The following is a 144,179-nucleotide window of genomic DNA, read 5'->3' on the forward strand; positions in this document are numbered from 1 at the left end:
AAATATAAAAGGATCTACTTTCACGAAAGACAAAACTGAAGAGGCCTTTTTTCACTTTTAGTGAGCTAGAGCATTTGCTGTTGGACAGTGCTTGATGCATCCTTTTTGTGCAGTGTTTAACTGAATTTCTATAAAAATAAAAAAGAACAAAAGTCACGTAGACTGAACAAAAGTGAAGTATGTGCCGAAATATTTCATAGGTTTAATGCCCAAATGTCACAGGTCCCTCAACAGCGGTGAGGTATTGAGGTATTGAGCGCTGCTGCTTGCTCTTCTACCAGTCACTCAGAGTTGCGAGTTTTGTCATTTTTATTGAGGCTTTCCTGTCTCGCCCACGATGCAGTAGCTAAATGGAACATCTAGCTCCACAGGAAAATTGAATAAAGAGAAAAAAGAAATAACAAAATGCATAATGAAGCCTGGCAAAATTTCAATCAGGACAACTACGGTTTGTCTGAACTGAGTCCTCTTTCTTTAATCCCTGAAAACCCCTCTTGGCTCCTTTTATCCACATATCCCCCCCAATTCCCTCTGTTATTATACCATCTTGTGCTTTAAAAGAATAGTTTTGGTTCACACCTTCAATCACACAAACCTAAATCAACCACTCTCTTACCCACACAGGAGCCAATCACTAATCAGTAGGAGCTTTGAGCCCCCAATTACCTGCACCTGTTAAGACGGCGGGGGAGGGGAGCAGAAGCCATACCCTTCCAGTACATTCATCAGTGTTAGCATGGTAACCTTCGCATTTACCTTTTAGTCAGCTGTCGGGATGTATGCAACAGCATAAGATCAAAAATAATATAGCAGGATGGAATGCAACACATCCACAAATCCGAACACCATTCGAAAATATCCAGGGAGCCAGGGACAACTTCAATAACAGGTTCAATCGGAGATGCATCCTACACAAAATGCAGAGATGGCTGAATATATTTTATTGAAGTTTTCAGCAACAACAGCCGCACGTCAGTCAGTACACCACTTTGGTCCGGAATAAAATGTATTTCAAATAATTGGATGGGTTTCCATGAAACTGTGCACAGATGCCTATGGTGGCCTGAGGATGAATCCTACGGACTTCTGTGATCCCCTGATTTACAGCGACACCATGAGGTTACGGGATTCCGGGTGAAATGTCTTAACAGTTATTGAATTTGATGGATACCCCCTCAAGATAATAAATTTGTTGATGGTATTTTTGGTGATGTTTCCTTTTTGCGCCATCATCAGATCACAACTTTAAATGTGTCCAAGTCATTGGTTTATGACCAAAACTAAAGACATTCCCATCAGCCTCAACTGTAATTTATGCGTAGCGCTAATTGGAAATGTTAGCATGCCAACACACGAAACTGAGATGGTGACGATGGTAGACAGTATACCAGCCAAACTTCAGCACAGAGCTGCTAGCGCGGCTGTAGACGTGACCCACCGTGTCTACACAGAAGGTCGAGCATGAGCAGCACAGGAGCTCTGTGTGTGTCTACACAGGATGTGTTTAGGCACGGCGCAGTGTATCGCAGTATGAGCGGATAGTATTTCAGATGGACAAATGAGACAAAAATCAACATAAACAAGCCGGAATTGGCTGTAAAGCAAAATAATATGGAAGCTGACAGCAGGGGGTCTTTGGTAGTAGCTCCACGTAACACGTGAAATATTATTCTTCTTTCCTACTTAGTGGAGTCACCTTTGCTAAAACTGGCAGCGATGAGGTGCTTTTCCATCAGTGTCCATCCACATAGGTGTATGTCAGGGATCAGTGCCATCGGAGCCATGTGCCTCTGTACATACTGTATATGGCAGAGTACGAAACACGCAAGGGAGATATTAGAACGTTAAGCTGGAGCTGAAATAGACTAAGAGAGTGAGACCTCAACAGACAACAAACCATTGCCCACTTATCCTTTGGGATATTTTCTATTGCTGTTGATAACTGACAGAGACCATGTGAGATATTTTTTCTGTTATCTACGACATTGTATTGTAATATTCAGGCTTTGTTCTCAGTGCCAGAATCATGGGGTCAGTGTACCGTATTTAACCATTGTTTAAAAAAAACATACTGGCAATCAGTTATTGCGGAGAGGACAAAGGGGCTGTATTTGTGGGGTTTTTACACATTATTTTTTGAAATGAGGAAACTTGATTTTCAGCGTGCACACATTGCGCCCCCCAAAACCCATTTGTGAGCCTAGTATCCCTCTCAGCATTGCTATTTTTTCTCTCCACCTACACACGAGACATTAACACCTGTTCTCTGGGCATCGTCAGAAGTCATCTTGAAATAAAGGAGATTGTTAACCGAGGTAGAAGTCCAGGAGGCAGACAGAGGTAAAGCTAGATACACAAATAAACACATCACCCCTAATGTTCCAATTTTATTTAATGTTTGTGCATATGAAGCCGACAATAATAATGTTTTTATGGAACATCTGTGCCGGAGAAATTTTTTTATTTATTTTTTTTACCTTTTTATTAAAGGCAATTTCATGACTTTCAGATTCCAGCTTTAGGGAGAGAGGTTAAATTACCTGTCATTAGACCACCTCTACTTCCAACTGTGAAGAAGAGACCTCTGGGTAATTACTCTCAAAGCTCCTGCAGCACATCAGACAATCGTTTTATAGCTTCATGTGGATGGTGTGCTTCAAGGTACACCATCATTAGATTTAGCTGTGATTAGAATTGTGTCAAGAGTTGGACTGATTAGGGCTTTGTTGAGAACAGATTCTCCCATTTATTATAAGGTTTAAGGAACATTTTCTCACAGCAGTTATGTCTTTTATAATCATCAGTTGATTACATTCAAAACTGTCACACTTCCATCATAATTTTTTCAGGATATTGATATCTTTAGTCATTCTTACTTATTTGTTCTAAATTAAATAGCTTTAAACTCAATTATAGACTTGTATTCGGTGGTGCTGGTTGTTGTGTTTGTCTTTTTCTGTAGCTGTGGTCAGGAACTTCTATTGTATTGTAATAAGGCGACATGATTGAAAAAAATAACTGAGGCTTTTTTTTTTTTTCAAACAGCATATTATTCAAACTAGAACCTAAACTGGCTTTTTGAAACTGATCCAAATATCAATATATGAGAGTTACAAAATTCCTATGACAGAACATGGGCCTGTATTTATTTTTCAACATAAAAAACATGCTGTAGCATAAACAAACATTTTTGATAAGGATCCCTTAAATCTGGTTATTGAAGAATTGCAATCAAGGTATTTAATGTTAAAGAAACATATTTCTTGTTACGAATCAGCCAACATGACGATACCAGTGTGTCTATAATGAGCTAACCTACGAACATACAGTAGGTATCACTGGGAGATTTGAAAGTGGAGACAGTGGCTTTGCCAACATTGACATGAAGCCTGTAAAGGATAGGCTGACCTTTTTTGAAGTCTGCCGTAATACAATATACTCACGTGCCTATATTTACGCTGAAAGTGTAATTGGTCATTGTCGCGGTTCCTCCTGACAAGGCAGAATGAAGGGGCTGTGTCCACCTCCTCAGCGTTGAAGCGGCATTATAGCAGTCGGCTTGCTGGATAGCCTGTAGTTAAAAGCAGAGGGGCCTGACGTGAAATCAAAACACAAGGCACAAAGTAATTACAAGTAAGGAAGCTTGTGTATGATCCAGCAATGTGTTTGAAGTTCTTTAACGTAAAAGAACAAAGCAGCAAGAAACACCTTAGCTGATAAAGATCAGCACTATTATTGAAAAGGGATTTTGAATCATGAATATACATCGAGTGGCCTGATCTCACTCCGGTACAAGTCAGTGACAAGAGTATTTTAGCACTTATAAACTTCAAAAGGGACGTGTCCCACATGCGCTCAACTATTTCCTGTGTGTTTCATCAGATGAAGTCTTCAGGTTTCTCCTCATTAAGCATGGGGTACGCCGTTTTGCTGCATACTGTATGATAGCATCTTTCAGATGTTCTTCAGATTGTCTCCTTTGAACAAGGCAGACACCACGCTCATCATATTTGGCTCGGGAGGGCTACAAAACAGGCTGCCAGGCTGCGTTATTGCCATTGCATCACCTTGACTCCCCCACTTTAGACCCTCTTAATTGCTGCTTGTGCTTTGACTATGAATAAGTGTAGTGGGCATCTATCATTGCCGCACCACTTTACTCTCCGGGACCACTCAACCCTGCCATGTACGTACGTGACTGTAAGACTGAAATTAAGATTTTAATGTATAGGGGGGTACTTTGTTTGGAATATATATGTATATTTTTAGACAAATAATTTTTCACACCTCTGTTTGTGTGTTAATGTAGAATTTTCTTTAGGCTTAAATGACGTCAACCATTTTTTAGACAACTGTTTGTTCTTCTGGGCTGGTAAGTGGCTTCAGCACACATCCCGAGGTAGAGCTGAAAGAGTTTTGTCATTTTGATCATCTCCCCCGTCTCCCCGTTGGTACTTGTGCTCTTGTCCTCAGCATGTCATTTCTAGAGAAATGGCCTAGAAGGCACGCGCTGAACCTGCAGCACATATGCCGACTCTATATCGATCTCAGTTCCTGCTGTACAGAACCTATCCACGTTTTGTTTATTTGGGGCCTCTAGTGTGCGGTGCAAGGCAATAACTGGCCAGCCACACAGGACAAGCATGTCAAACCAGGTGGAGAGAGCCCAGAGACCCCATGAGTGATTAAATGTGATTCATTCACTGTCGCCAGTTATTGATTGCTCTTGAGCCAAAAGAGAAAAAAGAAAGGAAAAAAAGAATGACCAAAAGCTGAGATGCAATGAAACAAACATTAATAATTAGCATTACCTGTCATTGGGCTAAATAAAAGATAGGTACATATCCTTTTTTAAGAAAGTCTATACGTAACTGACACAGTCTTTGTTAAAATCCCACTGGTTAAATCTCACTTAGGGAAACAAGTCAGTTAAGCATGCAAATGACTGCAGATGTTAATCTTTAAATCTCTCAGTGAACCGGTGTTTTCCTGCTCAGAGGAGGACTATCAGGATTTCATCATCAATGAGCTTTGCTCAAGTCACACACTGTAGCTCACGTCGTTAATTCTTTGTCTCCACCTAACCAGGGTGATCCAGGGTGATTAACCATATTCTCCGAACAACGGCTTTCCAGGGAGCCCTTGGCACAATACATGAAACTGTGATGTTAATACTAGCACTGTGTAAGCTACAGATTGGGTTGTTTACATTTGATAAATGTGAGATGTTCGGAAGTATTGGTTATTCAGCCATGATATCATCATGATATCATTGTATGAAAGTTGCTAACAATTGGATTTATGCATTTTGATGTACATTTTACTCTTTGCATGGTTTGCTTTTCCATTTCTCGTCAGAGAAGGAAAAGATTACACGTGGGTTTTGCTACCTAACACCACAACCTGACACGGATTGTTTGATTCATTCTGAACACTCTCTGTGCTCCTTCCACTCTCAGAAATCCTCATTTCAAAACATGTCTCAGCATCAGGTGCTTTTTCCAAGTTGTCACAAGGTCTGTCAACTATGGTGACATTCAATTACTCCTTCAGTGCCCGCCATCACGAAAATGCCTCGGCCGGGGCAAGGAAGTCACTCCATCCCACCTCTGATTGGTCAGGTTTCGCAGTCTGAAATGAGATGCTGAGCGCATCTGACAGGGATCACGAGTACAGTGCAACAGGACTTCCTCTTTCCAGTACATTCCAGTTTTGCCGTTAAAGGAAAAAGCTCTGTGTACTTGTGTCCAGGCATCTATGTTTGTGTGTTGTACTGAGCATTCACAGCCGCTCAAGGTTCTCAGAAAACCACAGTGGAAGTAAACAGCTCTCCAGCCCATAGCTCTATGTATCTAAATCTGAAAAATGTACAGTTTATTATTTGCCAGACTTTTGCGTTGTGGTCAAAAAAAAACACCCTTGTGTCCCTGTTGACTTCTCTAAAGACCTTGCTGTTTCTCAGGTTGTGGCAGGTTCTTCTACACCATCACACCTGCTGCATCTCCTTCTCACAGTAAAATTCTGCAATGTTCTTGTGGCCAGATTCTGGTTTTGTGTCTTCAGCAAAGGTCAACTAGGTTAACTGGGGTTGTGCATAGGCTCAGTCTAATTGAGGATTTGATTTCAAAATAAATGAGGGATTAAATGTCGTTTTTGGGGAATGGGATGCTGTTGCAAATCAACTGGGAGATATTATTCCCTCGGTAAAGTTAGTATGTACCTGCTGATTTGAGATTTTCAGAAAGACCACAAAATCATAATGAATTGTGGGCGTAACCATGGGCGTCTGACCAGACCAGCAGCATATCAATTATATATTAGCATGTCATCTGCTAAAAAAATAAAGGTAGATGAACACACAGAGTGGAGATAGGTTGCAAGTGGATTTAGGCTGGTTCATTACATCAGAAAGCCCCCAGAATCACACCAAATAGAAACATCTGAACCGCATGTAGACTGGTTACAGGGTAGTTCTTTATTGTGATTTGGTAAATGTCAACTTGAAGTTCAGACTTTTCTCACATCCTCTCAGCTTTATCATGGATCCCCTTGAGTTAGATCATGGCCTATGATTTTTTCCTTTGGGATTTGCTTTTGAAAAATAGGTCTTCATCTTATGTTGGAGCAATTATCTGGAAATCCACTGCATACTAACATCTAACCCTGAAAAGTCCAGCAATGGCAACAAAGTCAGCTTTGTTTTTGTATAAATTATCAGTCAACATTAATTTTGGAGCCACTTAGTCTTGATGTTTCATAAATATGGGCAGATAAGATGCAGCTACTTGTGCATAATGCGTGTGCTTATTGATGCATGGTGGACAGAGTACACAGTTTGATCTCTCTGTGTTTAAAATCACAGTTCACCATGTTCTCTTTTGTGGTTTTTAAAACACTATGCTAATTTACTTGGTGATGCTGATTTCTGAAACCCACAGTAAAATGCCATGTAGGGAAGCTAGCTAATTTCATGTGTGAAACTGTGGTTTGGGACTGATGAAACTCATTGTTTTCCCAGTTTCTGACCTTTGCAAATGTCTTTGTGTCTTACTGTTGTGGTGTGTGTGTGTGTGTGTGTGTGTGTGTGTGCGCGCGCGTGTGTGTGTGTGTGTGTGTGTGTGTTTATATACTTGTGGGAACATTAAACTGTTACAAATATTCTATCAAAATCTGTTAATAGTTACATTATCACTACTCACTATTCATTAAATAGCAGCAAGTACTAAAAGGCTGGTCTCTACAAGGTAACTCCTTAACTCTCAAGATTAAAATATGGTTTTGGGTAAGGGTTATAGTGAGGGTCATGTAAACATGGGTCCTCAGAAGTATGGAAATTCATACTATTGTCCGCATGTTTTTGTATATTGGAACACATGGGCACTGACTTTACTACACCTACTTCATTTACTACTTATTAATTAGATTTGATGCAAATAAATATGAAGCAGTGTTGTATTGTTACACCAGAGAGTATTTGCTCAGTTTTAAAACAAGCAAGTGGTATAATTGCACCTTCTGTGTCTTCCCTGATGCTTATATTTTCCAGTCTTAAAATTAAGTTCCACTCTGCTTATAAGACAATTTACTCGGATCAGATGGTCTTCAGGCTATTATAATCCATGGTCATAAACACAGACCTGACCTACAACGTTGCTAGCAAACACACACACACACCTAACTTCGGTGACCTATGTTTATAGTGCCATTTCCAAGAGCATTTCTGCTGTTATTTATGCTATATAGACTCAAATGGTTTGATTTCAGGGCCAGTTTAGCCCGGACACCATCATGGTTGACGAGTTGTCAGGAATCACAATGTGACAGCTGTCAGCATGTTGTAAGTCTGAGATGCTCAATTTGCTAATGACTCAGGACTTTCATTGCCAGTCATATCATGCTTGAATCCAGCTCCAGCAATGTCACATTTTTGATATCAAACCCTAGCTTGACGTGGAAGTGTGACATGTTTGGGCCAATCACAAATTTGATGCCTGACCTCATTAGCTGCAACTGGATGTGTGAGCTGAGCTACGCCACAAACTGTCTTCTGTGAAACCAAAAATAGAGTTACGGCTGCTGTCGCATGGCATGCAATGCTTGTCAACACTTGTCATTCAGAGGGACACTGGCTTTCTGATAAGTTAGCATGTAAAGCTGCCATTAGTCACCTCAGGCATGCAGTTGTCATTCAGTATTCCCTTCTCATTTTGGCCCAAGTGCTGCATTTCAAAACAAGATGTCTATCTATTTGAAATAAAGGCTTAGAAGAGCCAGGACTGAAATCAAATTACCAGAGTGTACATTTAAATTTTGGCTGAACTTCAGATAAAAGAAAGAATACCTCTTTTTAACACCCCAAGGGGACTATTTCAAGTCAGACTACCCTCAGCTAAAAGGTGAAGACAATGTCCTAATGTCAATGTCGTAATAAAGCTGTCAGGTATTTTTATTTCATTGGTTCTAAGAATTTGCTGACTGCCAACGTTGGAAGCAGAACAATGTCATGCCGCCACCAGCACCCCCAACAAATTGAATTTTTAATAAAGCCTTTAATAACATTGGAGAAATTTGTAACAAAACTGCTGATGTTCTGCGAACACGGTCTAAATCCCAACTCATCACATACAGACACTTGGTCAGGACCTATTGGTGTCACTTTTTAACGCACTGGGTACCCTTTTAGTTTCATTTTTCCTAGTCTGGTAGACTTCCAATGTTCTCTGCTGTGTTGAAGGGGACGCACGAGTCGAGCAGACCGCAGCCTGTTGTCTGCAGACGTACGTGGGGCGAGACCACATAATGTTTTTGGAGTCACAGTGAACGTTTCCTCTATTAATCCACACCACAATCTTTCCCTAACCTTTACTAAGTGCTGTGAGTGCCTAAACATGAGTAAAAAAGATTAATAATACTGTGGTTTACCCTGCACTTTGAAAAATGACACTAAAGGAGTTCCTGTTGTGTTAAAAACTGACATTGTGGGGTCTGTATGTGATGAGTTGGTTGTGAGAATGTGTAGGTTCAGTAGGTATACTACCATGTTCACCATCGTAGTTTTGTGTGTTGGCATGCTAACACACAGCTGAGGCTAATGTGAATGTCATTAGTTTACGGTACTGAAATTGACGATGCTGTTTTATGGTGCTATGTGAAAAGTTAAGAGATCACCATGTCGTTACAGTTCATCCCGAGTCGGACACGAATATGTACCAAATTTCAGGGCAATCGAAACTATAGTTGTCAAGACAGTTTACTTACAACCATAACTATCAACCTCATAGTGGTGTTTAATCTCAAAATCACGAAAATGTCATAGCAGTCCATCTAGTAGATGTTGAGATATTGCTCTGGATATGTAAAAGTCTGGCGATTACCGAGGTCAATAGCACCGATCCTCTGGGCACCATGGATTTCTGTGCCAAAATCCATGGCAATCCATCTATTAGTTGTCGAGATATTTCAGTCTGGAACAGAGTGGGGGGCCAACTGACCGCCAAAACCACAAGGCTATCCATAGAGCTATACTGCTACTGCAGGGCTCAGATCTCCTGGTGTCCAACCATGTGCAATGGGGGGACAAAGGGGTTTTTCCTTTCATTCAATTTACCACATGATTTTATTTATTTGCTCGTAGTCTACATCAGGTGGTGCTAATCCGGTGGTTCTCTTCCTGGAGTTCTCTTAATTTTCACGCTAGCCTTGGAGATGATGAGACTGATTTATATCTGGGATAAGAGGTCAAGTAACATAGTTGCCAAATATCGGAAATGTCTTCACTGTTGTCAGTTTAACAAAACTGCAGAGTAAAGTGTTTTGCATCCTAATGCAACTTAATCTTCTAAATGGTGAGATAGCTTCGTTTAAAAATGTAACTCCAGTGTAATTTTAGACTTATCATTAGCTTTCACACAGCCCACTGTCATGGTTTAATTTAGTCCATTTAATTGCTTTTCTTTGGCAAGGTTACCTCATATGTTTGAATAAAAGATTTATTCTGTAAACTGTTATTACAGCAATAGCTGAAAAAAAAAACCATAATCTCCCTGTAAAGTTGCAGACACTTTGCCACAGTCTGCTGTATCTCATAAACACAGACAGTCAAGCATGAGCAAATTAAATGCATTTCTTGTAAATTTGTGTATTAAATGTCTCTTGACACCATGAAGTTTAAAGAAGTAATTTCTACCTTCGTAGCCTTTATACTGTAGAGACTCTCTAGCCTGCACAGTATTAAGCTGACAACTAGATGTGTCTATAATACAACTTCAGCAGCAGGCAGTGTCATTGTCACACACTCTCAGGGCCTTAGTCTTTCTCTTAATAAAAGATTTTGCTGATTGCAACATATTCAGGCTCTAACTTAGCAGTTGATTGCAAATGGCCAAGTAGCAGACATTGTACCATCAAAATCTGTGAGTTAAAGATTTGAGCACGTCATACTGTTTTAAGATTCATTATCTTGAACACTCTAAATTCGGGACCATCAGCATTGGTGGGTTGTCTTCCTGTGTAGCTAACGTAAGCTCAAGCAGCCTCAGAGCAGAGTCGAAAACGGTATTATTAAGTGGTCAGTCAGACAGAGTTAAGCAAGCTTTTACATTGTCAGAGTTTGTTATTATTGCTGTAAGTTGACATGTAACTTTTATTGAAAGATATTTTTGGAGAAAAAAAATCCTGCTGATTGTCAAGAATCCCGCTCTAATGTAATAACACATTTCAACAGCATTGCCCCATTTTTCGATAGATAAAATAAGTTTGCTTGCACTCATTCTTCCAGTGGTTCGTAAAAGACCCTGAGGACTTGAATTTCAGTTTTGTTCCCTGGCCGACTGCTGACTCACTCTCATATCAATACTGTCTTAGGACTGAAAACTCGGCCAAATAAGACCTTCAGACATATTTGTACTGAAATACTGAATCATAATTAATGAATGCTTTCTCATGCTTGCAAATGTCACAAATGCCTGCAATGCGAAAACAGCACTGACAGTATATACTTTGTAGTTTTAGTATGTATGTTACTATTTTAGGTTAATAATTCAAATGGTTCAGCATGTACCCATTTTGAGTGAACGGTTCCTCACCGGCTCTATGTACTTTACGCGTGAATTTAGCTGCAAGTGTCCATGTGACGTAACCTATTCAATTTTCCCACGTCTGAGAGTGTCTGTACACACCAACAAACGTCCACATGTCTGTGTCTGCAGACAGCCAACGTAGACCTTTTCTTCCCTACATTGAGAATGTTTACATCCAGTACAACCCAATTTCATGACCACCACTTCATCTTCCCAACCATCTGATGAATCATGTAAATCATCGTGTTTATCTTTCCACTAACATCTGCTGTCATTTCAGACCGAGAGTTGTCCATAGTGCGTCATGTGATCCTTCACCTGCCTGCACACCTGACCCTCATTACCCCATTATACCCACAGTATATATATACCTGCCCGGGAGCCTTGGTTGTTTTTCTATCACACTCCCTGGCCATAGTGGTCCACCCCTTTGTTTTGTGAATTTGCCTTACTGTCTAAGTGAGTTGATCTCTGATAGTTTTTATCTGGCTGGATGCCTGATCCCTTTTTGTTATTTTTTGGCTCCTTTGACCTACCTGTTGCCAAAGAGTTTTTTTTTTTCCTAACTGCTCCTGCTTGTGGATTCCAGTCCAGATACAAAACGTCTGAGCTGTCACAAAATTGATGATTTTGCCTTTACTGAAGATAGACAATTTTTGATAAATTACATCATGCAAGAGCACACACAGTAAAGTACAATGAAAATTGGTGTCATTCTCTAAATGTAATGAGTATTTTGAGTTTCTGAGGATTGAGTGATGTGCACCTCAAGGCCACAAGAGAGCAAGACACAACATGATGCTGGTATCGAGTGGAAGTAAAACAATATGCTTCATTAAACTCTCAAAATATTAAGCTGTGGGCTACATAAAGCTGATAAAAAAAAAAAAATGAAATCAGGAAGTGTTTTTACTTAAAGTTACTTACATAAATTCTATGATAAAAAGTATATAAATCCAAATGCAAAACAATTATTGACAAGAAACAGGCACTAAAAGTTGTGTAGCTTAAGCAAACTGCAGCATCAAGTCTCCCCAAAGTCCACAGGCAGCAGGAATCAGGAGTAATATCCACATGTACTGAGTCTACTGTCTGACTGGTAGACCAACGAATCCGGCGAGCCAGAAGCCCTGAAGCTCCTACGCGTTCTCTTCGGCGTAAACAGGCTGCAGTTCAGACTGTACGGGAAGCGCCAAGGGCTGCAAGCCTGTAGGAGGGCCGGTATCGGCGGCAGTCGCTGAGCCAAGTCAACAGGTTTGTACGGCTTTGTTGTGCTGAACAGTCTCAGCAGCGAGTGCATAAAGCTACAGTAAGTCCAGAGGGAAAAATACCGTATGCGTCAGTCCCTCACTACCTGCACTGTTAAGCAAACTAAACTTTGCCACGGAGTACTGAAGTGACTCTGCAACACTATTTTAAGTCTTCATTTAATTCATTTATATGACTGGCACTTAGTTTGGTTTGATATAAAAGCCAAATAGGCAGGGGAAGGAGAATTTATTACATTTTTTTGTCAGTGTTGGACTTTAGAGCACAAGAATATTGCTCTTTCCTGGAGGCTGTATGTACCATTTTTTTGTGAACTTAATTCATATCGAACTCACAAAAATCAAATCAAAATCAAATCCACCACCAATTTCCATACTTCCTTCCTTTTTAAGTTAATGTTCCATTCTTGGCACACCCATACATGCATTTTATATTATTGCAACATGGATGCATCAGTAAGCAAAAAGAAAGCAATGGTGTTTTTTTTTTTTCCCTCCATTACGTACAAGGAATAATGAGGACAATAAGGTTCATAAATGTTCAATACATGTACTGTTGACACAGACAATAACAGGAAGGTGGCCCGTTTTTTTTTTTTTTCACACTTGCAAATGAATGCACAAAGCATAACATCATTCTCCTGCTGATCTCATTAACGCCTTCACGGACATGTACTTCCCAGAATTCACTCCGAGAGAGCACAAAGTACAGCCTACATGAGGGTTCATCAAGTTTACGAAGCCCTCTTGTGTATGCACTGTCTGTACTGATCAGTTGCTGTGACTTTGTATACGAAGCCGCATCTTGCCGCTGTAGTTGCGCGCACACACTCCGCTGCAATCCCATCTACTTGCTTCCGTCACACCTCCATTTTGAGATTTAATTTATCCTTTGCCCTCCTCTTTTAGACAGGAATATATGCAACTCCTTGAAAGACTCTTGGAGATCACTGACACTGTATCCAATAACAGCCAATTCCAGCATCAGAAGGTAATCAGTCCAAATAGAATGAGAGAGGCTGGAAGAGCTTGACACTACACGAGAGATACTTGGCGAGGTCTAATAACAAAGTAAACATTAAATCAAAATGCTATTTCAATCTGCAGTCTGGATGTCGTGGTTTACAATATGGATCTGGAATCCAGAGTCACTATAAATTCCCATCTATTTGCCGTATGAGCCTTATTGGTGCATCCCTCAAAGCTACAATACTTTAGCAAATTGGCAGGTACTGACAGTCCATCTCTGCACTTTTCAACATTGTTTGAAATCCAAAAGTCTGGATTTGTAAAGGGGAAAATGTGTTCGTGTTCGTGTTTGTGAGTGTTGCATGGCCACGCTCAGCGGGCACTAGAAGGTGAGAGAGATGACACTGCAGGTGGAAATCAAAACCAATTACAGCTTTGGGGTATTGGTTTTAGGGGTTTCACAGGTGGCAGCAGTGTGTGGGGAAAAGATGGCAGAAAAAGAGGCTGGATGGAGGGAGCTACTGATGATGTAGATGGCAGAGGAGGGAGTGAGTTCCTAGAGGCGCCTGTGAAAATCAGTGGCCCCCTGGGAGACCAGCTGAGCTCAATTACAAGGAGAATACAGTTGCAACGGGAAGCCGAAAGGATACAGCATCGATCTGTCACACACTGACAGCAGGGAAGAGAGTGCAGGCGGAGAGGGAGGGGTGGGTGGCAGACTAGAAACAGAGTGAGAGAAAAAGATGAAATTGGAAAAGGGAGCAGGGCAGAATAAATGGTGAGGTGGGTAGGCGTAAGTGAGAACAACAAATTCTGCTGTACAAAGCTGGCTTATACTACCACGAGTATGTGCATATCTAATGGTCTAAGACAGTGAAGGATTCATCAAACATGTATCATTAAATCAGACTTCAGTCTTTATGGTCATTGTAAAAAATTTACAACCTAGAGTAGGGTAGGGAAATCATACCAGACTCATTTTTATAATGTGTTTTAATAAAAAAAAGTAGGTTTCTCTTTCTCTCGCTTCATTCAAAGAACGGTGGGATTCGTTCTCAGAGTGGACACATCAAATAATAGTGCCTCTACACAGTTTATCTGTACAATGTGCCAGATCACAACCATAAGGGTGTTTAGCATTAATTTCGTAATTGCAATTTTGCGTTTGCAATGCCCCTATTTTATTTTGTCGTCTCTTTGTCTTTCTGTTTACTCACACAGCATATTTGGGTGCGGGGTGCAACCTTAGGCTAACTCAATCAGTTCTTTTGTTAAACCACCAGTTTTAACAAGCAATCATTTAAAACTGACGTATAAATTTCAGATTTTTAAATTCCTAATTTATCGATCGCTGAATTCTGTAATTGACACTTGCACAGCTGTCATTTCAATTTTTTGGTCCTGACATTTTAAAAGGTCTTCTTTGAAAGTGTTTTCACAATTAAAGCTAAGTAATTATCATTGTTCCTGATTAATGAAAATAATACAAAATTTCAATGAATGTCATCAAATGGACAAAGCAGAAAGATTGAGGTATCTCCCTCTGTTTATTTTATGTAAATTATTTATTAACGCTGCTAATTATGAAATGTACAGCCTATTTTTTTCCTTTTTATCCTGATCGTACCAGTTGAATCGTATTAGCTCCTCCTGGTTCATGGGCTAGCACCACTCCTCCAGTACTCATGCAGCCCCAATGAACTAGTGACCATGTCTGTAAACGGGGGGGGGGGGAAGTCTATGAAAATCTGATGAACTTGGAACTTTGCACCTGTCAATGCAGATGCCTTAGGTGTGATAATGAGGCTGTTAAAGCAATTATGCAGGGCTGTAGCATTCCTGGACTCATTCATCATCGTAAAGTTATCAAAGCATTTTTAATAACTGATCCAAATACGAGAATAATTTGCCATATTGACAGTAAAGTTGAGTTACCTTTTTTAGGATAAAACTGGGGTGGCGTGTGTGTGTGTGTGTGTGTGTGTGTGTGTGTGTGTGTGTGTGTGTGTGTGTGCGCGTGTCAGTTGGCTCATTGTGCAAATAAACACATTTAAGGTAATATGGCTCATTATTGCCTGAATAAAAATAGCTTGGCAAGATGGAGCTCTGATGAAAGCTGGTGCCGGTACAATAGATGGAGGTATGAGGACGTACAGGCAAAGGCGTATATCTAGCTTGAGTAATAAATGTGTGTGTGTGTGTGTGTGTGTGTGTGTGTGTGTGTGTGTGTGTGTGTGTGTGTGGTAGCTGTATACGACCTTTTATAACCAGATATTGTGTTGATATTTGTGATATCTGATCAGTAAAAATGAAAGGAGGAGAAAATTGGTAGAAATAAATGTACTGTGGGAAGTGCAAGACAAAAATATAAAACTGATTTTTTTTTTTTTTTTTTTTTTTTGAATTATGTAAAAGAGAAGCTAGATCGGAGCAAATCCATTAAAATACAAGACTGGAGGGGTAAGGTATGAGGAAAACAACAGGCAACAGATCTGAAAAGACAAATGCAGGTAAGAATTGGTAAGGCAGAGCAAGACACATTGGAATGAGCATCAAGTACATGCAAGCCTATTAGTCATGAATTTCCACCGCTTGAATCCATGCCGCATTAAGCAGAAACAAGGCACAGTAATAGAATGATTATGCAACATGTAAGTCTTAGCTGGGATCACAGGAGTTGTGATGACTACATTACTCTAGTGTGAGATCCCTTTTGCTTAGCTGTGCCAAACAGGTATTCTGTCTTCACTTATCAGTACTTTCACTTCGGAGATAAACAGTGGCGCTGCGAGGCTGTACTTGAATTACAAACTATAGTTGAGGCTGATGGGAATGTCATTAGCTGTGCACGTATTTGGACACTGAAGGAAAAGGCAGGGGATATGTAATTACAATGCGCTCTGAGGAGTCCATGTAACGGGTTGAGACATTTCACTCAAACCCGCAGATGTTAACCTCATGGTGGCGCTAAGTCCTTAGGATACGTAATCTGGGTACCATGCATATCTGTACCAGATTTTACAGAAATATATATATGTATATATATACAATGTTTGTCAAGACATTTCACTAAAAGTTGACCATGTCAACTGGTGGTGCTGGAAGAAACGATTCATTCTCTGGGAATCACGAATGTCTACAAAATCTCATAGCAATCCATTTAGAACTTATTGATATTTCAGTTTGGACCAAAGTGGTGGACCAACCAACAGACATTGCCATCCATAGAGCCATACTAGCATGGCTCAAAGTATCAATAAGCCCTGAAAAGTGTTTCTTATCATCCATGGAACAGAATTCATAAACCAAATCATCGGGTACTGCAGACGATTCAGTGTCTTTTATGCAAAATTTTATGAAAACATTATGAAGGTCTCCGTTCAGCCTGTGTTGAATTAGTGGGACTGTTGTCGGTGAATCAGCATGTCCATGAGTTTGCTGTAGACCCCGAGGTGAAGGGGTGCGGCCGCTCGCCAAGGATGACGTACAGCTGCCTGATTCACCGCTGCTGTGTGTCTGCTCAGCGGCGTCCAGGAGCTGTGGGATGCATGTGACTTGTGTCTTGCATTCACCTGAGCATGATTAATTTTTTTTTTAAATAAAGCCTTGATTTCTGTCTGAAAGCATTCCTGTTAATATAAACCGTGTCCTGGACATGAGAATGTTTATACGTGTTAAAAACAATAATAAAGACCCAAACAGATATCTCAACTATTTCAGCTGTTTTTTGGTTTTTTTTTTGTTCATGAGAAGTAGAGAGATGCCATAGAGATTCTACAATGTGCAAAAGAAATTAGTTTTTCCATTTTAAAATGAATGGAGGTGTCGCAGCCGCAGGTGTTGGCTCAAACTCATTTTCAGATGCAATTATTAGATTGGTTCAGGAGGGTACATGAGTAATCATTTGTGGAAAATCATTTTTCATAGGATTTTGATGGCACCCACTGTCTCAGCAGGCTAAAGCAGCAGATATTCAAATGTTGACTAGTGTGTTGGAGGAGGAGACAGACACACTTGATTGGTGACCGAACCCCTGCAGCATGTTTTCCTCGCTCTAATGAGGTTGTGTTTTACGCAGGGAGCCGTCAAAATTGTCCCTTTTTCAAGGATTTTAAAGCAAAATTGCTGGCCCCTCAGTCAAGAGATCAGCACTACAACACAATATTAAAAACAGAAGTTGAAACTGCACACACACTGCTCTGAGCCTTTGAAATTTCTGTCCAAAAATTTAGAAATAAAACACTGAGGAAAAAGGTTTGTAATACTGAAATAAGCGGTCTCTCTTAAGCCTGGAGTCTGGGTTTGAACCTTACTACCATCAGTTGTTGGGTTCAGAAAATCCACCCTTCACCTCCTACTGTACAGAATTCCATAAGTCCCAACGTCGACTGGAAATTGCTGCTTGTTGTCCCTTAACAACAAGCAAGGTTGGCTCCTTTTTAACCATGAAAGCAGCATTTCTCTAACAACATTTTTTTTTTCTAACTTTAACTGAATAGAACTAGTAGTGAGCCAGTTTAAACTTTTAAAGTTGTAATCCAGACCCTAAATTTGCAATCTGTAAAGGGAAACTCCACCGATTTCACACATCAAAGTCTGTTTACATGGGGAGTACTACTGCATATGTGTTGTATAAAGCCTTACCATGGTTTCAGAGGGAGCTGTGTGAAGTCTGATTTATTCAAGTGAGGAAGTCAGGGGGCTTCTCTTGAGGCAACGTCAGAAGTGAGGTTACCAGACATCCGCAGCTCACTCCTTTTAACCTCTAATAGCACACCGCAGCCAAATCTCCAACCGGACTGTCAGCAGTCAAGGTGCATCCTGGGTAGTCTAGGTTCTGAACAGGAAAAATGTAAGGATCGAAAAAGACAATATCTCCGGTTGTGCTGCATTGTTTTTGATCCTGTGCTGCTTTGTTTTTGAGGTATAGTCAGCAATTCTAATCCTAGACACTTGAGTGAATAAATTCAGAGAATATCTCCTCACGTTCTGTGCGTGCGCTGAAAAAAAATCGGGTGTTCCTACGAGGCCCTGGCTCTGTAAATGGGGAACTAACAAGGTGGCTCGGTCTGAGCCACTCACCACTATCCCAGCCAACCAGCAATAGTTTGATTCATTTATTTAATAATTTATTTAATTTCCCATTTTTATCTATTTATTTAAAGTGTAACTTAAAAGTGTAACACTAAATCCACTTTTGGAGTTGGTAAATTAAATGTACAGTCACTTAATTAATCTATTAATTGATCCAATTCTATATTGTCCATTACAACATGTGTTATTTTCCAAAGAAAATCCTGTAATTCTGTTCACAGGACCCCCCCCAAAAAATCTGTGAAAAATCTCTGACCTACCCCAAACTACAAGGCAACGTCACATTCACTCCCCCAAATCTAACATGGAAATGCAGCAATAATCCATCAGCAGTGCGGTCAGACAGCATGCAACTGAGAGGAGTAGATGTAGAAATACCACATTAGTAGAAATACTACTAGGCCTAGTAGAAATAAGCTAATAGTTTACAGTGTTGATCAGTGTCAGGGTTTGAATTTGTGAAGGGGGTTTGCTCAAACAAAAACAGGATGTTAAGTTACTCTTGAAGATGTATGTTATGTAAAATAGGTAAAGTCTATTTTAAAAAATGATTTTGTTGTGCGTTTTGAAGGCTCATGTGAATTTTGCCTTTGTAACGTTTCAGATCTTTAAACCTACTGCAGCGACTAAAACTTGTTACAGAGTACTATACAGAATAGTATACCACACAACTTCATTCCAGTCGGCTCTACTGCTTTTCATGTAGTAACCAGAACGCTAAGCTTTATTTATTTCTATGAAGCAGAGGCAAGAAGCAGCTGATGCAAATGTATTTGGTTAATGACGGAGTGTCTCTTTCCAACTTTTCATTTCATTTTAAGTATAATACAATAGCTTTGCAATGCCTACCACATTTGTGAATCGTATGATGACTCCCATTGCAAACTTTGTTAGTTTCATATACAGTTTTTTTTCCACTGTATAGTCAAAGCTAATTCTTTTTTCCTTTACTTTTACTTTTATCAGAAAAAATAGAAGTGAAGCACTTCAAAATTGCTTTTTTCATTTGAGGACAGAAGTACCATCCACACGGGGGAAGTTGCTCGGTGTATAAATATATTAGCACTTGTTATGTGTGTTTTTTTTTCCGAGCATTGAGCTCTTCATCAGAACCTCTTTGGTGCCTATTCAGCACCTTTTTAGCTTTGGGATATGCTTTGTTTTTTTTATTCTGCTCAGGCTTTGACAATTTATCCTGATTTGAAATGAAAACCGGTAGGTTTGATTCAAAGACACGGAAATTTTCTCCTCACAATTTGTTTCAGTGTGACAAGTTTGACATCCTTCTCATTCCACCATCTCTCTGGAGAACAACCAGCGTGCTTGTTATTTTTCACATCTCCGCTGAAGCAATCCAGGGCTTTCCCCAAGGACATGTATGTTATTTTTTGTTATTATTTTTTAAGGTGTATGTATATTTCATAACCAAATGTCAACAAAAATAGTCAGACTGTTTAAAAAAGTTTGCTACTGATAGCAGCAGCTGCTCACCGATTAAGTGGGCAAATGGGGCTTTTAATTTCATTGCTCATTAAAGGGCTAATCTCCTACTGCATATTAAAATTGCATTGTAGTGGCAAAACCTTTTTTGGGCACAGATCTTTTCCCAACCGCACACTACTCATTACATCATCTTGATTCACAAATTACAGAGAGACTGGTCTTTATCCTTTTGAATCTCACATCATGAAAAACCCATCTCCTAAACCAGGCAGCCTCAATGGCTCTGATCATCTACAAGCCGAATGTAGCAAAAGCCTGCCTGTACAGGTGAGGAGCTTCCGTTAGCGTTCGCGCCGAACATCAGAATGGGAGGAAAAAAATGTGATCTCTGACCGACTGGCGTTTCCGAAGCTGCTGATCTCCAAAGATTTTCACTTGCAACAGTCCCTAGAGTTAACTCAGTATGGTGACATCCAGTGAGCGGCAGTCCCGCAGACGGTAACGCCTTGTTGATGAGAGAGGTCAGAGGAGAATGGCCAGACTGGTTGGAGCTGACAGGAAGGCTTACGGTAACTCAGATAAGCAGTCTTTACAACCGTGGCGAGCAGAAAAAGCATCTCAGAATGCACGACACCGTGGCAGATGGGCTACAGCAGCAGAAGACCGCCTCAGGTTCCCATCTAGTCAACCAAGAACAGGAATCTGAGGTTGTGGGGGCACAGGACAGGGCCAAGGCGGGCCCAAACATGGAGGTCAAATGACATCTTTAAAAAGGCTGTAAGACTTTGAAATCAGCATGTATTCATGCATTAATGGAAACGACTACATTCAAAGACTACAACTGAGCCCAAGGTTTTGCTGATAGCAGAGCCAGCTGTAAATGGGAGGAACAGAATGTGTCATCAACAATCATAACACCTAAATATTCTGAATACTGAAGGGATAGGGATGCAACAGGGTGCTCTGGAGGAAACATTTGCCGAGTGGCCTGTGCAGTGCGCAAAGTGTGAGTGCACATGTACACCCGAGCCAGTGGTCCCCCTGCTTGGAGTGAGCGTGCGTATTTGCATGCGAGCAATGCGTAGTCACCGAGTGTCTGTGTGGGTCGCACTGCCGTGGGCCTGACAGGCATCAGGTAATGTTTTGGGCGTGTAGAGTGCTAAACAGAAAATGCTGGGTACGCTAGAACGCGGCATATCACACCTGGACGAAACCCCGACCTGAAACACTTTTGACAAACAGTTTATGTCATCATATTAAGATAAACCTTTCAAACCACTATAAAAAAAATTTCACTTCAGTTGTGACTTTCATACCCCTGCACATTATGTTCTTGATCCCAGTTCACCTATAAAAATGAAGAGGTTTTTGACTTATACTGTAAAATAACAGTAATGTTTGTAAACTAATGCATCAGAGCTGACAGGCTTGAAGGAAATGAAAAATATGGAAAAATCATACATAGCTGAAATACACAGAATATTCCCATGATGTAGTATTTAACTATAGGTGACTGAACAGCTCCACACTGATAGTGAGGGAATACAGCATGAACAAGTGCCTGTAAAAGTGTATTTTTAAGCCACACGGGAGGTGTGGCTCTATGGATGGTGATCTAAGTATGGCGGCCAGTCAGTCCACCACTTTGGTCCAGACTGAAATATCCCAACAACCACTTTGGGTGGATTGCTATGAAATTTTGAACAGACATTCATGATTCCCCAGAAGATGAATCCTACTGACCATGGTTATTCTCTAACTTTTCCTCCAGCACCACCATGAGGTTGACGATTTGGGTTTATAGCGAAATGTCAGGGCAACTATTGTTCGGGTTGCCGTACAGATGTCCACGCTGCCCAGAGGATTAATCCTAATGCATTTAATAATCCCCATACGTTTCCTCTTGTGCCACCGGCAGGTCAAAGTTTTCACTTATCCAGTGAAATATATCGACATCTAATATGGAAAATTTGGAAAATTGGCATGTACAAAGTAAGACGCCAACAAGTCCTTGAACCTGAACGGCCATGTAGGTCACTAGTCGCCACCCTTGGATATGACCAATAAGAGCATACCAGCAACAGGCATAATGGGCTTTTGTCGATATGGCAACAATAATAAAAACGTAGTTAAGGTTGTGGAAGGGTAACGCTTTGTTAGGTTTAGGCACAAAAACTTCTCGGTTAGGTTTGGGTTAAAATGAGAACTTCCTAAAGGTTAGGGGACCTCCGTCATCATGGTTACAATAATAAACACAAGGTTGTGGAACAGTCATGGGTAACACCAGCCACCAGTCTCCTGTGTGAAGGTCCTGTGTTTTGTCAACCCATCCATCCATCCAAATCTCATCCTAATATGGACTAACCAGCTACCACAGACAACCCATTGGCTCATTTTTTTTTTTTTTACAGGAAGATAATCTCAAGATGCCCATTGGACCCCATTTTCAGTTATGAATGGGGAGACGATCACATTAACGAAAGAGTGAGAAGACATTTAAATTTACGTTATACATTTTTGATACTCTTGTGCTTTTTTAGTTAGTACAAATGTCATGGATCATTAATGTGTGTAATGTCATCATTAACATTTAGCATAGCCATTTTATGATGACTCCAAAGGGAACATTTGCTAAGATGTTTTTTCTTTCACTTTCTCAATGATACAAAGGAAAAGGAAAATTGAACTAATCTGAAGTCAGTGCAGTAAGGTCTCTTCTTGTGTTTCATTTTCCTAATCTCCCTTATACTCTGTCAAACAGTGCCAAAGAGACAGAGATGTACATACAGTACTTTCACACAGTAACAAAAATAAGATCTTTATGAGCTATTGCTTAGGATTATGTTTTGTAAAGGGGAAAAGTAGGTGCAATGAAAGAACCATTTTCATCCCTGCATGCGATAACACAAGCCCTCTAGCCCTCTCTTCTCTCTTCTCTCTTCTGTGTTGTGTTTTTATCCTCCGCCCTTAGCTCCTTCTGGACCAATTTCACATGGCGGTAATTACAAAAACAGAATGCTTTTGGAGCCTCTAAGCTTCTGGACAGGGGCAGATAAGAGAAGAGTTCTGGACTCCATAATGGTCAGGATTAACCTCCCCTTACACCCAGACTTTCCCTAAAAGCAGGACAGTTGACAGGAACGGAGTGGCTTCCATTAAACAGTACATCACAAAAAACAATTCACTGACAGCATAGTAAATCACATTAATAGTCTTTCCTGAAAACTAATTGACGCCAAGTCATGAACGCTTATGTTGGTAATGCGGTAAATAAAATGAACTTTATGAACAGTAAAATACACGATAAAAAAGAAGCCAACACAGTCAATGGAGATGATTTTTGAATCTCAACACACAAAGTTTTAGCTTGAGATTTTGGGCAAAATAACTATCAAAATACCTGGAAAAAAAAATATCATTCAAATATCTTACAAACATTAATAAATGTCAGACAAATATCAGTAACATAACTGACAAATATTAGTAAAAGATCTGAAAAAATCATCAGGATAATATCCTACATCATTTTTTTTCAAATATCCAAAAATATATCACTGAAATATCAAAATGTCAGTAAAATATCTATACAAATATTACTGAATATCCAAAAGAAATCAGTCAGTAAAATGTCAAACTCTCATTAATAAGATATCTGAGAAAATGTCAGTAACATAACTAACAAATATTAATAAAGTATCCAAAAATCATCTGAAAAATATCTAAAATATCTAAAAAAAAATTAATAAAAACTGTAAACCTAAGCAATACCCATAAAATATCTTAAAAAAGTCAATAAAATATCCAACAAATATTGATAAAAAAGCTGAAAAAATATCAGTAACTTAACAGAGTATGTGGTGATAGGAATTATTCCTTCTTGCAAAACACTACAGTCTTTTGCCATATACTGTAAATATTTGTGCAAAATACCAAAACGTCTACTCAGTGTGTCCTGTACAACTGCAGTGGAGGAGATAAAATAATAAATAAATAAAAGATCTGACTCAGTGGAAAACATTGGGGAAGTACAGATGAGAGTTTAATCAGTAAAATCAATATTCATACCTGCACACAGGTTATTGCTGATAACAATACTGATGAGACGCTAACCATTCATCCCATTCCTCCAGCCTTTGCTTCCCTGTGAGTCTCACTGTGGAATTGAATGGTCTGTATTTCCAGTAAACTGAAGCAGGCCTTTGTCTGTGACCTTGATCATTGACCCAGACTCTGTTCCTAGAGACAAAAGACATGATTTACAGAAAACCACAATGGGTGCGCGTGTGCGTGCGTGCACACACACACACACACACACACACACACACTACTGCCCTCCCTGTCTGCTTAGCCATGTGGTCAATATTCACTGGTGCATGTCATTGTGTCTGGGGAAGGTGGACAAAGGTTAATGACGGGGTATAGGGCGAAACCTTCCTCCCCTGCGTGCAGTTTGTGCCAGTTTTCAACTGGGGAAGAAAAGAAGACAACCCTCACAGAGGGCTAAACAGGGGTAACAATTGATGTACAAAGAAAGTGTTTGGGTGTGGGTTCCGCCAAAATGTCCGTGATAAACTGTAGCCTGGACTATACCGTATAATTTCTCATTGGGCAAACGGTATCTGGGTTGTTAAACTTAATTGTCCTCTCTCTTATCTGCATTAAACTGGGAACACATAACGCAATTTTATAAATTTGGCCGCAGTGATTTTTTTCTATATAGTGTTAAAGGGTAATTCTGGTTTATTAAAACGTGGGTTTTATTTTGTTTTGTTTTTTTGTCCCAGTCATTCCTCTCTGTGGTAATAACAATGTAAAAGATACACGCTTTTGTTTAAGGTAGCAAGTTACATTAAAAGCTACGCAGAAAAAGTAGCTTACTGCAATGAAGCTATTTCAGATTTTCAATGTAATGTGCAGTGTAATGCAAGTCTTTCGGAAAAAAAAAAATTACCTGTTGCTTCAGGTGTTACATGATGGCTACGCTAACCCGATGCTACTGGGAAAATACAGTAAACTAGCAGCATCCCTACATGCAGTGACGCTAGCAGTAAGACTATCATGCAGGTGTGTTGCAATGTCGCCATGTTCTGTTGTCTTAGCAATTACCTTGGTGACTACATAAATAGAAACTATGGCCCAAGCTACAAAAACAAGAGCAAAAAACGTTTATTCCTGCAGTCTTTAAAAAAAAAGTCTTTCCAATGAAAACCTACTTGCCATGTACAATTACTGCAATTATGTTATAAAACACACTGGTATGGAAACAAGTAAAAATTAGATTGTTGACGCACAATACACTTGGAAAGTTTAGCCAACTTTTGTCAGCTGACATAGTTGTTCGTCATTCACACACTTTCCGCGGTTGCTAAGCTTCAGAGGAAGTTTTGAGTTGCGAATCATGTTCCTTGCAGTGTAAGTACTGGATACGTAACAGATAGGTACAAAAAAAAAAAAACCCACCTACGTATTCTGTGATATCTCTGTTCAACATTAACGACTCCAGGGCCACAGTGAAAGCAGACTCCGGTTGGAATCCCTGATGCCTTTAATCCTCTTTAACTGCACCCTGTTTCTCTGACTAAAGAGAAACTAGCAGCAGAAAATCATTTTTCTACTCCACATCCTATCAACAAAGGCTTACATTTGGCTCACGGCTTCGCGCAATTTACTCATGGAGCGCTTGAATTAGAAAGATAGAGAGACGGAGAGTAAGAGAGCAAATAACACATCAACCAACAGCTGGCCACAAAAAACAGGGTGGCACGGCCAATCGCTGTCTTAGTATTTTTTTTTTTTTTAATCCAAACAAAGGAAGATCCTCGACTTATAAGAATTCTTTGCTCTGCCTCAATTGAACTCATTTTCTAATTAGCTGGTGTTGACCTCAACATCCCGGCACCGGGTGTCCCATGGTGAAAATAACGATAGTGACTGCTGCCTTGACGCTGTCGTGACCAACTGTGAGACAGAGAGGAAATTCATCTGACACTTCCAGACTTCCTGACCTTTTTTTAAACAACTTGTCGCCCATAAATCCACCTCCTTTTTATACGTTTAATCCTTCATCGCAGACAATCAAACCGTTGAAGACTTTGCGCGTTCGTTCGTGTGTCGCCCGGTGACGCTGAACTGTGATGTGGCAGAAATTGGGCCAGATTTGTCGTGTTGGCAGGTTGGCCCTGAAAAAAAAAAATTCAGTTTTTCTTCCCAGCTTACTGGTTTCGGTGTTTAGAAAAGACATATTGTTCCTACTGCTGTGTGATGGCCACACGTGATTAATAAACTCAAAGGACAGGATCCTGCACGAACCCATTTGTGGGCAACAAAGGGAACATCCGGCAGTCATCAGTGTTTCTGCAAAGCCCGGAGTACCTTCAGCGACAAGCGGCATTATTAGTGAGACTTAAAAGTTGTAAATTGTGAATTTCAGTTATTGGACGTGAAATTTAATGGAAAAAGGCACAAGGCAAAATCCAACATTCATGAAAGCGATTGTAATTTTGGAAAAGAATGCTTGTGTGCGCGGTTCTTGCGCTCTCTGCAGTGTTTGTGGACCAGTCTTTGTGCTGAAATGTGGACGAAAGGCCAATGTTCAGATGTTGTCCTTTGTACAGAGGAAGCTTGCTTAATTTACGAAATCTCAAATGGGCACGTCCCTTCATACCTGTCTGAGCCCCTTAAACCTTGTTCTCCATCCCCTGCCCTTCACTCTCAGAGTGCAGGGCTCCTGTCCGTCCTCAGAATGAAGAGGAAAGCAGCAGGCTGCAGGGCCTTTTCCTGTCGCCCCCCCCTGCCTGCCTCTGGAACAACCTCCCTGCTGACGTCAGACTGTCTGACTTCGTTGAGGCATTTAAATCCAAATTTAAAACCCATCTTTATGCCTTGACCCTCAGTTAGTGGACCTGTTGCCATTTTCCCGCCGGCGGCTCGGTCTCAGTCTCAGTGAATCCATCAAACGTCGTACGTACAGTATAGTCCATGTGGTCCTGCTGACGCGCTTCCTCTAAACTTTCTGAAAACTACTGCATCACTCTAATCCTCTGTTTGTTTTTATTCCCTCAAGCACAAGAGTGTCCAGGCTGTGTGCCTCTTGCTGTCTTCCTCTCTCTACCCCCCAATTTTTCTCCCGTCCTCTTTTTTTCTCTCAGGTTTTCTGTGCTGGATCGTTCGCCATTCTGGGACCTCTGTCCCTCTCCTAGCCGGCCGCCGCCTCATTCCGGATGTTGAGAAAAATCTCTGATTTTGGGCTATGAAAATAAAATGTTTACCTGACCTGACTAACCTTGGTAGTATTTTCCGCTAAGGAGCGACGTACGTCGCGTGAGATTTGTCCGGACAGCGTCAGCGTGTGAGACAGAGCCTGAAGGCGCGAGGACTGGCGGCCCTGGATTCGAAACAATATTTGATCACGCAGCCGATCTGTGAGCAGCCGGCTGGAACCTGCAAGATGATCCAGTCGTATCACCGCAATTCCAGCAAGTTAAGGACAGAATTAGTACATCAGCAGTTTCACGGAAGCATGAATTAGAGGGCATCGTTGTTTCAGTACAGTCCTCAGCACCCAAACATACAGGCTCACATGTATGCTAAAAATCCAGGTTCCCGCATGTAATCTTCCCAGGAAACGGGAGCAGATTTCCCAGGAAAACTCCCAAGGGATCGCAATTATTGGCATTCAACCCTAATGTCTATCAGCCAAACAATTCATTTGCGGATGGTGTGCTACCAGTTTTTTATGTACCCCCAACTTCATGCAAGTTAGATATATTCAATATAGTCATAAAGTGGGTCACGCATATGATAGGTGGAGCCCGGCAAGCTGGTTCTGGCGTCTTCAAACTGACAATTGCCTTGGGCCTGTTACACACAGGCTTTCAAGGCTTTACAAAAACTGAAATACTGTAGTATCAAGTAGGATATTGGCCGTAGAGCTCTGAAGCTGTCAGTGAAGACCACAAAAGTGCGACTCCAGTAGACTAGGGAAGATTAAAACTGGGCTGTTGAGGAGGGGAAAAAACTGGACGACTAAAAGAATCGGCTGGATTTCTTCTGGTGTGGATAGTATGTGAATATCATATTAACGGGGCACAAATGACAGCCACAGGACTCTCGCTATTCTTGTAGAGAATAGGGGAACTATTTTCTCACACCAACATCTCAATTTGTCTGCACACACGAATATACACAGAGAGACACTGAGGCGGTATGCAGGGGAAAAAAATCACTGTCTCCTCCACTTTTCTTCAGAATTTCAATATTTCCACATCGATTGGTTGTTGTTTCTCTGTAAACTTTTAAAAGCCCAGAGAATGATCTTGGGTTTGATCACAATCGCCCATTTTCCGATTTTAACTTTTACCTCTGGCAAGGTCAATATGATATCTCTGAAACACTTGGCTGTAGTTCAGTTAGATTTAGCAGACCTATACGCCTTCGGATAAGAAACTACTAATTTAAGATTGGTGTCAATCTGGGAAAAATATATATGACTATGAGTGACCAACACAGATGAAGACATTGTTCCAAAGGGGGCATAGCGGGTGAAGAAATCAATTTAACTCGAATGTAAGCGATGGAAATGTTGGCTTCAAGTGTAACAGCATGTTAGGATACTGTTCAGCACTGGCCAGTGTTTCTGCTCTAGTGCTTTTTAGTTTGATTTGTCTCCTCCGTAGCCTCCTCCGCTGGATTTTTTTTCTGCTTTAGCTCGGCAGGGCTGCTGGGATCAAACTGTATAAATGATTCAGAATTTCCTATAGCTCTCAACTCAAACCATGCCTGTTATTCCCACAACACCCCTTGTACAAAAAAACAACAAAAAAAAACAAAAAAACAAAATAGCCACATAAACACACACTAACACACTCCCAGGCGTGAACACACAGCACCACCCCAAAATAACTGCAATCAGAGGTGCTTGCAGGCCTTTGTGGAAAATGAAACACTGTGGTAAAATGGAAGTGGCTGTAAAGTAAAAATGTGCGGTAAACTTTATAATCTCCACCCCCCCCACCCCACCTAGTGGGTATCACTCTCATCGAATGCCCCATGTGGACAAATCCATGGCCTCACAAGGCTGCAGTGCCGAATTACTGGCGCTAAGCTCTGACTGGACGATCACTGGTTGGGTTGGGGTTTAGCCGAACGTCACTTCCATTCTTTTGTCATTACATACTGGGGAGGCAGGTATCTCAAAAACCTCGGCGCATAAAATCAAAAACCATCCACATGGTCAGACCCTGCGAGGTTAGGTATGAAATGCATTCCTTTGAAATGTGGGTCAACAGTCCCTTTAAGTACGGCGTTAACTGCGGAGCACCAAAATGATCCACACTTACTGTATGTTTTTTTTTTTTTTTTACCCAAACTCAAAGCCCTATAATCAATAAAACCTTTCCTCTTCTGCCACCAACTGTTTTTCTAATGAACACATCTCCCTGATCCATTACTCATAAAGACACAAGCCGCGCTGTTCACATTCCCCCTTGAGAAATAAACCCATAGATTTAAGCCCTTTCTGTCACATACCCAGACAATGTTGACAGTGAATGTAATGGCCAGTTGGGGAGATTATTAGGCCTTGATGAAAGTCTACACTCTACTGAGTGTTTTGATGTCTGAGTGCACAATTTATACACTCAGTTATTTTCCTTTTTTTAACCAGGCAAAGATTGGAAATTTCATATTTTTTTTGCAAATTACCCGCTCTATCTGAGGAAAACACAAGTCTCCATAAAGTCGGAAGTTTATTAAGTATATTGTTCAGTGTCACCCATTCTGACTGCTGTTCACTGCACCTGAGAAATGGGGTTGTGATAGAATGGGGGGGGGGCACCTCTGTTGTAAAAGCAGCAAGAGGATTCACCCGCCGTGTCCTTGGGATACTTAAAACTGGTGTGTGTGTGTGTGTGTGTGTGTGTGTGTGTGTGTGTGTGTGTGTGTGTGTGTGTGTGTGTGTGTGTGTGTGTGTGTACGTCTGTGTGTCACTAAGAAAAAGACCAAGGAAGCATTAGGACCACATGTTGACGGATCGTTGTGCAGAGAGAAATTAAAAATCAATGCGTCCCCCTATCATCCGTGCCTTTCTTGTCTCTCCTCACAAGCAGCGGTGACCGTTGACCTCCACAGACTGTTCATCATGAGATGCCAGGGGAAGAAAAAAAGTCCCAAGAAACACCACATTGCCCTTGATTTCGTCTTTCGATAAATGATTGATGAAACCAGCCATTAACTGAGAAGTCATTAATCATCCAACATTATCTCTGTTGAAACCAAACCATAAAAAAATAATCAACAGTCTCATCCACTCAAGTTTGAACCACGGAGATTTAAACACCTGTTCTTTGTACCTTCAGGATGTTGGTTTCAAGGACAATTCATATAAAAGGCTTTGTAACTCTCATATGTAACACAGAGGAGGACTTGGGTTGTCCATTTCCCTGAGAGGAGCGATGGAAACGTCCTGACCATGCTCTATGACGACGCAGGGACTCGGGGGCAGAAGGAATTGAACAACAAACTCAAAGATCTGATACGTTATGGTTTTACAAAGTTGTCAGGAATAACATGTGGCTACTTAAAACATCCGGCAGACCCGAAACAACATGAGCATTAATTTGAAACCTTGTTTCTGGCCAGCTGACAACTGCAAGTGCAGTATACAGCATGTAAATACATTGATCAGCTGATCGGTGTATTTACATGCTCTATACAGTACCTTAATGTCTGTTTATATAGTTAGGGCTTTCAGAAATAGAGGATTTCTGGATCTCTCTGGTTCAGAGTACATCCGAAAAGGATGCTTCCATTCTGCGAATGCTGTCGCTCACACTGTGAAGGATATGAGCTTTGGAAAATATGAAAAGCCTCTCGAAATCTACGAATCAACCTCCCAAAACAGCTGTGGCACTGACCTTTTTTCCAACCTTCCCGCACTGCTCCTTGCTATTAAAAACAAATAAATAAATAAATAAATACATGATTGTCGCTCTCCTGGGAAGGAAAGATCTGTCGTCAAAAAAAGACAGGAGTTAGAAGCAGCGGTTCAGCGGGGAACAAACGGTGACAAGACGTGAATTTTACAACTGCGCAGGATGTCTGCCAGGTAAATTGTTTTCCTGATAATTGATCATTTATCGACCTATGCCCAATAAATCCAAAGAGATGCCTCCGTCTCAGCCCATCTTTTCTGACACCAACGAAATACTGATAACGAAATACCTCTGACGATCTCATCATATGGTTATGAAGCCCTCTACCTCAAGCAGTGAACAGGTTAGACTGAGGCACATTATTGTGTGTGTGTGCCCAAGTCATGTTTGAGTTTTCTATTGAGCCTCATTTTATGTCTAAGATAGATACAGCATTCAGCCACAACATTAAAACCGGTAACTGGCTATTGGTGTATAGGGGATGATGAGAGTGAACTGCTCTCTACGATATACTGAAGGCTTACTAGTATGAAAATAAATAAAATAAAAATAAAAAAGTACAGCCCACTATTTTTCATCTGAGCCTTCGGAAAGAAAAAGAAAGGAAAAGAGCGTCTCTCCATATTGACAGGAGTTAACGGATGGAGGAAGTGACACTAGCAAGTGCAGGAAGCTCTGGTACGATTTGAGTGATAGATGAAAAAGGTATGATTAATGGATCTTTGGTCCTAACTTCGGTTTGATCTGCTGTCACCACCCAGCAAAGCACAGTGATTTGGATCAGCGGTCACAGTCTGGAAATTTCGCAGCAGCATTATGCAAAAAGTCAGTGAAGCGCTCAACCGAGTCTTTGTCGGTGTCCATATACAACTCATAAGTCACTGTTTATCACTGACATGCAGGCACGCGTTCAGCATTTTGACCTCGTCTTTTTATCTACCTGCACACGATTACGTCTTAACGTGTAATTCAAGCGGACAAAAAGCGATTTTCCCTCGTCTGTCAATACAACATCTGTCGGCCTCAACCCGCTGTTTCGCCTGAGGTTCCACACTTGTATCGCGCGGTGGCAACTCAGCAATCTCCGCATGCTGAGGAAAACCACGAGATGTGGCCGGAAGCTTCGGGAAAAACTAGTTAGCAGACGATGAAATAACTTTTTCCTTCGTTTGCTTTTCGTTTGCCATTTTAAATATATCCCAAGTAGAGTTAGTGCACCTGACATCGGCGGTGGATTTGGGCTTGGGTTCCAATGCAGCGCCCACTGTATTAATTGCAGTGTGATACACACCTAGCAGAGGATATTATGTGCATGATCTTACACAAATCACTTTGGTGCAAGTGGAAGGAGGACATGAATAATGCACAGATTTTTTTTATACCCTTTGGTACCATAGATGAAAAAGGCTTTTTTTTTTTTTACTTATCAAAAAAAAAAAAAATCCAGTACTGTCCTTACTGTACCTCAGTTAATGTACCTTGTAAACCACAGTACATTTGTTTCACTAGAGAATGTATCAGTTCATTTGGCATTACGATAATGCTAAAGTAACAGAATATATGTATATATGATGTGTGATAATGCTAAGTAAATGCATCTTAGAGTGATACAATTGACTGATTCAAGTTTAAGTTGGATACTGTGTGAAAGCAATTAAAACACGTATACTTTTATTAGGGCATGTCCTCCTATCTAATCATCATCAATCCCTCACATTCTGAATTAAAAACCCTTTTTAATCTGGTGACTCTTGAGACGCTTGTGTTGTTAAGTAACGTACAGGTGTCATGTATTCATTTGTGTATTAAAATAGTTTCCCAGCAGCCCAGGTTGTGATGTAAATCAGACCGCACCGTGTGCGGCCCTAAAACTGAGCCGAGATTACCATCTAGTGGACATAATCCGACATGGTAAACGCTGTATGCAGCGTTTCTGCAGAGGTTGAACCTCACATTTATTTTTCATTAAATCATCAGTTCATCTTTATGCCCCAGCACAAATCACCATATCTCCCGTAAATATGATCCAGATAACCCGTTTTTGTGGTTGTTTTTTTTTTTGTTTAGCAATAATCAGAAAAGAGAGAATCTCAAAGGGGGCTCTTTTTAATTACTGAATTTAAAATTGTAGTGTCCTACACTGGTTGATAAAGAAAAAGAATCACATCGCTGTAACGCATACCTTCAGTGGCCACTTTATTAAGTACACCTGTACCGTCTAATGCAATCCCATACAACTGTTCTGCTGTAAAGTCTGCTCTATGGTGCCTATAAAGTTCAGTTTCTGTTGAGACTGTCACAGGGGTGCTCATTAAATTACATGGTTTTTACAGTGTCGGAGGTGGTGTTGTACTGGACTGCTTTATATTGAGAAGTGTCTCTAATATTCGCCCCCCCCTTCATGCTTATAAATGGGAAAGACAAAAACATTAAAAACACCTCGCAATATATCACCGTCCAATATAACACCACCTTTAATTATGACCTCGGAAATAAACGTATAATAGAATTTATTTGTTTATTGAAATTGTGTTGTAGAAAATCACCAGAGAGCACGGGAGCCAAATATAACAGAAGGCCAATCCGTTTGTACTGGACATGCGTACATGCTCTTCTGTGTCAGCCGGAGGTAGAAGTCTGTTTTGACTTCTCCAGCCATTTCGGTGTTGAACTCATGCAGCAAAAGAACACTGAGAAAAACGTCCCGCCGTCAGGTCATTAAGGGAAATTTGACGATACATTATTCATCAGGGGGGCAGACGGAAGTTCGCATAAAGTTCATAGGGCTTAGAGTGCATGTCGGCACCCTGTGAGGAGACTCCCTCCCTCAAGAGCCTAATCTCGTTAGACTTGGCTGGACATTGGTTAAACATAATTAAGGAAGAGCACCAACAAATCATAAGCCCAAACATAGATCTAATTATCCCTTAATGAGTGTGACCAGACTTTTTTTTTTTTTTGCTTTAAATATTAAATATTCTCTTTTTTTCCCCCTTTTTTTTTTTTACAAATCATAGAAAGATTTCATTAACTTTTGTCCAAAATAAGGTTCATTTTAACAAACACTTACAGTGGGTTGGTTTTCTCATCACTCTATAACCAAATCGCCGACGAGGTCGTCACCTGCATCTTTATAGTTGATTAGAATTGACTGTACTTTGCTATCCCAGTTTTTATCAAATTGCTTAATTTGAAATTTCATATGTTGAGAGCATTCGGAGTCTAGTTACGTGGAGTAATGGTGTAATGCAAGTCTGTGCAAACTGTATTTCAAAGGCCCGTCTAGGAACAAGAATTGCAAACTAGCTTAAGCTAGAAATGTTGTGGTGTGTTACATTGGTTCATCCTATGTTCTTGTCCCTGTCAGAATAAACATTAAATGTAACTGTCTACACAATTAAACAAAATCTACAATAATAATGGTAATAAACTAGTAGTCTCATTTTCTTTTTTTTTTTTTTTCTTTTTTTTTTTTTTTGGCAACTTCAAGACATGAATAAATGACCCATGATGCCTTTCATTAAATCCTCTTAGAGACTGTGCGACGACGCCCTTCTCTAAACTTGGCCACGATGGAGCTGCTCCTTAGATCCAAAGGTCGGCCTGGTGTCTATTTAAGACCACGGGCAGGAAGCCTAGTCCTGCTTCTTGCTGCATTTCAAAATGTTAAGAAGTAATTTTCTCTTTGAAGGCGACGGACAAAAAGAGGAGCAGTGTGTACAGGACTTGTCAGATTGCTTCCAGTGAATGTAATAAATAATTTGAGATACAAACTCGTGCATACTGTAGAGAACTGTAAAACCAATGACAAGTTTTACTTTAACACATATCACTATATTGAGCCCACCGAAGTCATTTTGGTTTGAATGTCTGGGATAAATCAAACAGGATATGCAAAGTGTTCTCCACTCCTTTTGACTAAATATCTTTTTACATACATTAGTAACAGAAAACGTTATGCAACATAACAGATAGTTTTTTAAGACATTAACATTCACTAGAGGAAAGCCACAGGTGAACCCTTAAATGAAGACCTGGGATTAAAGGGCCGACTTCTGTTTATCTACAGGCAGGTTCATTTTCCAAACTCATTGCCAGGTCTTAAGTGATTCCTGACCAGGACAGCAGTATTAAAGCTCCGGTTAATATGATTAACAAAACCGCTGTGCTAGGTAAAAGTCGGCCAGAATGGTTGCATGTGTGCTGTGTGAGCAACTGGAAGAAGCGGGTGTCATAGGATCACACATGCGGTTCTCATTTATATCCTTGTCCACACCGAGAGCAGGAGCAGCAGTTTTCATTTATTTAATCCTTTTTATTTCATCAGGCAGCGTCTTTGCGATCAGCATGTCTTTTTCAAGCACAAGAGAACATATACAGTATTAGCACTGACACAAATATGCACATTCACAGCAAAAACACAGCTGACATATACAGAACAGTGGTTACACGTGAAGAAAAAGAATTGCTTAAATAAAAATCTTTTAAAATCGACACACAAGAAATGAGAGATTTTAATTTCAGAAGTTTTTGTGACTTATTCCATTTGTGAGGAGCATAGTCTTAAAAACCGTATTATCTGAATTCCGATGAACCTACATCTACATATATAGTAATTGTATGTAGATGTAATCAGAGAGCAGACTAACTTTATGGATAAGTAATGTATAGTGCAACTCCCACTCTGCCAGCTAAAGAGGCTGAGGACCACCTCGCCTTTTCAAACTATGACAGAGCAGTGAGCGCAGAAATTGCTCAGCGTGACAAACAGAGTAGAGAAGCTTTCGGGTGGAGGGAGAGGCAGGCGGACACACATTATCACGATGATTAAGCATAGGCAGAACAGTATATTCAACCGGGGTCTTCTGACTAGCGGAAGAAAAACCTGATTGGACTCTGTACAGTTATCCGATTTTGATCTTCACTTGGCTTAATCGGGTGCTCCACATGGCTCTTAAAAATTCAACAATTTCAGTTTGAAGGCCTTGAATATGGACAATAGGCAGGATTCTCTTCCGTATTGATGAACACGTCGTGCCTTTATGTTTTATCGAAGAAAGATCTTAAATGTATCAAAAGCTGACTGTAGGTTTGCAATGGCCAGATTAAGAGCCACTTTGCATATAAAATGCTTTCACCAGAAGTGAATAAAACGGGAGAGGCACAGGTATACTGAATAACAAAGTAAATTATTTATAACAAAATTATCCAAAAAAAAGAAATAGCTGAGAGGACTCTGCAAATTCATTAGTGTAGGGAGTGGCAGAGTGAAAATGTGCCGCGGGGATCCTGTGCAGTAAGAACAAAGGAAAAGAAACGGAAACCACTGTGCAGAACCTTGTTGCGCGTGAGGAAATTTGGTCCTGGACCGACTGCCGCTCTGGCTTATATGCATGGGGCACGCCAGGGCTGATTACGTCTGCAGCCCTGGAAAACAGAGAGCACCAGCAGCGTGAACCAAGCAGAGGGGCCGTCACAATGTGAATATCAGAGACATGAGATATTCGGCACGGCATCACGAGAGATATTGTACATTTAATTACAGGTTGTTCACATACATGATACAGGCGTCATTCTAGTGGACCTCCCGCTGTGTGATAATCTCAGTAACCTCTAATCACCTCTCAGGGATTTCAGTGTGGATCCCACCGTTACAATACAGTGCTCACTAACCAATGAGACATCAGCACGAAAGGAATCCCAAATTATACATCTGGGAATAATAAACACACCGCAGATTTGTTTTTTTGTTTTTTTTGTCCCAGCTCATCCACAACGGTGCTCGTGGGTATGAAAGCAGTGGTTGAACTGCTTTCCAACGTGACACAGGCTGCAACACTTCAACACAGGAAAACGCCCGTACAGCATGCAAACAAGATACAGAAGATGTCTGGGAGAACCATTTAACACAACAGATTCACAGCGTTTTACCCTGAGCAGCTACTCCAGAGGCCTCCGGAGGCCTTGCTCAGGGCCGCTCTCGCTGCACCTTTGCAAAAATGCTCATTTGTGGGGATAGCTCCTTTTCATCTAAAAAGAAAACAATATAAATTACACAATGTTTTAACATCTCGGAGACATACCTCAGAAAAACAGAATTACTTCATAGTCTAGTACAGTAGCATACTGTTAGTATGAATTACACGTAGCTAAGTTACTGGACGCTAAATAGTTACTGTCGTCCATCTGTCAATAGGTTTGGATGCTGGACAATTTAGTTAAATTATGCAGCGACCAACAAGTAACCATCAGCTATTCTCAAAGCGTTTTTGGACACTCATGCTCAATTTGGACACACAGAGGGACGCTCTCCACCCGTACCCTCTGCAGGATTTGTCTGCCTAGCCTATCCGCAGAGCCCATGCAATCTAATTAAAAGAGATTGATATACCAATTCCAAATTAGCATGACCTAGAGCCTCTTAGTCTCTTAGCTTCTTTTTTTTTTTTTTTTTTCTGAACAGAAAAACAACACTGAGACTGATTAAGGCCAGCAGTAGACTTGGGCATCAGCCATTTGGCAGATAAATTCAGGGACCATGAAGCCAGATATCTGTATATCAGCTCTAAAATCAAGCCTAACTCACCCTCTTAAAAGTCAGCTCTTTTAAGGCTAAACTCTATCAGGGTATAAAAGGGTAGTTGTTGCTGTTGTTGTTGTTGTTGGATGAGTCAGGACAATTTCGTTGTTTTTGTTTTTATCCGCCTTGTATGAGAATCCTAACAACTGCTGCGGCAGCCTCGTCAAAACTCAGTTTGATGATCAGTAATAAACCAGAGTAAGCCTACAGCATAAACTGGCTGCTCTGGGAGGCCGTACCTCGGCACAGCGTTGCTTTGAGCTAAATGCTAATGTAAGCATGCTGATGTGCTCAAAGCGGGAACACTTGAATGCTGATGCTAAGCGGGCATAATGTTTACTGTGTTCACCGTCTTAGTTTAGCATGTTAATATTTGATAATTAGCACAAAACACAAGGCACAGCTGAGGATAATGGGAATGTTCTTAGTTATAGGCATTTGGTCATAAACCAAAGTACTGCATAAATCTAAATTCTAATCTAATGAGGGCTCTTGGAGATGAAGCTGAAGAATACCAAAGTTATTAGAATTCAACATCTGTGCACCATGAATGTCTGCATAAAACTGAATTGAAATGAGACTGAGATGGCCATGCCCCCCTCGAGAATTAGCACCCAGCTCTGCCCAGTATTTTAGCCTCTTTTGGTTTTCTAATCTGCAGACTCCGGTCTGCATCAACCCCGTTTTCTAGTAACAACAAGCAGCAGTTTTCAGATAAGAAGCTCTAACAAACCTACACTATCTGACCAAATCTAGCTAGCAGACATTCAAATTCAGCAACTAGCTGCTTAAGAAAGTGGTACATTTAGCAGCTAAAGAGCCAGATATTGGTGGGGACCACAACAGCTATTTTTTATCTAGTTTGGACTTATTTCAAATTTCCAAACTAACAATATATTTTAACACTTACTTACCTAATGTGTTAAAAGCGATGTCATTATGCTGGAAGCGAGTAACATTTATCTTGACACACATGATTCCCTCACTGTCCAAACTGGGCTCACCTAGTCTCACAAATGTAGACTGCCTCCCTTAATTTCCTTAATATTCATTCCGTATCTAGTGCTTTTTAATCAGCTGTGGCAATATGCCATATTCCACTATTTAATGTGCATATTGGAGTAACGCCTGCCACTCTCACAGGTTTGGGCTTGACCCACATTTAGCTGCAAACCTAATTAACTCAGAGAGAGGAAACCCCAACAACGTAATGCCACGGTAATCCCAAGGCCACACGAATCACTTGTGTCACACGCAAACCGGAGCTTTGCGATTCCACATGGTTATAAAAAACACCTATGAGCACGAGATGTCCATTTCAAGTCCGGCCACTCCATCGCGAAGGTTATACCTAAGGGCTGCAGGACTACATACTGTCGAATTACAAGCCAACCATGGGGCAGACACAGCAGACGGACAACAGTGAGGAGATTGATGTCAAAGCGCTTCAGGATATGTATAAAAGGTTTGTCGTGGAGTGCCCGAGCGGACTACTTTTTCTGCATGAGTTCAAGCGTTTCTTTGGTGTGGACCCAACAGGGGAAGCGTCTGCCTACGCAGAAAACATGTTTCGAGCCTTTGACACGAACGGGGTGAGAGAGTAACAGCCTTTGCAGCGTGGCTTACTGTGCGTCTTTAGCGCAATGTGAAAGTATGACCCAGTTGATCTCGTTCAACCTATTTTTCAGGACAATACAATTGATTTCCTTGAGTTTGTGGCAGCACTGAATCTTGTCTTCCGGGGAGACCTGGAGCATAAACTGCGCTGGTCATTCAAGGTGTACGACAAAGACAACAATGGCTACGTGGACAGGGACGAACTACGGTCAATAATTGATGTAAGTCTACCTAAAAGTCAACTAAAACAAAATATATCGGGGGTGTTGGATTCAGTTAAAACACTAGGCTTGAAAAAGGGAGATTCCCTAACAGTAAATTGCCCTTTTTATAGAATGGCAGTTAGTTTCAAGTCCAAACTCAAGTCCACAACATCTTAATTTATATTTACTGTCACCCTCTAAAATGACAGCAGCTCAGTTTATGATATTAGCGGAGCAAATTGGTGAGAGCCTGAATACAAAAAAAGATAGAGATATGAGATATGAGATATAGACAGCATATTATAAAATGTGCGCCAGGAACGAGGAAGCTATATTCATTCTACCAATACTGGGTTACTATTGTGTATTTTAACCGCTAACATATGACTCTTCAACTTTTCGCTGATTTAATTATTTTTCATTTGAAGCAAAACACAATGGAAAGCCAGAAATTTGCAAAACTGGCTTTGCGTTGTTAATACGTCATTTGCGGTCAAATTGAACAAGACAAGATCAAACGAACTCTATATAATAATATAGTAATAAATGAGTGCTGCAGATGGTGAAATGGCTGAAAGAGATCAATAGATGTAGAGCCAAAGTGAACATGATGCTGCAGTAAAAATGCTCAGTTGTCCAACTTTATCACTGCTCTAAATAAATTCCAATATTGATCTCTCATTGAGTGTATCGTGCATCATCACTAAGTGCAGCAGCTTATGCTAAATGCGGTTGAGAACAACGTTTCCCTTTCTTTTTTTTTTTCCCTCTAGAGCATCTATCGGTTAAAGAGAGGCGAAATGACAGACGCGAGCGATTCACAGCTCACGGTAGATGAGGCTGTGGATCGACTGCTGCGGGCCGTCGACAGTGATGGAGATGGTAAGCATTTAGTCGCATGTCACACTCATAATGCACTGAAAGCACTTAGGAAGTAACAACACACAGATCAAATATTTTGTTGTGTCAGCAGACAATACTAATCCTGCTTCGACCCCCCCCCCTCCCACAGGTCATATTACCTTGGAAGAGTTCATCAGAGGCGCTCGGCAGGACCCCTGGGTGCTCAACATGTTGAAGTTGGACATGAACCCTGCTGGATGGGTGCTGGAGCGGAGGAGAAGGAGTGCACACTTCTGAAACGTCAAAGATCGTAGGCCTTTCCCCGTGTGGACAAAGGGACAAAACAATCCGACCAGCCACGACATTAAAACTGGTAACTGGTTTTAATGTCGGATTTAACGTCGCGACTGATCGGTGCATATCTACAAAATACATTAAACACACATCTTACAAAACAAGGAGTCGTTTTAGATACGTTGTCAGCCTATACCGTTTCATACTCACAGACTGTGAAAGAGGCTTTTCATGACAGGCTTCATCGTTTGGCTTTTAGTAAAGGAACAGTAGCACCTAAAATATCCACAAGGACCCTAACAAACAGTATGAACACAGAGAAAAATGTGTAATTACTACTCCGTCCTTTGTACACATTACTCTCTCTTTTCACAGTTAGCGTTAAGCACAAGTTTGTTATCTTTAAATACTATTGAAGCAATAAATTCCTGTAATTTTAAACAAGTGCATATGCATTGCTCGCTGACCCAAGTCACAGCCTTATTATCTTATAAAGTGTCAACATGTAAATAGTGAATGATTATAATGTCTGCTTTTCTGTTGTGTGTGTGTTTTTTTTTTTCACTGCTTTTCATTTTTCTCTAAGCAAACTATAACATTACCAGGATAACTGTATATTCTTATTGTGAATATTGAATTAAAGCCCATACTATAATGCAATTTCGTTTTACCTGACTACTTCACTGATGTTAAAGGCAGGTTTTAACATCTATGAATTCAAGTTAAAAAAAACCTGTTTTTGTCATGTCCTGTTTCACAGCAGTAATAATGTGTTCTAACATCTGTATTTGAAGTGTTTTACATCATGTCCCTACCCAGAACTACGTGAAGGACAGACCCGATCGACTGAACCACCATCAGCCTACTCTCAATCAGTGATATCAGCTCCCTTTTCCCAGTCAGTCACACCCATAAACCCCTGGGATTTCCCGGAGTTATTCTAGCTTTACAGGTTTACCTGTACGGGTTTGCTTGTTTACCCGAGCGTCACCAGGTCAGTTATACAGTAGATTATCTAGCAAGGCTCACTGACTCCATCTAAAGGCAAACTGCAGTCCCGCCATCAAGTCACACCTAGAGTCACAGTCGAAGATGAAAAAAGTGGTCAATACTTTACAATACAGTCGGTGATTTGTAGCATAATTTTCTTGTGTGAATCAGGAACTAATAAAATACTTATAAAGGGTTGACACCCCTCCCATTTTTACTCAGTAAACAAAGTAAGAACAAATCCGTCGTATATAAACATAATTTCTAGGAGATAGGGTTGCAACTACTCATTATATAGGCGCTCTTCACATAAGACACTTTGACATATTGCAATAGGAAAAGCATAGGTTCAAAGAGGCTGGATTATTGCAACTCATCCTTATCAGGCTGTCCCAAGAAATCTTGAACTAATGTCCAGCTGATCCAGAATGCTGCTCCAGCGTGAGTACTGGCAGGAACTAGGAGAAGAGATCTTATTTCTCCTGTCTTAGCTTCTCTGCAAAATAGAACTTAAAATCCTCCTCCTCACCTACAAAGCCCTTAATGGTCAGGCACCATCATGTCTTGAGGAGCTCCTGGTAGAACACTGTGCCCCCAGAACGCAGGCTTTATTGTGGTTCCTAGAGTCTCCAAAAGTAGAACGGGAGGCAGAGCCTTCAGTTATCAGGCTCCTCTATGGGGAACCATCTTGCAGTTTTGGTCCGGGAGGCAGACACCCTCTCCACGTTTATGAGCAGGCTTAAAACCTTCCTCTTTGATGAAGCTTATAGTCAGGGCCGGCTCAGGCTTGGCTTGAACCACCCCCTAGTTATGCTGCTATGGGCCTAGACTGCCGGGGGACTTCCCATGATGCACCGAGCTCCAAGCAAACCACCTACTGCCCCCCCATGATCCTGCTCAACACCCACTGCTTCAATTGTTATGATTATCATCTATTATTATATTTAGTTTTATTATTATTATTAGTCCCATTATTATTATACATATTTATGTGGTACCTGTACTGCATGTTCACTTTCCTCCCTCCTGCCCCCCGCCCTGTCTCAGTCTCTCTCTCTCTCTCTCTCTCTCTCTCTCTCTTTCTCTTTCTCTTTCTCTCTCAACCCAGCCGTTTGAGGCTGACGGCCGCCCACCATGAGCCGGGTTCTGTTAAAAGGGAGTTTTTCCTTGCCGCTGTCACCAAGTGCTTTGCTCACGGGGGAATGTTGGGTCTCTGTAAATAATATGATAAAGAGTACGGTCTAGACCTGCTCTATTTCAAAAGTGCCCTGAGTTTAACGCCTGTTATGATTTGGCGCTATTTAAATCAAATTGAATTGAATTGAAGTGGTGAAAGTAATAATGGATGAACTCCATTTGGCTGAAATCAACCGAGCGCAAAGACCCACACAAACAGAGACGTTAAGCACTAAAAAATTACTGAGCATCTGACAAAGTTGAGGAAAGATATTTCAGGGTTGTTTAAGATGTACAGGTGAATTAAATCAATAGCCATTAGACTAATAACCTCACAACCCAAACGGCTACAGTTTGCCTGCACAGATTTAATTTATACTCTATGTACAGTACACCCACACACGGGAGGAGAACCTCTAGTCAATATCATGAGCTATCATTTCAGTAAGTAATAGTATAAAGTGTACCAGTGACCCTGCGTCACTGAAGGTTCAAGATGGGATCAAGAATCGCGATTAAAGCTTTAAACTCAGTTTGCTGAAGCCTCGGGCTAAAAACAAGCCTCTTGGGTGGGGTCAAGAATCTCTTGAATCAGTTATTACACTTGACCCCCGAGCTTTCAAAGGGACCTTGACCATTAGCCATGAAGCGGACACTGAACTATTCATTGCAGGTAGACTGGCAGTCCTCAGGATATTACACTACTAAAGCACCTGTATTTATTTCTCCTACAAAATAAAAAATTCAAAATCAGCAAATACAGACACAGAAGGAAGAATTGGAGTTGAACAGCATCCGGGACCTCTACCGGTCATTGCCCCAAGTGGATCTTTGTACCTGCACGAGTTCAAGAGGCTGTTTGCAGAATGGTACACCCAAATCCCACTCTATGCACAGCATCTTCCGAGCACTTCACATGAATCAGGTGAGTTACAAAGCTGACTTTGAAGTAGAATGTCCTTCAAATGAAAGTTAAAGCAATATGCGCGACAATAATTTGATATCTGATTTTTGTTCCTGAAAAAATATCATATCTGTCTGCAAAAATCCCCTCCCATAATCTAACCGAGCATACGTTTCATGTTGGGGGTGCGATTATAATGTTTCCCTGTTTTCGGGACCACACAATGGATTGTATAGAATATGTGGCCGCACCTCGTCTAGTTCTGCGTGGAAAACGTAAAGATAAGCTGCGGTGGTCTTTCAAGGTGTTTGACGGTGACGACAACAGTTGTCTCGACAGACATGCTCTACAGAAGACTGTAAAGGTAGGAAGTACTGACTTCATGAAATCTCATCAAAGCAACTGTTTGCTTGGAGGTATAGCTTCAGTAATCGTGTTTTTCGAAAGACATTTTTTATATTTTTATATTCATTTTATAAATGGTACAGTATATTGTTGAATATCAAATCCAGAAGTAATATTATTTTCTATTGTCCATTAATGTTTTTAATGTAGGCACTAGATGAAAAATTGAGGGATTACCAGAGTGACAACAATTGATCTTCTACAATTTTGTTTCTTGTCCGAAACAAAATTAATCTCTTAATCTCTTCAGTACTTGTTGAGATCGGGCTGGTCCAAAGTGGTGGACCAACTGACGAACCATCAGAAGGACATTGCCATCCCTAGAACCATGCCACTGGACAAAAATTTCACAGTTTCTCAACAGCATTATCAGTATTAGATGATAAACAGTCTAATTCCTGGATTTGTCTTTCAGATAACCTCCAAAAATAAAGAGAGGCTCCGTGTCTGATGAAACAGGAACAGGAAGCCTCACTGCGGAGCAGGTGTGTCATCGTATCTTTCAAGAGGTTGACGTGATGAGTGAGGGTAAGTTGCACACTCAACACCAAAACATCCTCACAAAAGCAAGTCCCTCAAAAATAGGTTCTCACAATGTGTAGCCATAGATAATTCAGTCAACGATATCCTGTCTGTGCTGCAGGTCGGATTACACTCGACTCCCGTTTGTAATGCAAACTTTCATTTCAAAGTCTGTTAAGTCTTTAGGACTAAGCCCAGGTAACCCCGATGACATCACCAGGGTCATTTTCCTGGACTTGACAAAGCTCCTCCAGAACCCCAGAAGAAATCAAACAACTGATTTCACAGGCTGAGTATTACTCCCTGACCAGTCAGCCCGATTTGTACAAGTGATGCAGTGCCCCTTCAAATTGTCGACAGACCAAGCTTGCGATGTCAACATAAAGTATGCGTAAGTAATAAACTGCATAAATCATGGTTATGTTTGTCTCTGTGCAATATTCCAACTTTGCTGGATGAGATGAGCTGTCTCTCTTTATGTTTATGCTGCATACCATCACAAAACATGCACAACATTCCTAAATGCCGTAATTAAAATTGGCCTCTCTCAGCATGACTGTGTGATCCATACCGAACAGTGACTTGACTGGTTATCGGTCTTAAAATTGTTTAAATTTACATCTGAATTGGTGCTTGCATTGAATGACGGCGCAAACACAGCGTCCTCTACAATAGCATGTGTATAATGCCATTGATTAATGTGATACAGCCTTAAAAGTGACTTACTCAAGTCCCTTACCCTCATTTTCATAGTAAGTAATGTAATGCAGTTCTACATTGATTGTGCTATTTTACATTTAATAAAAAATGACGGTACACACTTCTTGTCATCCCTTAAAAAGTAATACAAGTTACCATTCAGTTAAAATGACCCCACTGCTTTAGTCAGCAGGAACACACAATTCTAAGGAAGCGGCAACACCTTGGGGGTAAGGTACTATTTCAACAGAAACTCGGGTATACAACTACTGCTCAGGAATTTCTCATGTTAAGAGTAGTTTCGACCATTAACATAATATTACAAGAAATAAAGTTTCCTTTGAAAAATATTACGTGACATCTTTTCCCAGAATAATCATTTACTCATCAGTCTCACTTACAGTAACTGTCACCCATTCAGCTCCTTTTAGCGCGTATCACATGCATAAACATGTAGCGACAACAATCACTGGAAGCAGATAAACAGTTTTATTTTCTTTGCCATCAGCAGCTCTGCCTATAAGAAAAAAAAAAAGAAAAAAAAGCTTGAGGGTGAGTTGAAATTGTGCCGTTTCATTCCACTCAAGCTTTGCTTTTCGAAGGGGAATAGAGGTGAAAGCCCCGTGACCGCACCTTTCGCCCTGATAATGCCATGACAACGGGCCACGTCGCAGTCTGGATGCACCGAAAACGACTGTGCAGCGGGTCAAACCAGGACTGGTCTGTCACTCCCCACCTGGCCTTGCTGCTCAGCACAGGTGAGGAACAGTCCACTCTCTCTGCTCAAAACACGAAAGCCTGGCCCGGGCGGCGCATGCACGTTTACCACAACAGACCGCACCAGCACACACTCACCCTAGTTAGGAGCCGGGAGAAGCGACCAAAGTGCGCACCAACCTCCCATTGCCCACAACACAGGCAGGGGCTTTGGGGGGCACTCTCCCTATCGCCAGGCATCTGACGTGATAGTCGGAGCGCACAGAGGCCACGGAAAGGAGCTGATTGTAGATTAAGAATAGCCATATTGTCCTGTAAGAAAAGGTTGAATAGGCTCATACTAGAGCAAATTTCAATGTGCTCAATTGATTATTCCAAATAATTAGGCGGGGTGCGTGCGTGGCCTATGGGCGTGTTTTTAGCACTTTAGCACCACATTTATTTTACTCTAAGACACACATTTTGTAAACTGGTCTAAACAGGTAGCACAGGGAACGTGCCTGAGTGCAGTGACGTTGAGATCTGTGGTGTGTGTGTGTGTGTGTGTGTGTGTAGCACTCAGAACTTTGGCTCCATCTGGTGGCAGTATCGAGAACGACACCGTTGGCAGGGGAGAGTTTGCAGTTGCAGGTTTAAACGCAACGCAGTCACCAGGTGAACACAATCTAGATCCTTATCTCCTGAGTCCTTCTATCACTACTTGCACAACCCATATATTTAACATCCCTTTTCCCTGATGTCACACGGGCTTTTGTTATGTCTGGCTATATTCTCTGTACGTATATAGTATGAGCTTTCTTTTGTCTGCTTATGTTTGTTGTGTGTACGGTGTTTGTCATTTTCTCATGTCTGGCTCCATGTGCTTTTCTTTCTCCCTGCTGAACTCTCCTGCAAAAGAGATATTGATCTTGATTACATGCAACATGCACAATGCCAGAGCCTCGGAACTAGCGCACTTACGTGGGATGCATCCGTTATTAATGTCATCAGTTACACCTGCGCATTTCCTGCCGTGCCAGTTCGCCCCAACCCGCATGACCCCTGCTGGTGCAGACCCCTTGACCTTTTTTGCTGGGAGACAACAGTGCTGACCTTTTGAGCGGCCGGGCTGCCATACAAAATTTCATTCCTGTGCATTTTTTTATACTGTACTTTCCCATTGTTCACTCTGTAAAGTGCCTTTAGAATGGAAAGTAATCCGACTTTGCGTATCCCACTTCCCTATCTCTGTGGTGGGAGCTGGTGGTTTGTGTGAATCATGAAGTAACTAGTTGAGCAAGCAGCCCCCGTCTGTTCCACCCTCAGCACACTTCCTGAGGATCTCACCCAGCAAGAAAACTGCTCCGCAAATGGCCACTATAAATGGTAAGCGATCTAACACGCACTTTGAATACTTTCAGGGGTCTGCGATCTATGTTGGGAATGGGGACATATCTGTCCGTGGTACAGGAATATTAGCTCAGATACCAAAACAAACACCGTCAGTGTTTTTGCAAATGAGAGGCCATATGATGATGCATTAGCACTGATCGTGCTTGTCAGCTGACGTCCCAACCAAATATCTCTCTGCCATACAACATTTAATATTCTATTTTAATTTGCAAAGATGAGATTATTTCCCCTCAAGACTGTGCTTTCACTGAACAGGCGTCGAAGCCGTACGTGGTTTTACTGTCGAGCTATGAATCACTTGCTTCCTGCTGTTCAATTCAAAAGGTCTGTAGTCACTAACCATATAGTTCATGAATGCTTCTCTCTAAGCTAAGCGGTTGCACCACCGGTCATAACACCATGATGTTGCTTTGCTGATTCTTCAGTTCAGTAGTGAGTTCAGTCTGTTGCTGGTTTCTGGAACTGTTACGGTTAGGACGCGGTGTTATAGCTTCATTAGTACACTGCACTTACACATCAGTCAGTATGCAGTGTGCTTTATCCTGTTTTTGATCAGATTTTGGATATGGCGAGAATCCCGGTTGATCTCATCCCCCTACATCATTATAACATTCTCCAGGTTTCTGATCTTTCTCTGTTTTCTCTTTCTCTTGTTTCCTCAACACTCTTTTTTTGTACCAACCTCAGAGATATTTGTTTAGCAGCCAGGGCTAATGCGATTCCTACCGTAGATACGCATGGTGCAGGTTTTGATGTATAATTCAGGACTTGACCCGTTCGTATCACCATCGCAACACTAGACAGATGTATTGTACCCGACCTGGCCGTATTATGCTTTAATTATTCTACTGACAGTAACCGTATCGACATTCTTTCCTTTATTCTGGGATATGAATGCCAGTGTAAAGGTCCACCTTTCTTTCCAAGGTAACAGGTTTACTGAGTTATTTGGATAACTTTTGATAACTTTGCTCAGAAACACTCTCCGACCCCTTAAACCTGGAGCATGGACTGATGTAGAAATAGCTGTGCCGTGTTTTACTTTGTGAGGTTCTCCAGACAACTCGGTAAACCTGCCTACTGAAGCGGAGCCCATATCTTAAACATACTGTAAATCTACTCATTCACAACGCAGCAAACAGTTGGGAGGAATGGGATCTGTCAGGACAGAAACTGAGGTCCCTTCCTCAGGATCTCTTAACACATGCTAGAAGTGTGGATTTGCAGAGGAACAAACTGAAACGGGTCATCGGCATCTCCAGATTCCCCCACCTGACGGAGCTTAATCTCTCCAGGAACAAGATAATGGAGTTTTCTCAGGAAATGCGCTTCTTGAACAAACTGGAGATACTCTACATGGACCACAACAACATCAGATCCATTCCAGAGGGAATCTTCCCCCATTTAAGAATGTTAAAGTTTGTAAAACTCAGCACCAATCGCCTGGCCAAGCTTCCTTCAGATATAAACCAGTGCACCAGTATCACTTACCTGGACCTTTCCAGGAACCGCCTGCAAAACATCCAACCGCTAATTGGTCTCCCAAAACTGAAGGAGCTTTTGGTTGAGAGGAACCAACTGACCGAGCTCCCATTCCAGCTCTTCCAGAATAGTACCTGTGAGCTGACCAGATGCAAGGCCACAGGCAACCCACTGAGGTGCCCACCAGAGGAGGTCTGCGCTGGCGGGGTCTTGGACATCCAGAGCTACTTCTGTCAAATGGAGGAGGACCCGAACACATACAGTGCCTTGACAGTCAAGACCATGTTCCTGGGCTCCTCCATGGCGGGGAAGTCCACACTCTGCCGCAGCCTGAGAGAAGGGAAGCCTGTGACGGTGTCAGTGAAGGACCGGACTGAGGGAATCGAGATCAGCCAACTGTACACCCAGGAGGTCCGTTTCCTTTTCTGGGACTTTGCAGGGCAGGAGGAGTACTACCTGACACACCACGTCTTCATCACACCACGAGCCCTCGTCATCCTTGCTATTGATTTAGCCAGGTGAGCAAGTGTAATGATTTTGATAAATCATGTTTTAAGACAGTGGTTCCCAATCTTTTTGGCTTTTGATTCTGTAATGCTAGGATCAGACTACATCATATTCATGTCTTCCCAGATGGTTACTGTGTCAAATTACATTACCCAGGTGCCTAAATTCCTGCCGTGACTTGGCAGAGAGACATGTCAAACACATGCTGAACCCTGACCCATCATTACTCAGCTTCTTGACATGCAAAGCTCATTGGGTGACAGTGGCAACCGAAGAATGTCAACAAACATGGTGTCCAAAGCATCAAGGAACATGTTTTTATTCTGATGTTAGCATTCCAGCACCACAGTGCCTGAGTACAGCCTCAGAGAGATGCTTGCATGGATATAGGCTGTTATTCACTAACTTATTAACTAACGTGCACACTGGTTTGTCTTTTTAGGATTTTGAACTTAGCCCATGAAAAAATGATCTGATCTTGAATTTCAATCAGTTACAGCATCGTAGACCCAAAGTCTTTCAAAGACCAGCTGTGGTTCTGGATAAACAACATACAGTTGCGCGTGCCGGACTCAGTGGTCCTGCTGGTGGGAACACACTGCGACCAGTGCAGAGACCAGGAGGAGGTGATGGAGAAGAAGATAGACATCGAGGAGAAGGTCAAAACCATGTTAGAAAACAGAAAGATAGTTTTGAAACACCGTAAGAAAAATCTGGAAGAAAGTATAGACCCCTCTCTCTTTGCAGACCAAGTGGATGAGCTGGATTGCCTTTTGGAATACAATTTGAAGGTAATATGTTACTTTCTTTCTTCATCAGGCTTCCCTCTAAATTTGTTTTTGGATATTGTTTATGCCCATGTGTATTGATACATTAATTTTATTTAAAGTTTCCCTTGTAAATAAATGCACATACATTTTTCTATTTTAATCTTTTAAATAATTCATTTTTTTTTAAAAAAGCATTATGAACCCCCCTAAATTGTGCTACTGTCTAAATGAAGTTTTCTTTCCTTGCCTACACAGCCTTTCACAGAAGCTCTTAACCTTCCTTTCAGGTTCTGGATCTTTTGACTCTTGACTGCACAAGGTCTGAGGATATTGCAAAACTCAGAAGTCATATTTTGATCTGTCTTCAATCAGAAAGTGTGTTTCTGTGTTCTGGGAGTATCTTACCGAAAAGCTATGAAGAAGTGGAGCAAGTCATTCATACACTTGTTGCTCTAGAACAAATTCCCCAACATGGTAAGTAACTCCGAGTACCGCTTACTTTTAAAGAAAATTCTTGTGTTGGTTTTACATCTTGGTTAAAATGTTCTCGGTTTCCTATTTCAGGTATCATCCTACTTGAAGAGCTGAGTGATTTAATTCTAAACCATGCTAAACTGAGCAGAGAGACTCTCCAGTCACTCTTACGATTCCTCTTGCGATATCTGCACCGGATTGGGGTGATCTTGTGGTACGAAGACATCGATGTACTGAGTGACAGAGTGTTTATCCAGCCTTCGTTCCTCATCTCAGTGTTCAAGGTCAGCGGTTGCTTTTATTTCCTTTAGAGAAAATATAGCCATATGATTACAGATCCTACATCTACACCAGGACTTCTAAATTACACTTTATTTTTTTGAAAATACAAAAGAACAAATTCAAGCCAGCTTCCTTGAAAATACATGAAGCTCTCTGGGACATATAATTATCAGTGTTTTCTTCACAGCTGTTTTTCCCTGCTCATTGGAAATTTTTAAACATTACCACAATATTTTATTTTTGAAAAATTTTCAGTGAATTTGTGAAAATAAGTATGAGAAATACAGAATCAAGGAATGCATCTACACCCATTATCTTCATCATGATGTAAGTGTATCTGGCCTTTTTCTGTCTTTGGCTGATTTGTCCGTCGTGGGGCTTATATGTGGAGCAGGACTGAAGTTCCCATTCATCACAGCTGAGATTCCTGGTCGCGGTACTTCTAGCTTAATTTGTGCGTTCCAACGGGCACCACTGGCCATGCTGGCGGGTGGGAAGCCAGTTGGGGATCATGCCCTTGTTGTTGCACTAGTTGGTGACAGCATTGTGTCATGGAGGTAGCACATGTCTGTCTGCAGCCCTCCACATGGCCAACAGTGGAGTGAGCAGTTACCCATGTATGTTTATTTGATTCACTAACCGTTGTGTCACTCTCCCTGCCTCTTTCTCTAAATACAGAGCATTGTGAGACATGACCTGGTGCAGTGTCTGGAGGGGGTCTCCAGAGACCTTCTCATGCAGGAGGGGGCTCTGGTGAAACAAAAGTTCACCTGGGTGGATGACCTGAGGTGCAGAGGGACCCTACAAAATGTAGCTTTGCGCATCTTGGTCCGCAAAGAGTTAGAGAAGCTGGTCGTGGACGATGACGACTTGATCAGAGAGGTGGTGGGAACCAAGCGGGAGGAGGGCATAATATTCACCCTACTGCAGTATTTTGAGGTCTGCCTCCCCACTCTTGTTGGCAGCCACCACAACCCCCAAGCACCAGAGTTCATCTCTGGTGTGAAGCAGTGGGAGTCGGCCAGGCAGGCCAAAAGAGATCCGGATGGAGCCTGTCTCTTCCCCATGTACCTGAAGGACGACCTCATAGTGTGCCACAAGTGGGGTGAGGACAAGCAAGACGACATCAATGTTCACGTCTACTTCCTTCCTGAGATTCCTCACAGCTTCTACCACAGGTAGCATTGCTTGGGACACGTTTCGTCATTTGACATTTACTGTATCACACTTAATGATTACATTTATGGCTGAAATCCATAATCATTAGCATATCGTTACTATACCCATCAGTATGGTGGCATTTGATTTAAAAAAAATGGCACCATGAATACCACATTTCATGAATAATATATGTTCACGTTATGAGGTTGGTCAATGCCATTTTCACAGTGTAAATCAACTTAACAAATGTGACACTGCATGGTCTTTAATCAGTGCTGTAGTTTCAACATAGAGAAAGTTACAAAGAATATTATATCTATATATATATATATTAATCTCTTACAGGGACTGTGTTGGAAGGTGTTTTAGCTTTAATGTGCTTGACTTAGCCTGTGTGTCGATAATGTGTTTTTTTTTTCGTGTGTTGTTATTATCAGGTATCGTAACAAGGACACATTAATTTTAGACTACGAGTCTACTGTGTGTACACAAAACAAATGACAGTAATCAATGACAGACAGCAAGTGTGGGTGTTTGCTGACATTCAGTGTTTCTCATCAAAATGCAATTTGCGGCTCTATCAGAAATGCTGAAATTAGCGAGGATCGAGTTTTTTGGTTCCTTTAACACCGGGTACCTGCCGACACAGAGCCCGGTCCCATACTTATATGTACTTCAATGTTGCTGCCTGATCCAAATACTGAAGGTCCTGGTTTGAAAATATTTAGTTTATAGGCTTAAATTATTGCTATGAATGCAGCTCCCGAAACTGACCTGTGTTATCAGCTAGGAAGATGATGTCTCACTCCGTCGGATGCATTGGACCTACAGAAACAATGGTCCGTTCACAGTTGTACCGCGGTGTTACAAAGTGGAGGCTCCTCCCTCACTTGTTCTGCAGCTACCAGGCTACCCCTCCACACTCTCAACTAAGGCCTCACAGCTAAAGTTTACTTCGCCGCTTTAACTGTTGTATCGAAAAATACAATTTCAATAAGCTTCTGATCCTTCTGACACCAATAAATGTCAGTATCCACTGTGTGTAACCATCAGAGGGATCATCAAGATGTGCTCCCTGTACACGACCTACTGGCTGGGGAGAGAGCGGAGTCTCTTCTGCTCTGGGAACAGGCTGGTTCTGGTGAGACAAAGGAATAAGGATGAAGATCCTTTCATTGAGATACGCTGCAGGAGACCTGAGAAGAATGAGGGTAAAATTCTCCGATCGCCCTTTCATAATGAGACCAAATGCCCTGCAGAGCCACAGCACAGACAGCGGTTTTTCTCTCCTCAGAGTTTAGGCCCCTGTGGGATCTGGTCCTGGCGGTGATGTCCAAGCTGCTTGTGCTGTCCAGACAGTGGCCGGGACTGACTCAGCAGGTGCACACACCCTGTCCGGAGCGAGGCTGTCCACACTTCTTTACCTGGAGGGACTGGCAGGAGCTCAGCAACACTAACTTGTACAACCTGTAAGTGTTGCATCAGTTAGCACCAGACTCATTTTGTCTTCTACTTGGTCTTTGGTTGACATTGCTCTCTAATTTCTATCGTCATACATTGTTTTTTTTTGTTTTTTTTCAAAAATTCTTTCTAAAGGGGATACATATTAAAATGCTGAAAATATATCTGTACAGGGAATATGGAGGTCTCTGAAAAACATTCATGTACGATAAACTTTTAATGAAAACTGTCCAATTCATGCCCACCTGCCATCAATGTTAATTACTTTCTGTAGGCTCCAACCCCCACTAAGATCACAGCGTTGTCTCTGTTGAGAAATACGAATGTGATTCTACTGAGGCCTCAATGCAAACAGTTGCGAACAGGTAGCATTTATGACCGTAGATCGACTTGTGTCTCAAGCAAAGACGACATACTGCCACTTTTCATACGCTGGCTTTTTTTGTCCCTTTTTTTTTTTGTCTTTTTTTTTTTTTTAACAGCGTGAAGGAAGAGAAATTAGTTTGCCAGGGAGGCCACACACGGCGGACGGAGCTGATTTTTCCAAAGGGTAAATAAATGTCTGTGTGAATATGTTAAGGGGGAAAAATACAAAAAAGGGTGTTTGCTTTGAGTTTTGTTTCTAATTAACCCACAATGTGTTTTCACTTTAGATCCCGCTTTGCAGGGAAGGAGTTAGATGAAAATAACCTGAGCAGTGAGAGACACAGCACCACGAAGGCCGCCGAATCCCAATGTTCACCCTTCAACCGCCGAGATGTCACGCAGCAACAGAAGTTTAAAAGCGGTTTCTTTAAATGAAAACTGAAGTTTTATAAGGGCCTGTATATTGCGATTGCTGTGAAAACAAATAAATGTGATTAGAGTTTACACGGCGGCGTGATTGTTTTCTCGTTATGGTGTCACAGAGAGTGCTGCTTGTGTTTGATTGCACCAGTAATATGATCATCACAAAAGAAAAGAGCACTGTGACCAGGAATTCAAAAAACATCCTGGAATGCCACTTTTTCGCTTTCACTGTATCGGCTCAACAAATCACATGTATCCCTTTTCCTTTTCTGTCTTTTGCGTTGCCTTCAAGCGCTGTCAAAAATGTCCCAATTGGGACCTGACTCCGCATCGACTCATTTTACTGATGGAGAATCAGTCAAATGAGCGGGATGTCTGATTTTTTTCCAAAATGTGTGCTTCTGTTTCTCCTCCGTTACTCCTCGTCACCGTACCTCACCGGGGACGGACTGTGTGACCCAAGTGAGAGAAATGAGGGGAGAGCTGCGGGGACTGGGATGCGTAAGGGGAACTGGGACCAGTGAATGGACAGGTCGGGACAAACCAAACGGACAGACAAATGCCTTCCCTCAGCCGAGGGAGGCACTGACAGTGTCAGCACTGCGCTGCGGTGTTCGAGTTTCAGTGATTTCGGCTACCGCCACAAATCCAGGTTGACTGTTCACGTGTCGCTGTGTTTATATGGACATATAAGAAGTCTTTGCTGGTATGTGATGCTTTGATATTGCCTTTTTAATTACTGGAGCATTTCTTTGACAGGAGCCTATGAGAAAGAATGAAAGACAGAAAGAAAGAAAGAGGAGAGACAGCGTGGGGGGAGAACAGGAAAAAGAGAAGAAAGACCAACAGGATGTAGACTGGTGGGGAAAAAAATGAGAAATGAAGAAAAAAATTCTGCTCTTAAAATGTCTGTGTCATCAAATCTCAGACTTCCTGTAAACACAATATGCAGCGTTTCTGTGTCAAGTATCGCCCTCTGCTGGTGTCTCTCTGTCTGCCGCGACACCTTAACGGTCTCGGGTTCCCGCCGAGGGACGGGGGACACCGTCTCCAGTGTGGGGGTTTTTTCCGTTTGTCTCACAGCGGCAAAAGACGAATCCAGGAGCCGTCACCCTCGACGCCCCCGCCGGCGTGTAGCTCTCCGTGACAAAATGACACCGGCCAGGCAGATTTGACAAAGCGACATACTGGGCCGGAGGATTCCGACGGGTCCGGTCTGACGCTGGCCGCCGACACACACCTGGCCGCCGTCCGCACGTCTGTTGTCCGGGTCTGCGTTTCTCATCCAGCCCCGAGCCCTCTCCTCTCTGTGGGAGCTCCGGGTGCCTTCGCGGTCGCCTCGTAAACTCCAACTTTTGCAGGTAGTCGCAATTTAGCTTTGAGTCAGAAGAAATGACCCCCCCCGTAAAAAAAAAAACAAAAAAACAAAGTTTTCATAGAGGAGGGTGCTTTATTCTGCAAACTGACATTCTCTCCAAATGTTAGCTGATCGTGAACTAAGAAAAACAGCCGTGTTTTAGGCTTCGCGACGATGCGTTTTTCAAAGGTCTTTTTTAGTAGACGTTTTGTTAAGAAGCATTTAATCCTTCGGTTTTATTTAAATTTAAAAGTGTGACAGTTAAAACAGACAGATACAGACAGTTTTATAAAGGTACAGCTAGGATGACATGTCTCTTCTCGATTGAGGAGTTTTGTCTAATATGCAAAGGATGGCAGACCAAGAAAACCCACTCCCGTTTTTTTCAGTCTATCTTTACCTCCAAAAATGTGAACTAAAACGTCACTAAGTAGGAAAAAAAAAAAAAACCAAAACAAAACATCAATGTCATTGTTATTTGACATCCAGGGCCATCACTTCTCATTTATTCTCTTCTCTTTTATTTTCACAACTTTAGTCTTCGTTTTACAGTCTTGGGTATTGTTCCTATTGGTACTAACATTTCTGACAGCACTTCAGCAATCGCTGAAATGAGTCGATGGGTCGATGTAGCCTGCCGGGGTTGGAAACACACCCCACGTTTAAACTTTCACGGTGAGATGAGGGTTTTTTTTGGCCAAAAATGACTTTGAAGAAAAAAAAAAAAAAAATCGCTACTAAAGCCACTCAGGAGGCTCAAAGGTTTTGTTAAAATGGATTAAACAGTGACAAAGCGTAACTGACACCAAAAGGTTACTACTTAAAATGCATCTAGAAAAAACTACAGGAGTGGTAGGATAATGACGATGAAAACATGAACATTAAATTCATAAAATCGGTGCTAGGCTCCGCACAAGGACTCTTAATTAGGCTGAAAAACGGGTAAGGTATGGTTACCTACACCCGAGAGTTCCACTCTGGCACTTACAAAGACAGCCTGGCCCTATGCGCGGGTCTTTTTTTTTTTTTACCAGACCAGGAAGTGCTACAATGGGTAAGAACAATGGTAAATTACAGAAAAAAAAAAAAAAAAAAAAAGAAATGTTTTTCTGTAACTTGCAAACAGTTCTTATTTGGTGGTTGCAAATATAGTTCAAGGGATTGTTCAGTGTTAAAATGTCAAGACTTTAATCAGCTGAGTCTTTAAACTTCACACATACAAGTTAAGACACAACTGAAACATTGAATTCGAACTGCCTGTTATAAATGCCTGTCACATTTTGAAGAGCTACGCGTCCTGGTGCAGATTAAACAATCGTTTTAATTAACGGCAAACATTGGGTTTTGCCTCCAGAAAAGGTCACAACTTTTCTGATTATCTCACAAACTCGTGTTCTTTGACCTGACAGCAGACTCTAATGTCACTACATCCCTGCTGGCGAGTGAAACGTTGTCATAACCATTAGGAGTGATGGAAAATCCTACCAAAGATTAAAGTTGGAAGATGAGTTGTTAGAGAGAGAGAGAGCCAAAAAAAGAAATGCCAACAACCGTGGACCAGGCAGTGGGCACACAGGACTTATTTTAAGCCGTAATTCAAATACCTTACGCCTGGAAGAGATTAATATGAAATGATACACTAGACAGGAAGAGTGTTTCCGTTTGATGCAGCCTTTAAAAACACTGTATTTTGTGTGGGTTAACACTTCACCCAGTTTAGCATCATAGCCAACCTCATGCTGTACAGCAGAACCTTGTTCAAACCCACATCTTCTCCTTTTTTTTTTCTTTTTTTAATGGGAGATTTCCGAGGTTTCCAAAGATGATGCGTCGCTGAAATCTGGGGGGAAACGTGCATAAAATGATGCACAAGGCATCTGGAAGGTTCCAAGGTTTGATGGAGTGGTGCAGCTATTATTACATCTTGGGTGTGAACATTTCCCTCACTGTAAACCTTATGGCTTCAGTGACGATCTAGAATAAGCTCTTACAGAACATATAATGGTAAACCGTGCGTAAAATACAATTGAACAATCTTTGAGCTACTTAAGGCGAACGCTGTTACGGGGTTAAAAATAATAGCCTCCATCTCCACCCATATCATATCACATTTTGGCAGCAAGTGACTTAAACATAATACATATAACATCTTCTCCAAATATACAAACAACAATGAATACATTTAATAAAATAAGGCAAACTTTAAATACCACGTTGTACAAAAGAAAAAAAAAAAGTGTTATTCATAAAAATGAAGCATGACATCAGATAAAAACACTAAAAGTTAATATGACTTCTTGTGATGCTGGCTTCCAAAAACCATGATTAAAAACAAAAACCCTGTTTCCGCCTCAGTACAGTTACGACATGCAGATTTATCTGAGGGATTACGCCTCATACAAGGAGTAGAAAAAAAAAAAACTGCGTGTCCCACATTCACCCATGCCTCCTCTTTCCATTTCCTCTAATGTTTTTTTTTTTTTTTTTAAATGTCTGCTTTTAAAAATTGTATCTTATGTGATCTGGTAAGCTGCTCCAAGCTGTGGCCCCCCCACACACAATGAAATGATTTGGATTCCAAAAAGAGCCACATCTATGAATTTTGACTGAGTTGTGACTGCGAATAGCTGCAAAACACTGCAAATATTCTACTGCCTTGCCATTTAAGCGTTCATACACATGACCTGCTGGTAGATACTCAACCCTATAAGTAATGTTTACTTTTAATAATAATTTTAATTGATTTTTTTTTTTTTTTTACAATTTCAAATATTCTTTTATTGTAAGCCTGGCTAATTTAACATTTTAACATATCACCTTAACCGTTGTACAGTCTCTGAGGGGGCCTGTTGTTAATGAGAAGGACCAATAAATGACATGCACGGGCACGCCAAAGTAGAACAAATGTTCTTAATTACCAATATAATTTAATCATCCTCGCTCGGTTCGACTGAATTGCCATTTTTCCCCGCAGTCCGCAAAGGCAGCGCGCTATCGCAGCATCGCCGGACCTCTTCAGGTGTCTCTGCCGGGCGGCTGCACAGCGGAGCCAATGGGGGAGTGACAACGGGGCGGCATGGCGGACCGAGAGAAAAGGAAAGCCAGCCCGCCTTCTGGCCGCAGCGTCCAGGTGAACTCCCCGGCCAGCTTCAGGTAAGAGGTCCGGCGGAGGGGAGCCCTGGGGAGCGGGGCGGGGAGCGGGGCGGGGCGGGGCAGGCAGGGCGACCGAACGAGCGGCGAGCCTCCGCGGGCCCCCGCGGAGCTGGAGGTGCTGATGCCCGGCTGCGCGGTGTCGCCGCAGCCGCGCTTGGCCCCGCTCGGCTTTGCGGGTCGAAGTCGCGGTGTGTTGTGGAGTGGCATGTTCTGTGCTTGGGCGTGTCTGCTCCCGGAGGACCCGAGACGAGCCGCGTCCTCCCAGAATCTAGTAGAACCGTGCATTTTAAAATATTTCGCGTACTTTTTGTTGATCTCTCCCGACTAGAAATGCTCGTAGCCGCCGTATAGCGGCTTTATCGGTTCCAGCCCCTAATGATGACTTTATAGCGGCCTTGCTTCCTGCTTTATGGTCATTTTTTTTTTTACCTACATCAAAAGGCTCCTAATGAGGGGCAGTGTCCCCCTCCAACTGCCTAGATTTTTAAATTTTTTTTATTTATTATTATTATTTTTAGTGTTGTGATATCCACACAGCCACTCGTTGCAATCCAGCCGGTGACCTGGTGTGTTTGTGGCGTACATTGGGGATTTTCATCAGCAGTACTCGAACAGCATATTAATCTCCGGTCACTGCAACTGAGGCTAGTGGTGGGTTTCGGTTTCTGCAGGACCCACTGGTGAGTTTGGGTTGTGGTGCCGTGGTAGTGCCCTGCCTCCTCGCCACTTCAAAGTTGAGCGGAAATCTTTTGTAATGACATTCTTGCAATAATATTTTTTTTGACAGGGCAACTTAGACCCGGTTTGCAAACAAGTAAATCAATGTCATAGCTACTGTTTTGCAGCCTTGTGTTTTTTTTGTTTTTTTTTTGTAGAATAGAAACTGCATATTCGTCCAATAAATGTATGGTTTTGAATGTATAATTTGGTGGCTATACGGTTCCCAGTCTGGCCACAGAAGTGATTCATGGAAAATATTCACATTCCGTTAGTTGGAGGTAATTAATTCAGTAAAATTTCAACTATTTGCTGATTATAGTTGAGCATTTACTGCTTATATCTGTTTCATTTGAGCCCAATTTAAATCTCTTTTGGCAGTTTGGAGAAACACTTTGGGCTCCAGGAACGTGAGATGGGAATGAGTAAAAACAAAAATGACTCTGTAGGTTAGTTGATGTTATAGTGTTGTAGAGACACACACACACACACTCAGAGACCCTTACAATGGTGCCTGAGGAGGAGCTACGATTCGTCAGTGGCATTGCTGAGCGGTTGGAGACCTGTGATCAATATTCCCCAGTGAGACAATAACAGACGACACAAAACACACGCAGGCCCACGCACCCCTCAGGCTGAGTCTGTCTCCGTCTCGCTAGCTGAGCCGCGAACAGGCAGACTCCACGACCGTCTTTTATTCAGAGCTTCATCACAGTGGCATCAGAGCTGCTCCAGCAGCGTTTGATTTATCTGACGGAGAAACATATGAATAAAACTTTAAAAAAAAAAGAACCTCAGAGTTGCACGCAGAGACAGAAATCGAGCTGTCGGTGGGGGTGGGGGGAGGCAGTTTCAGTAGCACGATGAATTAAACATACGTTTATGATCCAAATCCAAACTAAAGTGTTGTATCATCACCAAAATTCAAAAACACAAAACGTGAAACTTTGCAACTGGAGCTTCTTAATCAGAGCCGATAATGTTACTGTCAAACGATACAGATTTCCAAAGAAAGTCAAAAATGCTGTCAGCTGTTTGAAAGACGGACAATTAAGAAAATAAGCAATTCCTTGTTTTAAATCAGGGCTCATGGTTTAAACTTTCATGTTTTTTCTCATCACGTGTTACTGGAGACTGAGACTGTATTGATTTGATATTTCAGAGTTGTGGTTGACCAGAGAAAGGAAGCCAGATAATCCACGACCTCCGGTTTGGCCCAGTCCCAGCGCAGCCATATGTTGGCATGTTTTCCTCCGTCACCCTCCCCGCCCGTGGCCAAAATCCTCCGTCTCTCCCGAACCTCCTGCTGTTTGAGAACAGACAGTTGATCTGCGAAGCTCTTTGTGTGGAGATATTCACTGACCGAGATGCCGGAGCAGCTCCCCGTCAAATCTAGAGTCAGTCCGCGGTTTCTTTGGCTCTTTAAATGCGACCCCATTTTGAGCCATCTGACATTTTCAGAACTCATCAGTAGAGACTTAACAGGTCGTCGTTTGAGTCAAACGTATTTCTGTGTTGTTTTTAGCAGTCTGAAGGTAAGAAAAAAAAGAGATTTTACAGAACAGATGTGGTTTTTTTCATCTAAAGCAAAGACACCCATTATATTTTATACAACAAAGATATCAATATTTCATTTAGAGAAACCTCTGTTGACCTCGTCTGTATGTCAAGCAATCCCTGAGGATTTTCAAAGGTTGGAAACTCTGATTTAGTCCCTTTCTTCTCACTCAAACAAGCTCCATCAAATAAAATTAAACACATTAATGCCGCCAAAGATTCAATGTACAGCTCTAAAAAGCAGAAAATGACAGATTTCTATGAACAGCTCATGTAGATACAGCTCAAGTTGTTTTGTTTTTTTCAGCAAAAAAACATCCATAACTTCGTGACCTCAAAGCTTCATCTTTGAGTGGACCCGGGACCGTGTCCCATTCCACGGCGTTAAGACGCCGAAACCGGCTATGATAGAGCGTGAACACAGCGGCGGCAAGACAAACAGCACCCAGCGTGTGTGCAGTTAATGATATTCACACAGAGCTAAAAATGCTGCTTTAATGGCACTTCTCGGGTTCGTCACATCTTCAAAGGGCTGCTGTTGGCTGAAAACGGGCATTTGAGCATCAGTTTTGTGTTCATGCTGGAAACGAAGCCAGCGGATCATCACTGGCGATCAGAACACTATAGGACGTCACACAATACCGCATGCAAAAATCGTGAATGGAAAGCTGCGACGCAGGCCTAAACCGATCAGCGTCACCAATTTCACCGTGCAGCTATCCTATGACATTTAAAACGAGATCGGGACTGGGTATCGGCAGATGTTCAGCGTTAAAGTGCTCAGATTATGATGTGGAGAAAAAAACACTCAATCGGGACATCCCTGCTGTAAGCCTTTCTCTGCAAGCGGTAGTTCAGTAGCTTGAGAGCTAAGTTGCTGTGTTTCGGTGGTTCATGCTAATTTCATTGGAGCCGAGCTCGACGGATGAGGGCTGACTTTGCCCATCTTATGTCATACATTTAGGTGAACTGTGCCTTTTTTAATTTCTCCCACACTGCATTGATCATCTGTGGCACGAGAGGGCGCAGCGGGGGATTCTTTCACATTAACACAGTAGTTATATCTGTGTGTGTGTGTGTGTGTGTGTGTGTGTGTGTGTGTGTGTGTGTGTGTGCGCGCAATGCAGCATGTGTGGAGCAACAAGACAGTGTAGGATTGCAGTCCCTTCTGTGGTGCATTATGGGGGAAAAAATGGGGAACTCGTGAGGTCACGAGTCCTTTAGGCAAAACTAGTCCTTCTCATATGAAATTCATTATCTGTCTGACTTTAAATGACAATTATGGTAATGCCTGACATCCTAAATAGCTACAACTAAAGAGTAATGAATTAATGAATACATGGTTAGATTCATGAGAATATATATATATATATATTTTTTTGTTCTTACTTGCTGCTGCTGTTTTTTTTTGTTTTTGTTTTTTTCCCCTCATATTTTAAAACCCATGAGATATCGGGGACGTAGCGTTATTGTTGTAAGTGATCTGATTGCTCCATCAGCTGTTGACATTCGTCTGAGTGAAATGTAACATTCTTTCAGCAGCAAACGTAGTAAAACCACAACATTATTCCATTAGTTGTCCAATAGAAAATTAATTGACATCTGTTTAGATTTTTTTTTTTTTTTTTTTTAGCAAATGTTGCACATTTTCTTTAAGCAAAAATGTGAAACATTTGCTTTTTCCAGCTTCTTAAATGTGAGAATTTGAGGGTTTTTTTGTTTTTTCCTATCATACATGATAGTAAACTGAATACCTTTGGCTTTTGGACTGTTGGCCTGATAAAGAAAGACATTTGAAAATGTCATCTTGTGCTCTGGGAAATTGTAACTGGTATTTTTCACCAGTTTCTGGCATTTTTTTTTTTTTTAGACATAACAGTTAATCAATAGAATAATCGATAGTTGTAGCTATAAAATAGATGATTCAACGCTTGACTTGGGAGTGATTTTGCTGAAGATACAAGATTATTGTGCTTGTTTGTCGGTGGTGTGATGTTGCCTCGTGCCCTGGACTCCTGCATCTTTGTTATCTATGCATCAAGCATCACATTGGAAATAACTCTTGAACTTGGTGGTGAAGTTTCTTCAATTTTTGTTATTTTTTTTGCTAGTTGTTTGTGATTTAATGGCCTCCTTTTCATAATGCAACCCTGTCACCTATAGATTGTATTTATACACAACTAATTTACAAAAGCAAATATATTTGGAAGGAAACTTCACGCAGACATGATTAATTTTTCTTTAAAAATAAAGAGGAAATCTTGTTAAGTAATGCATCTGGCGAGATCCAAGAAAGCTCATGGTCGGAGGAGTTGAGGTGTCAGTTTCTTTGATCCACTGAATCCGCCTTGCGTTGACTTTGATGTTGTCTTGGAAAAAAAAAAAAAAAAAAAAAACTTGATTTCAGGGTTTTTCAACAGGATTAGCTTGTAGATTTTCAGATGACTTTCATCGTCGGAGAGAGAGAGAGAGAGAGAGAGAGGAAGAAAGGGAGAGAATTGAGCTGGATTGAATTTCACCCACAGTAGAGGCTGACAGAGTAGACAGTAATTGCTCTGGTTGCAGCCCCCCCCATTCTGATAATTTACTGCTGTCGTTCAATTCTGCTGACAAGGCATGTTCCACCTGCTGGCATCTCCCCTCTGCTTATACAGTAAGCTCTCTCTATCACTCTCTCTCTCTATCACTCTCTCTCTCTACCACTCTCTCTGTCTCTCTTTTAACAAATTTTCCAGCCTTAACAGAATTATGATATGTGTCAAACAAACAAAGAATTACCAAAAAAGAAAGAGAGAGAAAAAAATGCACATGTATGCACATACACACATATGCTGCATTTGCATAAACGTATAGAGGTAAAATTGCGTTTCAGACAAACATACATGTTTGTAGCTTTTCCGGCCTGACACTCCGCTTTGCTACGAGCTCTGTCTCTGTGTTTGTGGATGATGATGAGAGGAGGACAACTGCCACCTTGCCAGCCGGGGGGGGGGGTGTTGTTAATTCTCCCAAAGGCTTTGCAAAACGCAGTAATATCAGCGCAACAACTCCACATGACCGGGTTCCTACACGCACATCTCTCCTGCTGCCAACTGACCGTATGTCTCCTCTGCCACTACCTTACCACATTCAATCTTCCGTGAAATCCATCAAACAAAATCGCATCTCATTCCCGCCCAGAGAATGAGATGTGCTTAACATGTCCATTCTTAGAACTATTTTCCCACCGACCAGCGGCAATTTTTGTATTTTATGAATTGACATTAAATTTAAAATCGGTAACACACAGAGAAATATACAGAGAAACAAGTATATGCAAGGAAAATAACAAAATGTATACAGAAGTGGATGATTGGTGGAGACATAACCCTTTTACATGAATACATTGGTTACACATAGACAACAACATATTCTTAACAGATGAATAATTAAACAAACAAGTAAAAGAAAAAATAAAAGAAAATTACTGATGGTGAACAATTTGTCCAAACTTACTTAAATAACAACTTAGTACTTTAAGATAAATAAAATTCCTGTACTAAAAAATCCTCCATGGGACTCTTTTTCATGAAGTCCATAAGTGGTTCCCACATCTTTTCTTTTCTTGGGATTTTCCCTTTTGTGCAAAGTGATAACTTTTCCTTAGATGGTGAGCTTGAAAGTCCTTTTGAGCCGCTGGCAAAGGGATGGCCGCCGTGGATTTTTCCAGCACACAGCGAGCATTTTCTTTTTCTTCTCACAACTTCAGTGACGTAGGAAAGCGTAGCAAGTGAACGTAACTTGGAGCACAAAGGATTCAGAGTATTTTTAATATAAAAGATCGGTTGTATTTTATAAGACTGCTCTCGTTTTAATTTGCTGGGGATGCTGTTAGAGGTGAACCGAAAGTCTCCTCACATCTTGTGTCGGGAAATATAAATGATTGTGAATATTTTTCCAAATTTTTGAGAAGAGAGTAAAACCATTTTTGTGCATATTTGTGGAAATGGCATCTAAGCCTTAACCCTCAAAGTGAGCATTTTCCAAGGCTGACTGGCAACTGAAAGCCGGTGTCGCTATAGGAGATGCGCTGTCAATCTCTTTTTTTTTTTTTTTTCAATTAATGTTAAGCTACTATTAGTGAAATTCAACGCTTCCGGCAGATGTCTCGCATAAAAGCCTACTTGGAAAAGGAGGAATTATGCCCAGCGGGCTGCTAGGCTTTTAATATGAAAGATCTGTGCAGGATGTGTTGAATTTTGTTGACAGCAGTTTAACACCGATTACAAAAACAGCAAAGTAGAAGTTAGAAGCGACCGGAATTAATTAGTGAGCCAGAACGGTATTTCTGTTAAGATGAGAAACTTGGAGCTGCAGTGCGATGACGATGAGCATAACCTTGCTGTTATGGAATTAGGGGTGTGTAATATATGAGTTTGCAGCAACAGCAAATGTACCAGCACCAGTATTTTAGCTTTTACAGTTGAGGAAAACAAAGATCTATTGTAAATGTAGTTTGTCACGTGTTTTATATGACTTGAATGTAATCCTATTATATCGGGTTGCAACAAATATGTCTTTTTTTTTTTTAAAGAATGAATCTTTTAGTCAAAAAATGTATGGAAAAATAATCACAGCTTTCAAAACACAGAGTGATTTACTTTATAACAATAACCTTTCAATTATAAGTTTTTTCTTTTTTGTGACTAATCACCGAACAAACAAATGGACTCAGCGCTTTTGTCATGAACTTTCTGGTTGCCATGAGATGAACTGAGCATGTTGACTGGACCCTCCTGGCCGTTACAAGGCTAATTTGCCTCTGCTGATGAGCTATACAGGGATTACACATCTCACACACACACAATACTGGGAGGCCTCGCTCTCTCTCTCTGTTTTCTACATTGTGATGTGTGTAGGTGAAGTGTGTGAAGCCTTTCTCTTTGGTGTGTGTGAGCTCCCTAGGGCTCTGGCCAGTTGCCAAGGCCATGCTGTATGTCCATATGGCTGCATGCTGGTAGCTCAGAGGATTTAGTGTCTTTGACCTTTTTTATAAAAAGAAGCCTGGAGTTTGGTTTTCCAAGGAAACGTCCAACTTTTACTATTACTTGTACGCCTGTGTTAAGTTGTAATGGGAATGTGTGGCCAAATTAAAATGCTTTTGCTGTCATGTGGAGCTTCGATAGTCGATTACTGGTCACTAGGGGGCAGAGAAACATAAAAAGATGACAGTAAGCTGATGTATTAGCATGTTATAAAGCTGTCATAGTTTGTATAGAAGCATATAATTGCCTGTTTACATGTCCAGAGCACAGGCAGAGTGCAGCCTCATCAACACATTACAGTTGTTTTTCGGTCTGCTTGATCATTGGAAGTACAATGTCCTCTCTTTTTTTCTGGCTTTACTCTGATCTTCTCCACCTGCTGAGAAAGTATCTGGCCCTTTTTTAGTGGCTAAAAGCTACGATGTATGCACCAGCTAGTCGCTAACTTAGTCTGTCTTCCGTTTGGTGGAGGGCAGGCAGCGCTCAGTGGGATTATCAGGGCTTGCTTGCTAAAAAAAAACCGCTGCCTGCTGCTGCTGGAAACAAGGTTGATGAGAGGGGAGTTGTGGGCCAGAAAATCAAAACAAATACCTCAAAGATGCTTAAATGCTCTATCAAGCTGAGTGGGCGGATAATACCGTATGTTCATCCCTATGAGCGACCTTCTTCCTGATACATAGTCATTCAATTTCTCATTAAAGCCCGGTGGCTGTGTTTATGTTATTGGCACAATAGGCCTCTCGTTTAGCTACAATAGCAGAGGTGAACTGAGATACACCTGCTTGCCTCATATACTTACTGAAGCCTTTGGTGGCTAAAAATTAGCACAGAGCTCCGATACACAGTGTTATTGCCCACAGACAGTGCATATGCTTTGGCCTGTGAGATGACGGAAGGAGGTCTTCAGGTCAGCAGGGATGACACGGTTAATGGACTGTACAGTTCACTGCACGTGGGCGTGTGCACAGTTCCACACGCATGTTGATTTTGAGAGGAAGCTTAACCGCCTGCCTAAACAAGCAAAGACCAGCACAGGTTAAAAAGATCATTTTGGTTTATTACGACTTTTACTTTATTTTTTAGCAAACAAGAGCTCTTACCCTTCACAAATTATTTGGAAAGAAAAAAATAAACGCAAATGGGAAAATAGTAACCTAATAACTTGGATAAATTGTTGTCTTTTTTTCTTCCCTGTCAGGCTTCTTTTTATCAGTGTTTCAGTGTTGGTAGACTCAGAAAACTACCTTTGGGGGTAACCTCTAATAGAACTACAACAATAAGTTGCAGTAAACTGGAATTTTCTTTTTAAGAGGATGAATGTAGAGGAAGCAAAAGTAGGGAGAGAAGGGAAAATTAGGATCAATGGGCGTCATGAATAATTGAGTGTACAATGGTGTTTTGCGGAGAGCGAGAGAGAGGAGGAGGAGTGTCCTCTTGTGCTGATGGTTCTCCTGTTTGGGCTTGCCGTGGCGTTAGATGTTCCGCTAACACCAGCAGTTTCCTGCAGTGGCGTAGTAAATCTGATGCACACAGGACAGAGTAAACATCAGGGAAAAAAAGAGAAAGAAAGAGAGAGAGAGGGGGAGTAGATTATATAACACTACACTCCTCTCGGGCAGATTCAGCTCCCCTCTATCTCTCTCTCCTCCGGATGAGCGGCGGCGGCAGCAGCAGGGCTCTGAATCGGACGCCTCTCCCATCGACCCGGACAAGCTGCACCCCTCCTCCCTCTCCTCCAGCTCTCTTCCGGCTCGCTCCTCCCTCTCTGCCTCCAACCATCCTTCACTTTCTAACCCGCTTGCTCCCTCCCCTCCTCCTCCTCCTCTCCTCTCAGCTGTGGATGCCCTCCTCACTTACAGTATGGACTCGGGAGGGGAAGGAGGAGAGGGTTGGATGGAGGACCAGTGGGAGAAATGGTAGGGCATCTCTCTCATCTTCTCTTTTTTCTTTGACTGGCATGCAGCAGCATGGCTGTGTGTGACCTTGTGACTGTGTAACTGCCAACATGCCTTTTACTTGCTATATGTCGTCTCCTCGCTTCTTAAAGCTCGGGACAGGCATGCCCTTGAAGGAGAGCGGATGCATATGGCTGTGTGTATGTTTGTGTCTACAGGAGAGTGGTAGAGCGTGAAGCAGAGGTTGCTGGTTTATGCTGACCAAAAATAGGACCAGAGAAGCCACGGAGGGGAGAACACATCCCGCTTTATGTTGGTTTGTGTGTATTATGACAGCAAGGCTGGTGTAGGAGAAGCACTGTGTACATGAATATGTGTCTTCAGAGTTTGTTTTCATATGGCAGATGATGGATGGAGGGTTTTTTTTTGTTTTTGTTTTTTAAACATGGATGTGGTCAAACGATTGGGACAGTCCTGATCCTGATCCTTGTCCTGGTCCTGTCCTTGCAGGAGGGCGAAGCTGATGAATGACAGACAGCGTGTAGCCTTGTAATCTCTCAGGGGGGAGCAAACGTGTGAATTATTGGGGGGAGAAGGGGCAAAAAGACACTTGCGAGGGTATACCTTCATCTGCATTTAGTGACGACTAAACGCTGGGTTTAACGTGTATGGAGAGTGAGATGGTTGAATCACAACAGCACAACGCAGATGCTAGTCCTATGGAACATAACTATCCTGCTTCTGCTGATGCATTCGAAAATATTGCATTAAATGAATAATATAAATGTTTGGATGGAAATCAGAGATGAATAAAAAACAAAAACACAAGAACTGAATCTTTTTTTCTTTTCTTTTTTTACCTAAGGTGATTTTGGTCGATATTTAGCAGCGCGTTTGCATTTTCTCCACATCTTCTCTCGATTTCCTAATACTGGAGGCATTTTTCTTAGTTGTCTTCACCAGACCATGACCCGTTTCCACTGTAAACGGCAAAAAAAGTGTATTTGTACACAACTTGGGGATCTGTAGGCACATAAAATCCAGGTGAAAATCAGGATCAACTAACCTTTTTTTCTCTTTCTACCTGTGAACAAAAACTGCAATCAGTATTTGCAATGCATGCAGTACTTAAATACAGTTCTGTTGGTATTAGGGTCATAGCTGGATTCACATAACGACTAATGAGTTGGCAGGGCCCATCGTGTCCTGAGCTCGAGGTCATGCTGTTCTTCATTAACACAAGCAGGCCAAGGAGGCACAAACACCCCGGTAGACTGCCCTGTCACCCTCCAGGCTCACAATAGCGCAGGAGTTTGTCCCAGATCCTTAGCCAAACAAACCGAAACATCTATCCCGCAGTGTCGTTGCCCTCTGATGTCGTTTTAGCGCATAGACTGTGGACATAATGTCTGTGATGTCATGTCTCTGAAGGGATGTTTTGAAGCCTTTACTTAATCCCCCTGCTGCTATTTTGTCAGTTATCTGGGTCCAGAAACTCTGAATTTGGGCCTCTCTAAGCCTTCGCACCGAGTGGAATTCAGTGATCCACCTTAAAACACAGGGTGTCTACCCCAGCAGGCGCTTACGTCATCAGGAGATCAAAAAGGGCCCAATTAAAACTAAAATTTACTGTTATTAATACTGGAATAGTGGGAGAAAAATAGTACATCTTGAGAATGGGAACATAATCATTGAAAGCACATGAAATATTAAAATATCCCACGGAGAGATGAACTCATGGCTTAAGACACATTAGAAGTAAAATTACCTAAAGAGACTCTGACATCTGGTGGAAAAGAATTTCGATTTTACGAGATGTTGGGGGTCTTCTCAGTTGACTTAGACTTGGTGAAGCTGATACTGAATCTGTATTACAGAACTACATCCTAAGTTGCATGTGCAGTTGCTTCAGCATTTAGCTGTGATTTATACATGTTTTACACACTTTTGATGCATGCTGCGTTAAAAGTCACGTAGAGTGTAGGCCTTTGCCAAAACAATTCTAAAAATATAAGCTGTAGTTTTGGCTGTTTTCTTAATTGTTGCATTTGTGTTTTTAACACATGTAAAAATAGAAAACAAGACATTTTAGTTTCCATATTGGAGCTACTGTATATGCACTGAACAGCAACAGCTGAGAACAGTATCATGTAGCATCTGTCCTGTCCTCATAAGCGGCTGGTTTGCACCCAGCTGATACTTGGATGTTATCCACTTATTCTTGCTTTAGTCGCCACAATAATTTCATGGTTATGTATTGTTGGTTTTGGTTAATTTTTTGAAAAAGCCGATGCTGACTTGAACGACGAGAAGGTATGGGGCAGTGCTTGATATTTAACCGAAACCATCTATCCCCAACCTCAACCAGTGTTTAAGCGTAAACCTAACACGTGGCACATAGGATGCAACCCTCTGTTTGGTGTCAAAGTCCTGAGCTCTGAGCGCCCAAACACCCACTCCGACCCTCTTCTAATGACTGCATAAGAACATCACACCTCCTGAAAAGGAAAAAAGTTTCCAGTGAACGTGATCTAGGTAGCAACGATGTTCCCCGTAGAAAGTATTTGGCAGAGCAAATTAATAGTATAGTAATCTATTTTGTGGTGCTGGTCCAGCAGTTTTTACAATTCTTGACATCTTTTAATCAAGCCATAAATTGTTTATTGGCATCCCATCAGGTGCCTGGGTGGTCTTCAGGGTCCTGTGAGGTACCAGTGTCACAGTGATGATGTAGGTGTCAGCCTGTTGTTACTACAGTCACTGATTTGCTGCCTCTCACTCTCAGTGATGATGACACAGTAGCTGTCTCGCCAGCATCTCTGACCCGGACCGCCCTGCCAGTCTGCTGTGTCAGCCTGCATTGATCACCGAGGGTGTTGTGACTATGCGAGAGAGATGTTGGCAATATGTAGTTCAGGAATACGATCCCAGAGGAACCTAGCAAGGATTATTGATAAATCCATCCAGTGTTTGTTTGGGAACAATAGGTTGGATTTTCTTTGTTCTTAAAATAATTAGATCTGTGCATATGGATGTGTGATTTTTTTTTTTTTTTTTTTTTTTTGTTGCATAAGTATATACAAAAGTGTGAACGATTTGGGGCTTCCCGGTGGCCTAGGGGTCAGGTGTATCATACTGACTGCAATGGACCTTTGTTGAATGTCATCCCCCTCTCTCCATTCCCACATTTCCTGTCTATATCTTTACTGTGTACTAGCAGAAGTAAAGGCATCATGTCCAAAACTCATTGTAAAAGTCAGTGTGAAAGTTTTAGGGGGACACCCTTGCAGACGTAAAATCTCAAAAGAAATTCAGGTTGTCTTCACACTTTGGATAATGGCATACCTGAGGGCTGTCTTCCCTTGGAGTGTGAAACTTTTGGGATCGGTACAGACACTTCTGTCGAGAATCAGGTGTGGTCCACAAAAGCGTCTCTGTACCAGCAGGAAATGTTGATCTGGTATTCTCTTCCAATGAGCTCTGTTGCTCTTAAACAATTATTAACACTGTGGATTAGCCCGTTGATTGTTTTCTCAGCTGCTTGATTAAATGTTTGGTCTATAAAATGTCAGAGTCCAAGGTGCAAGGTGACGTCTTCCAACGTCCTGTTTTGCCAGACCAACAGTCCGAAACCCAAGGATCCGGGATAAACCAGCAAATATTCACATTTAAGAGGCTGGAATCAGTGGATTTTTTTTTTTTTCCTTTTGTTCCTTAAAAAATTGACCAGCCTGATTCTTGAAGCTCTCAACATGTATCGGTGAAGCAGCAGCATTCTAATGATGAGTGTTTAAAGCTCTCAGTGTTACTGAGATGTCATACAGGGTTGGTCCACATTTTTGATTTTTCATATGTGAAAACAAACCCACAGTAACAACTCCTTCTGCAAAACAATTTCAGAAAGCATGGCTCTCGACACCTGAGTGTGTTGATACAGGATATACTGGAGAGCTTTACGTAGACTGGGACTGCCAAAAAAGCCTAGGTTCGGTCCACAGCTGCAGTGCTTCCGACTTTGCTGGAGGATCTTTAAACACAATTGACAGTGTTGTGAGTACATGTGTATTGCTTGAGTATGATGTCACCACTTAATGAAATATATAATGATGCTGTCAGCAATAAAATTCATCCACTGTTGCTGGAACTATAATAAAAAGTTTTTTTTTGTTTGTTTTTTTTTTTTTTTGCTATTATGGACCTTAGAGATCACACCCACAAAGGAAGCCTCTAGTCATTTATGTTAATTTAGAATATAATATCCCCAAAATTTGTGACAGGAGGTTTTCACACTGTAACTGGTTGATGTGACTGTGCAGCATGTTTGACATTGTGCGCCCTGCATGCTACCCTGTGATGTCTGAGCCTTGATGTGTGACGACGTAGTTTGCTCTGTATTGTACACTCCGTTGGTTTTTCTCTGGTGTCTGCATCCCTGCCTACCCACAATTCACTGCAGCGAGGGGTCACCCTGTCCTGTCCAGGTGGTTTATCTCCAGGACTTAATTTTCTCCCCCCTCCCTCCATTTATTTTTGTCCCCATGACTCTCTCCATCCACTCACCGTCCACCACCTCTATTTGCACTTTCCTCAGGGTTTGATCTACAGTCACGGCCTCATTTCCTCTCACCTCTTTGTTCACCACTCTTTCGCCGCCCCTCCTCTTTTTGTCCTGGTAAAGCCCTAATTATGGGTCAAAACCTGCAAATTCATCTTCAAAATAACATGACATACTTAGAGCTGATTGGCTCTTATTGGCCTTCATGCATCTTGTTTGCAGTTTTACCCTTCCTTTGCTCCCCCCCCCACCTTTTATCTCCTTCCTGTAAGGGGTGCTGATATCGGGGACACTTAGTAGCATATTGATTTTGTTCCTTTCCCAGACATAAGTGGTTGTAATAATAAACTACAATTGTAGTGAACTGATAAGCTTGCAGTTTTTGTTATTCAAAGGCAGAGCAGTGCCCCCAGACCGAAGCCTGTCGGTACAGTTCCGTCGGGACCAAAAAAAGTTCAGATGGCCCCTTAAGCCACATGTTGTTGCTCGGTGCTGGTCATGTTTGGTGGGAAAAGACAAGGGGAGCTGGAGACGTATCGGCAGAACTGATTTACTTGAATAAAACTGTAATTTATTTGTCTGGAAAAATTGGAAATTAAAATAAAGAACCCTGATGACTCTGTGAATGCTTCAAATAATTATATTTATATAGAGAGGTAACAGCATTTGCAATGCTATTGCAAAGTAACCTATGTAACCTACTTAACACTGAGTCAAAATACACTAATGTGAAAGGACTGAAATCAGAGAATAAACACCCACTCTGCAGCTCCCCGCAGCATTTAGCCTCTTGTAGCTAACTGTTTTGGTTCTCCGGCTGCACATGGACTGCATGGTTGAGTCCTGCAGCTCTCACCGACGCCCCTCATTCTCAGGAGTTGGAGAGACAAAAATCAGCAAAAGAGGGAGAGCAAATATTAGACTTACATTCATAAAGTGGAAAGGAAGCCAGAGGGATGATAGATTTGCATGTGTCAGTAGGCAGTTGTTTGCTAACATGTTTGCCATATTCGCTTGATAAGCTGTGAGCTTGTTTCTGAGTCTGTTCGCCCTCTAATGGTCAAAATACTTATCGAAGCCTTAAATAAAAGCAATATTTTTCCTGTGAACAGATCCCATAAAAAGACCAAAACCATCAATGCGTTAGTCTATCTCTCAATTCTTTCTAACTTTCCTACGCCCAGGCACCGTGGCCTAAGCCCATTCATAGTGACGACATAAATCTTTAAAACAGCTTACAAATGTAATTTTGTGTATTAAAAAAAAAAACTTTTCTCAGCAAGGATTACACAAACAGCGGAGCACTGTAGGTTTTAGCATGTACCACTCAATCAAGAGTGAATAGTATGTTTGTTGGGAACTATTTTCAGATGCAGATTAATACAAATCTGCTTTAGTGTTTTAGTGAGTATTTGCAGCAGCAGGATCGGTTACAGTAAGTGGGATTGATCATAAATGAATTGCAGTAGTCGTGTTCATGTTTACAAAGGAATATGTCAATCCTGGCAAAAGTGCGCCTCAATGATGCTTTTTCAATAGTTTTTGGGCAACTCTTTGGCACCGAGGGATCAGCTTCATTAGGTTTTGTTACAATGGCAATACTTATCGAGAGATCCATTCATTGTTGGCATTTTTATGAGATTCACTGACAGTAAGGAAAAAAATGGGAATATCACAAGCCTTATTCTAACCTTACAAAGCCAGCTTCAATTCCAGTAGCAGGCGTACATTCAATCTGATATTCTCAAGCCTGCGAGTCACCCGTTTCGCTACTCTGCATTTGGGTGCCATCTTAGAAAAAATCAATCAAACAGTCAAACCTACACCGCTACCGATGCTTCACCAGTTGGAGGATTGTTTAATGAAGGTAGATGAATGTATTCCACTGAGTGATTTCTTAATGTCTCTTTCTCCCTCCCTCTCTTTCTTTCTATCAGGTGTACATTTATTCCCATCTGAGATCCTTTACTCTCTGCCAATAGACTGCTAGATTCAGACGTTGTACTCTCTCTTCATCCTCCTCTCTTTCTTTCTTTCTCTTCCTTTCCATCCTTCAGCCCTTCTCACCCAGCTCCTTCAGGGCCTCATTAAAGAGGTAAACAGATGCTTCTTCCCGGGCTATTTAACTCCCATACCCTTCCTCCGACACGTGACAGCTAAAGACAGTCGCAGCTGTGTGTGCATTTGGAGGAGACAGCTGCAGTGTCGCTGTAGCCAGAAATGACATTAGCATCATGCAGCAACAGGGGGATAGTAGCTCCCCAGGTTCACCAGGTCTCTCTGACAGCTCGCTATTATGCTACTTGTGATCGCTGTCATCCTCTCTTTCCTCCCTCTAATAACATTTTCCTGCTCTGTCTCTGTCTGTTACGCCCAGGAGGCTGCTGGGTAAAGAGATAACAGGCGCACATAATTACAGATGGGGAAAACAGAAGCATTGTTTACTGGGAGCTAATTGAATCCTGCTACAGACAGCAGGACAGTACATTTCCCTGCCTGAAACAGGAGAGATGTTCTGGGTCGCTACGGGAGCGATCAAGACCTTATGTTCTTCCTTGCAAAATAAAAATGTTTTCTTCCTGATCCCCGCATTTTTTTAATGTCCATGGACATTTGGTTGCAAGTCCAGTACACGAGGAAGATGTGTGCCTCCATATGCACGTGACAGCCAGAATTGCCACACCAGGTCGAGGTGCTGGTAGGAAACTGTGGCAGAGGTTGATGCTTTGTAATGAGAGGATTTTTCAGCCTTGACAGAGGTTTGCACACTATTGAGTACTTTGTAGTTGTATGCTTTACTGTTTTGTTGACTTTAAAGTTGTCCCAATAGGGTCAGCCAGTTGGTCAGATATATCAACAACAACAGGTCCGATCGCCATTACATTCACAGTGGATATTCCTCATCCCCAGGCGATGAATCCTAATGTTTCTCATCATCCTGGCCCATTGTCCAGCACCAATGTCATAACAACATTTCTACTTCTACACAATAAATAACAAAATCATGCCCTGAAATTTAGTGAGCACATTCATGCTTCCTAGAGGGTGAACCTGTCTGAATCTGGGTGCCCCGTGATGTTTCCTCAAGAAGTCCTCAAAATTTCATCTTTACCCACAAGACACTGTATTTCACAGTCTAGGGGGATTGGTATGCTTTTGTTCCCATTATGCAGAGCTCAAAAAGCAGCAAAATCAACAGTATGTTTATTAATTTATTTCATGAATTGTATCCTGACTGAACATAACTTAATTTCTGTCATGTTGTTACTGAAACTTTTTGTTTCTGTCATCAAGTTAGGATTAGTTCAATCTTCTCTGAAGGCTGTTATAATTTTAGTTACAGTAGACCCATGCATGACGATGCATTCCCCTTCCACTCCACTAGAATCTTGTTTTTACAAATAGCAGATGGAGATATGTGCAGAAATGGCACAAAAAAAAATCCCAGAAGTCCAGAATTGTGGTGATTGTGTAACAGCAGACATTATTCACTTAAAGAATTAAGGTTTTGTGGAGTGATGGGGAGCAAAAATTTTATAAAAAGATGCTGACTTCTACTGATGAAAAACAATCAATTATTATAATTTATTATAAAGGGGCAAAAGTCCTTATTTTAAATACATCCAGGAGAAATGTGGAATGCATTTTTTTATTTTTTATTAACAGTTTTATGTTGACAGTTTTGACCAGAGCTTGTGACCCGCGTTCACCTGTGTCATTGGGTTTGGATTTTGGCTCGTAGTTGCCAACCTTTCAGACAAATAAATTCGGTCAACAAGAGATTTTGAGATGTACTGTGGCTGCGGATGCGTGCTGGAGGATTAACATTGATTTTTTTTTTTTCTTCTTCTTCCCCGCTTTCTTCCTCTTCTCTCCCTAATCCCTCCCTTTCAACCAGGTTGACCCATGACATCAGCCTGGACGAGTTCGAAGATGACGACCTGTCGGAGATTACAGAGATCACAGACGAGTGCGGGATGAGTCTCAACTGTAATGGCCTGGATATAAAGGTGAGCTGCCTCCACAGAGAGCTGGGTCTCACCAGAGTACATTAATTAAGTTAATATTCCTACAAAGAAGGCTTCCTCTTTTCAAGCAGTTTGTGTAACTACTGACCTAATGTGTATCTGTGAATGTTCATTCAGCCAACAGTTCTTCCGCTGTGGGTTTAAAGGTTTACTTCCCACAGCTTCTTTCGTGGCCTCCCGTTACTCTCACTCATATTACTTATATTGCTTCACACTAGAGCCTGACTGATATATTGGTCGGCCAATTTTATCAGCTAATAATGGCCTATCACCGATATATCGGTATTGGTGTGCATGTTGTCCAATATGCGGACTGAGCAATCGCGGGAGGAGGGCCTTTGTAACAGAGGCGACCAAGAACCCGATGGCAACTCTGGCTGAGCTCCAGAGATCATGTGTGGAGGTGGGAGAAACTTCCAGAAGTACAACCATGACTGCGGCACTCCACCGCTCTGGGCTTTATGGCCGAGCGGCTCATGTCATCACATTTCCGAGAGCATGCTGCCGTCATTCAGCGACAGCGTGTCCACCTCCGTGCTCGGCGAGGGGTCGGGCTCTCTGTGGCGTTTTGCGCTGAGCAGCTGCTGCCTTCAGCTGCCTGCCAGTAGAGGAAAGAGGCCAGAGGCAGAGAGGCCTGACAGACGGTGACACAGGCGCTCTATAAAAACCTTGAGTCTGATTGCATAGGATTGCCCGGCTTCATCCCGGGTATCTAAATAATTCACTCTGAGCTGTTTACCTCCGAAACTTTGCCGATGTGGAGAGTTTTTTTGGTTTGGTTTTTTTTTTTTTTTTAGTTGAGAGTTTTCAGCACCATGGGCCCACCAGCCCCCTGGTTTTCTGAAGTTTTATTGGCATAGAAATGAGTGGGTCATTATCAAAACTGGAGCAAGTCTGAAATGCCGCTTTGAGAGAGAGAGAGAGAGAGATGTGGAGTGGTACAGAGGGAGAAAAAAAAAGCGGAGGTAAATTTATCATTCTGTCAGATCTCTCCGGCTCTCTTTCCAGTGAAACCACATTCTCCTCCTCCATTCAGCTTCACTGCCGTAACCAAGGCAACAGGAGGGTGGAGGGGCTTTTTTCAGTGTCAGTTATAGGAGCAGATGATAGATTTTATTTCTAAGGTGACTCGTATTGGATTGTTTTAGTGAAAGTGACCTGACAGATGAGAAAATTGTTGCGATATTAAAGAGTGCCGTGAATATTTTTAGGTTGAAAAGCCCGTTTTTTCTCTCTCTTTAACGTTTCTTTTCTTCCTATCCATGGAGCTAATTATGTCCCAGATTAGTGAATGAGAAAGCTCCGTGTGCGTGTGTGTGCGCGCGTGTGTGCGTGTGTGTGCGTGTGTGCGTGTGCGTGCATGTGTGTGTGTGTGTGTGTGTGTGTGTGTGTGTGAACAGTGATGACTCATCCTCTTGCAGGGGCCTCACAGAGATGAGAATCCAAAATGGCTCTTTTACCGGCGAACATGAAACAGCGGTGACCGTGGCAACAAAAACAAACCACACAGAGATTAAAGTAACTGTTTAGCTTCTGTGTGTGTAGAGTGTAAAGAACATTTCAGTTCAGGATTTTTTGTAACAGTGTTTTGTGGGGAAAGAGCAGGCTCTGCTGGTTGGTCTCAATAATGTGTTTTCCCTCCATCGCTCTCGACTCATGTTATTTTTGCCGGCTTGTTGATTGTATATCGTCTCCCTCTGTTTGATTTGTTGCCCATCAGGCACAGACAGTTGAAGTATTTTACTAGTACTAGTTGTGAAACTGTGAAAGCAGTGTTGGATAAAACACAAATGAGAAAAAGTTCTCAAAAACAAGAGATACAGTACCATAAACAAGACTTGGACTAAAGGTATCATAAAAAGAAATTTGTACAGTAACATAAAAAACAGGATTGACAAAAGTAGCTAACTTTAAATTAGTTGCATTGTCCCTCATGCCAGAAAGAAACTAAATATCACCAATGGAAGACCAGCATTAAGTCACAATAGGCAGTGTAACAGTTGGCTTTTGTGGTCTGTTGGTTAGTAATGAAGATAGCATAAAACCGGGATCTCACCAGGAGCAAGAGAAATTTGTGGTGGGAACCCCAGAAAAGGAAGTGCGGGAGGTGGTGCCTTCGAAATTGAACCTTACAGATACACATACAAAGCCACGTAATAATTACATTTTTGTCAGATTTTGTGTAATTATATTAACAAGAGGCTGCTGTGGAGACAAGTCCATTTAAGCATAAGTGAAAAGGGTAAAAAAGACAATGTCAACAGTTAAATTAACTTAACTTAAATTGTCAAATTAAATTATCAAAAGTAAATTTTACGTTTCCTAAAACATTAGCCTTAAACTGATGGGGCTCTGAGTTCACTAAGCTCAGCATGACACACAATGAGTGAAGCAAATGCCATTTTATCTCAACCAATTAGAAACTTTTTTTTCCTTTTTCAACTGTTATTCGGTCAAAGCTCTGCGGTAAAAAGACTTTTAAAAGCTTTGATCTTTTAAAATGATTGAAAACGATCATTCAGTCTAACATTATCTAACAGACTTTTTTATGACTTCTATTAAGAATTTTTCATTATTGTAATCACGTTTTTAAGTGTGCCTAAGACAAGATGAGCATGTAATTACAGGAAAAATTTAGGTATTCATTTTTGCTATTCAGTAACAAGATGCATCATATATCTGTGGAGTGGCTAAAGACTTTTTTTACCTTGCGGTGTTGCACTTAAACTGCACGTATACTGCAGTATGTGCCGTGAAGCCGCTGAACATAAAGCTGAACACAAATCCCAGAATCCTCACAATGACTGGAGGACCGTTGGTTTCATTAGCGTTTAATCCACAGCAGCTGGAGGAGCTTGTAGTAAAAGACAAAGTCAAAAACCGCAACAAATTACATCACAGTGTTTACTTTTTAATTGCTGCTATTTTCATTCATTCACATAAAACGCAAGGGAGCTGTTTTCAGCAACTAAGCTCTGATAAACCCACAGTTGGCTCCCTGCTCAGCACCAAATGGCAAACACAGTTAGCAACTAGCGATTAAAGAAAGTGGAACATCTGCTGCTAAAGAGTCTGATATTTTTCTCAGGAACTGATGGAGACCAAACTGGAGCTAAAAGGAGAGCAAGCATTCGACTTAAATTCATCAGATGGACACAAACACAACTCCAGTGGGATGCTAATGTTGCTCTGTGTCACCTGGGCAGCTGTTTCCTAACATGTCAGCTATAACAAGTTAATAAGCTAGTGGTCTCTTTCTGTGACTTTTTTTTTTTTTTTCCCCCCATTTATGTAGATTTCTGAGTTTGTCTTGCAAATTCAAGATATTCCTAAAAACATACTTAATCTCAGATTGTTCAGGCATGGCAAGCAGAGGTAAGGAGCAGCGAATGAATCTGCTGGGTCGAACAGACCGACAGCTCTTTCCGCCTCTTGGTTGCATTTCAGCCGTGATCACAGACCTTTAGAGACACAGCTTCATCTCTCTGCCTTCTATTTAAAAGTGCACGTTGTTTGACGGAGGCCCGGCCTGCTTAAAAAATGTATGAGGAGGCGGTGCAGCCGCAGGACCTTGGGGGAGAAAGGGCCTATGAACTGTGTGCACTTTATGGAGAGCCCTCGCTGTACGCACACACACACACACACACACACACACACACACACACACACAGAGTGGTGACCTCATCAGCTCATTATCCCAGGGGAGTTTGAGGGATGCATCTTGTCTTACCAATAATGGATGGTCACACGGAAGGAGCATCACACTCCCCAGACAGGAGTGGTGTCGGTCTCAGCGGGGGTTGGTGGGGGGGGGGTTCACAAAGTAAGCAAGCACGTGTTGCTTTTTTTGTTTTTTTCGCAATATTATTTAATTATAATAAAGTAGTTTTAGGTAGCTGAAATTACGCATAATTTAATTTGCCAGTTGTACTAAAGCAGAAAGATAACTACACAAAACCTTTGCAGATGGGGGCTCCTCACCTTCCTGCTAACTGTGTTTCCATCTCAATTAGTGGAGCAGCTCAAATCCAGAATGAAACATAATGAGATTTGGTGTTCCTCAGAGACATGACATGACAACATACATTATCACAACCATTGTGTGTTTGTGTGTGTGTGTGAATGCTAGGGAGAGGAGAGTGCTTCTGTGCATGTGTGCAGGGGTGAATGGATTTGATTAGCAGTCATTTGTTGTGTGCTGATGTGTCGGGGTGAGGACAGATAGAACGGGCAATTACACTGTGTGACTGCAGAAATGCACACATAACCACAATGTAGTGTCTACACATGCAGACAGACTATACAAAGAGAAGATTCAAGGCTTGCTGTTCTGTCCAGACTGCCCTCTATTGTCACAACGTGTTAGACAGAGAGACATAGAGAAAATGTAAAGTTAGATGTTAGATCCAAATGTTAGATGTTTGATCAGCATAAAAAATAAGGAATTGTCTTTACGTTAAACAAAAAGATCAAATCCAGCATGTCCCATCAAGGTTATCGAAATCATAGACCTCACACAGATCTCTTCCAACATACCATGCTTTATGCCCCAAATATTTCCTGTGATTTTGCCTTCACACGGGTGGTCCCTGACGGTGTCTCCTGCTTATTTTACACAAAGTCCATCATTTAGTCCTGTGACGTATAAGTCACCGTTAATACAAGGTACTCAAAACATCCCGACTGTCTTGTGCAATCTGAACTTTGTCCCAGATTAAACACACTTTTTTCATTTATTGCACAAAATGTACACACATACAAAATATATGTACATTTTTGTAAACATTTGAAAACATAATTTACTTTCTGATTCTGAAACTTAAAGAAACTTAAAAGAAAAATATGGTCAGTCCACATGAGCTTCATTAGTTAACAAATTTTGTCAGGACTAATCTCTATGGCAGAGTGAACTTAACAGTCACACCATCATATTTGAATTCAAAGTGAATGCTGCTCATAAGTCCTTCAGATATTTTCTTGTTACTTAAATTATCGATATTTCTAATGTAATTACGGACTCTGGTAACAGTGTTCTAAAAACTTTGTGTCAATAAAGATGATTGATTCTATTTAAAAGTCTTTAAAACACTTAAGGTAACAGTGCTAAACGAATCAATAATCATCAATAAAACAGCTGTTGCTAACCCAGAGAGGAAAAGGGAGTGAGATACACTGTGAAAGTGAGCAAGGCAGAGAGAGAGAGAGCGAGAGAGAGAGGAAAGGAAGAGAGAGCTGCGACGCAGAGGGATAAATAGTGAGAGAGAGGGTCCAGCAATATACTTCCAAGAGGAGAGAGAGGTCTATTTCCATGGCAACAGTGTTTCTCTCACCTACTGCATGTGTCAGAGCTGAAAATGTTGGTGTGCGCGCACACACGCACACCCACACACACACACACACTGCCCCCGTGGATACTGCTCACGTCATCTCATCCACACATGGTAACAGCAGACAGGAACCTGCTTCATCAACACAAACAGAAACAAGAGAAGCCCTGTTTGTGTCTGGTCCTGTTTAGAGCATCATTCACTGTCACATACGATACGTTTACTGACCAGTCCTCCCTTTGCAGATAGTCATGCATCATTCATGCACACTGGAACCCTGTTCACTGGGACTAATCAGTTTCATCAGCAACACGTTACGATCCACTTTTTACGTATTCTCTGCTGGTTTGCATGGATGAAATTTAAAGCTGCTATTATAAATTTTTTTTTTTTTTTTTTTTTTTTTGCCACTTTGAGGCTGCAGAACATGTTTAAGACAGAGTACTGACATATTATCACTTTACAAAATTGTTATGCCATGTCATGTGTTAGCAAATAATTACACATCCAGCAGCGAGGGAACAACATTAGCATTCATATGGCGTCATGTTTTTGTCCACATGATGAATACAAGACCAATGTTCACTCGTCTTTTAGCTCTGCTTTGGTGTCCACCAACTCTTGAGGAAAAAAATATCTGGCTTTTGAGCTGCTAAATGACTCCCTTCTTCACCAGCCAATCACTAACTCTGGGGTTTATCAAAACTTTATCAATGCTACCTGATGCTGCTAGAAGCAAGGTTGAGGAGATCGGTGTTTGTGGGCCAGGAAACCAAAACAATGAGCTGAAACAGGCTAAATAGTGCGTACAGGTGAAGGGAACGGCAGTATTTGTGGTAATTCTCTGTAGGTTGGTCAATCTGAGTGGTTAGTGTAGTTTTAAGAGTCATTCCAGGTGCGGTACGTTTTTATATAGTAAAACTACAGAATGTTGGCACTGCAAATTATATTTTTTAAATAGGATTTTCACCTGGATTTTAACAGTGTTTTTGATATTTGTTGTAAAAACATAGTTCCATTTTTTTCATAATTGAACAAGACTAGGTCAAAACCTAGTATATGGCTGGACCGCCTTTGATATGTTTACTTCTCCAATTGTCTGTGCTCACATATACAGTAATTTAATACAGCCGGATTCCCAATAAAGCTTTTCTCATTTATATGTTTTTCTGTGTCTGTTGTCAGACAAGGCGGCGAGTATGAAATAGTGACTGAAACGCAGCCCATTAATACTACATGTTAACCAGCAGTCACTTTCATGCCATTTCCAAGCTGCTGCTCTGCTCTGCTAAAATCCTGATTTTTTTTTTTATAACCGCTACGTCGTCCGACAAAATCACCAGACACATACGTTAGAGACCATGGCTGTGCTTTGATTTCGGCTATATTTACCTGTAAAGTGGTCACTCAGAGAGAAAGTTAGAAGCTCATTCATGTTTTTGTCAGCTGCCGTGCGGTCAGCTGAATGAGACGCGTAGAGAGGTGTGCCTGGAGAGGGAAAGCCCGACCTTGCGCTCATGGGGCGAGCTCTGGCGACTCTCTTCTATGGAAAGCATAGGTTTGTCCAGGAAGTCGCTGGATTTGTCACTTGGAACTTTTGTAAAGAAAACTCGCGTAGAAGGGTTTGAAAAGTCAGTAAATCTAGCGAAAAAGGTGCTAAGTTGGCAACACTGCCTGTAAATGACCCCCTGATGACACATTAGAAACTGTTAGCGCCAATTCATTTTGAAAGCGTAATGAGCAGTGGGGAAGATCCAGCACTTGGCCGGCCGACTAATTGTCTAACAGCAGCACTCAGGCACACGGAACTTGGCTGACCAATGGTGTAACTTTAACCTCACTCACTCACTTAGGGACATTTGCGTTTATAGGTCTGGCCCCGCTGTTGTGGTCCAGCCAAAAACTAGGATATATTGAAGTAATATCTTTTATTTTTGGAGTCAAAGTCAAGTGATTTATTTTTCAGCAGAGTAAAATCAAACTTCAAATGGTAGCATGATGTATTCCATTAAACATGAAGCTTCAGATCCTTTCATACTTTTAAAGCATTTACGATTCAGATATTTCATAGTCTGTTAAAGGAATCCGTGTCCACCAGATCTACACCAGATCTTAGCTTTATATTTTGGACTTTTCTCTTATTTATTTATTCGTAAATTGTATCTACTGTATTACATTTTCATTTGTTTTCAAGCTCGGCAGCAGGTTTTGAGTGAATTAGCACCTTTAGCCTTTTTTGGCACTGAGTCTTGCACTGAGTGTTGTTGTATTTGACCTGTTGGCTGTGTGATGCCCCTGTTAGGGCTGCTCTGATTGGACAAGAGCTGAGCATCACAGCATCTTCGGGGCAGCAGCATCTCCTCAGCCTCCTCATCGTCATTGAGCCTCTTGTCTCCTAGCAACAGCGGCCGGGGCTCTCTTAAAGGGGCCAGTTATAATTTAAGGTCATAAAACGTGAGAGGAAGAATGGAAACTTGCCGCACTGGGGATTTATGCATGGCTGTTGGATGGATCGATGGACATGATTAAAGGATGGTTGCTTGAGAGGTGGCCAGGAAAATGGATGGATGGATGGATGGATGGCTCATAGGCTTTACAACCAGGGTAGTTAAATTAAAAAAAAAAAGAAAAGATACAGCACAAATATTAGATTTCTAAAAGTCTGAAGAGTGTTTTCTCTGCTGCTTATGTTCTACATTTCTTTCAAAAGAAACATTCAGGGTTGTTTCCCAGCTTCCATAATTAACACCCTGCAGTGGCACTTTCAGCGGTGCACATCATATGTGATGTGTTTTTCTGTGACTGACGACCATCTGCGCGAAACAAAACTGGTAAATACAATGCGGTCGTGAAGTTTCTGGATGTTACCAGATGGCAAAGAGTGCCTGAACACATCATTAAAAAAGGCACCATGCATGGTCTACATTCGGAGAAACATTTGAAAAGGGAAAGGTTTTGTATTGGTATTTCTTCCAAATAGATGGACTTTCAAGGACGCTGTTCCTGAATAGGAGTGCATCTACACAAACACTTCCCTTTTTTGTCCCAAATCAAAGTTTTCTGGCTTTGGAGCGAATCGTTACAGCAGCCCTCTCTCAAACACACACAAGCCTCTTCCTTTCATGAGAGAGAGAGAGAGACCTTTGGATGTCAGTGATTGGTGTCTTGCCGCATACAAATGTGCTTGAAGGCAACACTTAGCCGATGGAATTGGATTAACCTCCATTCCATTCACCCACTGTGAGTTAGCTTACTCTCTGCAGCTGCGCACACACGTTAATGCCAGCTCTGCTTCATTTACAAAGGAAAACGCACAATAATTTTCATAATACAGTCAATCACCAACTTAAAGCCAGCATGGAGGTATTTGAGCATTGAAATAAACACACGTGCTGTCTATTATAACTGAGGTTTCAAATACTCAGCACAGGATTTTGGCTTTGGCTCCACTGCTGGAAATGATTATTAGGCAGGATATGAATGTTGTTCAGTGAATGAATGTAAAATGTGGGTTTAATGTCAAAGGCATTTTGTTTATCTCACAACTCTGCTAAGAGTGATCGTTGCTCCTGAAATAATCCAGACTTGTGGTGAATGATATTATCATGGCGCCTGAGCGTTAACACAACTGTTACACTGTTGTCATCCTGTCTCTGGACCATCTCTGGTACTGCTCTTAAAGGAGCATATTGGGTTTCTTTTCAGTTTATTTTTCTCCACATTACTTTGATCAATAACTGATCATCACTGCTTCAGGGCGGCTGTATACAAGGCCAGAAGTTTTGCTTTGCAGAATCTTTGCTAATTAATTTCCCATTTAGGGTCTGATTGATCTGTAGAACTGGGTGATTGTCCATTATCACATATCGTCTCACCTTGTAAGTAAAAATAAGGATTCAAGAGTTTACTGTTTGATTAGATATAATAACATTCATATGGAAATGATGTGATTATATACGATATTATGTGATTATTGATTATTATGTAATTATATATGATATTTAACGATGCATGATTTAATCAGATTTCATAAAATTTTACATTCTGTATGTGTCGCAGTTCTTATTAGGGCAGCAGATAAAGACTTACATATTGCGCACATGCATGTTTTTGGGTGTACCGTATCCGTTGTTTATGTGTTAGTTATGTGTTCGTTTATACTGTGCATGTGAAGCAAATCGGGAGCTAAAGACAGTAATAGGCTTAGCAGTGACTCTGCTGTCAAAGCATCCACATCGGCCGGCAGGAGGAGTTACCCTGTCGTGTGTGTGTGTGTGTGTGTGTGTGTGTGTGTGTGTGTGTGTGTGTGTGTTTGTGTGTAGCTGCAGGGATAGTGATGGTGAGTGAAGCAGACTGTACTGACCCAGTGCCCTCTGACTTACTGTCTCTCAGATGACGTTCATGACTGTCACTTGCTTTGATTTCAGCAGTAATGAAAAATGCAGTCAAAGTGAATCTCAACAGAAAAATTAAACAGCTGCTCTGATTTGTTTGTGTTTTTGGCCAAAAAGTCAAGTCATGGAGTATGTGGAGAGAGGACTGGTGCTGCGAAGCCACTCAGTTGATTTCAAGTATAAAATTCAACAATATTTAATTCAAATGTTGCCGATCTTTAAGGTCAGAACTGTGCTGTTATGAGGTGGAAATATTTTTAATTAAAAGTATAATTGTAGCAGATTAAAATCATGAAATATTTCAACAACAACAGCTATTTCTATGGAATGTGGATGCCAACCTGTCAAGAGAAGCCTTCAAAATTAAGAAATATCTCAGAAGTATTATAATTATTACTTAATTTAATAATTCATAGTAATTGTATTTGCCTTACTAAATTATGAAATAGTGGGTCATAATTTGCATATGTATTTTATATCAGAATTATGAGATTATCATCCCTCATTTTCTATTTATTTGTCTTGGGAATGAGGTTTTGTAATATGATTTTTTTTTTTTCTCCATGTGGGGCAGTATATCAGTGCCCTCTGCACTGTTACCTTTGTCCCTGATAAATCTACTGGTGTCCTGTATGGAAGCTGCAGGAAATCCCTCCGTGGTTTCCCAGCTGTCAACAAGGCCAGTTGTGTTTGTTAGAATAAACAACCAAACCGGAAGTATTGCTGCTGACTATCGAACATTGGGTCTTTGCTGATGTGGGCAAAAACTAGCCTGGTTCCAGACCTCTGAATCACTGTCCAGATCTCAGATTTTTTTCAGCAATTCAAATTGCTCTAATATTGCGCTAATTGATGGCTGTTTCCTAGACGGGCAAACGGTCGAGCCAAGTGGAGCTTTGTGGGCACGACTGAGAATAGAAACTTAATCTTTCTGTGCCAGACCAAAGAAAACAGCAACAGAACAAGACCGTGTGTATACGTACAGCTATGCTAGCAGCTCTTTGAGGATTTACTTAGGCACAGCAGTGTTTTGAGCTAAATGCCAACATCAGAATGCTAACAATGACAATGCTAACATGCAGATGTATTGAAGGTATAATGTTCACCAACCTAGTTTAGTTTGTTAGCATACTGACATTTGCTAATCAGCACTTAACAGCTGAGGCTGATGAGGATGTCATGTTAGTTTTGGGGGTATTTGGTCATTAAAGTACTGGATAAATTGAAGTCTTGACCTGGTGGTGGTGCTGGATGAGAGGTCAGAGGGTCAAAGCTATTACAGTTCATCCTTTGGGGGACAATGAATGTCTGTGCGTGATTTCTCGGAAATCCATCAAATAGTTGATGACATATATCAGTAAAAAAAAAATGTCAACCTCATGGTGGCACTAGAGGAAAGGTCGGGGGATCACCAAGGTCAGTAGAGTGCATCATCTGGGGACCATGAATATCTGTAAATTTCAGGTTGAGATATTTCAGTGTGAACCAAAGTGGCGGACCGGCATTGCCGTTCCTAGAGCCATGCGGCTAACGTGGCTGAAAGTAGCCAGAAAATTGACAACCAGATTACCAGATCCTATTCATGCTTATTAACTGCTTCTAGCAACAAACCACTACCGCAGCTTTCATGTTAGGTGAATATGACATCAGTGGCGAAGATATGTCACTCACTACTGATTGGTTAGGGCAAAATAACAACCCCCGAACAGAAACTGGCTAACATGAACACAATGTCAGACTAAACGATGCATTGAAAATGAAAGCGCAGTTCAGTCTGATTATCAGGCCACATGAGAGCTTGAACGAAATGAAATTAAACAGCCTTCTTCATCAAAAAAAAGACTAAAATGAAAGTGAAAAGGTGTGAAGCTGAACGCTGATTAGCTGAGTGGAGAGAGTTTTCATTCTTGCTTATTACAATAGGTAAACGCTGTCAGGTGGAGAAGCTGAAGCCGGGAATAGTTTCTGTCTCTGTTCTCTGCTTTAAGCTGCTCAGTGTTGGCAGTGAGAGCGTTACAGTTTGAAGACAGAGCAGCCTCTAATTGGGCGGCTTAATCTCCTCATCCCATCCACACACACTCTCTCTCTCTCTCTCTCTTTCTCTGTCTATTTATCTCTCTCTCTTCCACTGCCTTGACTGACGGCGTGTTTCCTCCAATCCCTGCAGGGCCATGTGAGGCGAGGAACCAATAGCATGTCAGGGAGGGCAGAGCTGGGCGCCGTCGGCCAGCTTCAGGCAGAGATGCTGCATTTGGACCTTATAGACGGTGCTGACGGTTACCGCGGTGACATAGAGTCCTCGAAGGCATCCGCCATCGCACCCCCGCCAGCCATCAAAGACCCTGCAGCACCTGTTACCATGGATACATACCGGCCCAAGAGACCCACGACCCTTAACCTCTTCCCAATTGTGCCGCGCACACAGGTAAGGCCTAAATTAATCTTACACACACACACACACACACACACACACACACACACACACACACACACACACACACACACACACACACACACACAGTTTGTGGCAGATCACCGATTACTGAGCAAAAAGGAGGTGGAGTGGAGGAAATGTTTCAGGGAAGAAGATTTTTTTCTGTCTCTTTTGCCCGTCTGGGTTCCTCCTCACACACAAATATGACATTTAAAAACGGAGAAATGAATAGACAACCTGACATCACTGTTAGATTCACCACAATTCTTCCTCTGACAGGATGTGTTTACTGGACTGGACAATAGCCTCAATTGTCAAGACACAGAGATTTTTTTTTCCCTCGGTGCCCGTCTCTGTTTGTGTTTTGAATGCTGGTAGAGCTTGTGACTGTGTGTGTGTGTGTGTGTGTTCCTGTACTCCAATCTCTGTGAGGACAAATTTCAGCTTGACCCCTCAAGATGGAGGGCGTTTTGTCTTCAAAGGGCTGTTGTAGGGCTACTTTTAAGCTTGATATCAGTGATATCAGGTTTAGGTTAAGGTTAGCAGCTACAGAATGTACAAAGTCAACGAGGGTCCTCACAAGTATAGACATACAAAACATGAGATGTGTGTTTGGGTGAGGCTGTGTGTGACGTTGTAGGTATGCGCGAGTGTTGATCAGTAGCTGTTGATCACATGTTCATGCAGCAGCGCTCTGGTCCATGTTTTTCTTCATTAAATGGACACACTAATGGTGTGTGCAAATGTTGTTGTCTGAGTTTAATACACACAAGCGCCAGAAAATCCTCCAGATTACGCAACAAAATTCATGGTTTGTAGGTGTTTTTCCAGAATGACTCATAGAGGCGTTTACTGACCACATCGGCAGGATGGCATCATTTGTCTGTGCCTTCCAAAAACCATTGTTGGAAAATAAATCTGCTTTACGATGTGACAACACTATGGTTACGTTTCGGTTCGGTTTAGGTACAAAGATGACTTGGTTGGACTCAGGGAAACATCAGGATTCGGCGATAAAATGACTATGGTGACGACAATGAGTTAATAAGGCGAGGAGAAAAATGATGGTCATGCTTTAAAAAAAAAAAATAAAATAAAAAACTGTCGACTGTCAGTGGGCAACAGGAAACGAAGCGATCTCACATGTTAAAGTCCAACATTTTGTTGACCCATCCATCCAGCCTGACTTCCTCATTACACAGACTTTGTTGCTCTATAAGAAAGTCATCTGACTCCAGCTTTTACTACTGTCATAATTACTACAGCCCCTAAAGGGCTTTTTTTCACTTGAACATAATCGTGTGGAAATGACTGATGCTGTCGATCGTCTTGGGAGGAGAGTCTCCAATTCAGACTAAATACACCTCATGGACACAAAATGAGGAAACGGATTAATTCCGTTGTCCTGTAAAACATGTCCAAAGAATAATTCACGGTTATTCCAACTTAAGCCTTTATTTATTTTTATCAGTTCTGATAACATTGCATTCACCAAAGGAATTGCTGAGATTGCCGCGATGAAGTTCAGCGCTGTCAGTTGTTAGTTAGCTGGATATGTAGGCAATTGTTCGCTGACATCTTAGCAACTAACCCACAAAACGTAAGTAAAGATTCATTTACTTACGACATTAGCATTCCTTTGAAGTTGTGTGTCCGCTGGCAAGATCGGTGTTCCCTCTCAGTTAACTCCTGGGAAAAATATAGACGATTTAGGTGCTAGATTGCTTGTTGCTAACGTTGTCTGTCTGCCATTTGGTTCTGGGCAGGGGGGCGTACAGTGGGTTCATCGTGACTTGTTAGGTCAAAACGGCTGCTGCTGAAAACGAGGTTGGTGAGAGAAGTGAGAGTGAACCCTTCAGTAAATCGGCGTGAAGCCAAAACTATGTGCTAAAAGCTCTGTAGAGCCACAGAGTAATTCAAGGGCATTGAATAATGAATTCAAGGAAAGTGAAATAAATGATTTTTGGGTATACCTTTTACATTTTAGAACAATTTTTGCATTAAAATTTTCCCAAAATGTACTTTCATACCTGCCAAGTTCCGCAGAAATGTAAATGCCTGTATGGGGATACTTTTGTTATGCAACGTACACAGTAACGTATACAATAGTGAGTTTTGCCCATGACTCTAACATACACACACTCCCCCGGAGTGCAGGCTGTCAACACGATCAACCAAGCAGCGCTATATTTGTCTGCGCTTTGTTCTTTTCCCGGTTTCCACGAGGTGGAAACGGGGCTTTTGCACTTGCTGCTGTGCTTTTGATCTCATGTGTGAGTGTGTTTGAGCTGTCAGAACTGGAAACCATAAAGGAAATAATTGCTCTGAAACGGGTTATTCTTCTTGGGAAGTCTTCCTGTCTCTTGGAACAGAATCTGATTTAATATATTTCAATGTTAAATGGATGAAGTTTTTTCCTGAAATTGGCCTTTTCACAAACCTTGAAGACATGAAGCAACAGACGACATCTCGTTAACATAACATCCATCAGCAGCAGATCCTGGGGTCATTTTTAAATTCAAGTCCTTACTGCTTCTGATGTTGACCATATTTACAGATGATGTTTTAATGTTCAAACTGATGTAGAATTTGTCTGTTTCAAGTGAGAATTTAGCTCTTTGCTATGACCGTTATCTCTAAATCATTAGCTTTAATTTTTCACTCACAGACTAAAAAGCTTAAGATACCTGAACGTCAGGAATTCAGAGATGTTAATCTGCTAACAGTAAGGAATACTGTTAACCATGTGAAGATGTTGCTTATGTATAGAATGAGAGCAGTCTTGATCGGAGCCAGTCTGTTTTGTTTTGGGAGTTTGATGGACAAAACATTTGTGTTATGCTGCTTCAGTACATTGAAAGTGTACTAATGTAACTAATGTTCCCCCAAATCTTAAGTTAATAACATCACAGCAAAGTCTCAGTAATTTGTAGCTTCAGTTTTATATGTTGCACTAAGCAGATTGGGCACATTGCAAGAGATAGTGTTGGAGCCTAGTTTGCACTTTGTAGAACCTGCTTTCTCTCTAACAGGCTGAACTGTTTGGGTTAGCGATTCAGCTAGTGGTTTCCAACATTTCCCAGAATACCTTTTTGAGAGCCCCAATGGCTGGGGCATAAAGTGGTTCTTCAGCGGAAGACACACACAGAGCGTAGTAAGTTTGTAAACTCAAGAAAAGACGTGTGAGGATTTAAAAAAAAACTTCCTAAAAAGGCTGTTGAGCCTTCGTACTAAGTACACAACAAGCGACAGATCTGCACATTACAAGCTGTGGCTGCATTGCATTCTGGTCTATTTCCTTCCTCCTGTGTGTGTAAAAAAATCTGTCTGTTTACTCTTGTTCTTTGGTTTTCTCACGAAATTCTCACGTTTTTTTCTTTCAGCCTCAAACTTTAACTGTTGTTTTACCTACTTCATGCAGGAAGCCACTGGTCCATGTCAAAAATACGCGGACAAATATATAGATTCAGAGGATATTCTAAAAAATAACCAAATAACTGCATTCATTTTTTTTCACCTTTGCCCTGCAGATCCTGATATGTACAGCACTTCACCAAAATAGGTTTAAAAACAAATGTTTAAGGTGGATTTTTTTCTCCAGCAAACCTACAGTAGAGACACTACTACAGCTCGCTCTACCAGTTCCAACAGAGCCGACAGTGAAAACTGAGTTTTAGTCAGGTGGTGTGAGCAAAACTCAAATGAGATAAGATAGACGAGTGCTGGTGATCTCCACGCAGCTTTTCCTGAGACTTTCCTGAGTACTGTAAGATGAGAGATAGAGGGAGGGAGAGAGGGAGAGGGAGAGAGGGAGAGGGAGAGAGAGAGCACTGGGTGACTGTTTCCAGGTCAGTGGATCAGTAAAAAATGCAAAATATATAGTTAGCTCTGCATCATTTGGCAGCGAGTGACAGAGTTCTGTGGTTGAACGAAAGCAGCTCTGAATGCTGATCAGGGTCAGAGTAGCAAGGTTTTTTGACAAGCAATATTTTTAGACGCACTGGTCGACGTAGTGCCAATATTTTGTGCCAAAGAATTACAAGGTGAAAAATCGTATGAAGCCTCAAACTATCATGAGACAGTATACAGTATTTTTTTTTTTTTTTTTTTTTTTTTAATGTAGGGGTGAGACTAGTGGCTAAGACTAGTTTTGTTTTTACCCATTTTCACAACAATTAAATACAAAAGTTTTGAAGGAGTAAATAACAATTTGTTATATAAAAAAATAACTATAAAAACTCAAGTAGAAAATATGTACAGTATAATGAACTCTTTTCAGAAATGGGGAAGGATTTTATTTCATGGATTGTCTCCTCTGAGGCTGCTTGAGAGACAGACATCCATCTTAGGGAGGATTGCTCTGTCATAATCCTAATCCGAGTCTAATCTCTTATCTGGCTGCGGCAATCTCCTTATGATGAGGTGTGTGTGTGTGTGTGTCTTGGTTTATCATTTACTTCCATCTTTCAGTTACTGCAGAAGGAAAATCCAAATTTGGTCAAAGGGTGGAGCTAAGGTGGTACGAGCAACAAGCAACCACCACAGCTGGTTGTCAGGCTGAGAGTCCTGTCAGTCAAGGCAAACACTTCCCATAATAATTCCTGTTTATTCCAAGTTTGATCTTGTTTTTGTTGTGAACGGGTTAGCCAAACTTATTTAAAAGAGAAAATGAAGAAAAATGGTAAAGTTATTGCCCAAAGTGTTTGTTGCAGACGTCCAACACGGTTTACAAGTCGTTGAACTTCCTGGTCCAACAAGCCACCGAACTGTTGGCTTCAATCTGTCTGATCTGTCAGACTTCAGTTGTAGCAATGTCACCATTTTCCCAGATCTCAGCAATTCCTTAGTTAGTATAGTGTTCTCATTAGTGATAGGAATGTTGGCCAAAATTACAAATATAACAATTTGTAATAAACTGTTAGACATAATCCACGAAAAGGAAGATATTCAATTCTGTTAAATATTTCCTACAATATTTTTTTCTAAAAGCAATGTCATTGTGATTTTACTTTCTGCTGATGTAAATTTTTCCCTTGTTCTGTAAGTACGTGTAGTGTCATGTAGTGTGTGCGTGTGTGTTTGCGTGTGTGTGTGTGTGTGTACATGCTGTCTACAGCCAAACTCAGATATCTAGTTGACAAGGTCATGTGTTTTCAGAGTCACTTCCATGTAAATCTTAGTCATTAAGAACACAAACACACACACTCGCACTATATCTGAGTCGCTGCCCCGGGCGGAGAGCTGTTTATATAACAAGCCTTTGCTTGTCAGATTGACGCTGCTGTCTCCCACCTGCTGATGCACTGGTTACCATGGCAACAGCTCTGTCTTCGGCGGGTACACGTGTGAGGAGTGAGTCATGCGGTGGGTGGACAGAGGAGGAGGGCATGATCTTATTTTGGACGACACGTCGTTGTCACAGGAGTTTCCAGTTCTCCTTCCGTCTGTTAAATCCTCCCTTTACCACCCCTGCGTCTCTCCTTCTCTTATCCAGGGCTGGATGTCAAAGCTCCACACTCCTCTGGTACCAGCTGAAATGTGTCCGTACCACTGAATCAGATACCGAAAGCTGGCATCAAATGTTGGTTATGTTTGTAACCTAGTTTGCCTTAGTTTTTGAAACATGTGAACGCAACTTTGGCATATTATCACATTCTGAGTTGATATGGCAAATAGTTGCTTATTTACACATCCAGCAGTGATGGAGCAACGTTACTCATTCATTCAGAGTTGTGTTTGTGTCCACCTGGCAAATCCAAGTCCAGTATTCACTCTCCTTTAGCTCTTTTTTTTTGGTCTTTACCAACAGCTAAACAATGAGCTGAAACTCGCTATATAGCTCTTTGAAGCCAAGGGGGAGCTGCAGATACAGGTCATTATTCTCTGGAGTTCATCGCTACGAGCCTACATGGTCATGTTTTCACATTGTCATTTGATACACCATTTAAAAATGTTGATTATAGCTGCTTTAAATGGGGGGGGGGCATTTTATAAGTATATCTTAAAGCACTGGAACAGGTTTTGTTTTGGTATTTGGTATGAGTCATGTATCGTATCGGCACTAGTATTGAATCAGTTCAAACCCAGCTCCAGTCTGTCTTCTGACTTTTGATTATTTTGAGCATTTTGGCCCTTTTTGCTGCTCAGTTTGGTAATATATGTTTGAATTTGGTCTCGCTGTGAGAATCTGTAATGAGAATGTTTTGGCAACTCAAAGCACTTGAAATGAATAGTATATAGTGTGGTCAGTAGGAGACAGAGTTGTCTTTGTTGTGTTAATGGCTGTTGTTTTTGTCTTTTAACAATTTCCATATAATATGATAAAATTCAATTAAAAATTTCTCCTCACTGGTTGAAGAAAAAGCAACAATAAATTATTTTAATCATAAGCTGCGTGATCAGAGAGTAACTTAACAGCAGGCTGGGAGCAAGTGTTTTTTACCGCCCTCTCTGGCAGAAGGTTTCATTTCTGTTGCACCTCTGACTGGGTGTGGTCGGATGTGGTCAGAGGTGCGCTCGGTCGCCGCTGTAGCCACACTCGGCGGTGTTGTCACCGTGTACTGACAGCAACCTCTTCGGTACATCACTGCCGCAAGGTGGAAAGGAAAACCAGTGAAGGTCAGCGAAAACAAGGTTTTCAGCTGGCGCTAAGTTGGTCTTTTAAATAAAATTATTCAGTGATTCCACCCTGATCCCATTATTTTCACGAATTATACTAGTCGGCCTTTGTCTTTTCCTGGAAAACGTTTGCAATTTCTTTCTTTCTTATCTGCATTTGTAAAAATATGAAGAAGGAAGATGAAACAGTTCTAAAGTGCACTTACATTTTTCAAATGAGACGAGCAGGAAAGGGAAAAAAAAAAGTTATTGTGAAATGGGTGAAATGATCCTTAAGTGGAATTTGCCAGGAGGAAAAAGGCATTTGAGATGTGTCATGATTTCTAGAGAAAAGGCTCTCTCCCTTCTATCAGCAACTCCCCCACAGCAGCCTAAAGAGACTCCCACTGTTTGTGTGTGTTCCCAGTGGATTGGGTAAAAGGTCTGGTTCCCTTTAAATGCACACCACGGAGCACAGACAAAAGAATCACTGCTCATTCAACAGAATAAACGCTTTGTGTGTGTGAAGTGAGTGAGAGAGAGAGAGAGACGAAAAGTTGTGTACATTGAGCGCCAGGATCCAGAACTCAGTCACCAAACCTCTCTCTCTCTATTCCCCCCTCTTTTTCTCTCTGTACCCTCTATTTTTCTGTCTCACCACTTCCTTCTTCCTCCCTTCTTCATTTTCTGCATCTCCACAGGACACATTAAACAACAACTCGTTTGGGAAGAAATACAGCTGGCAGGAGAAAGTTTCCGGCTCGTCCTCGCCTCTTAAAACAGGTGAGTTTTTCTTTCCCTCCACAAAGCTCATATATTAGTTGAATTATCTGATTTTTTTTATTTTTTTTATTTTTTTTTTCTTCATGAGGATAACTGGGGATGTGTAGACAAGAATCTTGTCGCTGGCATTATTCATCTTTGTGCTACTAACGCAGCAGCTGAACGCATGTGTGATTTGCATGGAGTCTGGCAGGTTGTCCTCAGGGGACAGTGTTAAGGCTCAGATTAGCTATGCTGGGTTTTAGGGAAGCTAGCTGAGGCAATGGTATATACTCTGTGTGTGTGTGTGCCTGTGTGTGTGTGTGTGTGTGTGTGTGTGTTTGTGTGCACGCGCACATGCGTGTTTGCTAGCCAGCCAAGGGCTTGGCTAGCCAGGAGCTGTCGTAGCTCATTGCAGTAGCTCTTTTCAGAGCAACCAAGTGAGGAGAGGCAAACCAAACTCATCGCCAACAACTCCCCACTGTTGGGGAAAAGCGATATTACTTATTATCTCAATCTTTTTAAAACACACCTTGAGGGGGGGAAAAAAAACCCCTTCAATAACCCGGATAAATCAACTCGCTTTTCGTGCTTCATTCAAGCCGTGATGGCAGAATGCAGAATGGAAGCGTTCACACATTATTCTGAGGCAGTTACCCCATTGATGGCCTTGTATTTACACCATATAAAACTGATGTCAAACCGAATGCTAACCGAAATTCGTTATTTTTTTTACTGTGTTGTAAAATTCGTCTACTCTGGTAACAAATGAAAACAGGCCACAAGCCGTATGTGTTTTTGACTAGAATTAATTTTGGTTGGAAATATAGACAAGAAATCTTAACAGAGCATCATTAAGTTAATCTGACTATATGCAACCTCACAAGGTAATGGCAATATAATGAACTCCAACAATGGAAGTACTGATTGATGAAGATTGGACATGGCACTATGCCAAGCTTCTCAGACTGCATCACTTGTTCAAACTGCAGTATATTTATCCCAGTCAAGGACAAATCCATTGTAAAACATGGGCTTTTTAAAATCCAACACAGATACGTAAGGAATAGGAGAAACCTGGGGGGCCTCAAGGGCAAGCTCTCCACCATAGTTGGACCCCACCAGTTTATGTTTGCTTTCATTTTCACAGTCACCAAAAACTGTTTTAGTCTGTTTTAAAAATTCTTTACTGACACTAAGAATTCTCAGACTTACTGTGACACAGCATGCAGCTTTGTTAAAGGACACACCTGGTGCAAACTAGCACATGACATCATATGGCCTCACCAACACCTAAGACTCATTTAAAGTTAGGAGAAGTTTGCTTTAAGGAGTCATCTACCAAATGTAATGTAAATGTAATTGAAATTGTCGTGAAGTACATCGAACAGCATCTGTGATGATGCGTTGCCAAGTAACACTTTCATAAAAATACAGACTTTAACATCTGTCTCAAATTGGCTGGCCTGCTCCATAAACGCTGAGGTGTGTTCAAACATTCAGAACTCACCTGTCGTTTGCTGTTCTGTAGCTTCAGATGTCAGATGCTGCATTATGAAAATATCTCGTGAGGATTTCCTGGCGATGGATTATGACATAACACATCAATCACCTTCTCTTGGCTGCACTCTGAATTTGATGAGTAATGGGGATTTAGCTGCATAATCCCGACATCCGTTACCTAACCATTTCTACTTTTCTCTCTTCTTGTTTGTGTTTTACTCTATCTGTCTGTGCATTTGCTGCCATGTCTGCCTTCATGTCTGTCTGTTCATTTGCTTCTCTGTCATGTCTGCGTTTCTGCATCATGTATATTTACTCTGTGTGTGTGTCTGGCCTCTGTCCGTGCTTGTGCGTTTGCTTGTGCGTCTGTGCGGCTGTGTGCATGCTGTTGTTCGCGTCTGCTCCCCCTCCAGGTGAGCTCACCCCTCCACGAGAGCACAGCTGCCTGAGCGACGAGGACAAGGTGCAGGGTGGGGGAGCACAGACCAAAGACCGCGGGACATCCACCGACGCCCCCTGCAAACACAGCCACACCTCTGGACACTCGCACGGCTCATCTACAGCAGCCGTGACACGCTCCAAGCTTCAGGAGAAGCCGCCCGCACCCCCGCCACCGCAGAACTACACACCAGCTCCTCTATATCCAGCGGGGAAAGCAGATGGAGGTGGTCACCACCGGGAGAGGATCCGATATCACACGGACGTTCATCTAGAGCCCACAGAGGAGATCTATCTGACTCCTGTGCAGCGCTCCTCCGACCCCCTAGAACCCCAAAACGTGCAGGACCGGCCTTTCCTCTCACAGCAGACTGAGCAGGGCCGCATGTCCATCAGCTCTGACACTGAGGGCCCGCCTCCTTACCAGCCCCTCCCTGATCGGACAAACCCCTCCATCTATGAGGAGGACGAGGTCTACGTCCCCCCACCTTCATATGCTTCCTGTGTAGAGTCCCTCATCACGCCACCCAGCATGGCTCTCTCGGCCCGCTCCTCCCTCGCACTGGACCTCAGCCTGAAGGGGGCAGGAACGGGGGCTGGGGCTGCGCTTAGAGCTGGGTCATCGGTGGAATACGTGGATGCTACAGACGAAAGCTACTGTGGAGAGGATGAGGATGTGGACAGGATAATAATGGATGGAAGGATGAGGAAGGGGGGAGGACAGGGGGATGGCGGCGGCGGCGGCGGCGGCAGAGCTGCCCCGGTAAGGACGTCCATGAGCTCAGAGGCCAGCGGCCTTTCGTATGACTCGGTCAAATACACGCTGGTGGTGGATGAGCACGCTCAGCTCGAACTGGTCAGTCTCCGGCAGTGTTACCAAGGCTACAGTGACGACAGTGACTCGGCCACTGTCTATGACAACTGCGTCTCTTCTCCCTACGAGTCGGCCATCGGGGAGGATTACGAGGAGGAAGATGAGGAGGAGGAGGAGAACCGGGCTCGGATAGGAGGAGTGAGGAGAGAGGCCACAGCTTGTCTGTCTGAAGACTCCACTCCAGAAGCAGACTTGCACTTCTCCAAGAAGTTCCTCAATGTCTTCATGAACGGACGCTCTCGCTCCTCTAGTAAGTCACTGCCATGATGGCGCTGAGTATTCTTCAGCAGTATTCCATGTTCAGGACAGGCAGCGTTCTTCGTAAGTGCGTTAAGGCTGTTTGGCTCTAGTGTATATTTTAAACGGGATCTTCCCAAGTCCGGACTGTCACACGTTCCGTGTTTATTGGTCGGTGACACATTAGTATTATCATGTGTGGACTTCTACTGGAATCATACTATGATAATATCATTTGTGTCATGTTATCACGGTACAAAAATTTGTTGTCCAAATTCATTATTCCAAGCAAACTAAATGCTAACAAAATGCATTAATGAAGCGTTTGTTTTACTTACGAGGAATTTTGTCTGATATAATGCAAAACGGCAGATTGCAGGTCATTGCATTAAACACAATATTTAATATGTAATCTCGCACGCATGTACCCCGATTTGACATTTGCATGATCAATAATGGAGGAATTTTTTTTTTGTTAGGGAGACTTCAGGTAAGGGAACAAATGTATATATATTTTTGTGATTATGATTTCTGCCATTTGATTATTTTTGTGTGAGTCATAATCATTGAAAAAAAAGCCAGAGAGAGGTAGAGATGAGAGAAAAAAACAAAATCTTTGTTGGCAGGATCGAGAGAAGAATCAAAAGTGTAAGTGATGAGAGTTGAAAGTGTTTAGGTTTGTTTAGGTTTTTGTTATGTAACTACGGAGACATACTGTGTGCAAAGACATTCAAACTAATACACTCCTTCTGGTTTGTATACGGGGTAGCCTCATAATGCTTCCCTCTCAGCCATTTACTATATAGTGACATCTATCATTTCACCAACCCTGCCCTATTTCTGAGACTTCATTTTATTTCATTTTGAGAATATATATCTTAATCCAAAACTTAAAACTCCCCCTAAAAATGATGTTGAGTGAAAAAGCCGGCAAGCACATCAGCACCGCAGCCTGTTGTTCTGTGTAATTCCCTTTAAACATACAGTAACACAGCAGTGAATGCTGTCTAGCCGAATTGGCAGCGTGGTCGAAAAGGCTTAAAATGATGTGGCTGATGAAGCGGAGCCACAGAGACACTCAGGAACTGGAATATTCTCGTATAGTACAGATCATTATCCACATGACTGGTTCAACTCTGGACGTTGTGAACATCTATAGGTCAACAGCAATGAATTAGATTTACCTTGATGAAAATGCTAAAAATTGAAGATTTGATCATGGCTAAAAGTTTTACAAGTAGAACTGAGCAGTAATGTACTATTGTTGAGGAATAGTAATTTGTCATGTTTGATTTATCATACCAAGGGTAAAAAGATGAACAGTAGTTTGTTTCACCGTGTGATTTTACTTGAGAGTTATACTAATTTAGGCCATGTCACCCGTCTCAGCTTTTAAGTCTGGTAAATGAAAGCCGCAGCTTTTGCTGCTTTGTTGATATTAGTATCAGCATTCTGACAGAAGCAAGTTCAGGGCAGAAACCCAGCTGATCATTTAAATGGCCTCCTGGGTGGAGGGGCACAGAAGCCAAAAAAACAGTTTCCTGGAACTACCTCCAGTCCCTCTCATCTCTGCTGCTGTCCAGACCGATCACATTCACGAACAAGTTCTGAGCCTTTTTCTAGGCATTAAAACAATGGCAGTCCTAGAGAGGGTGTTAGGAAGTAGTGAGGGGGGAAGAAAGCAATGACTCAGGGGGTGAGTGGCCTTATCAAGTATATTTTTCCGTATTGTTATTCTGCTAAATCTGCTTAATGTTGTCACCACCATTTGCATTTTGGTTGCTTCATGTTATAATCCGGGAGGGTTTCAGATCCCATTTTGTTGGATGACATTGTTTACCGTCTTCTTTAGTGTTTTGTGTTAAATCAACGTGATCCAATGAATCCTCAAAAGCTGCAAAAAAGACACACAAGTTGCTCTTCTTCTGCAAGACTAAGGAGGCATTTAGTGTGAAAAAAGTTGTGACAACATGTAAGCAGCTTTGTCGTTGTGTGTACGTGTGTGTGTGTGTTAAAGGTGTAGGTAAGAAGATGAAATGCAATCCAAGAAGTCCCGTTTAAGTAACTTGTTTGGAGGCTTGTCAGTTTGTAATACTAAGAGACAAGATTTTACAGTTCTGAAAAGTTAAAAATAATTCTGTCCTCTGTCATGATGATTTTTGGGGAATAGGCAGAAATATTTCATTCGTGAGGGAGCTGAGTTTTTTTTTTTTTTTTTTTTTTTTTGGCACCGTGCAAATGTCAGTCTGAACATAGTCAAAGAGCCTTGCAAGTATGGGGCCAAAAAATGTGAAGTGCACAAAATGGAAAGTCTTTATCTGCAAAATTTGAATCTTCTCAGTGAATTTCAGTAAAAATCTATCCAATAATCATTGAGATTTGAGAGATGTGAAGAGTTTGGACTAATTTTGGTGCTAGAGGAAAGATCAGCGGGTCACCGAAATTAGAGATCATCTGGAGACTGACGGCTTCTGTCAGTTTCCAGTTTCGCAGCTTTCCCAGAATGCATCTTTGTGCTCTCCCCGTGGAAAAGAAGAGGACTGAGGAGAAGGCGGATAGCCCTTTATGATGGAGGATTTTAGTATTTACCTTCATTAGACCTATTGTCACCTTAGGAAAAGAATGGGGAAATATCAACACTCATACACTGACCCAAATCACAGTGTTTATGTGTGTGTAACGTGACCAGCAGTGATGGGCAGAAGGGGGGGGGGGGTTCATGTGAAAGAGACGGAGAACGAGAGATTTGTCTGTAATGAATGTGGGGTCCTCGCTATCCTCTTGGACGCCATCCATGTGTTTTACAGACTCAGAAGCGTCACAGCAGTTTATCCGAGTAGTGCAGGAGGGGGTAAGTGATGTCTCAGGGGAATGTAGGTAGAAATACACATTGCTCATCGGTTTCATGTTTAATTAAAGCGTGATTCATAGGTCCTAATGAATGCATGTGTGCTTTAAAGTAAGCACCGTGTACCCTAATTGTGTTTTCTATTTGCCAATGATGGACTGCTGCAATTTGACCTTGATGTCATTAATTGTCTTGCCAGCCCTTTTACAGAGGCTGACCCTCTGCACTTTTGTGGTTCTCTTTTTGCTTTATTTCCCTCACGTCTTTTCTTCTTGGTATTCAAGGTGCAGAGTCCTTTGGCTTATACTCATGTGTCATAAACGGAGAGGAGAGGGACCAGAGCCACAGAGCCGTCTACAGGTGAGGAAGAACTACACCATCACCGCCCTCACCATCACTTACCTCCCCATCAGCGTCCCTACGTGCACACCAGCTATTGTACCATGACTAAAAACATATGTCATGTCAGCTATGACTATCACTGAGTGTGATTAGATTTTGCTCAGCACATCATACAAGCATTCAGGGAATCAAATTTAATGACTAGAGACCATGGTTGAATAGTGTGGAGTACAAACAAAATATACGATACAATCACAACAGAACCCAGGAGAAATGAAGTACAAATAAATTGCTTGTATAAAGGTAGAGCATTAACATATAACTTTTGGTTTATGTGACTGTGATAACAAAATTATTTTAAACATGGATGGTTTAGATAATACTTCTGCAAACACCCTATTGCTCATTAAGCCTTTTTTCTTAAATTCAAACGAAATGTGATGCTCTGTTCCCAGGACGTTGTCATTAACAAGATTGCAGATCCTGTGGTTCCTATCCAGGCCTTTTTAATCCTCAGTAAGACCGGTTGTCAACAACCACACAGTTCAGCCATATTTTCTAAACATGGCTATTTAGAGATGAATTACCAATGAAGTACCCCTAAGTTTTCAAAAAAAGTAGTTTAGATGATGTGTCTCTGGAGTCATAAAGGCTAGCCTGAATACTCGTGTGTCTTGTCCTGTCAGACTTCTTTTTAGCGACGCTGCCACGTTCCCAGATCTCAGAAATGAACTCAACCACCATTATCCACCGGCTACCACCTAAAAGCAGTCTTTACACTTAATATAAGCAACCGTTTGTTTTTCCAGCTCAATCAGTCCTTGCAAGTCTTTCTCTTTCTGTTCTTGTGAACACATTTAGCAGCTTTCAGATTATTTAATACTCAAACAATGCCAAAATTATAGCCCAACTTCTATAAGGTTGTTTGTTTCCGTGCAACCCATGATTTAACACACAGCACTGGTTATTAACTACCAAACTACCAGAGATTATGGCTCTGCTTTAAAGACTTTCAATGGGGAAATCTGGTTGTTAAAAGTTATATCTCAAATTTTTTATTAGCGATAAATCAATAGAAATGTAAGAATAATTTTTTTTTTTAGATTACTGGCTTAAACCATTTACATGTCTGATCACCTGACAGCTAATGTGGAAATTTTCCCAGATCTTAGAAATGAAGTCAGTGACCAAACCCTTCCCATAACTGACAGAGATGATAGCCAGGCTAAGTACAATAATGAAAGCCATGTATTGAAAAACTGGAATTTTCCTTTAACATGCTCCTCTCCACCATAGCATAACGTAGGGGGGGGCCAAAAAGAACAGCAGTGCGGTCATGTGAATAGCAGCATCCCTGTGCACAAAAAGATCATGTGATGATGCCGGACATTATCCATGCATGGCTGAAAGCAGGGGGCTTGTTACAGCTCCCCTCAAATCAAATGGGTTTCTAGTTTTACGTGTATAATGCATAGTAGGACTGAAGGGGATAGCAGCTGTAGTCAGCTCGGATTCCCAAATGTCATTTATTATTTGCGACCGTTGCAACTACCGTAAGCCGCATGCTACGAAGGTAAACTGCTAACAGTGCTAACAACAAAAGTGATTTGCCATATTTTGGTGAAAACATAAGTATTTATAACATATGAATGAACATGGACAGAAAAGAAAGAGGTGAAAGAGACATTTGAGAAGTTTCTCGTGTTATCACCAGAAAACTGGGTTGCCATTGGAATCTGTTGTATCCCTGAATCAAAGGTAACTACAGTTGTATCTTCTGTAAGAAAAAAAGCTACAAATTTTTAAGATCCACTTTTCAAGCGTACGGTTGCTGAATGTTTGATATCCGAAACACAGATTTCAGAGAAGTATTCCTTTTCAAATGAACCAAACGCCCAGGCCGACGGGCAACCCGAGATGTGTTTGTGCTGCAGATACTTTGCAAAGCGGTCATCCAGCTCAAAAAAAGCCTGGGACGTCCCTTCGATCCCCTGCATGACTAAATCCGTCTCGACAGGTTTGTCCCTCGACATGACGACGAGTTGGAGCTGGACGTGGACGATCCGTTGCTGGTGGAGGTCCAGGCGGAGGATTACTGGTATGAGGGCTACAATATGCGAACCGGTGCCCGTGGCATCTTCCCCGCTTACTACGCCATAGAAGTGACCAGGGACACCGAGAGCTACAAAGGTACTGACATGCTGAAATGCCTTCTTTGGGTATGACTTGAAACATGGACTGAAACTGTGGACAATAGTATGAGTCAATATTTTTCTGTGTATCACGGTCATTAAGTCCCGCTCCATTTAAGCTAGCATTTGTTCCTCTAACCTCAACCAAGCAATATACAGTATTTTCTCGATGGCTTGCTTTCATTGGTGTTTCGAACAAGCTGAAACATGATAAATGACTATGAGTAACATTTGAACCCCTAATTTCATCAAAGATGACACAGTTATTTTGTTAGCATTCAGTGGAAGCTGTAGTTGAATGCTAGCATATATAATCACCACAGCCGTAGCTTTTCATTTATCTCAGAACAGAAAAATTCAAGTACCATGTTTCAGCATCTCAAAAATAAGAAAAAGAGTCCTGCTGGAACTGCAGCAGGAATCTGGCTCCGTATTCACTGGGCAACTTCTCTTAATTTAAGTTACACTGGCATATAATTGACATAAAGTAAAGAATGAACACAATTAACAGATCCAGTGGAAACACTGTAAGTTGTAAACAATTTTAAGTTTGTAAGTTGTAAATTGTTGTAAACAATTTCTAGCACTTGTAGAATGGGGTGTCATTGTCCCACACCCAAAAAAAAACCTGTGAAGATAAAGGCTAAGATAATGATTTATTTTGATAGTAAGGTTTTTTCACCTTAACACACACGTTCAGTGAGGCTTCTTTGAGTCCTGTCATGCCAGTGTAGCTAAAAGTGATCTAAATTTAGAAGTTATCTATATTCAGAATATTTTTCAAAGAAGAAAAAGGACAGAATGAGTGCAGATCAGAATATTTTGGCTGTTCGGCGCACAGACTCAGACATGGTTTCAGGGTGAAGGCTAGAAGTATATTCAGGTCAACGTTACAAAGGCAGAGTTAAGGGTGTACCGCAACCGAGCATCGCAGAGACCCAGGTTTACTAGGGTTCAGTTCCCAATGTTTGTGGGTGGGACGCCTGTGAGCGGATGATTTAAGGAAAGGGCTGTGATCTGTGGGGTTAAAGGTGAACCCCAGGGAGAGTTATGTCCTACTGTGGAAAGTCCTCTCAGTCAGGTGTAGGCAGCTGGTCAAAGAGAACATGAAATGATAAATAGGAGTAAAAGTACAAAACAAGGGCAGTGTTATAACAGATTATGTCATGTATGTGCAGATAGTCATAGTGGACTGGCCCAGTACCGAGTCACTGCTAACCCAACTGATATAACATTGTCCTTCTGTTGCTGTGGAAAACAAAAAAACTTCATGTATTTTGTCTCTTTAAAATGGCTACTAAAATCTTACCTGGATTACTGCCACTCTCTGCGATGTGTAATTCTGTTATTTCGTGGGCGTTAGCTCTTATTCTATAGTTCTGTTGCTCTCCTGTGCAGTGAAGAGCAGCGAATGGATGGACAGATACCGGCTGAAGTTCCTGGGCTCAGTCCAAGTGCCCTACCACAAAGGAAATGATGTTCTCTGTGCCGCTATGCAGAAGGTACAAGGCCCATCTTGTGCACGTTTGCATTTGTTTGCATATCTGTTTGAGGGAGAAGAGCAATTGACTACCGTAGTGGAGCAACCATAAAGAGGGATAAACACCACCTCAGCTTTTGTCCTGTGGTATGAGGCATGTGGCATAACGTAAAAAATATTAATGATAAAATAACAAAGAGGAACTGCAGCATGTTTTGTATCCCATTTGTAAGTTATAAACAATTTCTAGCACTTGTAGAATGGGGTGTCATTGTCCCACACCCAAAAAAAACAAAAAAAGCTAATTGCTGTTGTCAACATCCCAAATAAAGAATTTATATATTATCTCATAGGATAATCATAATTATTCTAGCTTCCTGCTGAGTTTTCAAACTCTGAACTGACAAGGGCATATTATCATCTAGTATAGAACAAAGTTACAAAAGTCCCTTTTCCAAAAGTTTTGAGCTGTTTACATTTTAGGAGTCATCCTTTACATTTGTTTTCCAGATTGCCACCAACAGAAGGATGACAGTCAAGTACAACCCGCCTTCCTCCTGCATCCTGGAGATCAGTGTGAAAGGCATCAAGCTTGCAGTTCAAGAGGATTATTATGCCTGTGACAGAGTAAGACACTTTCTGTCCCTTTGTCTGCCAAATAAACAAAATAAACGAAGTGCAGCTTCATGAGGTTTTCGTCAAATAAAAGCTCATCTTCACACCAGAATCTCATTGAACAATTCAGGCATGTCGACCCCAGGTGGCTGATAATGGACACTACAGACAAAGATGTTAGGGGACGCAGGAGAGTGTTTTCTAAAGGAGACCTTAAGTATTTCCAGTTTGAGCACTTTTAAACTTTTCCTCAACATTTCAGAGAGAAACATTGTACTTTTTTCTCCACTACATTGATTTGACAGCTGTAGTAACTTGTTAGTTTTCAGATGATAGTTATACATGCTTCATATATACATGCATTCTATATATAAATATACAATATATGTATATTATAGGTATATATATATATATGTGTGTGTGTGTGTGTGTGTATGTATATATATATATATATATATATATATATATATATATATATATATATATATATATATATATTACACATTTTAGAAATATTGCACTGTAACCTGTTTTGAAAAATGAAATGGAAATGGTATAATTCTTTTCTAGTGAGATGCTTTTCAGATAATATGGTATGTAATATGCATTGTTATTAATTACACCACCCCAAATGATAATATAGGTATACTATAGTACTTTGTAATCATAGTAGTTTTATGTGCATGTACTCTTACCTGGGCAAGCTGCAACATTTAAATGTTGTTCACAGCATAATGCATTAGTAATAATAATAATCTAATAATATAATGCTCTGAAAGGGGCGATTTTGCCCCTGACTATAATTACTTGTGATACTTTTCTACATCGTGCTGCCAATAATTTAATACTTTTACTCAAGAAACATTTTGAATGCAGGACTTTCACTTTTAATATGAATATATAATATAGATGAGTTTAACATTCATTCCATACAGCAATCAGATCATGTTTGACAGTTTTGCTAGAATTAATCCCTTAAACAATTAACTGATTATCATAAATAGTTGATTAATTTTTTTCTGCTCTAGATAAGAGTAAAACTGTAACTTGTAGTAGCTGCATAGTAAAAAGCCTTCTCGATGTTAATCAAATACATTTGTTCTACCCCTGTTTTCTGTATCCTTTTCACAGAGTAATGAGTGCAGTCACTTCTTCCAGTTAAAGAACATTTCCTTCTGCGGCTATCACCCGAAAAACAGCAAGTAAGTAAAGGGAGAAAGCATGAAGCTGTGGTTTGTTTGTATTTCTTTAAACCAATCCCAATCGTCTTATGCAGCGCTAAGCCCAAGACGCAGTGACAGTGCCCCCCCTGCAAAATACTGTCGGTTTTGGTGGAACGTTTGCATATAGGGAGGCGATCACCGTCATCAGAATAGCCAGTTCCCCGCAAAGAAAACACCACAAAAAAATCCACTAAAAGACCTATGTCGACTGTGTGATTGCTTGATCCACGTCTTCGACAAAAACTGCCATCTCCAGCATGTAGGTTACTAGCTCAGAGGTTGATGTTGTTTCCCTTAGTGAAGGGGATTTTGAAAACGTTAACAGGCAGATAGAGGAAGGGGAGGAGAAGGGCACATGAGACACGTACGTTACCCTTTTCAAGTGTTCATCTGCAGAGACCAAACAATAATATACCACAAGGTGTCAGTTGAAATAAACAAATGTACCAGACCTAAGCCACAGAGCGGACCTCTTACCTTACTGATGAAACATGAAACAGTGACATGTATTAATAATACATGACAGAGTAAATGAAGCATTCAATAAATAAAGGTGCAGACCATACTGAACTTCCTCTAGAGAACCTTATCTCTTTTTTTTCTGCCTTCTCTGCAGGTATTTTGGTTTCATTACGAAACACCCAGCAGACCAGAGATTTGCCTGCCATGTGTTTGTGTCTGAAAACTCCACTAAACCTCTTGCGGAGTCAGTAGGGTGAGTTGGACTGTGTGTGCGTGCGTGTGTTTGTATTAGCTCTTAAATAGTCATTCTTTGCACAGAGGGTTGGGCATTTGTTTTACTCTGCTGACACAAACAGACAAATGTCTTGTTTAGGCAATGCGCCAGTCAGGACATCGCTTTAATCTGATTGGACAGAGCTGATCTGGTACATATCACTGATTTGATCTTACCGAGCGCCATGTGTTAAAAGTTGCTGTAAATGATTAGTAAACATTACAAGTTTAGTTTAAAGGTTTTGCCAGTCATTTTCTAGAGTCCCGCTATTTTAAAAACATGTGGGAAATGTGTCTTATGAGGCATTTTCATGCAAATCTAGATCCAAATGCAGATTTAAAAAAACACAAACTTAACTTAAGTGGGGCTTTCAATGGACCAAATTAAATGAAAAAAAAAAAAAAAACCAATGTTTTAGCTCCATAACTATATATATGGGTCATTCACATTTTTGCAGAATATTTTCGAATGCATGCTGTATAGATTTTTATGATAACACAGTCTAACAATTGTCGCGTTGCGCTCGATAGACCTTGACAGACCATGATAAATTGGGCGTGTACTTTTGAGTAAAGTGTAGTAATGACTGTAACGTGTTTGTTTTTTTCAGGAAAGCCTTCCAGTTGTACTATAAAGAGTTTGTGGAGTTCTCGTGCCCGACAGAGGACATCTACCTGGAATAGCACTGCCCTGCCTTCAGTCACAGCACTGTACAGTACACTGTATCATAACATAACGTTGCATGAAGGACAGACATATCTAAATTAAATTAAATAAAAATTAACACATCTGACAAACAAGCAGGAAAAGAGGGATCGAGTATTGGAACAGCGGTGAAACCTTTGTGCGACAAGAGGAGATGAAAATGTGCCAAAGGTGATGTGTATTGAGAAAAGAACATATGCAAAATGTAGTCAGTGATGAGGAAGTGATCACAGGCTGTCAACGGAAAGCACAAACATTGTATCACCACAGCCTTGGCAGCACTAGTGAGCCTGTAGCATCGTCTCAGCAGGTGCAACACTGAAAGCCCAGGAGCAATACTGGGCTGCACTACCTTGTACTTGTGCTCGACAAAAGACAAACAGTGGCTGACTTTTGGAAAAATAAACACATGACGAATTTGCTTTGACTTCAAATATTTATGGTCTGAGCATGAGGGACATGTATATTTACTAAATGACATCCTCATACTGAAAATGTACACTAAGTGAAATAAAAATCCATGTAGGAACAGTGAATTTTATCCTTTTAGCACAACTAATACAAAGATGATTCACATTGTTCAAAATCGACCCTATAACACTGTTGTAAAACCAGCTAGAGGTTTTTGGGTCCTTTCAGACCTTTGGCATTCTGTGCCAAACCTCGTTCGCAAATCCATTTTCGTCCGCTGATGGACAGCAGAAAATGTTGTAGCCATCCGGACAATCAGCGTAAAATAGCAGGTAAAATAGGGCTCTCTACACATGATCTGCGGTACGAGCTGGCAACACTGCAAGGCGGGGCTCAGAGTGCAGCGCAGAGGCACGGGTGCGGCTAAGGTCTCGGTCACCATCGTTTTCTTGGTCTTCTATGGTATTAAACCAAGTATCTTTGGGTTTGGACTCAACTTGTGCTTTGAAAAAATTGTGACTGTCCTTTTCTGACATTTTATGGAACAAGTGATTGATTGATAATGAAAGTAATTGTTATTTTCCACATCAGACCCAATGATGCACAATGCCCAGCACAGCTGGGAAGCCCAGCATCCTCTCTTTCTCCATTGGTAAACAAGAGTTAACACGGATAAAAAGCTCTTCTGCTGCCAATCGTGTGTAGAGGTCCTCAGAATCATAGAGCCCCACCCCCTTTCCACCAGTGCTCCATGGCCAGGCAGCGAAAAGAGAAAATACAGTACGGAGATCGATTTGTACATCCAAAGAAGCAGGCAGTAGTAGACTAGAATGCCAGGCCACAGTTCTAGCGGATCTTCTCTGCGGATTGGAGGGAATTCTGGGAAATGTAGGTAAATCCCGAATTGGAGTCGGAATAGACAAGGTGAGGCAGACTGAAACGCTTCAACAGTGAATCACTTAGAACGAAAGGCACTGAGCATCATTGGTCCATGCCACAAAAAAAAAAAAAAAAAAAAACTTTGTGAGGGTGTATGAGTGTGGATTTTTCCTGTCAAACTTTTTAGCAGCTTCTAATGGTACTGTAGTGCTAAGCTAAACAGACCCCCCCCCCTCACCATTTGCCCGGTAAAGCCTTAGCCCTAATTCCTAGTCTTATGCCAGATCCACTGCGTTTCTTTACTGTGTGTTCTAACACGGTATGAAATCAGCGTCAAAGGTGTTTAATAGGAGGAGAAAAAAAACATCTGGATTAGGCTCCGTGGTGGTAGAAGATGTAGACTGACATACCGAATATCCTTTGTGTGGTTTTTTTGTAGAAATTTGCTCCTCAGTTTCCACATCAGATATAATAAATGCTCTCAGTGTGGCAGTGATACGATAATAAGGCTGATCCTCAGAAGAGTAGCTGACAGAGGAGCGAAAGCAAAACTCCGGTGTCTTCAGATCTTCACTAGCAGTGCCTCTTTCTCATCAGATCATTTTGACCTTCCTCAGTGAACATTATCCCATCATTTTAAGGGACTGCCATTGAGTGTGTGTTGAGCTAAAGAGTTTTCCATGCAGATTTTAGATGTGGGAGTATGTTTGATGTGAGTTGCACTTTTTTTCCACTGGACTAAATGTGCTGTACTCTACCTGTGCTGTTGAATTCCACTTTTTCCTGCCATATTTGTTTCAGAACATTCAGGGTACAGTTAAACTGCGCTATTACAGAACCCGTATGTCTGTTACCCAGGAGTAAGAAGTTAAACAGACAAGAAAGATTCCCAAGCCAAGAAACCTCCCTAGTCAATGGGAAATGAGTTATTTAGGAGGTAAAAATGCACGTGGTATGGGCCCAAAAAATACATATCTGATTCCATTTGGTTATTACATCCATTTATCTAGTTCTCCTAAAACACCAATGATATTGCTAAAATCTTGGAAGGATTAATAAAAGTAAAAAAAAGATAGCGACAAACGGGCTTCGCAGAGCCACACGCCATGGATATTTATTCAGCCCCGGCCATTTCAACGACTTGGCGTCAGCTGTGTAAAATGATATTAGCAAAGCTTTGACAGGAAAATGTCAAACATCAACAAAAGCCATGACGTATATTGGTCCGCACTGCGTCTTGACTAAGTTTGCTCATAAAGACTTGTGACTTGACTACAGACCCCAGCAGAGCTGAAACGATTAGTAGTTTGACCGATACGTCGATCGACAGAAATATAGTCAGCGACGCCTTTGATAATCATTTAAGCAATTTAAAAAAATTATAATAATCATTTTGTTGTAGCACTAGACTCGAGATTTGACTTGGACTTGTCCAAACAATTTCAAAAAAATGGGAAGCTCATCAGCGTAACGACTCCCTGATTTGCTTCAGACAAACAGCTTTACCTCTTCTAATGAATTTTGCGCAGACTACACTCTGTATGGCACATACAGAGGTGAGGTGACCTGACCCCCCCAGTCATCAAAGGCGTTGCACCAAATCCCCCCCCCCCGAAACTGTCAGTCTTCAGATTAAAACTATTGTCATTAAGACGTGTTCTGAACGAGGGCCCACGCGATCATAAGAGAAGACCAAAGGGCTGCCGTATCATTTTGAATCATCCCCGGTCCAGCGCAGGGTACAGCACAGTTGGTCTGCAGTGGAAAACAAACAGAAACTGTGCTTCCTGCATCATTTATCACCAACACTGATTATTTTATGTGATCTGTATTTGACAGAAGATGAAATGTCTGTAAAAGAAAGATTCATTGATGAAGGATGTGGAAATTGTCAATTCTAGCCATCCCACCAGTCCTCACTGGCCCTCTGTCCCTTTAAAAGAAGAAAAAACAAAAAACAAAAACAAACCTTGAACAAAACAAGAGTTTTCTACTGTTGCTAATCAAAGCCATTGCATTTTCATCAAGATATCAACACTGACTTTTATATGAGTTCCCTTCTCAAGAGCCAGTCACGTGGACAGGAGAAAATGTACTGTAGTGGGGGCTATACAAAGGGTGTACAGACATGCCATATATAAATAAATAATTTAATATCTGTAATTATAAATATTACATTGTATTGATTCAACATGTAGTATGTGAAATTTCTCTTTTATTTTGGAATTTTTTTTAGGTGTGAATTATTCTTTATTTAAAAATTTTAATGCAGATCCCACAGTGTCCTGTCATTATTTTATTGGTGTCAAAGTATGAGCGCGCACACGGACACACTTGTATCACTGCACTCGTAATGACTTGCCTTTTAATCGCTCCAGAATCAGCAATTCCCGCGTCGGCGTGCAAAAACCACACATGAAAGCAGCTCATGCATAAAGTTGTTGACTTCTTCACTGTCTTAAGGATACAGAAGCCCCTGAGAGCCAAGTGAGGTAAATATATATATATATATATATGTATATACATACATATATTCTGGTGATTCAGTCACCAAACATAAGGTACATAAATTGTGTGTTTGCAAGTTATGTAACATTATTTTTACCCTCAGCCTCTCTGAAGATGAGAGGGAAGGTAACTGAACAGGACCTGAATAAAATATTGATAAATCTGCAAAAATGTGGGAAAATGGCTTAGTAATCGTTTTTTATTCCTTTACACTTTTAATGAAAAAAAAGAAATGTACGCATGGCCAGGTTCGGGATGTTGTATTATGAACAGTAGTTATAAATTATATTATTTTTGTTAAATAAAGCAATAAAATGTGGAGTTTTTTTTTTTTTTTTCCGTAGCATTGTCCTCAGAAAGGTCCAAAAAACAAGGAATCACGCACAAACAAGAAGTAAAGGTACGTTTTTTTTCCTCTTTTTATTTCAACATGATGTTTTTGCTGGAGGTGATCCTCCACGCAGGACAGATCCGCTTAATTTTCTCTGCATTAGGACCTGAGATGTTTCTCTTAGTAGTATTCGTCCTCCAAATGAGGTTGATACGGATTTTCGGTGTCAGCCTGCGGAGGAGGAACGCGGGGTCTCTCGCCGCAATCTGCAGCAACACATTAACACAGTCAGATGGAAAGTATCCAATGAATAAAAAAAACACATCAGTAAAGGCAATTTTAAACCACACTGTCCTCTCTCTACTATCAGTTCTGTTTTTGTTCAGTGTTTGTCTCAAATGCAAAAAGCACTCGGTGCCTTGTTTGAAAAGCACCTTGTACTACATCATTATGAGTTGCCGAGCAACTTTGAATAAACTGATATGTGGCTGTCTTACCACCAGTAGGGCTGACGCGCTGCTTAAGGAGGCCGGGGTCAAAGAGGAGCTCCAACTCTGCAGTGCTTCCATCAGCTCCGCTAGAAGAAGGACACCGCGACCAGATGAACATAGAGTGACATTCCCACCACCAACACCGCCGAGGTGGGTGGTATCAGGAACTGAGTTTCTACAGTTACAGCGTTTGAAAAAAGGGAAACAGTCCAGCGCACATTAAACGATATGCTCTGACGATAATGCAGACATCGGCACTCCCCAGACACGAATGGACCTTTACTGAGTGAAGTTTATGTTAAGAGTAAGAAATCTTTAGTTTCTTTAGAGTAAGAAATCAAAAACACACACACAAACCCCGCCCACCCCCTCCCTCCCCTCTTTCTTGGACAATGATTCTACAAACAACTTCCTGAGGGTCAGCGTCCAATTGCGCGCACCCAGGAGCCGTAAAGTTGGTGCAAAACTGCTGCTCGATGAACTCCGTCGAGGGCACACACACCCCAGAGTGCATGCGAGACGGGACCTACCTGCTCAGCACCGGTGCAGACACGGCTCCAAACGCTAAAGAGAGAAGTATGAGGAAAGGGAACTTGGTCTGACTGAGCGCTTTGGCCATGTTGTCAAGGGAGCGCCTAGAGGAAATGTCATGGCCGAATCAAAACAAAAGGATATCAGATTCTAGAACAAGTGCTCCCAAGGAGCAGCAAGTGGTTGCCATTTACATTCCGTGGTATCTGGCTTCCCTGAATTGTCATTCATCTGGCTAACTTCCTCCTGACACTCAACAGGAAATGTTGATAATGATTTTATGTACCATCGCACTATGGTGCATAGTACTTGTCTCCAATCCAAATCAATTTGTTTTAGTTTTATACAGCTGAGCATTATTTTTCCTTGACTCTATACCAACAATCCCGCTCTAAGATACCGAAGAGGTCAAAACTCCGCTTAAACCTGTAGTTTAATGAATAACTTTATTGTGAGCCACGTACGTTTTGGTCTCGGATTGAAGCAGATTGTTCTGCAGGATGTATATTTGCAAACTTCAACTTTGTTTTGAGCTCAGTTTGTCATGAATATTTAATGGTATAAAGAAATAGCAAAGATTTAGAAGAAAGTGGTCGGTGGCGTTCAGAAAATATGTTTTTTTATTTTTAATCGATGCGTCAGAGTTTAGATGGAGATGTTTTGTAGTCATTGCACCTTCAAGGGCTGGCCTTGGCCACGGCTGCAGAAACAAATGATACAGTAATGTAGTCACAACTCTCTCTCTTGAAGAGCTGCTAACGGGGAAATACTTCCGTCTGGTTTCAGTGCAGACTTTTGGGGTCCCGCCGTGGGCCGAATGCCGAGGCTTTCCCAGAAGTTGAAAACAAGGCCATCTAGATTATTTTCCTGTAAATTTCCAGATCAAAACTCTAATGCAACAGTGTTCCATATTTCTTTCTTTGTATAATCAAGGTTCGTACGTTTTGACACTAAAGGCTTTGAACCAGTCATTTCAGAGCCAATGTCAGGCGCTTAAATCGCAGTGTATTTTTTATTGACACGAAAGGTCGTCAGAAATCGTGTCAGATTAAAATATAACCTTGTTACCATCCATCAGTTTTTTCCAACCGCTTCATAGTCCAGAGTTGTGCGGCAAGTTACGATAGCCACCTGCGTAACTACGGCTGTTCATTATTAACTCGCACAGGAGTTGCTTCGCTGCTGTGTGCGTTCACTCTGTTTTCCGTTCAGTTCAATTTGATTTAACCAGCGCCAAATCATAACAGGGCTTATCTCCGGGCACTTTTCATGTAGAGCAGGTTTAGACCGGACTCTTCGTAATATTATTCCCAGAGACCCGACGTGAGCAAGCGGCGGCAAGGAAACGCTCCCTCTCAACAGGTAGAAAAACCTTGAACGGAACCAGGCTCATGGTGGGCGGCCGTCTGCCTCGGCTGGGTTGAGAGAGAGTGAGAGAGAAAGGGAAGAGGGAGGAAAGAGAACATAGGATCGTGGGGGCAGTAGGTGGTTTGCAGTCAGAGATCCAGACTCTGTAGCACCGGGGGGGGGGCAGAAATACCTGCATCTGAATGACACTGTTCTGCCATAAACTGGGGCCGACAAACCCGCAGCTTGTTCATGTATTATGTTTATACAACCGTAAGTCACACCTCCTCCAGACGGGTCAGGCCAATGGGAAAGCATCAGTGGCAGTTCCGGCCCATTTAAACATCTGGGACCAGCTGTTGTTATAGACAGGCCAGTTAAATTAACTCAGGAATTAAGTGCTCATTTTAGTAGCGGACTGGCTCAGACGGGTCATATGTAGAAATTAAGTACAACTTCAAATTTATAGGATCATTCAATCGTGGCGCAATCTAATATTGAACCGGCACATTTTTAGACAAGAGGTTTATATTCACATCCGAAGGAAACGATGCACATTGCACCTATCATAGATACTCGGCGTGACTTACACACATTTCCTGTGCACTTTCTTCTCACAGAAAAATATATACAGTACTGCAAAGCTTATACTTATACATTTATTCACAGATCTAATGTTCACATTAAAAGTATAGGTTCATTTATCAAATACATTACTTACACACTCTTATCTACATCCATAACGTACAAAAAATGGCCTATAAGGCCTAAAGTATTACACTCATTTTATCACTCATTATACAGCACAGCTTAAAAACAAACAAGACCTTCTGCAAACAAGTGACTGGACAACCAATACATGATAAACTGGATACAGTCCAAAGTAAAAGGCTCCCTCCCAGCACACCAAATACTGTATATAACACAACAGCTTGATTGTCCAAACAAGCTACAGTACATTGTGTGAGTTCTTTGCTGAGTTCTTAAATAGACATACGCCCCTGGGGGAAGGCAACCAGCGGGCAAAGAGACAGAAGGGGAGAGGGGGAGAGAGCTGGAGAGGGGGAGGGAGCGAGAGGAGGAGGGAGAGGCGCTGTTTCTGACTGAGGCCGAGGGCTGCCCCTGCCGTGGTGAGCACCGTTGCACCACGGTGCATCGATCCTTCCCCGACATGGCACGTTTATCTACACGCGGACGAATACGGGCATCTGCATGCGCCACACCTGCCCAACCAGTGTGAACAAGAGTGTTTACAGTTTTTTTTGTTTTTGTTTGTTTTTCTCCGCTGCCGCCCCAGAGGCCAAAAGCAGGTGCTCACTATGTCGAATCATCAAAAAAAACAAAAAAAAAAACAAAAAGCGAATATAAATACACGCAGTGGGCTAAAGCAAATAAATCAAATGAAACTAAGAGGCTGGTGGTTGCAGTGATGACTTGCATAAACATTCAAATTTGAACGGCTACGAAACACTGCCCCTAACGCAACAGGCGTTGACTCTTATTTTACAGGGCGAGTGCCGTACCGTTGTGCAGAAAACACACTGTACTATGTGAATTATAGCCTATTGGACTTTTTATGACCTTACCGATAAATAGTTGAGGGATAAATTAATCAGATTAATCGATTCCGCCATTTTCAAGCTAAAAATACCGAACATTTGTTGGTTCCATCTTCTCAAATGTAAGAATTCGCCGCTTGGCTTTGTAGGATATTGAACATGTCTCATTGGGAAATCATATTGGGTGATGGTTGCCAGCTGAGCTTCTATCAAACAGAGTCCTCATCAGCCAACGAGTGTGTGTGTTTTGTTTTTTGTGGAGTTTTTTTTTAATTTAGTTTTCATTCATTCATTAATTCAATCACTGTCCTCACAGTGAGTGAACGGAACACCGATACAGATACGGGCCACACGATGGGGACAGGGTTGAGTCTGGCCTCAGAAAGCAGAATAAAATTTCGGTTATTTCCAGTTCCTGTTATTTACAATTATGAGGGTATGGTTTACCGGCGCTGAAACATTAAGAGCAGCATCTTATAAAGTGCATTTATGAAGCTGGATTTATCTCACGAGAGTTCACCGTGTGCCTTTCTCTGAAGCTGACTGAGATTAAATGGCTTAAAGAAAAACCGTAGCGATGGAATCGATAGAAAAAAAATTTTATGACAATGAACGGTGAAAACACACAGCTGCTTTGTTCGTGAGGCGGAAAGGCAGGCAGGTATGTGAATGATTAGTCGCAAACAGGTGAGTCATGATGTTCCCTGGGTCGGAGTAAGAGGAGCTCCTCCTTTGATCTAGGAGGCTAAAGTTCATGTTTGTAGAGCATTTGCGCGCATGAGTCCGGCTGGACTCGGAGCGGCATCTGTGTGGCAATGAACAGAACGGCTCCAGGAATATTATGCGGCAGTGTTTGGCAACAATATCACTGATCCCAACACTGACATGATATGGAGCTTTGTTGTTTCAAAAATATATAGGAGGAAATTAAAATAACGCTTGCAGATTTAGATTTTTTTTTTTTTTTTTGGATTCAAAGGGGCAGTTCCCTGATCTCATACATCAAGTTGACTTTATTTGTCCCAAGACGTATTACTCAGCCTGAGAAAATGGTGTAGGTATTTTGAATTAATTTAAAAAATACTGGATTAAAACCATTATCGATGTTCTGTTTGTCAAGTGGGTTGTCCTTTTTAGTTGATTACGTACTTCCATATTTTCAGAAAGTACAACCCACTTGGCAAACAAAACATGGATACAGAATCAGGTCGCTTGATGGTGCCCCAGCATGCTCTGTACAGATGACAGGGCCGAAGCTGTACTCCTCAGCCCGAGCAAACGGGTGTTCAATGTCTTCTGTAGCTCTGGCAGAGCTTTCCAAAGTTTGAGACTTGAGACTCTAAATTTATAACAGAGAGCTTGCGTTAGAAAAGGAGAGTTTGCAGGAAGTTAGGAGGTACAGACTGTGTGATGAAAAAGCTATCCAGCTGCATTATGGTAAATGCAGGATGCCCTCAGGATATGTCAGCCTCTGATGCTCAATTCAGTGCTTTAACTCAAAGGTGTTTAGGAAAAATATTGCATTAACCGTTTAAGAATCACAGCCATTTTTATATGTGGTCCCTCATTTTCAGAGGCTCGAAAGTAACTGGACAAACCAACATAAATATAATGGTGATTTTTTAATACTTGGATGAAAAATCCTTTGCAGTCAATGACCTCCTGAAGTGTGGAACCCATGGACATCACCAAAAGTTTCCTCCCTTGAGATGCTTTGTCAGGTCTTTACTGCAGCTGCTTTCAGTTGCTGTTTGTTTGTGAGTCTTTCTGCCCTCAGCTTTGTCTTCACTAAGAGAAAAGCATGTTATGTTGGGCTGAGGTCAGGTGACTATAATATGCCGTTTCTTTGTCTTGAGAAGCTCTTGGGTTGATTTGTTTTGTGTGTTTTGGGTCATTATCCATCTATCAGTTTTGCAGCCTTTGGCTGAATCTGAGCAGATAGTACAGCCCTGTACACTCCAGAATTCATCCTGCTACTTCTATCAGCAGTCACGTCATCAATGAACACCAGTGACCCAGTTCCATTGGCAGCCATACATGCCCATGCAATAACACTGCCTCCACCATGTTTGACGGATGATGTGTTATGCTTTGAATCAATAGCCGTTCCTTTCCTTCTCTATACTCTTCTCTTCCAATCATTCGGTTACAAGTTAATCTTGATTTTTATCTGTCAAAAGAATCGTGTGCCAGAACAGGTTTTTTTAAAGATGTTTTCTGGCAACGTTTAATCTGGCCTCTCTGTTCCTGAGTGTTATCAGTGGTTTGCACTTTGTGGTAAACCCTCATTATTTACATTCATGAAGGCGTCTCTTGATTGTAGACTTTGACAATGATCTGCCTACGTCCTCGAGAGTGTTCTTGACCTCGCTGGATGTTTCGAAGGGTTTTTCTTCACCAGGGAAAGAATTCTGAGATCATCCACTTTAGTTGTCTTCTGTAGTCTTCCAGGCCTTTTGTTCTTGCTGAGCTCACCAGTACATTTCTTCTTTTTAAGAATGTACCAAATTGTTGATTTGGCCACTCCTAAAAGTTATGCCATCTGTCTGATAGTTTTGTTCTGTTTTTTTCAGCCTAATGACGGCCTCCTTCATTTGCATCCACACCTCTTTGGACAGCATGCTGAGAGTTCTCCCATGAATAGCCACCAAATGCAAATTGTACATTTGGAATTAACCACACACCTTATATCTTCTTCATTTGTCATGAAATAACAAGTGAACAGGCCACAACTGACCATGAAACTGATTGACCCTCTGAAAATGAGAGATTATGTATAAAAATGGCTGTAATTCTTAAAGAGTTAATGCAATATTTTCATTAAACCCCCTGAATTAAAGCCGAAAGTCGAAAAGATCAAAGAAATAACAGTTTGTGGAGGCATGGAACGTTTGCCGTTCTGGCATCAAAATGGCCCACACATGCAGCTGTCCTCCAGCTGTCATTATGATAAACGATCTTAGGTGCAGACAACTTCAGTGTGCCTCAGCTGCCTAAGCTACAAAATAGTGGCTTATTAAAAAAAAAAAAAAGATTAAAATGAAACAACAGGGCACATAGACGTACATTCATATAGGTTGAATGAGCTGTTGTTAAAAAACAAGACAGTTGAGAGGAAAATAGTAAAAGGATGCGCAACGAACGGGCTCTCGTCTCTGAACTACAGCAACTGTGCACTGCCTGTTGTGCCATGGGAAGTGTCACAGTTTCTAGTGATAACTTCCCCGTCAAGTGTAATCTCTGGTTTAGAAAAAAAAAAAAGAGAGAAGAAAAAAGAGTCCACACTCCACCTCACGGGAGCCACTCCCAGTTTGTTCCCTACCTTATCATTGTAACTGTATGACTTTGAGAGGGATCTCTACAGAAGTGGAATCTTTTTCTGAGCTTTAGGTTTACCGACGACTCTCCAATACATCTGCAAAGATACTACAACATATCCGACTTCATCAGGGATGGTATATTACATATCTTAACGTCCTGGACTTTCGCCATCGCTGTCCCTAGAGTTGACACAGCAGTCTGGCGACCTGCAACGTTACACCTGCGGAAAAGCAGAGCTTCCTGACTATCATTACTCCTTTTCATGCTCTGACAAATTTATACCTGTGAAAACAGTCTGCACGCAGGTAGGTCATCAGTAATCTCTTCTAGGAAAATTGTGGCTCAGGTTGACAATTTAGAATTAGTTGTTTAGTTGTTTATCTTTAACCTCAAATAGATTACGAATTACTACAAAATATTTTCCTTGTGGAGAGGACCCTACTTTAATTTCCTCCCTGCAACAACATTTTTACTCTTTTCCTTTGTTTTGTTTTTGCTTGTTTTTTTGTTTTATTTTGTTTTGTTTTTTTTGCTTTAAATAGTTCATAAAAGTTCAAATTGGGAATGAGAAATTCATTGGCCAACTCTAAATACATTTTTTTAAAAGGTGTTCATTTCACTCACCTGCATGTTATGACTTGAAGTATGAGACCTTGGTGGATACAACGTCAGCTGCTTTCTCTTTTCAACCAGTGGGAAAGTTCACAGGTGCCATTCGAGAAGGTTAAATGAAAATTGAATTTTGCAATGCCATTCAATGCATTAACCTCGCACCACATTGTGAGCAACACTCCGTTTGGTTTTGAGATGGTAGGCAGTATACATTTCAATTAAGTCATGGCACAGAGAGGAGACTCTCATTACAAATGATATTGCTGGATTGATGCTGTTGCTTTGTGTATTTTATGCTTGTTATGTGTGAGCATGTGATAATTATCGCTTTGGATCATTATCCTGTTGTAGAAATCAGCTTCTTCTCAATTTGGGTTTTCTCTCTAACTGTAGGACTTGTCTGACTTGTCTGACTTGAATCCAGAATTTTCTCCACATGTTGTGAAATCCACTCGTCTCTCCTCTGCCACTGGCTGCCACACAACCCCAAAGAATTATATTCAGCATCCGCAATTCACAGTTCAGACAAGATGTTTTTTGCATCAAATGCTGCTCCCTTTTTTCTCCAAGCACACCTTCGGTGAGAGCTCAAAATTTAACACAGCAGTTGTCTGCAACAAGCGGCTTATGCAGATGTTGCTTTTCATATTTCAGACACCGACTTGTGATGAGTTCGAAGGGGAAGTTTCCTCTCTTCCTCGCGTTAACAAAAGGTTTGAAGTGTCAGAAAATTGATCAGCTTTCGGATTTGTGATCAGCTCACAAGGCCTGATGAGTCGATCGAGGTCCAACGGATTTATGAAGTTCTGAGAGTTTTACAAGTAGAGAGGTGCCCAAACTTTTGAAATGGTGTAACTACCTTCTTTGCCAACAATCTCACAACGCAGTCTTTGACATTTAATAGATGGGAAAATTACAGTCACGCAACTCCGTACGAGTCAATGATGATGCAAAATGAAAATGTGAAACTACTGAGTAAGCTGTTAATTTTCCATTACAATGGGAGTGATAGAGAAGAAGTGATTTCAGTTTTGTATTGTTTTTTTTTGGATGAGGAAGCGAGTGAGCTTCCTTTATGAGATTAACTCCTGGCCAAGCAATAGTGAATAGATAGTTGGTTGATTTACCAGTAGGCCTGGGTATGTGGTTTGATTGTTTATTGTGTAAACTGAATGTCATTGTCTTGAAGGTGCCGTTGCGTCCGCTAGCCAGCAGAGACCTTCACCTCTCACCTCAAGTCTGTTTGCTGAAAAATTGAGGGAGCGGGTTTTCAAAACTATGAGGTAACCTGTCTTTCACCTTTCAGCGATGTCTCTTTATATTTTCCGTGGCCGAGTTAATGAAGAGAATAGCTCAGTCCCCCGGAACCACACCCACCATAAATTTCCCTGTGGCAAATAAAAAAAGTTACAAGGTCTGTGGAGTATGCAGGGATAAGGATTTCTATTAATTTAAGCTTTAAATGCACTAAATCCTATGGTGTTATGCCACTTTTTTTTTTTTTAAATCGGTAGATTGGATGAAGAGAAAATAAAAACAGGAGGATAGCCCTCCTCCAAAACACGGAGGGTACATTTAGAGCGTCGAGTTAATGCATTTCAGTTGATTAAACTGAATGAAAGAATTGCTCACACAACTCAACATCACTTTCACCATGTTGTTTAGTCAACAGCCACTTTAGTCTTTCTCCCCCATACACCTTTGCCCTACCTCTGCGTGTTAAGTGAGACAAGTAAAAGAGGGGCACCCCACTCCAGTAGGAGAGGCAGGTTCGACGCAACAAGGTCAAGTTCTCATTTTTCCCATGTGTAATAAGAGCTTTTAATTCTCATAAATCCCGAACTGCGTCCTGGTTTCTATTGAGGCTTAGCATTTCATTTTTCTTATCTTTATTCTGCGTGTTGCTGTTTTTAGGCTGCCTTTCTGCAAAGTGGATTTCCTCCTGTGGAACCATAAGGATCTGAACTGAACTGAACTGATCATACACTCTGTGCAACTTAATAACCATGTATTATAATAATATTAAGGATTAACTGAAGGGTTTTCTTTTTTGTTTGTCGGCTTTTGCATCGTTTCAGGGGGCTCATTCCCATCACAAGGAGTACAGGAATCTTTTGCAGTCTTTTGTTCCTTGTTTTCGCGTTGAGCTTCATATATTTAAGGTGAATGCCAACGTTCTCATTATTGCCTTTCAGCAGCTTTAGGAGCAAATATGAACCAATGCAATTTATTTGCAAAAATCACTTCAAAATGATTTTGACTCCAGTTTCACAATGATGGCAATTTTTCAATATTAGATATCTGTCGAGGCTCAGGTCTATGGACCAACTGCTGCCGATCAGTGACGAACCGAGAGAACACGTCATTTTAGGCGACACGCTGAACTTTGGGTAAGAGATCTGATATGCATAAACACATTGTACCTCAAAATAAAAAAAAACTATCATAATCACAACATCCATCTGCCATAATTACAAGATTGCATTTTGTAAAAACGAGATGCAGCTCACCATTTGAGAAGACGGAGCCGTAACCTCGTTTGAGGTTTTGAAAGAAAATCGATGTCATTGACCAAAACGGCGCTAGACGACACTGTCACTATTGCTCAGGCTTCCAAAATCCCCGGGAATGTTGAGCGCACACAAACACACACACACATCAGTTCGCCTTCCCCTACCGACCATTTTCCCACATCAAGTAGAAGCATTGACCATGTGAATACCTCTTTGCGCTGCGATGTTAGCCGTGCGAGGCAATGCAATGAAGTGCCACATTCACTCTGATTCTGACGACACGGGCATTCGAGGTAGTAATGTTTGACCTGCTTATCGGAAGGCATCGCACATTCATAGCGCTGACAAAGAATTCCTCCTCTGGATGGGTGTTGGGAATACAAGGTGCAGGACTTTGTCATCCGGAGAATTAGTCTGTTAGCATGTATCAGGTTTAGTCAACAGACAGAACTTTGGTTAAGGTTAGGGAAAAAGCATGGTTTTGCTTCAACATGCCACGTCACGTGACTGAACTCGTTATGGACTCTCTCCGAATTTAACCCCACTATCCTAACCTCAACCAAGTGCTGAGAGTGCCTGACCATAACCATGCATTGTTCAGTCATGCTCTAGTTGCTTATACACTCAGTATCACCATTTTGAGCTGTGCCAGATAGGTTCATTGACAACATTTCCAACATTATGTGGGGAAGTTGTATATAATTGTCATTTCTGGGAGGCGGGACTGTACCGGCAGTGATGAGGTGCACGGTAGCACAGGTAGATGCGCTGCCCCGTGACTTTCCAATTATTTCCTCGGCCCAAGGGCTGCACAGGGAATCCGGAATAGTAATAAGAGGGACAGTCACTCGACACACTTTGTGTTGCCACCTCTAAGACCTTTTAGGTGATGATACCTCAATTTCACCATTGAAGAGCTCTGCTAATAAGTGCCACATTACAGCCGAATTGACCCCACATTTCACGTTTACTTTGAGTCCAATCATTGGGCAGTGTAACATAACAAGGATACATTGTTGATAGGGCTATAGTCTCCCGGTCAACCGGTTGATTGGGTGGTCAATATGCTCATTGGTCGGACCAAAGTCGGTGTTACTGTCGTGAGGAAAAAAGCCGCTCTCACAATTTTCAACTTGCCAAACAGAATGGACGCAGCCAGGTCTAACTCGCTTACTGAACATTTACTTTGAAATCGGCTAAAAACTAATTGACGCCATGTCAAAGAAGTCATCTGTGTGGCTGCATTTGGTTAAAAACAGATGACAAAAAAGTGGAATCTAAACTTGTCAGACAGCAGTTTTCGGATCACAGCTCAAAAACCAACATGGCATATCTTCTAAAAGTGATGCTCCCTCAGCTTTCGTGTTTATTGCTTGAGGCTCTGAGTGAGAACACGTCAGAATTGGCATATTTCAGTATGTTTGGGCTCATAATCGTTTTTGCAGGCACAGCCAGCAACCGCTTCAACGGCCCCAGCGTCCGCCAGTGGCAGTGAAGCGTCCTCTCTCATCACAGTTGTCAAATAGTCACATTTATTGCTCACGACATGAGTCCCGTTGGCGTTGTGGGAGGGTAAAGGGTTTCGAGAAATTGATAAAAAAAAATTTTGGAACCTGGATAAACAGTGCCACGAGACAATGATGCACACAAAATATGACAGACTGAAGAAAAATCCACAAAATAAAACAAATATTCCTGTGTTCAAATCACCATTATGATGGACACAAGATAACACACATTTTGAGAAGGGAATTATGGCACAACACCACTCAAATGGTTTTTTAACATTATCTTTGTTTCCTCCTCTCAGGGTCAGATCGGCCGTTCAGACGTGCACATCGTGGAAAGCTCCTGTCATCTGGGAGGGAATGTTTGACCCTAATATTTACGACCAGATGCACGTCCAACTCCAGTCATCTGTGGCCCTCACTGTGTTTGCTGTGGGCAGGTTTGTTTCTACATAGACACACGTTACTGCCAGCATGACAACATTTTCTTTCTGACAGTTCAGTCGGAATCGGGAGAGCACCTTACCTGAAAGGTCTGGTAGTATATGCCTTTTCCAAACCTGGGTGCTGAAATCCCCCTGAACAAAGCACAATGAGGTCAGTTACAGCTGAACACCAAAGTGTGACGCATTAGGACAAGAGAACGTCACTTAAGCCCAACTTCATGCCACACAATCATTTATTTCCGAGGACGGTAGAGGAGGAGGGGTGCTTGTTTTATACTTTCTGTTTAACGCTCCCTTTGATTGTGTTCACGTGGCTCCACTGGCCCATACGTCATCCCTCATTTTTCCTGCACGCATCCGAGTGGGCACACACGTTGTTTTCTAGCAGTGTTGATGAACACCTCCACGTCCGCGACAAAAGCGTCATCCAAACATACCACGCATGGCAGTAGACCTGCGGCGTTATAGGGAGCGGGGGAAAACTGAACTTGGGTTCAAGACTCAGAGAAATGACGGCGGTTTTGAAAAAGACTTAAAGCTCGGTCAAAAATAAACACATACGTGTGATAGTTGTGACAAAGCTAATGAAATTTAAACAAAAAAAACAACTAATAAGGTCCTTTTTTGTCATGTTTTTCTCATCACAGTAAATGAGAGGAGCAGAATTGTTTATCCTCTCTGTCTCTTTCTTAGGTACCTGGATGCCTACCTCGAGACTTTCCTTACCTCTGCAGAAAAACACTTTATGTGCGGATTACCAGTGACATATTATGTGTTTACGGATCTACCAGAGAAGGTACCACACATCGAGCTTGGGCCTCAGCGAAGCATGAAGGTTATCCAGGTTGAAAAGCACTCCAGGTGGCAGGACATCTCTATGATGCGCATGAAGACGATATCGGAAGCCATTGAATCGGAGATCCGTCACCGCTGCAATTATGTCTTCTGCTTTGACGTGGATCAAGAGTTTAAAGGCAGGTTTGGCTCAGAGGCTCTGGGACATTCTGTGGCTCTGCTCCACGCCCACTTTTACAAACTTCCAAAGCGGAGGTTCACCTACGACAGAAACCCCAAATCCAAAGCCTACATGGAAACCGGAGATTTCTACTACCACGCTGCTATCTTTGGGGGATTGTGGGAAAATGTGAAGAATTTGGTAGACGCCTGCTATCTGAGCATCATGGAGGACAAATTAAACAACGTGGAGGCTCTGTGGCACGATGAAAGTCATCTAAACAAGTACTTTTGGCTGCACAAACCAAGCAAGGTGCTCTCCCCTGAGTATTGCTGGGACGAGAGTATTGGTGAAAAGGGGGACATACTGGTCACCCGCCTGGTATGGGCACCCAAACATTACGACACACTTCGTAAGCCGTAGACTGGCTAGAAGAGCCGTAAAATTGAATAACTGTGAGAGAAAAGTGCAAGATTGTTTACTATTGTTCACTCAAATTAGAATATAATGACATTAAATTTGGAGTGATAATGGGGGATCAAAAAAGGGAAATAGTGTAAAATAATTAGCCTGATTCTTATGGCCAAACAATTTATACACAGATGTAGATTTATTGATCCCAGACCACTGTTCTTAGTCTTCATGAAGGAGAAAATTTTTAAGGAAGCTCTGAAATGTGTAAAAACCAAAGAAGCCTTGGTTATTTAGAAAAACATACATATATTGATTTCTGACCCTTTTATTTACTCTGTTTGTTTCCCCATATTTTTACAGATCTGTGCTCAGTCTGCCTTTTGTACTGTCAGTACTTCGTTACCAACTTGATTTTGTATGGGCTTAACTTTATGTACACAATATGCGTAGTGTGCAAACCTCAACAATTTCGAGATTCCTGATTACAAGGCGAGCTGTGCTGCGTGAACAGCATACCGGTCTGGAGACTTTGAAAGTCATGTAGTGTGTGCATGGCATCCCCACCCTGAATCCTGAAAGGCGCATAATCTGCGGCAGATCCACATATACTGAAACCACCTGAAAGGGAACTTCTCTTGGAAGGAGAAATGGAAAAATGAATTGGACAGCGAAGCAGTGAAACAGCAAAACAGCCACAGGAAGTGTTGAGTTTCACTGAAAGAAGCTCAAAACCAGTAAAAACAAAAAAAAAAACCAAAAAGCCCAATAAAGCAAAGTAAAAGTGTTTGGAATGAATTAGTAAATGAAATGAAAACAGTATTTCTGTGACATCTTGAGTCAGTTATTCGGTCCTCTCTCCATCCAAAGATTACAGGCTTCCCTGATAAACTGCCAAGTGTCTGCTTAGGAGAAATGGGTTTAAAGTTGAGACTGTAATTACTCACAGCAAATGCTTCCCGGAGGTGTTTGTCCATATTTTATTGCCATATGTTCTCTAGACGTTACTGATAATATGTTAGTCCGCACACGCGTTGTGAATGTGAAACTTGTGAACTGCTGATTGCTTGCGATTAATGATAGTGATAAGGCCAGGGGGTGGTCAGAGAAGCATTCACGACCCCCCAGAGAGAGATGCAATACTGTTGGTCTGACTTTTTATCTAGCACCACCGAGACTTTTTTTTTTAGGGGAAATGTCTCAACAACTCTTGGGGGAATTGCCATGAAAATTTGGTCCATATAACCATGGTGAATTTTGGTTTTGAGTGAAATGTCTTCGGAGTTATTGGATGGATTGCCATGAAATTTGGTACAGACGTACGTGTGCCTCGCTGGATGAATTTCACAAAGACGGGTGAATCCTTTAAGTTGCCATTAGCAGGTCAAAATTTCACTTTGTCCAGCATTGTTGTTGTGTGCATGTTAGCATCCTTTGAGACCGGCCCAACCCTGACCAACCCTTTACATCGGTGAGCACTTTTTCTTCATCCCTGCCTTCTTCTGGTGCATTGCTACATTTCACTTCATCTCTGTGCATCACTCGGACAGGACACAAACTCAGATGCACTAACAAGGGAAATCCTGTTGCACTAACCAAATAAACCTGCTTATCATAAAAACTACCAAGTGTATTTGATATTGTGCAAGGGAAGTTTACACTGGCCCAACCGTAATTGCAAGTTATTTAAGCATATTGAAGAAATTTTAAATTATTTTGTAGGCTGTGCATTAACGGTAACACAGTATCAGCATTACAGAATATAGGATATTGATATTATTTTGAAATTTATTTTTTTTGTATATTGATGAAGCTGATTTTTGATTTATACTAATATAAAGGCTAAAGCATCTTATGTGGCAATAAATAATGTGGTGCCCCTTTGCTCCGTTGATCGTGAACTTGTACTTCTAACGTACATTATTTTACAGAACGACTATGAGAGAACAAATAATTTTGTTGGACTTTACCTTTTGTGTTTTTATTGTGTATTATATATTTGATTTTTTTTTTGGCTACATTCATAATGATCAGAGTGGTAATGATGTTTACAATGACCATAAAGATGGTAATAATGTACTACAAAGGATCAAGGGGAAAATAGCTAATGTTGCATGATATTTATTTTGTTTATTTGTTTGTTTAAATGAGGACTAATAAGGCAAATATTAGGGAAAACTGTGGCGGGTTTGGGTCTGATTGATTATGTTGAACTTACATTTTCCTGAACTTACAGATGAGCTTCCCTTTTAAAGCTGATTTATAGTACAGATATGTGCATTATGACCAGTAATGATGATGGTGTTCAACGGTCACGTTAACAAAGATAATAAATGTAATGTAAATGTAATAAATGTCAGCAGTATTCATTCATAGCCTAACAGTTGCATTTGCAATGGGGGAAAAAACAACACTTAGTCCTTTCAAATACAGAAAAGGAAAGGAGGGGGGGGGATCTAGCAGAGCTCCGTAAACCAAAACTACTACGCCTTCCAACACCGCTCTGTCCAAAAATCGCTTGTATCTCGATCTGAGTTTTCAATCTGTGAGGGCAACTTCACTCTGAAGAAAAGCCTTCCGAGATGCTATATGTAAGAAGCAGAGAAAAGCTTCAATATTTAAGCTATGTGCTTGCTTAAACACAATGTCTTGTTTTTTGTTTACTGTATACACAAAAAGTGATCATTTGAAAAGAGGGCTTTGACCAGGGCCTGGCCGCCAATGGTGCTGGGCTGTGAAGTGACTTTGTATTGAAATGGATGAACTGGGTCGCCACAATTTCTGTGTTCCGTATGTGATTTATCTACTCCCCCAAATGCCCTTGTCGGACCAGGTAGCGTTTTATTACAGCTATTTTGTGATTGTTCATTTGTAATTTATTGACGGGGTCTTGGCCGTCTTTAATGCTTCCTGTCACCGCTGCCCTCGGATCTCTTAAAAATTCAATACAGTAAGGTACGAGGAAGTAAATGATAACTTGTTTTCAGCACAACCCGGGCTATCAGTAGTGATGTCACATGATATCGTGAAACAGTGACTGAAACACCCCGCAGGGGTAATTTAGTTTTTCTACATCAGTTTACTGCCAACCAAGATAGTCCTTATACTAACTGTCATAGAAAATTGCATTAGCAACACGTTAGCCTAAGTGAACTCTGTGTGTGTGTGTGTTTACAAGATTAATTACTGTGATGTATTATCTACGGGGACTTAATATTGATCTTTCACTGAGGGTTTTTTTTGTTTGTAAATTTGTAACCACTTTCATTGAATCAGCAATCCCATACTGTTTTCACAGTTTTACAACCTCTTACAGTAACAAAACCTAAAAGACCAACTGCTAACTTCAATATTTTGTGCGATTAGCTTGCTGCGGATCTCTGCACCTACACACAATGTTTTTTGTGCCTCAAAATCTAAAAGCCTAAAGATTCTATTATGCTGCCTCTGCAGCACCTAGATGAGAAAGAAATGAGCATTGCACGTCAAGAGCCAGTCCACGCAGCTCAGCCACGGGGGTCCACCCGACTGCTCAGCATGAACCCCACAGCAGCCACCTGTGTCATTCAGCTGACCTCAGATCAGCTTGGACCTGTCTGACTGAAGGTAATGATGCATTATTCATAGACTGCCACCATCTGGCACATCAGCAAAACCTGCCACCTTAGCACTCCCCCTTTCAAAGATATACAAGCAAGAAAAGTAGAGCCGACTGATTTTATCAGCCGATATTGGCCTATTACAGATATATCCATATTAGCATATATGTTGTCTGGAATGCGCCGATATGCCAACTTTTTTTTTTTTTTTTTTTTTACAGAACATAATCCAGAAAAAGATGCCTGGGGTGATTTAGAAATGGTGTCGTCCCATAGTTTGTCCAGCAGAGCGCGCTCCGACTTCACTGTTTACAATACTGCACTGTCCGTGGCACATGTAGCAGAGAAGGAATCCCTGCTACATGTAGCAGAGAAGGCATATCTGCTACATCAGAGAAGGCCTCACAGGTGTGCAAGCGGTGGTGCGGGGGTCGAGAGGTGTCGTCACAGTAACTTACTAACTAGTTTGTGAAATACATTGCTGGAAAGTTCATAAACAATGACCCCATCATTTTACCCTTTTTCTATGTAACATATACTGCATGTATATATGTACAGAATATTGGCCGCTCTGTCGATATCAGAACTCTTTTACGCCCTGAAATCGTTATCGCATCGCCCCCCAAAAAAATCCAGTATCAGTTGCACGCTGAAGAAAAGGGCAGTATATCACCAGAGCAGTCCCTTGCATTAGTGCCTATAGTTTACAGCAGTGGTATTATTAGTTTAAGGGTCTGTTAACAGATACCAACATTTTTTTTTTTTTAAAAAAGATTGTTTATTTGCCCCTTTGTCTCAGAGGGGGGGGTTCAAGACAAAATGCGAGCCTGTGAGGGGATTTTATGCAACACATTCAAAGGGAGTGTATGCACCTTAACAAATTCAGCCACTGGACACCACTTTCTTAAAAGCTGAAGAAAAGTAAAAGACTATCTGAAGGCTGACTGCACAGTGCAGCTCAGCAGAGCAGAGAGTGAATGCCAGAGAAGAAGAAAAAGATTTAATACGGTTCAGTGCAGTTTAGTACCACTTGAGGGAGCTAGTGGCAAGTCTACCCCTATAAACAACACGAACCTTCACCCCATGTACTGCATGTGCGTTTATATGTGTGTTTGTCTCTCTATAGTATTTTAATGCTTCAGTTTCTCCCTCCAAATGCGTAGATGTCATTTTCCAGAGTGTCGGGCATCAGAGACTTCACAACCGCATAAATAACTCCCTTCGGTACCATATCTCACAGGATGGCGCCAAGCGATCTGATTGTTATGTATGAAGGATTTGTGTTTCTCCTATGGATCTCATCATAACTGATATTCTGCAGTTTCATGGACTCCTCTACGGCTCTTTTGTCTTCCTTTCCATCCCATCACTTTTTGACTCATTTGTCCGTCAAGTCATCTTCAAAGATGAGGAGGAAAAATACTCTCTCATGTTTGAGTGTGACTGCATTACTACTACTACTACTTTTGACAACACTGCAAACAAATCTCCATCTCATCGAGTAATTTTTGTCCGTTATTGAGTCCTAAGTGAAAAAAACAGCAGTGCTGTAAGATTACTTCTTTCTTCTTCGTCGTCTTCTTCTTTTTAACAACTAACTTGATTCAAAACTGAATCTGATTTGATTTATTCTGTCAAGATACTCATACTCATTTCTAGAAACAGGTTGATTTGTATTGGAAAAATTAAAATTATATTCGCCCCCCGGCAGATTTTTTTAATTTATTTTTTTTTACACATTTTAAGAAAATGTGACTTTTAGGGCTAACTAATAGACAGAAAAATCGTGATAAGATGCACTGTGTAGGCTTCCCCAGATTCTAGATGGGACATACCTTCTGAACAAACTCAACACTCACTCACCACTTGGAAAAACAACACACAGCGGTGTTCAAAGCAAACAAAGCACACAATAGTAGAAGAACAGCAGAAAAAGATGTGCAAAAACAACAATATTTTAATGGACTAAGCCCATGCTAGTTATGCATATGGTTTGGTTTTGGTTTTACTCTCTTATCCAATGATAGACAACATGCTGCTCCAACATGTTCAGCTAACGCAGTCAATCACAGTTGTTTGCCCACATCAAAGTACCAGCTGGCTTCAAAAACACATTTCTAAAAGGTTTAGTGACTTTCATGACTAATTGAGCTCGTGATCATGTGGACAAAGCACCGACTTGAAAAGCAACGTAGTCCATGACCGCGGGGTGATGATGTGTGTCAATCATAAGATCATCTTTGTGTTTACCTGGACGTTCACCAACTCGCTACACCATACAATAGCAAGAGAGCTTTACTATGTCACAAAGAGCGCCTCCTCTTCACTAAGCTTTAATCCAACATTATTGAAAACTTTAACTCTGCCAGCAGAGCAGGTCTGTGCAATGCATTTCAAATCAAGCCTGAAGACGCACTATACAGTTGTAAGAACCCTAAGATATCTGCTGTGCTCACAGACTGTTCTCCAGTACTTTCCTTGGTCAGGCTGTGCACCCTGAATCAGAAAGAGGCTGGGCATGGGGGCTCTCAGTATCTGCTGTCTTAATTACAGACGCAAATGTGAAACACGATTTGTTTCCCTCGCCTGTGTCAGACCAAGGCTCGAGACGGAGAATCGGCTAACCACGCGAATGGATGGAGCCCGAATTTCGGCTGAAGCATAGAAGCAGTAGAGGGCTGAGCGGGGCACACAGGCAGCATGTGTGTGTTCATGAGGGATAAAAAATTAAAAGCTCTTGTTAGATGCTTTCAACTGGTATTTCAGCATTTCCATTTAAGAAGAAATTCCTACAATTGTGCTTTTTAAAAAGGGAATATTGTGCTTTTTACTCCACTCATGGCTGGAGTTTCTAGTCACTTAGCAAGTTCAGATTTCGATTTCAGTATGAGATGACCTCATAAAACATGGCTCGCTCAAATATCTCAACTTCTGAGAAAACTTGGCGTAGTTTCAACAGGATGACATGGTGTGTTTCAAAATTATCTACAGAGTTTTAGAATTTCAACAAGGTTGGAAAGTTATCTCAACACTACCTCTGCTGAAGACAAAGTCACTGTCAAAGATACCTTCAGCTTATGTGCTCTGATGCCAAAAAAAAGCCATTTGTGACGGATCTGGTTGGTTTTTCACCTTTTACTGAAAGTATCAGTATGTGTGCTTCAATTTCAAACCTGCTCATATCAACCTTTATTCACCTGACTCTAGTTCTGCAGGTACTAGTTTCAGTCTCAGGGGTTCGCCTCCATCTGTACGTCAGGTTTCTCACACACAGTTGCTGTGTGCATTTGAATGAGGCAGCAGTCGGGCAAGCACGGTACTAACTGAACACACAAGGCTCTGTTTACGCTTTGTAGCAAGTCTGGTGCAATACGCAGTCATCAACTCTAATCACCATGTCTCTGAATGTGCCATACCTTAATACAAACGTTACAGTTTGTATAATTTTCATCTGTACTTTCTAGAGACATGTCAGATGAGATGAAATCATTAGCAAATGATTAAAATAAAGACATTTTGATAATGGATTAATCATTTGAGTCATTTATCCAGAAAAAATGCCAAATATTTTTGGGTTCAAAGTATTTAAATGTTGAGGATTTGTTTTGTTTTATAATCATTGTTAATTTACTATTTTTGGGTATTCGATTTTTGGTCAGATAAATTAATAATTAAGCAATTTGAAGACAAAACATTGGGCTGTGGGAAACAGGGATGTAGTTTTCACCATTTTCTGAGATATTATAGATTAAACCATTGTCTAATCATAAAAATAACTGATAGGTTAATCAATAATCAAAACTCTGAAATGGGTCAGACGAGTACTGAACACTGAAAAGACACTTTAATTCCTAGATTTCAAAGATTATGTTCAGATCAAAAAAGTATCTGTGCATATATCAAATGACTTACACATGCCTCTATGCATCTATGGTATACACTCATCAAGCATTTTATTAGGAACACCTGTACACCTGCTTTTTCATGCAATTATCCAATCAGCCACATCGGCACCCAACCTGCCTTGTGTCAACAGTCCAGGCTTGGTGTTGGTGGTGGTGTAATGGTGTGGGGAATGTTTGCTTGGCACACTTTGGGCCCCTTAATACCAACCAATCGTGGTTTCAATGCCACAGCCTATTGACAGTATTGATACTGACCATGTGCTTCCCTTTACGGCCACGGTTAACCATCTTCTAACAGCTACATCCATGATAATGCACCATGTCACAAAGCAGAAGTCGTCTCAAACTGGTTTCATGAATATGACAGTGAGTTCACTGTGCTTCAGCGGCCTCCCAAGCCACCAGATATGAATTCAATAGAACACCTTTGGCAGGTGGTAGAACGGGAGATTGGCAGTATGAATATGCAGCTGATGAATCTGCGGAAATGATGTGATGCAATCACGTCAGCGTGGACCAGACTCTCACAGGAATGATTCAATCATCTTGTGGAATGTCTGAATTGGTAGAAATTTTATGTTGTTCTTTGTTTGTGTTTTGGGTTACCGCTTTATAATACGGCCAGCAAACTACAGTGTAATTTTTTTTTTTTAATATGAATTGGGTACAAATACAATACTCACGAGTTCCTATTTCTACTAAAATGTAGGCACAGTGGCAGAAAACAAAAGGAACAAAGAATTTAACATTTTGGAGGAATGGAGAAATTTTACTCTTGAGTATCTATGTAAATACTGGCTACCTACGGGGTACAGTAGGCCTATCCCAAACAAAACTGTTTGAGAAAAAATGATAATGTGTGAAACCGACACATTCATTAAACGAAGATATAGTGGAAGAAAACAATATTATGGGACGCAATGGGATAATAATTGGGCATTTTAGAGGAAAGCAGAAATGAATTTATTATTTATTTTCAGGGTTCTCCTCCATAGCAACTCAATCTCTACCGCAGGTTGGACAAGAGGTTTTCTGTGAGCCTTTGCAGTGGGTTAGCATTTTAATCTGGTTAAGTCCTGCATTAGTGTGTTGGTGTACTCCATAGATGATTGAAAAGAATCACGAATCCAAGATTTGTACCCCTTTTATTCAAGCTTCTAACCCCAAAACTACGTTACAACGTTACTACGTTACGTTACCAAAGAACCAGATACTTTTTAAAGCGTCCATCCTAGGCTTGGAAGTGCTTGGAGCTGTCCGTCGCCTAACGTAGTCTATGCAAAAAATGAATGGGACTTTTACCTCCAGAAGACTGGACGGCCAAAGTAGCTATTCACACTTGGTTACTCTGTTGTGTTTGGCAGATGGAAAAGCTGTCGATAAATCAAGTGCAGTTATTATGCTAACATGAAAACAGTGAAATTTTAAATACTGAGGAAAAAAATGAGCTTATCCCAATGTCTGCTGCTTAAAGCAAATGACAAGCAGACTGAGTAATCACAGATAAATACAGTGACTTCAGCTGCTGTTATGAGAATTATAGCAGGAGAGGGAGCGTGGGTCCTGAAGAATCCATGGATCATAGAGCTGACAGCATTTTCTTGTAAATTCTTCCAGCAGCACCGGCATGATAAATCCTCAGCTTAATTCCTTTGTGATGGCTGTGTGTGCATTTGTGTACAATATATTTGTGTCAGAGAGAGACACAGTTAAAACTGGGAAATGGTAGACAATGTGTTCCACAGGTGGCTTTTATAGGCAACCTGCCATGTTAAATCATATTTGTGCACAGGCTTACAAAACCCTTTGTGGCGCAAATTATGTTCATATCCAACAATTTCATAAATTTTATTTCGGAGGATAGGCATAAAGGAACCAGGAAAGATTAGCCAACAACAATTGAAACACAAAATACAGATTTATATCTGGAAAAAAAATCTTTCATAGGTCATAGTTTAAAGAGACAAAATTTGTAATTCACAGTATTTCACAACAAATAATTAATCACTGTGTTCTGTTGACATTGGCTGTCACTTTCTCATTGTTTGGGCTCCCACACACCCCATTGCTGTATGTGTAAAGAAATCATAATAATAATGATACCAGATATTGCAAAATTAACCAATTTTTTCGCTTGGGCCACGCATAAACCCGTATATATTTTAATTTTGTTTATCAGAACGTCATTCACAAACAAAGAAATATACATTTTATATAGTGATATTTGGGGTAGCCAACAATCTGACCACTGATCCGAAAGATTTAGATATTGTATGGATAATACACAAGTGCTTTAAATAATGCTAGCAAATGTTTTGTCTGATACACTTAAGCAAAAAAATTATTCCATGTGGCATCACATCTCCCCTTAAATTGTAACCGGTTAATTCAAAAACCAAAACTATGCATATGAACAGAATCTTTAGAAGATATCTTGGCACAGAAACACAGGGACACCCAAAAGGGCACTGCATGCTATAAAACCCCTTTACATGTAGCCTAAAAGACTGTGTCTTGAGTGGCAGAAAAACCAACACCTGATGGAAAGGTTCCTCACAGGTAAAAAACAAAAACAAAAAAACCTGTCACGTGTTTGTTTCAGCTGTGCAGTAATCAAACTTCTCCGGTGAACTGTTGAATGGTGTGAACTGATTTTACCCAGAAAGGCTGTTAATTTCTTCAGCAGGCCATGTTTTTGGAAGCAGCAGTTTCAGGTTAGGACCTGCTGACATCGTTTTGCTCTCGTGTTTTATGAGAGGTGATATCTGCAACCCAGCTATGAAAATATGGAGGTGAAGGTGGCATTGCACAAGCCACTGGCACATAAACATTACGGTGAACATGAAGTCGGTAGTAAGTGTATGTGCACCTGCGTGCATCTCTGGTGGTTTGACACATACACTTCATGTTTGCAGATCTGCCAAGCCTCCCTGTGCCCTTTTCCCCCCTGAAAAAGGTGCATTCTTAAAAGCTCTTCTGAGCAGCTTACTCAAACAAAGAAGCAAACATGAATGAAGGTGTGAACCAAACTTTAACGTACTGCAGGCCTTCCCCTTTTGCTTTCCCAAGACTACAAGAGAGCGCGTTGAGTGAGGTGGGATAGGCTTGCAAAACCCAGCTCCATTTTGGATAAATCATTAAAGTAGGACTGTTAAGAATCTCAAATAAAGTATTATTGTGTATTTTTTTTCGCCATGCTAGTGGCATGGCTCTAGGGGTAGCAATGTTGGTCTGTCAGTCAACAACTCTGGAAGTATCACAACCACTATGAGATGTATTACCAGGGAAGTTTGTACAGACATTCATGGTCCTCTAATCCCAATGACTTTGGAGATCCACTGACTTTACCTCCAGTACCACCATGAGGTTGATGTTTATAATTTTGAGTGAAATGTCTTAACAGCTATCAGATGGATTGCTATGAAATTAGGTACACACATTCATATCCTCCTCAGGACAAATTGCAGTAACGTTGGTGATCATCAAGTCAAAAATGTAATTGTCCAGGACTTTGATTTAGCTGACTAACTCTTGCAAAATGAATGACATTCCCATTAATGAAAAATGAATGACATTATTTTGTGTTTGTTCCTAATTAGCAAATGTTAGCAGGCTAACACGCCGCTAAACTTTGGCATTGTAGGAATGCTAGCATGCTGATGCAAAATCAACAAATACTCCAAACCTAGCGAAAAAATATCTAATATGTCCTGTTGTCAGCATTGATGGATGAAAAAAGGAGACTTCTTTTACTCACTACCTCACCACATTAGCATACCCCATCGGCCCCTTCTCTTGTCAGGGTGTCTTCTTCTGAGATCTTGTAACAAGGCATTGCTAAATAGGCATTTCAGGCAAAATTCTCTGGACAGAAAGCTTTAAAGGAATAGCTGTTGGTTCCTTAATTATTTTGGCCTACAGAAACCTTAAACTAATCTAAAATGAAATTCCTGTGGATTATCCTCCTCATTTATTCCTTTTAAAACTCTAATTAAACACACATTAAACAACAATTTAAGAGTAGAGTTTTGTTTGGTGAAATGAAGGGCAGATTTTGGAGGTTTAGAGGTCTCACCCTCCGATTCTCACACTGATCTCTGACTTAATGAAAGTTGCCTTCACAGAGCCCTAAACACAATGGATCCCCCCACCTTTTCTATGCCCTTGTGAGGATATATGTCAAAGCTGTAACATCATTCTCCAAAGTATCACTTCGACTCTGCACGGGTCACATTCCTTTGTGATGGTGAAGGACAAGTGAATGGATTCACCCATGTGAGAGAAGGAAGAGAAAGGAGAAGAGTTAAAGAAAAAGGAAAAAGAAGAAGAAAAGCAGAGAGAATTGCAAAAACAAAAAAAACAGAAAAGACAGGAAAGAGGAAAAACAGAGTTATGAGAGCAAAGTCTACCGACACAGAGCACCATCTGGCATGGCTCATCCTTCCCATCATACACATTCTTGTCTGACACGCTCACAAAGCCCCATTGTACTGAACTGGATCTGGCTCGTATCCTTGCTGCTACCTAGCCTATAAGCTATGAAGATATACACACACATACACACATACGTTTGGCCTTGAGCCACCTCCATTGTGCAGAGTTATGGGCTGACAGTTTTAATACCACCTGTAAATGATTCTCTACATGTACAGAGAGAAGGTGTGAGCTTCAAAGATAAGGAGACAGGAGAGGAGGGTGGAGGATGGATGAGCCTTGATATAGTGTTGCTCTAATGTCACGTGACCTATGGTCGAAAGGGACACAACGTGCACCGAGCTCAGTGTGTGTGTGTGTGTGTGTGTACTGCCCTTTCTCCCATCACCTGTTAAGTCTTCACATTTGTCAGTCCTTTACACTTTAGCCACTGCACTAATGTCTTCAGAAGCCCACGGAAGATCAGAGACTTAAATGTCCGTGGTGGAAGAAGCACTTTCATGTTTACTTTATTTTTTACATAAATTATAGTTTTGGTACCATAAAGTGCATTCAAAACTTTTACTCGAGGAAAAGCAAACAAGTACCAGCCAAAAATGCACTCAGTGGAGGAAAGTGTTGCAATCTTGGGTACAAAAACCCTTCATATTTTTAGTTTTGGTTGGAAGAAGAAAAAAGTAGAGCACAGAAAGAAAAACTATAGTAAGGTTATAAATAAAGAATGAGAATAGATGCTCACAATCTCTACAGAAATATCATAAAATGAAGAGAATACAGCTCAGTGCCACTGCAACTATAGGACAACAAACATCATTTCAATAATCAATTCCTGTTGGATTCCTTGGAGTCCATTTTACTATTTGTTTTCAAATACAAACTCATATTCCGTGTGGTCTATTTGGTAAAGCTGTAATGTTTCACACAGCTAATAGCCGTCAGCTAGAAGTGAATCATTTTTCATTCTCATTGCAAACCAGCAGGGAGAGCTCAAGTGTTGACATGAAAAAAAAAAAACAAATAACTTACTGATATAGAAATCAAACTAAAAAATGTTCTAAAAACTAAACTTGAATTTATATTAAGTTATCGAAAACTTAATGGAATTCTACTTTCGCTTTTATCCAAAGCAACTTACAAGTGAGGGACAACACTAAAGCCTCAGTACAGTAAGACACCTTTAAGTAAGCACTACTTGATCTGTTCAAAAGGTGTAAGAGGTGTTAGGAGAGGAGCTGCTCTTGGAATAGATGAGCCTTCAAGAGAATCTCGAAGATTGTGAGGGATGCCCCTGCTCTGATAACATTTGGTAACTCGTTCCACCATTGGGGATCCACAAACAAGAACAGTCTGGACTGTGATCGCCTTGTGTGCAGGGATGGCAATACCAGACGGCGTTCCTTGGAGGAACTTAGTGGCCGAGAAGGAGCATAAGCCTGTATGACTGAGTTCAAGTAGATGGGTGCAGACCCAGAAGTCACTCTGTAGGCAAGCATCAGTGACTTGAATTTGATTTGGGCAACCATGGGTACCCAGTGAAGGTGAATGAGCAGCGGAGTGACATGTGCCCTTTCTGGCTGATCGAAAACCAGACACACTGCCGCATTCTGGACCATCTGTAAGGGTTTCACTGTGTCTGAAGAGAGGCCCACTAGAAGGGCATTGCAGTTGTTGACGCAAGAGATGACCATGGTCTGTAGCAAGAGTTGGGTGGTATACTGAGTCGGATAAGGCCTGATTTTTCTCAAGTTGTATAGAGGAAAGCAGCACAACTGGGAGACAGATGCAACATGGTCAGAAAAGGATAGCTGGTCATCAAGCAATCCTTCTCTGATCAAGGATGAAACCCAGGTTTCTCGTGACCTTGGTTGGAGTGAGAGATGAAGACGTGATTTTGATGTTGATATTGGGATGGAGAGATTGATTGGCCAGGATGACTAAGAGTTCAGTCTTAGAGAGATTTAGATGAGGGTAGCGTTCCTTCATCCATGTCGATAAGCTGAAATCCGCACAGAGACCTTGAGGTCATCTGACTGGAATGACAGGTATAGTTAGGTGTTGTCTGCGTAGCAGTGATATGAGGAGCCAGGCAAGCGTATAATTGGACCCAAGGAGGTGGCGTGTATTGCAAAGAGGAGGGGCCCGAGCACTGAGACGTGGAGCACCCCTGTAGGGAGGGGATGGGGTAAGGATGTATGTCCTTGCCATGGCACATTGAAGGAATGCCCAGTGAGATAGGATTCAAACCAAGAATGCGCTTTGCCTGAGATGCCCATATCATAGCGTACAGCTAGCAGGACGCAGTGGTTCACTGTGTATCAAAGACTGCTGATACGTCCAGTAAGATAAAGACTGAGGACTGAACTGCAGCTATGGCTGCCCTTAGGGCTTCTGCCACAGACAACAGAGCTGTTTCAGTGGAGTGGCCACTTTTAAAGCCATACTGATTTGGATCAAGGGTATTCTGTGAGAGTTTTGTTGAGTAATTTCAGGTACAAACCAAAAAGTAACAAAAGTAACTACTTAGTGGCTTAACATTTTTATCAAGGTGAACTAAACAGTTTAACAAACAAAAATAGGGATCATAACTCCTTGGTTAAATTAGATACTTAAATCTAAGATGCCGTGTTCTATTTGTTACATCCGATAGATATATTAATATGTTTAGCATCACTTTATACAAATTTCATCAAAAGTCAGCTAGATTTATTTTTTATCTTTAAAAACATTGTGATCTCCAATACAATCTAAAGATTTCCAGGTCTGAGTTTTTCATACTGAATGAAAAACTAATCCACCAGTGTATTGGTGGGGTTATTACAAGTGAAAACAAGTTGAAAAAAGGTGAGACAAATATGAAAAAGTAAATAGGTAAAAGCAACTAAATTACCTTGACACTGGCAAAAAAAACTGCAAACTGTAAGAAGTGAAATGTGTGTTCTCATGCCCTTCAGTCAAAAACAACAAGTGTATTTCAGGAACGTCATATAGACTCAAGTTGAAAAGAGGTTATTTTCTCTTCATCCCATTAACAATTAAACAGACACAGTAAGCATTTGCTCCAAAGTCATCATGAAAAGAGTGAGCAGGTGTTTCTGCAGAGCTGCACCCAGAGAGTTGAATGTCCCTAGGGCAGAGGTGTGTGTCCGCTAAATGGGACAAGAGAGAAAAACCCCCAAATTCCCCTGTGAATGGCACGGAGTAATAATCTCCAGCAGGGGTTTGCCCTCCCCTCTGACATATGAGTGACATGCAGGTTTGGCGTGTGTATGTGTGTGAGAGGTGTTTCATTGCCTCTCCCCCAGGCCTGCTCCATCATGGCCTCTTCTTCTTTTGATGTTTTCCCTTTCTTTTTACTTTCCTCTCTTCTTCCTCTTTTCTCTCTGCCGCCTGCTGCACCTAGTGTCCTGTTATTCTTCTTCGCTTTTCGGTCTTTTCCTCTGTAAAATGGATCGTACAGTGAATGTTTGCATGGCGAGTCAGAGCTGACAGTACGGTGATATGTATAGGTGAGAAACCGTACATACAGTGCTCTGCGGCCTGCATGATTTCCTTTTTTGTTCTTTTGAAGTGAACACTTCCTTTAATAGTAGACACATCACTGGACTTAAAAGCTGCTCTAATCAATATTTTTATATTAGCGATACTATAATGACCATGCATAATGTGAAAGAGGTCACTCGTTGGGACAAACCCACAGAGAATTATCACCCAACGCTTCAGGCACCCACAGCTCTGCTGAGCCTTTTTCGCATCTTTCAGCTCATTGCTTTGGTTTTATGGTGAAAAACTTTACTGTTCTGGTTCAGTCTCACCGCTCTCACGGCACCATTTCCAGCAGCAGCAGCTGGCAGGTGTTGTCAGCAAAAAAGCTCTGACTAACCCACTGTATGCTACTTGTTCGGCACCAAACAGCAGATAGACACAGTTAGCGAGCAGCTGGTGAACATAGGGGAGCGTTTGTCCGCTAACGAGCCAGGATTTAGCAGAGACCAAACCAGAGCTAAAAGGAGTGTGAGTATTGGACATGTGGCTAGAAACCCAACATTGAAATAAACGATAATGTTGCTCCATGCCTGCCAGGCAAAATAGGCAGCTGTTTGCTTAAAATGTTTGCCATATATCCGTGTTGTGTTTACAGCCCATAGGTGGCCACAAAAACCAGTCAATGAATGTTAACTAACCTTCACCCATTCACGATCAGTTTAAGGGGGTGAGTAGAGTACCGATGACTCCGGTTTTGAATAATTTAAGCGGAACCAGTTTGTAAACTGCTAAACTGGGCCAAGGAAGAACCATGGACTAACCACAGAGTCAGCCTTGCTTTTCAAGTGCTAAAAGAGCATTGTGAGTCTGGTACACCATCATTATTGATGTTCCAGTGCTCTTATTTCTGGTTGGAGGAAGATTTAGTGAAGATATATCAGACCCTCCTTTCAATTTACCAATTCGAACACGCATGCATTACCTGGAACTAGTCTGAATGTGCCCGGAGAACCAGTGGATTTCCAAAAACTTTAAATGTAACCTCTCAAAAACAGCCATGTGTATCTGCATTTATCATCTGTAAATACTGGAACATTTTATTTCCCATAATGGTGCTTCTTTAAATAAAAACTTACTCGTGAGGTACGGCGACGGCCTATGGACCGTAACTTGAGAAGAAGCTATTTGTGAATAACACTAAGTGTGTGTTAGTGCTGCAGAGGAGGAAGGGAGGAAAGCCTGCCACATTAATGACAACCACACTTATGTAAAGCTCCACACAGTATTTATAGAGTCAGCTGGGCTTCAGAAGGCCACAGTTGGAAAGTCCACAAACCACCAGTCATGACACACAAGACATACATGCATACACACATCCACAAAATATAACAAAGCAAAGCACTGTATGGCGAACAAATTTGTTAAATGGCTTTTATCTATCATTCCTCAGTCTCTTTGATCAGATTCATAATCTGCAATTACACAACAAAAGACTCTTCTCTCATATGTGTCTGTCATCTTCCTCAGGTGTTGTGTCACGATGCGGATACGTAAATACAATGTCTGTATTCTTTAAAGGGTCCCAGGATTTTGTTTTGACCCCCTTTACGACCCTTTCCCCCTAGCCTTCTTAGCTAAACTCCTCCTGTATCAAACGGCCAAAAATGGTGTTTCCGAATTGTCACATAATGCTCTCATAATCTTAAAATCATTTCCGTCCACATCACATCGTCTGAGACACAGTTCGAGTTTATTTCACAGTATCTGATAAAACTATGCGTTTGTCCCAACTGCATAAACACCAGCTCCAACTGTAATTTGAGTATGCAGTATGTTGACTCTAAAATATGACAAAATGAAGTAAACTTAACATGACAACATGCAGAAAAAT

At 41.4% G+C, this 144,179-nt stretch overlaps 4 protein-coding genes across 5 annotated transcripts; all 4 read left to right on the forward strand.

The window, feature by feature from the left end:
* Positions 1-38,757: 38,757 nt before the first annotated feature.
* Positions 38,758-40,323, forward strand: LOC120792381 (guanylyl cyclase-activating protein 2-like). The gene is made up of 4 exons (XM_040131540.1): positions 38,758-38,955; positions 39,052-39,201; positions 39,957-40,065; positions 40,196-40,323. Exons 1-4 carry the CDS (start codon positions 38,758-38,760, stop codon positions 40,321-40,323), a joined length of 585 nt encoding a protein of 194 aa, XP_039987474.1.
* Positions 40,324-47,046: 6,723 nt separating this feature from the next.
* Positions 47,047-54,132, forward strand: si:ch211-210p4.6 (malignant fibrous histiocytoma-amplified sequence 1). Its single transcript, XM_040147074.1, has 10 exons — positions 47,047-47,098; positions 48,261-49,125; positions 49,608-49,905; positions 50,172-50,358; positions 50,449-50,642; positions 51,319-51,818; positions 52,855-53,012; positions 53,096-53,270; positions 53,745-53,812; positions 53,916-54,132. The coding sequence occupies exons 1-10, from the start codon at positions 47,083-47,085 to the stop codon at positions 53,939-53,941; spliced, it is 2,487 nt and encodes an 828-aa protein (XP_040003008.1). The 5' UTR covers positions 47,047-47,082; the 3' UTR covers positions 53,942-54,132.
* A 925-nt stretch (positions 54,133-55,057) lies between these two features.
* mapk8ip1b (mitogen-activated protein kinase 8 interacting protein 1b) lies at positions 55,058-112,521 on the forward strand. Of its 2 annotated transcripts, none has more exons than XM_040138018.1 (13): positions 55,058-55,412; positions 58,383-58,561; positions 76,208-76,319; positions 88,226-88,483; positions 95,791-95,872; positions 97,768-98,916; positions 102,036-102,111; positions 104,111-104,283; positions 105,684-105,787; positions 106,276-106,392; positions 107,512-107,582; positions 108,220-108,318; positions 108,950-112,521. In XM_040138018.1, exons 2-13 carry the CDS (start codon positions 58,485-58,487, stop codon positions 109,020-109,022), a joined length of 2,391 nt encoding a protein of 796 aa, XP_039993952.1. In that variant the 5' UTR covers positions 55,058-55,412; positions 58,383-58,484; the 3' UTR covers positions 109,023-112,521. The 2 variants fall into 2 exon arrangements, with proteins under 2 accessions (XP_039993952.1, XP_039993960.1); XM_040138026.1 differs by lacking the exon at positions 55,058-55,412 and adding an exon at positions 56,452-56,474.
* A 7,925-nt stretch (positions 112,522-120,446) lies between these two features.
* On the forward strand, positions 120,447-129,165 carry LOC120801819 (N-acetyllactosaminide alpha-1,3-galactosyltransferase-like). The gene is made up of 6 exons (XM_040149116.1): positions 120,447-120,727; positions 122,224-122,317; positions 123,113-123,196; positions 123,332-123,424; positions 125,358-125,495; positions 126,195-129,165. Exons 2-6 carry the CDS (start codon positions 122,313-122,315, stop codon positions 126,877-126,879), a joined length of 1,005 nt encoding a protein of 334 aa, XP_040005050.1. The 5' UTR covers positions 120,447-120,727; positions 122,224-122,312; the 3' UTR covers positions 126,880-129,165.
* The last annotated feature ends 15,014 nt before the right edge of the window (positions 129,166-144,179 follow it).

This window comes from Xiphias gladius, chromosome 1, assembly GCF_016859285.1.
Source record: "Xiphias gladius isolate SHS-SW01 ecotype Sanya breed wild chromosome 1, ASM1685928v1, whole genome shotgun sequence".
NCBI lineage: Eukaryota > Metazoa > Chordata > Actinopteri > Istiophoriformes > Xiphiidae > Xiphias > Xiphias gladius.

Excerpts from the sequence above, each read along its gene's own strand:
- LOC120792381 (XM_040131540.1), top strand. The coding sequence starts at position 38,758 with ATGGGGCAGACACAGCAGACGGACAACAGTGAGGAGATTGATGTCAAA. Across the intron at positions 38,956-39,051 it reads GAGCCTTTGACACGAACGGG|GACAATACAATTGATTTCCT; the intron begins GTGAGAGAGTAA and ends CCTATTTTTCAG. Across the intron at positions 39,202-39,956 it reads AACTACGGTCAATAATTGAT|AGCATCTATCGGTTAAAGAG; the intron begins GTAAGTCTACCT and ends TTTTCCCTCTAG.
- LOC120801819 (XM_040149116.1), top strand. Across the intron at positions 123,425-125,357 it reads GGCGACACGCTGAACTTTGG|GGTCAGATCGGCCGTTCAGA; the intron begins GTAAGAGATCTG and ends TCCTCCTCTCAG. Across the intron at positions 125,496-126,194 it reads ACTGTGTTTGCTGTGGGCAG|GTACCTGGATGCCTACCTCG; the intron begins GTTTGTTTCTAC and ends TCTCTTTCTTAG.
- mapk8ip1b (XM_040138018.1), top strand. The coding sequence starts at position 58,485 with ATGGCGGACCGAGAGAAAAGGAAAGCCAGCCCGCCTTCTGGCCGCAGC. Across the intron at positions 58,562-76,207 it reads AACTCCCCGGCCAGCTTCAG|GTTGACCCATGACATCAGCC; the intron begins GTAAGAGGTCCG and ends CCTTTCAACCAG. Across the intron at positions 104,284-105,683 it reads GGACACCGAGAGCTACAAAG|TGAAGAGCAGCGAATGGATG; the intron begins GTACTGACATGC and ends TCTCCTGTGCAG.
- si:ch211-210p4.6 (XM_040147074.1), top strand. Across the intron at positions 50,359-50,448 it reads AGAACAAATTCCCCAACATG|GTATCATCCTACTTGAAGAG; the intron begins GTAAGTAACTCC and ends TTCCTATTTCAG. Across the intron at positions 50,643-51,318 it reads TCCTCATCTCAGTGTTCAAG|AGCATTGTGAGACATGACCT; the intron begins GTCAGCGGTTGC and ends CTCTAAATACAG.